This window comes from Heterodontus francisci, chromosome 10, assembly GCF_036365525.1.
Source record: "Heterodontus francisci isolate sHetFra1 chromosome 10, sHetFra1.hap1, whole genome shotgun sequence".
Classification (NCBI taxonomy): Eukaryota; Metazoa; Chordata; class Chondrichthyes; order Heterodontiformes; family Heterodontidae; genus Heterodontus; species Heterodontus francisci.
In genome coordinates this window covers 82,110,474-82,254,652 of record NC_090380.1, presented here as the reverse complement: position 1 = coordinate 82,254,652, position 144,179 = coordinate 82,110,474, and the positions used below count along the sequence as shown (strand labels likewise).

The 144,179-nt window shown below is 45.0% G+C and overlaps 1 protein-coding gene across 4 annotated transcripts; it reads right to left on the bottom strand.

Moving 5' to 3' along the window:
* Window positions 1–35,186: 35,186 nt before the first annotated feature.
* cip2a (cellular inhibitor of PP2A) lies at window positions 35,187–137,563 on the bottom strand. 4 transcript variants are annotated; one of them, XM_068040881.1, is made up of 22 exons: window positions 137,498–137,563; window positions 135,077–135,180; window positions 130,175–130,322; window positions 127,716–127,825; window positions 120,435–120,529; window positions 117,782–117,878; window positions 113,309–113,431; window positions 111,757–111,902; window positions 109,344–109,419; window positions 90,179–90,406; window positions 81,531–81,690; window positions 80,490–80,631; window positions 78,976–79,075; window positions 75,723–75,841; window positions 74,093–74,273; window positions 59,337–59,411; window positions 51,946–52,056; window positions 45,205–45,401; window positions 44,573–44,686; window positions 44,364–44,446; window positions 42,451–42,590; window positions 35,187–38,969 (listed from the first exon to the last, which is right to left on the bottom strand). In XM_068040881.1, the coding sequence occupies exons 2-22, from the start codon at window positions 135,176–135,178 to the stop codon at window positions 38,799–38,801; spliced, it is 2,718 nt and encodes a 905-aa protein (XP_067896982.1). In that variant the 5' UTR covers window positions 135,179–135,180; window positions 137,498–137,563; the 3' UTR covers window positions 35,187–38,798. The 4 variants fall into 4 exon arrangements, with proteins under 4 accessions (XP_067896982.1, XP_067896981.1, XP_067896983.1 ...); XM_068040880.1 differs by having other exon boundaries at window positions 137,411–137,525; XM_068040882.1 differs by lacking the exons at window positions 135,077–135,180; window positions 137,498–137,563 and adding an exon at window positions 128,156–128,179 and having other exon boundaries at window positions 130,175–130,244.
* Between the last annotated feature and the right edge of the window lie 6,616 nt (window positions 137,564–144,179).

The following is a 144,179-nucleotide window of genomic DNA, read 5'->3' as shown; positions in this document are numbered from 1 at the left end:
GCCCAAACAGGTGCCTGTTCTGCCCATCATCCTTAATTGGTCAGCGCTCCTGGATGCAGCCCCTTAATTGGCTGCCTCCAGTAAGATGGCGCAGACGGGAGGCCAGGCATCACCAGTGGAGTCAGGACCCGTTTTTGGTCCCGACCTCTGAACATCTTTAAAGGCAGTAAGATTTCACCCAATAGGTCTTTTCACGTTCCAGTTGTTGACTGGCCTGTTGTGTAATTTCAGCATTTTCTGCTTTTTTTGTTGGGTTTATAGCATTTGTAGTTTACCTTTTTAAGTGTTATACGAATCCTACAGCAGGCCCTGCTTTTTTATACTCCATCTGCTGCCGCCTCCTCTAAGTTCCATCTTGGATTTGTGGTTTCAAAGAATGAATGGTGGCTGGGCCACCTGTGTTATTCACCCTCTCTCTCTTGTTATTTGCTGCCTTCTCCTTTAAATGCAGAAGCATGCACTGCCTAACTGCTATTGATAGCATGGCATCTCTCTACACCTATATGCCAGGGTAGGCTGTGTAGGTATTGTGAAGTACAAAATGTGCAGCGTGCAGGTGCTAGTCATCGAAGGAGTTGACTGTTGTTTGTCCTCTGCAGCTTTTTACTGAAAGAGGTGCTACTGGGTGAGGAAGGTGCTGATAGTGCACCATGCAGTGTCACAGGTACCCATAAAAAGATGGAAAGAAAGCAAGAAAGAAAAGTTTATGATTGGCATGGTGCATTAAAATGATCTGATGTTGCTGGTTTCTACTTTGACCCTCCTGGGGGCATTGCTGCCCCCATCTGGACAGTGTTGCTGACATTAATGTTGTTTGTCACCTCCTACAATGCTCTCCACACCATGCAGTTAGTGAAATACTACAGCCTTCCCAGGATTCACTTCCTGCAGCAAGATTTAATACTGGCATCATCCTGAAATACTACCAGACACCTTGATGAACTTCCAAAGAAACTGTGTGTCTTTAAGTCTCTGGAGGACTTTAAGGCCCATTGTAGGAGGTTTACTTCCCCAACCCTTTTTGGACATGTACCAAATCCAAGTAATATAGATACTTGGTACACGTCCACAACACCTAAATGGCTTGAACCTGAATAGGTCAAGTTTATTGGATTTGGATATATTTAATCATTGCTCGTACGGTAAGATCAGCCATGTATGTATACCAGAAAATGTGCTTTTTCCCACATTGAGACTGTACCCCTCTTTCCCTTGTTTCCTGTAAGATTGCGCTGAGTTTTCAATCTTTATTTGGGATAATGAAACTGAATACCCAAAATGGGAAAAGTAAAATAATGTATCATGTTTTATGCTATACGTTAAATATTTTTATTTTATTTTATTTTCAGGCAAACAAAAAGAAAACAAGAGTGAAACCATAGTAATTACTTCAAACTATTCCTCCAAGAATGATCAAAATTTGGCAATTTTGTGGAAGTTCAGAAAAACAGAAACCTCTCCTTTGGAGATAATCTGTGAATCAATACACCAATATGAAAATGTACACTCAAATTGTATGAAGAATCAATCAGAAATATTGAAAAAACAGACTTCTTCATCACTTGTCCTGCATCATGTAACTTTGGAAAATGCAGGAGAATATATCTGTGAAATCAGAACCAAAGATACACTGCAAGTATTCACCCACATTTTAAAAATAGGTAAGCTCCCAGTAATTTGTGTGGTTAAAGATTTAAATTTGATAAATTATAGTTTAATCTTTGATTGAACTAAGGCATTTGTGTTTTGTAATATGAGAGTTTCAGGTTTTAAAAAATGTAATTTCATATAGCTACCATCCTTATAACCACTTGGGTCAGAGTGCAATTTGTGGACAGTTTTGTGCCTTAGATCCAGGCCCACTAGGAACTAGGTAGTGACTATCTAAATTGATTTTGGGTACAACTATTACAACAGGCAGATTGAGGAACGACTTTCTTTCCATCAGTCTGTGCTGCATTTGAACCCAGCTACTTGAAAGAAAGGGCAGTGTGAAAGGCCAAAGTAAGTCTCCTTACCTTTCAGGTCATTTGTTGCCACTGTACCGAGAGCATAGTGTTAGTGAGTGACCTGGAGAAGAGGAAATAGGTGAGAAAATAAATTATGTAATTTTTTGGATCAGTGCGAAGAATGGTACCAGACTGAGCTGATTTTTTGTTTTGTTTTTACCCAATATAGAATCTTATTGTTTGAATTTGTTTTGTTAATATTCAGTTTCTAGGATTTCATCAGTATTTGCCTCTATCATAGGTTATATTTACCTAGACAGAGGCGCAAGGGGAGAGCCAACTGTGCAACAGCCCCAACAAACAAATTTCTCTGCAGCACCTGTGGAAGAGCCTGTCACTCCAGAATTGGCCTTTATAGCCACTCCAGGCGCTGCTTCACAAACCACTGACCACCTCCAGGCGCATATCCATTGTCTCTCGAGATAAGGAGGCCCAAAAGAATTTACCTAGTCCAGAATGAGATTGAAATTATATAGCAAAGACATTTGAGAGCAGCCACCAATTCCAGCTCACTGACGCTCTGTCTTAAGCTTGTCTCGTGATTCTCCATTTCCTGCTTAAATCTGTTTTCTACGACCATCTGTCACATTCCTAGTAAGATGGTAAATGGTACTAGGGAGCAGATCTATTTCATTCTCCTCTGTGCAAATGAAAGCACCATAACCAAACAAAATAGATAAGTCACACAACAGATTCACGTGAAAGAAAAGATGGAGCAACTTTGATCTATGATGGGTCTAAAAAGAAAAGGGAGAATGCAGCCATCCTGGAGAGGAAGGAGAGATTGGAGACTCATGCAATTATTACCCTTCACAGGTTAGGTTGGCAGATTCTTTTACAGTGAACTTTTCACTTTGACCTCACCAATACATGCATTTTCCAGAAGGACTCACTGGATAGAGATTAGGTGTAGGAGCCCTAGCTAATTTGTTTTCCCCTCCCTGGCTTAACAACAATTTACATTTATAAAGCACCTTTAGCATAATAAAATGTCCCAAGGCACTTCACAGGAGCATTATAAAACAAACTATGACACCAAGCCACATTTGGTCAGGTTATTAGATTAGATTAGATTAGAGATACAGCACTGAAACAGGCCCTTCGGCCCACCGAGTCTGTGCCGACCATCAACCACCCATTTTTATACTAATCCTACACTAATCCCATATTCCTACCAAACATCCCCACTTGTCCCTATATTTCCCTACCACCTACCTATACTAGTGACAATTTATAATGGCCAATTTCCCTACCAACCTGCAAGTCTTTTGGCTTGTGGGAGGAAACCGGAGCACCCGGAGAAAACCCACGCAGACACAGGGAGAACTTGCAAACTCCACACAGGCAGTACCCAGAATCGAACCTGGGTCCCTGGAGCTGTGAGGCTGTGGTGCTAACCACTGCGCCACTGTGCCGCCCCAAAAGCTTGGTCAAAGAGGTCAGTTTTAAGGAGTGTCTTAAAGGAGGAAAGTGAGATAGAGAGGCAGAGAGGTATAGGGAGAGTGTTCCAGAGCTTAGGGCCTAGGCAACTGAAGGCGCATCCACCAACAGTGGAGCAATTAAAGTCAGGGACACACAAGAAACCAGAATTAGAGGAGCACAGATATCTCAGAGGTTGTGGGGTTGGAGGAGCTTACAGAGATAAGGAAGGGGCAAGGCTGTGGATGGATTTGAAAACAAGAATGAGGATTTCAAAATCAAGACATTGCTTGACTGGGAGCCAATATTGGTCAGCGAGTACAGGGATGATAGGTAAACGGGACTTGGTGCAAGTTAAGACACAGGCAGCAGAATTTTGAATGATCTCAAGTTACCAAAGGTAGTAAGTGGGAGACCAGCCAGGAGTGCATTGGAATAGTCAAGTATACAGGTAACGAAGGTATGAATGAGGGTTTTTGCAGCAGATGAGCTGAGACGTGGCAAAGTTGGGTGATGTTCCGGATGTAGAATTAGGTGTTCTTAGTAATGATGCAAATGTGAGGTTGGTAGCTCATCTTGGGGACACCAAATATTACGAGCAGACTGGTTCAATCTCAGACTGTTGCCAGGGAAAGGGATGGAGTCGGTAGACAGGGAATGGGGTTTTGAGAGGGGACCTGAAAAATTGGCTTTAGTCTTCCCCATATTTAATTGGAGGAAATTTCTGCTCATTTAGGACTGGATATTGGATAAGCAGTCTGATAATTTAGCAACAGTGGAGAAGTCGAGAGAAGTGGTGATGAGTTAGAATTGGGTGTCGTCAATGTACTTACCTTCCGGGATAGCAGCAGTGAGGAGCAGACCTGCGGGAAGAATATGGAGTGAGGAGCAGATAAATAGAGCCCGAGGATCGCGTCCTAGAGCACTCACCTTCCAGGAGAGCAGTGGACCTGCAGGAAGAACAAGGAGTGAGGAGCGGATAAATAGAGCCCGAGAATTGCAGCCTTGAGCACTTACCTTCTGGGAGAGGAGCAGACCTGTGGGAAGAACACAGAGCAAGGAGCAGATAAATAGAGCCTGAGGATTGCGGTCTAGAGCACTTAACTTTCGCGGGAGCAACGGAGAGGAGCGGACCTGCGGGAAGAATATGGAGCGAGGAGCAGATAAATAGAGCCCAAGGATTGCGTCCTAGAGCACCTACCTTCCAGGAGAGCAGCGGACCTGCAGGAAGAACACGGAGTGAGGAGCGGATAAATAGAGCCTGAGAATTGCAGCCTGGAGCACTTAACGTCCGGGGGAGCAGTGGAGATGAGCGGACCTACGGGAAGTACACGGAGCAAGGAGCGGATAAAAAGAGCCCAAGGATCGCGGCCTAGAGCACTTACCTTTAGGGGGAGCAATGGAGAGGAGTGGACCTGCGGGAAGAACACAGAGCGAGGAGCAGATAAATAGAGCTTGAGGATCGCGGTCTAGAGCACTTAACTTTTGCGGAAGCAACGGAGAGGAGCGGACCTGCGGGAAGAACACAGAGCAAGGAGCAGATAAATAGAGCCTGAGGATCGCGGTCTAGAGCACTTACCTTTTGGAGGAGCAGCGGAGAGGAGTCCAGGCGCACTGGAGTTTGAAAACAAAGTGAACTGGGACGTCAGAGGAAAGCTGCAAGGTGATTGGTTGGTGAGTAATGGCTGTTAGGGAATAACTCTAAATAGCTGGGTTATTACACTACTGTTAGGGTGCATGTGTAAATAGCTTAATAAGAAGGAACAAGTGAGTAGCTTTTTTTTGAGTAAGATTTATTTTAACTAGTGAACTGTACTGATTTTTTAAAAGGATTTATCAGTAGCTTCAAAAGTAAAGGTAAGGACTTTAGATTTTAGTGGGTAGTGTTTGGAGAAGAACAAGGCCCCTAGAGTAATTAGTATTTTTTAAGTGAAAGGAGTAACTAAGTAATATAAAGGTAAGTCATGGCAGGACAGCACGCACCCATGATTTGCTCCCCAGCCCTATGTGGGAAATCAGGGACGCCTCCAGTGACCATGTGTGCAGAAAGTGTATCCATCTGCAGCTACTGGCTACCCGCATTAAGGAACTAGTGCTGTGAGTGGATTCACTATGGAGCACCGTGATGCTGAGATTGCAGGTAAATGCTGCAAAGGCAGAAAGGGAATGGGTGACCACCAGGCAGAGTAGAGGAAGGCAGGTAGCACAGGAGTCCCCTGTGGCCATCCCCTTCTGTAACAGATATACTGCTTTGGATATTGTTAGGGGAGATGGCTCAGGGGAAAGCAGCAAGAACCAACTTCATGGCACCATGGATGGCTCTGCTGCATAGAAGGGGAGGAAGAAGAGTGGCAGGGTATAGTGATAGGGGATTCAATTGTAAGGGGAACAAAAAGGCATTTCTGCAGCCGCAAAAGGGACTCCAGGATGGTATGTTGCCTCCCTGGTGCTAGGGTCAAGGATATCTGAGCGGCTGCAGGGCATTCTGAGGGGGGACGGCAAGCAGCCAGTTGTCGTGATACATATCGGTACCAACGACATAGGTAGAAAAAGGGATGAGGTCCTACAAGCTGAATATAGGGAGTTAGGACAAAAATTAAAATCTCAGGATTACTACCAGTGCTAGCGAGAGCAGAAATAGCAGGATATATTAGATGTATACGTAGCTGGAGAAATGGTGTAGTGGGGAAAGATTCAGATTCTGGGACATTGGGACCGGTTCTGGGGAAGGTGGGACCAGTACAAGCTGGACAGGATGCATCTGGGCAGGACTGGGACCAATTTCCTTGAGGGGGGGGGAGGGGTGGGTGTTTGCTAGAGCTGTCAGGGAGGGTTTAAACTAGAATGACAGGGTGATGGGAATCTGAGCAGAGAGACAGATGAGGGGAAAACAAGGATAGAAATGAAAGACCGAAAGGTAAGAAGCAAAATTGGAAGGCAGAGAAAACAAGGGTGAGAAACAAATGGGGCATAGTGTATTCGCAATAAGGTAGATAAATGAACAGCGCAAATAGATATAAACGGTTATGGTGTAGTTGCGATTACGGAGACATGGCTGCAGGGTGACCAAGGATGGTAACTGAACATCCAGGGATATTCAATATTTAGGAAGGACAGGTAAAAAGAGAAAGGAGGTGGGGTAGCTTTGCTAGTAAAGGAGGAAATCAATGCAATAGCGAGGAAGGATATTGGCCTGGAAAATCATGATGTGGAATCTGTATGGGTGGAGCTAAGAAACACCAAGGGGCAGAAAACATTGGTGGGGGTTGTCTATAGGCCCCCAAACAGTAGTGGAGATGTAAGGTATGGCATTAAACAGGAAATTAGAGACACATGCAATAAGGGTACAGCTGTAATCATAGGTGACTTTAATCTACATATAGATTGGTCAAACCAAATTATAAATAATATTATGGAGGAGGATTTCCTGGAGTGTGTATGTGACAGTTTTTTAGACCTATACATTGAGGAAACAACTAGAGAACTGGCTATCCTAGACTTGGTATTGTGCAATGAGAAAGGATTAATTAACAATCTTGTTCTGCGGGGTCCTTTGTGGAGGAGTGACCATAACATGATAGAATTCTTCATTAAGATGGAGAGTGAAGTAGTTGAATCTGAAACTAGGGTCCTGAATCTAAATAAAGGAAGCTAAGAAGGTATGAGGCTTGAGTTGGCTATGTCAGATTGGCGAACTTTACTAAAAGGATTGACGGTAACACCTTCAACATAGCAAAGCATTGCAAGGTGCTTCACAGGAGCATTATCAAACATAATTTGACCCCTAAGAAGTTATTAGAACAGATGACCAAAAGCTTGATCAAAGAGGTAGGTTTTAAGGGGCATCTTAAGAAGGAAAGGGAGTTAGATAGGCAGAGAGATTTAGGGAGGGAATTCCGGAGCTTGGGGCCTAGGAACTGAAGGCACAACTATCAATGATGGAGCCATTAAATTCAGGAATGTTCGAGAGGCCAGAATAGGAGCAGCACAAAGATCTCGAAGAGTTGTAGGATGGTACAGAAATAGGGGGGGATGTAGCCAATCGGGGATTTGAAACCATGGATGGAATTTTTGTAAACCATACCTCAATTTTGTATATTTCTTGGGCAGGATCACCCCTCCTCACCCTCATACCTATTTTTTCCCTACTCAGTTGAAGCCACTGACTCGTGTTGGGGTAAACAGATGATTATCAGGAGAAATCAAATTAGTATCATCTTTTGGACAACTGCTGTATTATACAACTTCAGCTATTTTCAGATTTCTTGATTTTCCTCAACTGATTTTTCAAGCATGAAAAACATGTTCATTTAATTGTGATATAAGAGAAAACAAGTACCTGGAGGTATTTTTGTAATGTTTTCCCTTTTCACAGCTAATAATTAATGTTGATGGTACCAGTTGCCTGGTTCCTTTTAGTGAGTGCTTTGTTTCATTTGGTACTCACTTCCATTGAGCATTTCACTAGTAACTATGGAATTGATGATATTTGCATTAGATCAGAATTTTTCCTGTTGAAGACATTTTGCACAATTTTTATTTGTGTTCTTTAGTCCAAGGTAATCAGGAAAGAATGTCTGTGATTTGATCATCATCTGTTTCTCTGGATAAATTTGAACTTTGCAGAGTTTTGTGTCTAATAGTTTACGTGGTTTGGCATGTTGTTTACTGTCATTTAGCTTTGTATGAGAGATTTGTGTACTGAATAATTTCATTGCAGGACTGGTTTAATTTAGTCTTAAAGGTTCTGTCATGCCATTATTGCCCATGTTTCGGATCGTAGATGCTTATTCTTCATTCTGGGCTGTGCAGAGGAATAATACTTTTTAACCACTGACTATATGGGGTGAAATTGCATTTTGTGATATAAGCTACAAAAGATTACTGCTTCTGTATAAACTTCTAGTTTCTGTTTTAACACCAACAACTTGTACTTATAGAGTGTCTTTAATGTAGTAAAACATCCCAAGGTGATTCACAGGAGCATTATAAAACAAAATTTGATACTGAGTAACAATTGAGATATATAGGCAGCTGATCAAAAGCCTCATGACTCTTCTCCGCACTGCCTCCAGTATTTGAATGTCTTTCACTGGACAGAACTGATCACTGTATTCAAAAGAGTGGTTATTATACAGTTTCAGTTTTACTTCCCTTGATTTCTATTCTAGTGTTTTGGCTCTCTAGTCTAGATTTTACTAACTTTATTGATTGCTGTTCTGCATTGATCTGACTCCACATCTAAAAGATCAATTCCGCCACCTCCAGCGCGATGCCACCACCAAACACATCTTCCCTTCCCCTCCCGTCAGCATTCCAAAGGGATTGTTCCCTGTTCCACTCCTCGGTCAACCCCGACAACTCATCCCTTTCCCACCTTCCCATGCAATCACAGGAGGTGTAATACCTGCCCTTTTACCTCCTCTCTCCTCACCATCCAAGGCCCAAAACACTCCTTCCAGGTGAAGCAGCGATTTACTTGTACATCTTTCAATTTAGTATACTGTATTCACTGCTCACAATGTGGTCGCCTCTACATTGGGGAAACCGAACGTAGAGTGGGTGACCGCTTTGCGGAACACCTCCGCTCAGACCGAAAGCATGACCCCAAGCTTCCGGTTGCTTGCAGTTTCAATACATCCCCCTGCTCTTATGCCCACATTTATGTCCTAGGCCTGCTGCAGTGTTCCAGTGAACATCAGTGCAAACTCAAGGAGCAGCACCTCATCTTTAGATTAGGCACAGCCTTGCGGACTCAACATTGAGTTCGACAATTTCAGAGCAGGACTGGCCTTTTTTATTTTTTATTTCCTTTTTAATTATTTTATTTTTTAACCTTGTGCCCGTTTTTTTGTTGTGTGTTTGAACAGAGTTGCCCATTATGCCACCATTAACACTCTCTCTGGACTAATGCTATGTCTTTCACGACAACTATTAACACATTCGTTGCCTCTGTTCCATGACATCTTTGTTATTTAATCTCTCCTGCCCTCTGCCCTATCACACACCTTTCCATATGTTCTCTTGACCACCACCCTACCCCCACACCCCCCACAAACATTTCTGATATTGTTCTTACCTTTGCCAGTTCTGCTGAAAGGTCACAGACCTGAAACATTGGCTGGAATTTTATGACCCCCCAAAGAACAGGAGAGTGGCAGGGGACATAAAATGGAGCGGGAGGCTCAGGGGAGCCCTTCCCGCTACTTTATACATGGCGGCGGCAGCGAAAAACAGACCGCCTGCTCCAGGCCAATCAAGGCCTTTAAGTGACCACTTAAGGGCCTCTGCCCACTGCCATGGGGATTTTACCCGTGGCTGGTTGGGCGGCCCAGGTCCGAGAGAAGCTGCCTGACAAAAGCTTACGGCTGTCTGACGGCCTGGGGGGGGGGCGCCCTCATGATCAGGCACGCTGTGCCCAATGGAGAGCTACCCCCGCTGCTCCAACCACCACCATCACCCAACACGCAAGCCCCGTCTCCACAATCAACCACTCTTGCCTCAGTGGGAGCAATCACCCCCAACAAGGCATCAAAAACTTACCTTGGTTCTGGGGCTCCCTGACATCATCTTGTGGAAGCTGGGTTGCAGTCCCAGCAGTGGCCAACGCTCCCGGTGGCGCCGCTGGGACAGAGAGCTGCCAGCCCTCTGATTGGCTGGCAGCTCCATTAGGCAGAACTTCCTGCCTCAATGAGGTGGAAGTTCCACATCAGACAAGTTAAAGGCTTGAGGACCGCAAAAAAAAAAGATCTCCAGGCCAGGCGGAGGTGGGTTCACCACCGACCTTTCAGTCGGTGGATGGCTCCCGTCTGCCAAGGGTAAAATTCTGGCCATTAACTCAGCTTCACTCTCCACAGATGCTGCCTGACCTGCTGAGTATTTCTAGCACTTTGTTTTTATTTCTGATTTCCAGTATCTATAGTATTTTGCTTTTATTTTCTAGCTGTTATCGGAAAGACACTGCTGTGCATTTCCAGCATTTTCCATTCTTAATACAAATTTCCAACATTTGCAGTTTTCTTTTTTTATTTAAATTCCCTATTCATTGCATTTGCTTAGTTTTAAATTCACAGATGTACTTTAGGTGCGAGTACTATGAAGTCTGCTAAAATGTATTTTTTCAAATTTCAGACTCAAGACCACATGAAAAATACAAAAACTGTCATCTCGGAAGTATTGCTGCAGTGCTTGTACTTGTCGCAGTGATCATTCTTGTTATTTTTTGGAATTGCAAGACCCGTACATAGACACGATTATCCATGGTAAAAATTTCTGAGGACCGTGACTGGTAATTTCAGAGATAAGAAATTTCCCATTGGCCAAGTGCTGGAAAATGAGATTAGAATAGTTAAGTACTTGATGGCTGGCACAGACATGATGGTCCGAAGGGCCTGTTTCTGTGCTGTATAACTCTATGACTTCTTCTTTCCAACCAGACCAGCTTGTAAAAAGAAAATCGCAACTCAGTTGCACAGCTCAATTGAAATGTCTAAGCTCAGATCTTTATTTAATGCTCATGAACACTCCTTTCCATATTCACAGCCTACAGTTACTGGGAGCGGGAACAGCGGTTTCCGAACTTTGGGCATATTCATAGTTTTCTGGCAGGCTTTTGCAAAAATTGGAACAAGCTGAAAAACCACGAATCTGTCCAAAGTTCGGAAACTGCTGTTCCTGCCCTCAGCAACGGTCAGAAAGCGGGGAAGGGGGTGGGGGGGAGGGAGAAGGAGCAGAGAGAGAGGGGAAGAAGAGTGGACAGAGAGAGAGAGTGGTAGAAAGAGAGTGCGGGAGACAGAGGTGGGATAGTGAGAGAGAGAGGGCAGGACAGAGGGAGAGAGATGGGGACAGAGAGAATGGGGGAGAGAGAGAGAGGGGGGACAGTGAGAAAGAGGGACAGAGAGAGAGAGCAGGAAGACACAGAGAGAGAGAGTAGGAGGACAGAGAGAGAGCACGGGGGACAGAGAGAGATTAGGGGAACAGCGAGAGAGTGGGGGGACAGAGAGAGAGAGCGAGCAGGGGGACAAAGAGAAAGGGCGGACAGAGAGGGGGGGATAGAGGGGTGCTGACACATGGGGGAGGGAACAACAGAGAGGGGAGCCAACAATACGAGGGGGACAACAAAGAGAGGGAAGACAACAATACAGAGGGAGGGACACAGAGAGGGTGGGGCACAGAGAGGGAGGGGGAGAGTGAGACAGACGCAGAGAGAGAGACAGACAGAGAGAGAGAGAAGGGCGAGAGAGCGATCAAGATCACTCCTGACAGGTGGACCTCTATCTGGAATACTCCGCATTGCTACAAGTGTGCGGGCAGAGATTGACTACTTGTGCAAGCCAAAAAATTGCCAGGGATCTCAATAAATCAGAATCCAACATAGTGATGAGAAAGTAAGTCAATAAATTAGTCTTATTTAAAGCTTCTTCGATTTTTTTTGTTTTTATTAATAGTAAGATAAATTTTAATGCCTTTATCTTTCTGAAATTGTCTCACCAGCCCCCTATGTATGACAAAAATTGAAATCATAGAATGATTACAGCACAGAAGGAGGCCATTCAGCCCATCATGTCTGTGCTGTCGCTCTGAAGGAGAAAATTTTAAATTCAACAATGGGAGGTGAGAAATACACACACATGTGCACACTCTATCGGTACTATACACTAATGCAAGGGAAATTAGTGACTTACAGCACACCTCTATTAAACAGTGACTTTTCTTCCAGCAAAAGTAATGGGAAATATTAAAGGTGCTGTACATTGCTTTGATGTCAGCAGCACTGTTAGATATACTTCGGACAAGATGATATGCTACTTCTAAGTACCCAATTTTGAATCCATTTACTACTACCAGCACAACTAATTAACTAAAACAAACAGGCTTCAAATTAGCTTCATTTTTATTTTCATGCCAGCTCATTCAAACAGTCCCTATTTAAACTGTGGGTGACTGTGGCTGTAGATACTTGCAAATAAAATATTTTTAACACCACTGCTTCTGGATGCTGAAAGGATGTTTCCCCTTGTGGGAGAGACTAGAACTAGGGGACACAGTTTAAAAATAAGGGGTCGCCCATTTAAGACGGAGATGAGGAGAAATTGTTTTCACGGACGGTTATGAGTCTTTGGAACTCTCTTCCCCAGGCAGCAGTGGAGGCTGGGTCATTGAATATTTTTAAGGCAGAGGAAGATAAATCCTTGACTAACAACGGAGTCCAAGGGTATCAGGGGTAGGTGGAATGGTGGAGTTGAGGCCAGAGTCAGATCAGCCATGACCTTATTAAATGGTGGAGCAGGCTCGAAGGAGTCGAATGGCCTACTCCTGCTCCTAGTTCCTATGTTCACATGTTCTTTAAATTTAGACCAAAATAGCTGTAAAGACAGAACTCTGATGTAATTTTGCAAACTGCTGTACAATGTTTATTGCCTGGTTTTAACCCCATGAGATTACTATAATTTTCAATCACATTGAACAAATTGTATTTAAAATAAATTATTTCATAAATAATAAAAACTAATCTATGATGAACTGTCTATGATTTCAATTTTGCTTGAAAATATTGATGGCGAAAATAACCTTTATAGGTGTTATTGGTTATTTATAATGTTGAAAGCTGGACATTTCTTTCAGCACTCAAATAATCAAATTTTGACTGAAGGTGTATTTGAAGAATGTCTTATTCGGTTGCAACATAATCCTTGCTGTGGTGTAAAATGAACGAACTGCAAAACAGTTAAACTAGAGAATCACTGGACATTTGAGTTGTGATAAGTGAGAATTATCTGAAACTTTAGATTCTTTATAAATTTATGATATATAAATGTGTTCTTCTATCTGCCAATAAAATAACTGCAAAAATACATTAAGGCTCCAAATAGATCCACTGATCAGAAATGTAAAGGATATACTTATTAGTGTCACAACCCAAAAGATAATACATACCACAAAAATAGTGGGTTAATTTTTAAAGCAATTGGATGACTATTGTGAGTCAGTGCATATTACTTTTTATTCTGGATCCCAGGTTCAAATCCAGCTCAGGTCTGTTTGGATAAATGATTCCTCTTTCTGGCAACTATTAAGTTTGAACCCAGTGCGATTAGGTCCTTAGTACAAAGCTACTCTGAAAACTTGCCACTAAATTGTTCATTTTATCAAGAAATTGTATAAATAATTGAATGAAAATAAGTAATATTCTACCCCCCACCCCAAGCAAAAATTGGCTGCTCCAAGCCTTTAACCTTGTGTTTCAAAATAAACTAGCAGCTAGGTTATTTTAAAACACAAGTTTAAAGGCTTGTGTTATGTAAACTCATTCTAAAATGGGAAAAGTCACTAGGGGAATGTCTCGATTTCTACACTCTGGCATGTGTTACTTTCACTTGGGACACAGGCTCAGTGACGTGTTGAAAGTTGCTGGACTTTTACTTCCATATAAATGTTGCAATTCCACTGCTATCCATTTGGAATCACACTGTTCCAGAACTTGTATCAAGGGGAAAACAGGCAAGAAAATAAAAGGAATCTCCAGAAGTCAGCACTGTACGTTTCTCTTGAATACAAGAGTTTGGCGTAATGGGCTGAGTGATAATTGGCAAAAACAGGATGCTGTTGACTATATGTGCAGGGCTGCAGAACTTTGATCTGATCCATTGGTTCTGAGATTGCTTAGCCCTATCTTTCGTATGCTATTTCTGCTGTTTGGCATGCAAGTAATCCTGTGTTGTAGTTTCACCGGGCTGACACCTCATTTTTAGATATGCCTAGTACTGCTCCTGGCATGCCCTCCTGCACCCTTCATTGAACCAGGGTTGGTCCCCTGGTTTGATGGTAATGGTAGAGTGGGGGATATGTAACCATGATTTGTATGTTTGTATGTCCTGTCATTCAATCAGTGCTGCTACTGTCCCCTTTATTCCATGGGCTCTAACTTTGCTGACAAGCCTGTTATATGGCACTTTATCAAATGCCTTTTGGAAGTCCATGTACACCACATCAATCACATTACCCTCATCAACCCTCTCTGTTACTTCACCAAAAACTCAAGCAAGTTAGTGAAACATGATTTGCCCTTAACTAATCGGTGCTAGCTTTCCTTAACTAATCCACATTTGTCCAAGTGACTTAATTTTATCCTGAATTATCATTTCTAAAAATTTTCTACCACCAAGGTTAAACTGAGTGACCTGTAGTTGCTCGGCTTATCCTTATACCCTCTTTTGAACAAGGGTTTAACATTCTGGCACCACCCAGGAGGATTAGAAAATTATGGCCAGTGCCTCTGCAATTCCCACTCTTGCTTCCCTAAGTATCCCTGGATACATCTCACCTGGTCCTGATGACTTATCAAATTTAAGTACAGCCAGCCTAGCTAATATCTCATCTTTACCAATTTCTGCTCCACCATTCAATAAGATCATGGCTGATCTGTTTGTGTTTCTAATTCCACACTCCCATCTACCCTGATAACCTTTGATTCCTTTGTCTAACAAGAATCTATTTACCTCCGCCTTAAAAATATTCAATGTCCCCACCTCCACCACCTTCTGAGGCAGAGAGTTCCAAAGTCACACAATCCTCAGAGACAAAATTTCTCCTCATCTCTGTCCTATAAGGGTGACCCCTAATTTTAAAACAGTGCCCTCTAGTTCTTGACTCACCCACAAGAGAAAACATCCTCTCCACATCCACCTTGTCAAGGCCGTTCAGGATCTTATATACTTCAATCAGGTCTCCCTTCACTCTTCTAAACTCCAGTTAAAACAAGCCCAGTCTGTCCAACCTTTCCTCATAAGACAACTTGCCCATTCCAGGTATCAATCTAGTAAACCTCCTCTGAACTACCTCCAAAGCATTCACATCCTTCCTTAAATAAGGAGACCAAATCTGCACAAGTATTTGAGATGTGGACCTAGATTTGGGTGCACGGGGCACAATTTCAAAATTTCAAAACTTGGATGTATTGTGAGGAAGCTGGTGATAAACTTCAAGAGGACATAGGCTGGTGGAATGGACGATCAAGTGGCAGATAAAATTTAATGCAAAAAAGTGTGAAGTGATTCATTTTGGTAGGAAGAATGAGGAGAGACAATATAAATTAAAGGCTAATTCTAAAGGCAGTTGCAGGAGCAGAGGGACCTGGGGGTATGTACGCACAAATCTTTGAAAGTTGGAGGACAGGTTGAGAAAGTAGGCCATAAAGCATAGGGGATACTGGGCTTTATAAATAGGGGCATAGAGTACAAAACAAGGAAGTTATGATAAACCTGGTTTGGACTCAACTAGAGTATTCTGTCCATTCTGAGCACCGCACATTAGGAAGGATATTAAGGCATGAGAGGAGGTGCAGAAGAGATTTGCGAGAATGGTTCTAGGCCCCAGGGATGAGGAACTTCAGTTACGTGAATAGGTTGGAGGTGGGTCTGTTCTCCTTGGAGAAGCGAAGATTAAGAGGAGATTTGATAGTAATGTTCAAAATCATGAGAGGTATGGACAGCTAGAGGGGAGAAACTGTTCCCATTGGCAGAAGGATCCAGAACCAGAGGACATTGTTTTAAGATGACTGGCAAAAGAATCTAAATTCTTCATACTTCTGCCAGCAAGCACCTTTTAGGTATTGGAGACACACCATGAAGATGAGAATGAAATGAAAATCCTGCCATACGAACCGTTCAAATTTTCAGCTATTTGTGTTTACATCAATATCCTAAACAGCAACATGCTAATTTGTTTTACACAGCTATTGTAGGCGCAGACACAGAAAGGAATTGCATGTGCCGTTAGTCTCATGTCAAAAAAAGTTTGTGCTAACAGTTGAAGTACAAAGTTCCAGATGCTCTCCTGTTTTCCTGACTGATAATTTGGATTTCAGTGATGATTTTTAAGACTGCTGAATATTAATTCAAATGAACTTGAGAATATGTTATAATCTCATCACATCACAGGGCATCATCAGACTGGATTTAGAGACTGTATATTACAGTCCAATTTCTAAGACAAATGTTTCAAAATCTGAATAAAGCATTCAAACATTCAGCAAATTCAGACTCCCCATACAGTGATATCAGAGCCAGCATATAAGCTACACTCTACTTATATGAACAAATATCAAGGCATGCCCACAAACCAAGAAATTATCCAAAATTTACTGTTGGGCTTTCTGAAGACATCTATAATACAAAACTAGGTGGGAATGTGTGTTGTGAGGAAGATGCAAAGTGACTTCAAGGTGATTTGGACAGACTTAGTGAGTGGGCAAGAATATGGCAGATGGAATATAATGTGGAAAAATGTGAGGTTATCCACTTTGGTAGGAGGAACAGATGTGCAGAGTATTTCTTAAATGGTAAGAGATTGGAAAGTGTAGATGTACAAAAGGACCTGGGTGTCCTTGTCAATAAGTCACTGAAAGCTAACATTCAGGTGCAGCAAGCAATTAGGAAGGCTAATGGTATGTTAGCCTTTATAGCAAGAGGATTTGAGTACAGGAGTAGTGAAGTCTTGCTTCAATTGTATAGAACCTCGTGTTACGACCAGGTGAGAAAGAGGTGTAGGGGTACCTTTCAGCCTTCACCTGGTCTTACTGTAACAGGGTTTAATTTTAAACACACTGCGTTTTCACCACCCCATTGTTGAATCCTTGTTCACCGCATTCCTATTATAAGGCAAGGAATCCAGCATAAACAGGCCTTCTTAGGTTTAAAGAAGAAAAGTGAAATTTTATTAAACTTAAACTCTAATTCGGTAAATGCCTATGGATACACAATGCACCCACGCTCGCATGCATGCACGATACACACATGCAGATAGGGACAGAAAAGAGCAGAAGAAATAAAGTGGAAACATTTGAGGCAATATCTGAAGAGTTTTTGTTACAGGTCTTCGAGCTCACTGAAGAGTCCTTGCTTGTAGGTAGATCTTGCTTTTTGTTGGGGCCCAGTATTCTTCTTAAAGCTTCTTCACTGTAGGAGACTTTTGTCTCTTGGGATTCATGTGTCTTCAATGGATTCGGAAGCAGGTGAGAAAGTGATGGGAGCAGGCAGACAGACAGGAGGTCTTCTTCAGTTCAGGAGCATTCAGCTTTCTCTGCAGGTTCTCAGTTCAAACTCCAACAGCCAGTTAGTCATGTGACTAACTGGTCTGACCATGTCTGTTTGTGGTTTGAATTGGAGCAGGGAATAGCTCCTTTGTTTACAAGCACGGTCTGTTAATATGTAAATGTGTCTTTCCAGCCAGGTGCCTGGCAACCCCTTGTCACAGGCCTTTTCTTCCCAGCAACAACTTGAAATTTAATGTCCACATGGTGAAATTAATGTGCCTCATTCTTGGCAGGTGAGGGCCTGCATGACACCTCCACACCCAGAGGAATGAAATGCGATTTGTGAAAAGGTGCATTTCATTAAAAGGGTTGAGAAAAATGTAAGATACAGAAAAACCATGCATTTCTCTCATTCATCCATGAATCCTAAAACTTACTAAAACTGCCTTTTCTAGGTGACAGTGCTGCTTTAATTTCCCCTTTTTGGCACCCCAGTAACTATGTGGTTCTTTGGGGAAGTTTTTCTTCAGTTTGCCCATTTCCATGGCTGACGAGCATCTTTGTTCCTGTTGAGGTCTGAAAAGGAGGATAGGTAGTTTCTCTTTGGTTCTGACTGTGGGGGGAAGATTCTTTGTTAATCTCCTTTTGTTCTCTGGGACACTCCTGCCTGCAGGTATTTGTGCAGGCTCTACTGATCTCCCCTGCGACACTTCGACTAGGTGAGGCATCACCCTCACGGTTTCTCTGCCTGCTAGAGGTCTTTCTTTGTCTCTGCACGTTCTTGTAAATGCTATTAGCAACTCTGGTGGCGTGCTTCTAGAGTCTGCATTTACATCGCAGGATGTGGGGTCTAACTTTTCACATTTTTCGGACTGGACTGGACAGTAGGGGTTTTCATCTGGGAGTCCTCCCGCACTTCCTTTAACCTGCCCTTTTGGTCATTTTCTCCCCCTTCCCTTTCTAAACTTTTGCCAGCCTTGTGCCTGCCTGTTCTTTTTGTTCTTGGCAGGGATCCCTTACAGTTCAGCAGCCCCCTGCTAGAGGCTCATCTTAACACAGGTACAGAGCTTAGGGGTGCTGGTTTCTCCGTAGGTTGGTGTTTCCCCTCAACCTGGCATATGTGGCAACTCCTGCAGTGCTTCACCACATCTTTGTGGAGTTTTGGCCAGTCAAACTGCTGTCTTATGCGGGCTTTGGTCTTTCGTATACCAGCATGTGCAGCCACTGTAGTCTCGTGGGCCCTTCTTAATATCTCTCCCCGGTATCTCTGCGGCACCACTGACTGGTGAACTACTATCTACTCCTTGCCCGCAGGTCTGTGGGGAGAACTCCATTTCCTCATCAGTACCTCATTCTTTAAATAATAGCAATCAGGGACTCCCTCTGCTTCACTTTCAGACTCGGCAGCCTGTGCTATCTCTCACAAGACTGGGTCGGCTCACTGAGCCTCAGCTAGGAATAATCCATTTAATTCATTCCCTTTGTCTTCTAATTTTCCAAAGAAGATCTCGGACAGTCAGACCTCATGGTCATTTGCGTGCAGTACCAATGCAGTCTCCACTGGGGGAGCTTGTTTGAACATGGCCTGATCCACTACACATTCAGGGAAACTTCAGGGGACCACCTCCTGCCACTGCCCTGTCTGTCTGACCTCCTGTGGTCTTTCTTTCACAACTGAGGGGGCTACCACTTTCACCCCCACCAGATCATTACCTAGGAGCAGGTCAACCCTGTCCACAGGCAAACTAGGGACCCATGTAGAGGAGCAGTGGGTTCAGGAGCCCAGCAAACTCATCAGACAGAACGGCTGCTTGCTGGGCTCCTGAACCCACTGCTCCTCCACATGGGTCTTTATGGAGAGTGGGAGTTTTTAAATTCCTCTAACAGAACTACTTCCCTGATTCTCAAAGCTGAGCTGTACTTTAACAGCCCTCAGCCACAGGCCAGCTGCTTACTTCTTTCAAACTCCAAATGAGTTTGATTAGCTTGTTTCTTAAGGGTTCTAATTCATATGCCCTGAGGATAGCATTTTTGGTCAGTTCATTGATGAACTCTCATCTGGCAACAGCAAGTCAACCTCATGGACTTTTCCAATTAGCTTGCTTTGTAGTAAAAGAGACCAGGTCTCAGCTAGGCATTTTAGCTGCCTTGCCAGTTTCTCAGAAGACACAAAGTATTCCTCCACATCTTCCTCGTTGAATTTTGGGATTAGATGAGCTAGTTTTAACAATTCTGTACCCAGCCCTAAATTATGTTCCTCCGTATTTTCACTGGGGTTACTCTGTCGCGCCACCCCCCCCCCCACCACCACAGTTAACTCAAGGTGCCTTAGCTCTCTTTCTTCGCAATCTTTCTGGAAGGTTCTTCCTCTCTCCTGTCTTTTTCTTTCTTCACATTCCTTCTGGAAGGCTCTCCCTTTCTCCCTCTCCTGCCTCTCTCTCTTTTTCCTCTAATTCAAGTTTCCTTTGTTCTGTAAGGGGAGGCTGGCGTATGGGGATCATGGGATACTTGGCGTAAAACCAAAGATACTGAACCTTGAGAAAAGTTTGTCTGTGAGATACAGAGAACCAAATGAATCATCTAATCAAGAGGTAGACAAGGTCAGAGGGAATCACATGAATAACCTAATCAAGAGGTTGACGAGGTGAATAATATGATCAAGGAAGGATGATCAAGGAAAGATGAGATCAGGGAAGAGAGTAAGATGGAAATATGATGTAATTAAAAAAACAGCTTGTCAAGTAAACCTCCCATAATTGTATAAATTGACTGCTCAAACATTGTACTAGTAGAATCCCTATGATCATTCATGAGAATAGGACTTCTCCTTGCATGCTTGTAATAAAGATCACTCGTTTGAACAAGACATCCGACTCGAGGTGTTTTTGGATCCAGGGCAAGTCCCACCCTCACATTTGGGGTAGTCGGCAGGATACACCACATCGGGTCTGCAACAGTGAGGAGACCAACCAAGGGGTGAGTACCTTTTATTTTACCATCCATAGTTAGGAAAGGTCTACCTCACAGTCGTGGGACTGGTACTTTAAATGGGTATCAAAAAACCAAAGCCTGGAGACTCGAGTGCCAAGCGATCAAAGCGCGTGCCAGGATAGTGGGTCACGAGTCGAGAGAACCGGGCAGAAGGCTGCGCTGAGAAAGTCGCAACACAGAACCACATAGCAGGTGACGGCGTGCAAGGAATTTTGAGGTATCCTGAAGGCCGTTACCGTGCAGGAGACCACGTTGAGAGAGACCGCAAAGCAGACCTTCACAAAAGGTCGAGCTGAGCAGGGGATTTAAAGCGTATCCTGTAGGTCAATACCACTTGGGCAGACCACACCCTGCCAGAATGACCAATAGTGCAGAAGGTCTAGATTGGGGACTTCCTTACCAGGTTTATAGCAGATGAGAACTTGACCAGTAAAATGAAAAAGGATGGGTAGAAATCTAATGACACCCCCCACCCCAGAAGTGCAAAGAGCATGGTGGAAGGGCCAAAAGAAAAGTCTGAAGGATAAAGCAATTCGGATTAGAATCAATTATTATATGGGACTCTGCCGGCGAGTCCACAAACATTTCCAAAAGCAGAAACAAATTAACAGCCAGTCCAGAAACAAGTCCAGAGATAGAAACAAGTTTCAGGAAACGATAGGTAGAAATTACATTGGAAATACCACAGTAATCTAGAATGCTGTTGAAAGGACAAAAGAAGAAAAACTTGTGTGTGTGTGTGTGTGTGTGTGTGTGTGTAAGTCTATGTTGGTGTTTGGTCTCTTTGTGTGTTCAGAAATTGTTGAATGGTAAATGTGAATGTGTGTGAAACGTCTGAGTGAAGTTGTATTAAATTGGTGCAAGTTAAAAGCAGAAGCTAGAAGAAGCTATGATAAATAGGAGTGTTTAAGTTGTACAAATTTCAGATGACCCTGTTGGTGAGGCAGAACAGTAGATGCAGGGGTCCACATGTAAAGACAGATAAATTAAAGCAGTCTGGCTGTTGGTGTATCAGGCTAGGTGTAAGCAGCAGGAGGAAAAGCGTAGACAGTTGGAGTTAGAATTGAGTAAATTAAGGAAAGAGAAGGAAGATAGGTGTGCCATAGTTAACTTGACAAAGAGTCAATTACAGAAAGAAAGGGATAAACGAGAGGAGGAATGACCCAGACATATGGAAGAGACAGCTTGGTGGGCCGGGAAAGTGGAGTTCCTGAAGGCACATTGTGCAGATATATCAAGGGAAAGGGAAAAGAGGGAAGCAGACGAGAGATTATTGAAGCAGAGGTGTAGTGAAGCTGAGCAGGAGCGAGATTTACTCAGCCCTACCAGAGGAAGGGCTCGAGGTACCTGTGATGAAATGAAGACTTGGGTTGCTAGGGTTATGGGCCTCAGAAAAGGGGACACATATCAGCTAGTTCAGAATACTCATCAAAGAATGACTGTGAAAGGCTGCTGCATAACCTCTTGGAGTTTGTCTGCTTGTGAGAGTTTATCTTTTTCCTTTAGTTTCTAATTATAGTTGTTGCAAGACATTTGAAGAAGGGAGAATTGGGATCATTGACGTAATTGATTTATTTCTGTTTTCCTTCCTTTAAACACACGTGATACTCTTTTCTGTCTGTGGGGGTGTGTGTGTGGATTTATTTATTTTATTTGGGCGCACGATGTTTGTGTGCTTGAATTTGTGATTTTCAGTGCGATTTTAAAACTGAGACATACTGGCACTAACTACTGGCAACTGGGGATGAAGCTCCAGTTTGTTTTCCAAATATAAAGATAAGTCTGGAGCCTTGTAAAAGTCCGGCAGAAATCCAGTTTTAGCCTTTTAAACTTCTGCAGCAAGTTAAAGACGACGCAATTCCAATGTAGTTAAGTAGGGAACATCAGAACTTGGAAGTTATTTTATCAGACATGGAAAAGCTGCCAGGGGTAGGGGATCAAGTGATTGTTAGGGTCCTACTTGCAAAACCAGACTTAGCATCTCGCTGGCAAGGACCTTACGAGGTCCCGATGACCAGCAACACTTGTACGTGTGGATGTGGAAGGGAAAGGCCGGTGGAAACACTGGACACAGATCAAGGAGTATGGAAACGCAAATAATAATGACTAACTGGTGACGACTGGCATCCGCGACGTTCTCTTTCCAGGACCATGAAAACCGCAGTACTGCTGAAATGTCTGGCAACCACAAGCCTGGAAAGAACCAAGTCAGTTGACTGGGGGACCTAACAATGCAGGTTCTATAAGAACTTGAGCAATGCCAATTGCGATCGGGCACATGGAGTTAAATGTCACGGTTAACAAACTAGTATGCCTAAGGAGCAGCTCAGGGCAGTTGGGAATGGGGAACAACAGTGCCTGAAGTTGCAAAGCGTGGTAATGAAGGTTCCCTTTATACTTAAAGCAGTCATGCATAAATCTAGCGTCAGTATCACCCACTGTAGTTCTAACTTTATAACCCCTATTCTATCTGTATGCAGGTACATGTTGGATTAAGTTCTATTCACATTATTTGTTATTAAATTGTCTAACCAACGTGAATTGGCCCATTTTGGGTAATCTGTTCTTATTCGTATCCTGAACGAGAGGTGTTGTTGGATTCCATTAAGTGTACATGAGAACATTGGCTAGTTTCATGGCTGAACTGCACAGCTGAATTCACTAATTCAATTGTAACTCAATTTAAAAAAAATTGAATTGCTAGAATAATTGTGTAGAGCCAGTCAGTATTTATTAATGAATTACAGCTGTTAGCTATAATGAGTTTGCTGACTACTAAATCATATTGAGCAAAGCAATGTTTAAATGGAATTTTATATTAGATTTGAAATTAACCAACATGCTAGTAAAACACTAAAGAACCAGCGGCATCCAAACCCTTCTTGGGGTAGAAAATACAGGGATCATGGGAGATAACAATTGGCCAAAGTACTACCTCGTACCCAAATACGCAACCCAGAGAGATTCCCTCCTTGCGGGATCTCGCTGGCTGAGTGTAGGGAATAATGCTGTCTGTCCACATCCCATAGGGATAGGGATGAGAACCGTGCATGGTTTTAATATTACCCTAAACTGTACCCTTGAAATTTCCAGTACCCGCCATAAACCGACGCAGGTGGCATACCGTGGAGAATGGGAATACTGCGTGACCACCAGCAAACCTTGATACCAGTACAGTGACATCCACTGCCCAGTGATCAACTCAAGTTTCTGCTTCCACCCCCGGACCCCAACAACAATCGGACATTCGGCGATAACTCACATCCAGCCTCCCCCTAGGGAGTGGATGAACATAACCGACAATCTAACGGAGGTCTTGTTGACATACCTGCTTCCCGAGGGAAACTGAATCCCTAAACTGCTGGAACGTCTGCGGAAGGTGAGGGAAGAGACCCGGACAGCAATGAAGCAATATCACCGAATCCAACAATAGGTCAAACAACTGGGAGAGGATATGGTAGCCGAACTGGAGGACGCATCGTGGTGGGAGATGGTTTGGGACTGGGGTATTAGGGTGGATGTTCACCCCGGTTTAGAATTGCTTCCCATATACGGGTGGCGGAGCAGTTACTAATTGTTATCGGATTTATGTTATACCCTGGTACCTAATTGAGATGTTTGACATAATTTAGAAAATGTAACCGTGCAAATCTAACTGCCTGTCAGGCCAACAGTGATGGAGTAAGGAGAACTTAATGTCAGGCAAAACCCCCACCCGCCAAGACTGAGGCCCACATGATTTTGCTGCATGAACATTAAAACTTTTTAAAAATTGTAAGCCATTGATTGGAAAGATATTTACACAGTAACCAACAGTGCTGGAACAGTTGCTTCCCCAATACACAGAAAAAGTGGGCAGACCAGTTTGACTGACTGCCTGTTGGAGTTTTTTGAATTTGAACTTCCATCAAGAAATGTGAACTCAGAAAGCACCTTTCTCCTGGACTGATAAGACCTCTCTCCTGTCTGCTCTCATTTCGTTCACACCAGCATCGGAAACCATTGAAGACTAAGAGAGAAAAGTCTCTTACAGTAAACAAGATTTAAGAAGAATACTGGGCCCCAACGAAAAGCAAGACTACCTGCAATCAAGGATTACAGCGAGCTTGAAGCACAGTAAAAAAAACTCTGTTCAGAGATTGCCTCAAACTTTTTAACTTTATTTTTCTTCTGCTCTTTTCTGACCCTATTTTCACGTGTATCGTGTGTGAATGCTAGCATGGGCACATCGTATATCCCTAGGCGTTAACCATATTAGAGTTTAAGTCTTAATAAATTTCGCGTTCCTTCCTTAAACCTGAGAAAGCCTGTTTATGCTCATTTCTTTGCCTTATAATTGGAAAGCTGTGAAGAAGGATTCACAAACTGGAAGCTCAAAACACAGTGTGTTTAAAAATAAAACCCTGTTACAATAAGATCAAGTGAAGACTGCAACAGACCCCTAGACACCTTTCTCAACTGGTCTTAACGTTAGCATTAGTTAGCCATTAGTAGCCAAGGGCTAAAAGGGGGAACTGAAGTGGCCTACCCTGGGAGTACTGCATACTTGACTAAAATTGCTGTAATTTATGTAGCACAATGCAAAGGATCAATCCCAGACTAAGCCTGGTCACTAGGACACAGGTGAGGTCGTAAAGGGATGCCAGGGAAGGATCCGAAGCTCATTGCAACCGGTAGGATTCACAGATTATTTGACAGTCAGAGGATTCTAGGATAATGGCTACCTGGGGCCAGCCGCTGGCCAAGGGCCAAAAGTGAGGTCTGTAAGGGGACGCTAGCGTATGGGGTTCATGGGATACTTGGCGTAAACCAAAGATGTTAAAACTTGAGAAAAACTTGTCTGTGAGACAGAGAGAACTAATGAGTAACCTAATCAAGAGATTGACAAAGTGAATACTATGATCGAGGAAGGATGATCAAGGAAAGATGAGATCAGGGAAGAGAGTAAGATGGGAAGATGATGTAATTAAAAAAAACAGCTTGTCAAGTAAACCTCCCGTAACTATATAAATTGATTGCTCAAACATTGAACTGGTGGAATCCCTACGATCATTCATGAGAGTAGGACTTCTTGCATATTCGTAATAAAGATTGCTCGTTTGAATAAGACATCTGACTTTCGAGGTGTTTTTTGGGTACCAGGGCAAGCCCTCACCCTTACAGTTCCAATTGTATCTTTGCTAGCACTACCCTGTCTGGGTCTGCTTCTAACCCTATTTCTGCTTCTTCAGATTTAAGGGAAAAATGGTTAGCCACTAGCCTTAGGAGTTCAGACCTCCTAGCCTTGCAAGTTCAGACTTCCTAGCCTCATCACGTACAGTGATCCCACACTGCTCAGCCATTTTCCTCAACTCTTCCACAGACAGTGCTTTTAACTTATCCCGAATTATTTCACCCTGGCTTGGAGAGCTACCACCTTCAGTTGCAGACATGTTAGTGTTGGCCAGGGGCTGCAAGAAATACAGAATCAGTTACAAACTGCTGGGATTGTTTGACCTGTAGTAAGCTGGAGCTCAGACACTGGCCTGTGCTGGTAAAAACCAGTTTGAACTAATTACTTTGAGACAAGACAAAGGATCGATCACAGGAAAAGGGCCTTATTTGGACACAGTGTGATACCAGGGTCTTTGGGCCTGGGCCAATTAAGAGGATGTGAACAAGGTGAGCAAGCTTAAGCCAACCGAAAAGACACAGCTCAGATTTGGAGAGATAAGCAACAGGATAAGAATAGAGCTTTTTGGGCATAGAGCCAGCGAAAACTCCGGAGATCAACCTTCGTGGAAGCAGAAGACCCTGCGTGAGCGATGCGGCGACGATGTAGAAGAGAGAGAGAGAACGGAACGCCTGGCCAGCGTTAACTCTCCCTTTTTCGGGTATTATCCTTAAGTTTTCTGTGACTCAGTCAGGGAAAGGTCAGAGGAACCTAGTGGGTGTGCTTATGGATTCTAGCTGGTTTTGTTATTAACTGTATAACTCAGTTTGAATTGCATGCTTTTGTCTAACCAAGTGTATAAGCCTTATTCTTACATTGTACAACAAGGTGAATAAAGTAAATTGATAGTTAAAGAAAGGACTGAGTTCCTCCTCTTTGTACTAAGCCATTAACTGTAGCTGTGGATTAAGCTGGAGGGTGGCTCTCTTGAAATCCGATATCCCAAACACCCAGCCTCAGCCTGAATTAAGAGGACTTCAGTCCCATGTGACGGCCAGGATCAACTGGGTACAGGGAATAAAGGGGACAGGGGGAGTTGACTCCGTGCCACGGTTTACATAATTGGCGTCCCTTGGTGGGCTCGAGGATAAATCTCTCTGTTGAATCAGCGGGAGACTCGAGTCGAACCGAATTGGCAAAGTACAGACAGAAAGGAACTTAGGGGTTAATTTGTAGCTACTAACATAAGATGATGAAACAAAGGGAATCTCCAAACTTTGGAGACTTGGATTGTTTTGATTGGAAAGGATTCCTCCAAAAATATGTAATAGCGAAGTGGCCGCAATACGGAGAATATGCTGGTCACACTAGCGACAAGGGAAAACCTGTAGGGGAAGCCCTTTGGAAGACTGCACAAGCAAAGATGTCAGCTAGGAAATTTAAAAAGATACAGAAGTCAGTAGCTATCGGCTGTTTACTTGAGGAATGGATAGAATGCCAACAGCAGGCTAAAAATGAGCAGAACAGACTAGAGGAGGAGATTAAAAAACTCCGTGAGGAGGCAGCCCACCTTAGTGAAAAAGTAACTGATTTGCAGGGACAGAGAAGTGAGGATTTGATGCATATGAACCAATATCAGTTACAGTGTGAAAAACTAGTTACGGAAAAAAGTAGGCGTTAGGGAGAAGCCCAAGCAGCTAAAGCTGAGGTGGAAGGATGGAAGCAGCAATGTAGTGATTTAAAAACTGCCATGAATGTGATTCAGAGAGCAGCTCAGGAAAAGAGAAGTAATACAGGTTATCACACAAAGTGTCAAAAATACATAGCGAGACTGCAAGACCAGCTAGCCACGCAGAGAGGTATAATCTGTGCTTTTGCACCCAAAGGAAGTGAGGAAAATGGTGATGGGGGCATAGATTGGAATGAGTTCGCAGACGAAGCGGCTAGATACGGCTATGATGATGGAGACCCTCTACCCGAGGATCCTCCGCCCGCATATGAGCCAGAGCCAAAGGAGTCATCGGCCCCCCTTGTGATCACTAGGGCAGCGATAGGGGCTGATGGCCAGGTGGCAGCTGGCCCGCGTATGGCATATTCCACTCCAATGGGGGTACAGCAATTGAGGGATATTGCGAAAGATATTGGGACGTGCGCACCCGGGGATGATCCTAGGGAGCTGTTCCAAGCGGTCAGTCAACAGAGAGGAATACACGGCTTAGATGATGCTGAAGAAAGAAAATTAATTATAATGTGCCTACACCCACACATACGCTCCGCCCTACCAGAGGAGCAAAAACTCAGTAGAGGCACAAATGAGGCTTTAAAAGAACAAGCATTAAATGTCATGGGCGCTAATAGATGGGACCCAGTGGAGGTGCTAACGAAATGCTATCAAAGAAAAGGTGAACACCCTGTTGCGTTTGCAGCTCGCATCTGGGCTGTGTTTCAAGGGGTATATGGCGCAAACCTAGATAGAGCCAATCCAACGCCAGAGATTAGAAACCGATGGCTGAGAACGCTAACCCAACCTTTCAGACAGGAGGAAGGGGTAGAGGCATTGGGAGGGGATCCGTCCCAGGAACAGGGAGAACTCCGGGCGGGCCAACCCATTGCTATAACTGTGGCCAGGAGGGACATTTCAAAAGAGAATGCCCAAACCTGAGACGAGAAAATGTAGGTCGGGGAGGAGGTCAGAACAAACGCCAGAGCCTACCCATGAAAGGACCGAATAGGTCAAATCCTCAATGTGATATACTAGAGATAGCACCGTCTTTGGGGTTGTATCCTGAACCACAATGACGGTCGTAGGCCTCTCCATTATGGGTATGTGACACGCGGTGGGATAACACAGGGAGACCCCTAGTGAATGGTAGGGTTGGAGGCCGCCCTGTCACGTTCCTTTGGGACACTGGAGGATCCCGAACCACCGTAAACACCACTAATGTTAGTAAAGTAGATTGGGAAATTCAAAGTAAACTTGTTTTACGTGGATTCACAGGACATTCACAAGTGGGATATGTGAGCGTACTGCTGGAAGTTAGTGTGGGGGACGTAGCAATAGAGCACTCCGTGGTTCTCATTGAGTTACCCAGAGAAGAACAAGAACAAATATTAGGGCGTGATTACATGGCTAAAGCAGGACTCTGTTTTGACCCTGTTAATTGCACAATTTGGCAAATGCCCTTGGGCATGGGTAGTATAGATCACACATCCGTCCCGGTGGGGGAATACCAGGATAGGATATGCACGTTCGGGGAATTGTGGACAAGACCAAAAGAAATGAGTAGCGATCGTGAAGTACAACAAATTATCACACGGAATTCAGTAGTATTTGCTCGACATAAACATGATTGTGGGAAAATGACCGGGAGTGTGTGTAGACAGGGCCCAGACCTCAAACCACAGAAGCAGTATGGTTTTCCAAAACAGGCAGAAGAGGAGTTGGGAAAGGTGATACAGAGTTTGCTGCTACAAGGGATACTAAGACCGGTAGCCTCCACTAACAATTCACCTATTTGGCAGGTGAGGAAACCGGACGGTAGCTGGCGACGAACGATAGACTATCGAGAATTAAATAAGGTAATCCCGTTAACGGCCCCTACCGTAGCAACTAGCCCAGAGACGGTAGTTAAACAAAATGAGGATGCACAGTGGTTCACTGTTTTAGATATAAGTAACGGTTTTTGGTCTATTCCACTGGAGAAGGAATGCCAATATAAATTTGCGTTAACCTTTCAAGGACAATATATATGGACCGCCCTGCCACAGGGATTTCATAATTCCCCGTCTATATTTCACCAACGTTTAAGGGAATGGTTAAAAAGGTTCTCAAAGCCTGAATGTCTGGTGCAGAATGTAGACGATTTACTGCTACAAACTGAAACGGAACAGGAACATTATCAGTTACTAAGTGAATTACTACAGTTGTTACACGAATTGGGACTAAAAGTAAACCCTAAAAAGGCACAAGTTATGAAACAGAAGGTTACTTACTTGGGAATGATCTTGACACCGGGAAAGAGAAATTGACCAACAAAGGGTAGTAGCGGTTGGCAGACTCCCTGTCCCGAGGGATGTAAAAGGGTTGAGATCTTTCCTGGGTTTGGTGGGATATTGCAGAGACCACATTGATGGATTCGCAACAAAAGCAGCTCCATTAATGGAACTATTGAAAAAGAATGTAGTGTGGGAGTGGAAAACCAAACACACACAGGCCATTTCAGATTTAAAGCAGGCACTAGCTGCTGCGCCTGCTCTGCAAACCCCAAATCCAACTGAGCCGTTTTCATTGGAAGAAGCTACCACAGACACCACCTTCTCAGCAGTTCTGTTACAGGAGACACACGGCAAATTGAGACCAGTAGCATATGCCTCGCGTATGCTTTCACCGGTAGAGCAGGGGTATACGACATGTGTGAAACATTTGTTCGCAGTTTTTTGGGTAGTACAGTATTTTACTTACATAGTGGGACTGAACCCACTTACAATATTGACAGAACATACCCCTGTACAGTTATTATTAGACGGTAGGATCAAAGATGGGTCAGTAAGTCAGAACCGAATTGTTAGGTGGACACTATTGTTGCAGGGAAGAAACATAAGCGTGAAAGGAGTAAAAACTACCACTATGTTGGCAGACAACCTAGTGTATCAAGGAGAGAAACATGAGTGTCAAGTCATGATAGCAAATGATCCCAAGGGACCATTTGTATCAAAACAAAAAGGAGGGGGTAGGAGTGCATTGGAGAAAGCAACGGAGACAGAAAGTAAAGATGAAAAGGAAAAAGAAGAACCCCACTTAAAAATTTTTGTGGATGGTTCCTCATCAGTACAAGATGGTGAGAGGAGGACTGGGTGCGGGATATATGTAGAAGACAAACATGGTCAGGAAAAGTTTAGCGCAGCCTTAAAATTGCCTAAAACAATGAGTGCGCAGGTGGCAGAATTAGCAGCCGTCGCATATGTGGTTGGCCACCCAGAATACTTCCCGCCCGGATCAGTTATATATTCTGATAGCATGTATGTCTGTAATAGCCTCACAGAAGATTTGCCCTTATGGGAGGCGAGGGGTTTTGTCTCAGCAGATGGGAAGCCCCTTCCATCGGCCCCATTATTAAGATACATCCTTGAAGGAGCACAGGGGAAAGGATATGGGATCACGAAGGTAAAAGCTCATTCAAAACTTACTCAGAAGGGAACAGTAAAGCGGATGAGCTAGCCAAACAAGGTGCTGTTAGTGGGCAGGAATGGCAGCCACCGATTGAGGACATTGGGGAACAGAAGGGGAAACAGGTTAAGGTAATGGATTTAACAGAGGAGCAGAAGAAAGATGGAGAATTGAAAAAACTGATAGAAGGAGTAGAGTCAGACACATACTAAGAGTACAAGGGCGTCTATATTCAGGACGGAGTGGTTTTATGTGAAGGAAAATTTGTAGTGCCAGAGGCAGGACGAAACCAAATAATCCACTGGTACCATGACTTATGGGGACATAAAGGGACAGAGAGTACCCTGGAAAGGATAAAGGAGGTGTGCTGGTGGCCTGGAATGAAAGGCGACGTGGAACACTACGTCAAGAATTGTTTGATCTGTGCACAACACAACCCCGATAGGAATGACAAGAAAGGGGCCCTCCGACATACTAGACCAGTAGAAGGGCCTTGGACTAATTTACAGATAGACTATGTAGGACCCTTACCCCCCACTCCAGGAGGGTTTAAATACATTCTAGTAATAGTAGATACGTTTACCAAATGGGTGGAAGCTTTCCCAACCAGAACAAATACAGCCAAAGTCACCACGAAAATTCTGTTAGAAAGGGTATTCACTCGGTGGGGTTTACCCTGAAGCATAGAATCAGATCAGGGAACACATTTTACAGCCCAAGTAATGCAAAATGTCATGACCCTCTTTGGGGTTAAACAGAAATTCCACATACACTATAGACCAGTCTAGTGGAATTATATTTATTTTACATTTATATTTAGAGATACAGCACTAAAACAGGCCCTTCGGCCCACCAAGTCTGTGCCGCCCAACAACCACCCATTTATATTAACCGTACAGTAATCCCATGTTCCCTACCATCTACCTACACTAGGGACAATTAACAACGGCCAATTTACCTACCACCTGCAAGTCTTTTGGCTGTGGGAGGAAACCGGAGCACCTGGCGAAAACTCACGCAGACACAGGGAGAACTTGCAAACTCCGTACAGGCAGTACCCAGAATCGAACCCTGGTCCCTGGAGTTGTGAGGCTGCAGTGCTAACCACTGCGCCGCCCATATTGTGGAAAGGATGAATCGGAAATTGAAAAACATGATAGCTAAAATGGTTCAGCAGCACAAGGTGACCTGGCAGGTTGTTCTGCCCTATGTGTTGATGGTAATCAGGAATACCGTAGCTTCATCAACAGGTTAAATTCCCTATAAACTCATGACGGGAAGGGACATGAGAGGAATGGAGGGGTTGGTAGGTTTGGACTAGTCCGAACCCGAGGTCGACAGTATTATACGAGAAAAATGGGTACAACAATTAGTAGAAACAGTGAGGGAAGCAAATTACGTGGCAGCTCACCAACAGGGAAAGAAGAGACAGCAAAGTAAGGCTTATTTCGATGCGAAAGCCAGCCCGATAGAGTTGAGCCCCGGACAAAGGGTAATGATCAGAATGTACGAGCCCACCTAATTTTTGAGTCCAAAGTTCACCGGTCCCTATGAGATAGTAGATAAAGCTAGTCTATCTGTATACAAAGTATTGTCGGCACCAGATAAGAGTGGCTGGTATCACATCAGTTAAAGTTAGTAGGAGAAAAACAAGATAATCACAGTTGGCATGTGATGCTTGATGCTACCGATGTTCCGATCGAAGGTCAGGGAGATCAAGAGCAGGATCAACTGCGGATCCAAGCGGAAGTGTTTGAAAGACAACCTGAAGTAGTACGTCCACATACAGAGGGAAATCGAGGGAAAAAATGAAAGAAAAAGAAAACAGGGAAAGTAAGTGGGCTAGGAGAAATGGACGGCTAGAATCAGAACAAATTGGGAACAAGATATGGAGAGACTGGACTTAAAATGGGATAAGAGGTGAACCCGCATCGGAGCTATCGCAACGAATGAACGTTGACGCAGTGTCGACGCGGGAAGACTATCCCGTGGCCAGAAACAACTTTGTGTGGCAGATCAAGATAGTTCGAACCAACAAAGGATAGCGAGAAGATTTAAGTTTGTATTATGCGGGAGTGGATGGGTTGGCGTGCGCGGGAACGACATTGGGTATACCAGAGGGAACAGAAGTTTGACCTTAACTAACAGAGCGTTAGGTACCTGTGACGAGGATAGAGGAAGATATTATGTTAGGGCAGTGTTTCATATTCCCCGACACGGGAGTAATTTGACCTACCCTTTAAAGAGAGTCATAACGTGGGCAAGTACCAGGAGGGTATTTGGATATCTTTAAGTAACCCACCATCTCATACAATTGTAACGGATAGTGTTGAGAAAGGGGTAGATTTGTCAAAATGTCATCAAGTAGGGAATCACTGGGCCTGTCCGGAAGAGACAATGAGATAGAAACTTACAAATTGCGGGCTCAGCACCTATGAAAATTGTTCATTGTCCATTTTGCCTGTTAATAACCAGACCTTTTTACAATATGCCCTCGTGGGGCAAACGTATTACATAGCCACGGCTGCTATAAATTACAACAAGGAATGGAAACAGTGCCCTCTGGGGGGACACAATGTAGCCATTCACAATGTAACCTCAGACTTGGTTGTTGGTGGACAAGTACTGCCTAAGCCAATAAAGAGGATAGTGATAAAGGAAAATCTTAAGGTCCAGCGTACTGATACAGATCAAGAGGTACGGGAATATATTGCCACCGAATTACCACCCATCCCACACCTAGCAGCGGATTGGGCACAAATAGCAGAAGAGGCAAAAGAGATAATTCATCAATGGAATAAACACACTAAAACAATTAGAACTCATGCCGACAAGGCAAATGAACTGTTGCATGACCCACGGTTTTGGAGTAAGTTTTGGAATTGGGGATCCAATGTTCAAATACATCCATGGGTCAGAATTGTATCACATATTGCTGTCATAGTGATTCTATGTGCGCTAATAATTGTTGTATTCAATGTACATCAGCTTAGAAGGTGGAAAAATGAACTTTTGCGAAGATTGGATGATGGGACTATGATGAAACAGAAAGAACAGTCATCAATATAAACAAAAACTGAAAAACACAACTGTATATACTAAGTGTTATAACGTATCTTTTTATGTGTAACAGTATTGCACACTCATTGGGGGACAATGGTATTCTCAGGAATGGTTCATGGAGAAGGGAAACTTGATGATCCTAAGATAAGTGTCTTTGGATCATGAGGGGAGAGATGATGGCCAGGGGCTGCAAGAAATACAGAATCAGTTACAAACTGCTGGGATTGTTTGACCTGTAGTAAGCTGGAGCTCGGACACTGGCCTGTGCTGGTAAAAACCAGTTTGAACTAATTACTTTATGAGACAAGACAAAGGATCGATCACAGGAAAAGGGCCTTATTTGGACATGGTGTGATACCGGGGTCTTTGGGCCTGGGCCAATTAAGAGGTTGTGAACGAGGTGAGCAAGCTTAAGCCAACCGAAAAGACACAGCTCAGATTTGGAGAGATAAGCAACAGGATAAGAATAGAGCTTTTTAGGCATAGAGCCAGTGAAAACTCTGGAGATCAACCATCGTGGAAGCTGAAAACCCTGTGTGAGCGATGCGGCGACGACGTAGAAGAGAGAGAGAGAACCGAACGCCTGGCCAGCGTTAACTCTCCCTTTTTCGGGTATTATCCTTAAGTTTTCTGTGACTCAGTCAGGGAAAGGTCAGAGGAACCTAGTGGGTGTGCTTATGAATTCTAGCTGGTTTTGTTATTAACTGTATAACTCAGTTTGAATTGCATGCTTTTGTCTAACTAAGTGTATAAGCCTTATTCTTACATTGTACAACAAGGTGAATAAAGTAAATTGATAGTTAAAGAAAGGACTGAGTTCCTCCTCTTTGTACTAAGCCATTAACTGTAGCTGTGGATTAAGCTGGAGGGTGGCTCTCTTGAAATCCGATATCCCAAACACCCAGCCTCAGCCTGAATTAAGAGGACTTCAGTCCCACGTGACGGCCAGGATCAACTGGGTACAGGGAATAAAGGGGACAGGGGGAGTTGACTCCGCACCATGGTTTACATTAGCAATCAAACATAACCACAAGAAAACCTGCTCTTTTTGATTGGGAACAATTTGGCTTCCCACTTCCAATTGTTCTCATTTGTCTGTGGGTATAATTCCGGACGCTAGCACCAAATTTCTGTTACGACCAGGTGAGAGGGGGGTCTGGGTCCCTTTCAGCCTTCACCTGGTCTTACTGTAACAGGGTTTAATTTTAAACACACTATCTTTTGAGCACCCACTTGGTGAATCCTTGTTCACTGCTTCCAATTATAAGGCAAAGAAACCAACACAAAAAGGCTTTCTTAGGTTTAAAGAAGAAAAGTGAAATTTTATTAAACTTAAACTCTAATTCAGTAAACGCCTACAGATACACGATGTGCACAGGCTAGCATGCATACGCGATGCACACCTGCAGATAGGGACAAGAGAAATAGAGAAGAAATAAAGTGGAAACGTTTCAGTCAATATCTGAAGAGTAGTTGTTACAGGTCTTGGAGCTCACTGTAGAGTCCTTGCTTGGTAGGCAGATCTTACTTTTCGGTGGGGCCCAGTATTCTTCTTAAACCTTCTTCACTGTAGGAGACTTTGCTCTCTTGGGGTTCATGCGTCTTCAATGGATTCAGATGCTGGTGAGAAAGAGATGGGAGCAGGCAGACAGACAGGAGGTCTTATTCTGTCCAGGAGCATTCTGCTTTCTCTGCAGGCTCTCAGTTCAAACTCCAACAGCCAGTTAGTCATGTGACTAACTGATCTGACCACATGTGTTTGTGGATTGAACTGGAGCAGGGGATAGCTCCTTTGTCTACAAGCACTGTCTGTTAATATGTAAATGTGTCTTTCCAGCCAGGGGCCTGGCAACCCTTGTCACAGGCCTTCTCTTCGTCCCAGAAACAATTTGAAATTTAATGACCACATAGTGAAATTAATGTGCCTCATTCCTGGTAGGTGGGGGCCTGCATGACACTTGGATAGACCACACTTGGAGCACTGTGCGCAGTTTTGGTCCCCTTACCTTAGGAAGGATGTTATTGCCATAGAGGCAGTGCAACAAAGATTCACCAGACTTGTTCCCGGGAAAGCGGGACTGTCCTATAAATAGAGATTGGGGAAACTGGGCCTGTATTCTCTAGAGTTTCAAAGAGGTGATCTCATTGAAACCTACAAAATATGTAAAGGGATAGACAGGGTCATGCAGCTAAGATGTTTCCCCTGGTTGGGGAGTCTAGAACCAGGGGACACAATTTCAAAATAAGGGGGAAGCCACTCAGGACTGAGATGAGGAGAAATTTCTTTACTCAGAGCGTTGCAAATCTTTGGAATTCTCTACCCCAGGGTCCCCATTTCAATGTCCTCTTTTTTATCCCTCACATGGTCCAGCTGTATTTCATTATTACCATTTTGCTGTAGAGCACTTTGGGGTGCTGCAAGGCCAAGGTCAAGCTAGGCCATCTTATTTAAGATGGCAAGCATATTGACATCCAGAGTCTGCACAACCATGGTTAAGGCATGTACGGGTTTGTTTGGTTGAAGCATTCAATGTTCCATGGCACTAACCACTCTATCCATGAAACAGCACATCATCTCAATGGCCTGTAATATCAGCCCCCATTCCTGCTCGAGTTGGACTCCTCCATTCTCTGTGCAATTGTGACAAGCGGGATTAGAAAGTCATCAGTTATTTGCTGCTGCTGCTCTCAATAATTCTCTTTTTCAACAGTCCCTGGGGTACAGTAACTATGTCCAGCTGAGCAGAGTTTGAAGAGGCTGTGCCCTCTCATGTGAACTCCCCACTGCTGTTGCTCACTTGTAAAGTGAGAGTCACCAGTTGAAAGCCCAACTGGCTAAAAGGTCCCAAAGTGTATCTGAGCTGAATGAGTCCTATGACAATGCACCCTTAGAAGGACCTCGCTCATCTAAGGAATAGTTGTCTGGGACCTCCAGCAAATCCTGCTGCTTGCATGCAGGCCCTTTCAGAGATAAAAGACATGATTGAGCATTGGCAAGGTAAGAATGTTGCAAGTTATGAAGATATGGCTCACTGTTGATATCAAGTCAACATGACTAAGTGCCATATGAAATGTGGGTGGCTGGTATTTAATTGTCATCAGGTATTAGTTTAGAGATACAGCACTGAAACAGGCCCTTCGGCCCACCGAGTCTGTGCCGACCACCAACCACCCATTTATATTAATCCTAGACTAATTCCATATTCCTACCACAACCCCACCTGTCCCTATATTTTCCTACCACCTACCTCTACTAGGGGCAATTGCTAATGGCCAATTTACCTATCAACCTGCAAGTCTTTGGCATGTGGGAGGAAACCGGAGCACCCGGAGGAAACCCACGCAGACACAGGGAGAACTTGCAAACTCCACACAGGCAGTACCCAGAATTGAACCCGGGTCGCTGGAGCTGTGAGGCTGCGGTGCTAACCACTGCGTCGCCCCTGTATCTGGGCATTCCCTGCCTTTCCATCTGACAGGGAGGCACCCTGAACCCCCGCTGATCTCCAGCATCTCCTCCTCTGCAGTTGTTAGATGCGAGACAGATAGGCCACCTCCAGTTCTCTCCCTTGTTGCAGGAGAAAAGAGTACAGAACACTAGGGAGATGGAAAGAACATAACTATAATTGAATGTAATGGCATGAGTTCAGCCAATGGATGGAGTTCATTCAGTCAGGGCGATTATCAGGGACAGACATGAAATTGCATAGGGATGACAATGAGTGGGAGTGGATGGATGGATAGATGGGGATGAGAGGAAATCCATCACCAGGGATGGGTGGGGGCATGCAAGGTAACGAGGACTGACTTGAACAATACATTTGTAGCTTTACCTGGATTAGCAAAAATTTTAAAGTTTAAACACCAGCCTTATGAGAAGAAAACCAAGTTCCCGCATTTATAAGTGTGGTATGAACCAAAGTCTGCATTCAATTTTAAGTAGTTTTAATTAAAAACAAAAGTTTATTTCCTCAGTTGGGGGGGGGGGGGGGGCGCGCGCACAGGAGGAGGAGGAAAAATAAATGGTGTAACAATTAATGTGTGGTACACTACCAACTGAAAATGAGACAGTACATATGAAGACGACACCACAGATTCAAGACAGTATCAAAGCTCAGTACAAAGGTGAAAAGGAATAAAACAAGTGACAGGAATGTGCTAGCCCAGTTATTTCTGTATAATTTTGGTAGAAAAATGTTGATTACTTTAAACCCAAAATCCAAGTTGATTTTTCTAGATTTTTACAGCTGTGCTTTTCTAATTTGGTCAGGGACACTCAAAAATACTGAAAAGCATATAAAACTTACATACATTTACACTGCACATAGGCTGATGAATAGCACGATTAAGATAATTTTATGATTAAAATAAAATAGATTGTTTCTAGAATAATTGTAGCTTTGATGCATTTGACATCAGGGTCCAGGACAGAAGATTGAAAGACAGAATTCCATCTAGTATTAATATAATTGGAGAACTCTAGTATTCTTTATCACTGGGGCACAGAGTACCTCAAGTATGAAAACAGCTATTTTCCATGTCCAATATCTACCCAAAAGGTACAGTACTAACCAAATAGTACATGCTTTGACTGGAGTTATCCATGCAATTAGTCAATTTACAGCTAAAGGCAGTAATGTGCTACATGTTGAGACTGATAATAGAATCAAATAAAAATATGGTTTTGAATCATTACATTAAATTTAAGGACTGCAATGTCACTACTAAGTTCTTGCTAGGAATTGTGCTCAAAACAGTGCACTCAGCATCTTAGCAACATCAAACACCCACACCGGAAGCAAATGTTGTTTAAATACTAATATCTTAAGGTTACAAATACTTAATTAATAGTAATTTGTAGCTTTAATCCCTTAGGGTAAATAGCTAATCCACCAGATGCAAGGACCACAAGTGAAAATGAAGCAATCCCTTTTTCTTTCAACATTAAAATCACAAGAAATAAGACTACAGACTGAGATTTACTGTATTTGACTGTAGTTTGCTGCTACTCAGACTGTGAATCATTGCTATCATCTGAGAGTGCTTGCTGAGTTCATCCTGTTGGGCTTGAACAAGGGCTTCTTTTTGTTGCAATCGTGCTTCCACCTGGGACTTTTGCACTTCTAGGGATGACAACTGGAGGACGGGACACAACAAACAAACATTCATATTAGGCAGAACTGTGGAACAGAATTTATTAATGTAAAACAAAACTAATTTCTCAATATTTGTTCGAGAACATAAATAATTTCCTTATTCAGGGAACAAATTACTAAAATGGTACATAATGCCACAGAATGGTTCCGTGAACAGAAATTGAAAATCCTGAGATACTTTTACCTCAACCTACTGCACCCTTTCCATGAAACTGAACTATGTTAGCAGTTTCATCAAGTCCTTAGTTTAGAGTTTAGAATCAGCAACCTACGTGCAAATTGCGCTCAAAGTTGCACAAGTTTTCAGAAGTGATTTTCTTGTGCTAAAGTTTCCATTCAAACTCAACTGCATGTCGACAAACATAAAATCTGCCATGAACCAGCACAATCAGGCAGTGTTTTGGAACTTTTGTTTAATGTAACAAGGATTTTCCCCCCTCCAGAGTAGTCACCTGGTGCAATTTTAGCAATACAGCTGAAAATAGGCGTGTTTGATCAGTGTCTAATCTTACAGCTGAGAGAAATCTGATTTTAAATACCTAAAAATGATTATAAAATGACTATACAGGACCATTCAGCAGATCTGGCAGCAACTGTGGAGAAAGATGCAGAGTTAACGTTTCAAATCTGTTATCTTTCATCAGAACTGGCAAAGGTTAGAAAATAATTAGGTTTTAAGCAAGTGACAGAAAGGGGGATGGGGAAGAGAACAAAGGAGAAGGTTCTTGATAGGGCAGAGGGCAGGAGAGATTAAATAACAAAGCTGTCCTGGGACAAAGGCAAAGAGTGTGTTAAAGCATTCATTCATTATCAAATACCTTTCCCTTTGCTCTCTTCCCCAACCCATTATGCATTATCATTCTTTAGCAAACACCTTCCCCTTTGTTCTCTTCTCCAATCACACCCCACCCCCTTCACTTGCTTAAAACCCAATTCTTTTCTAACCTTTGCCAGTTCTAATGAAAGGTCACAGAACTGAAATGTTAACTCTGCTTCTCTCTCCACTGATGCTGCCAGACCTGCTGAGTATTTCGAGCACTTTGTTTTTATTTCAGATTTTCAGTATTTTGGTTTTATTATACTGAACCACTGACCAATTTCATTGGTGTACACCAATCTCTTAGTTAGTAAATACATTTTTCTTAATAATTAAAAGCTATTAGTGGCCTTGGTCCTAAAAATAAAAATTCAATTTAAGAACCTCCCTGAAGCCCCACAAATAGAAGCAATTAGCAGAAACCTGCAATGGTGATTAATTTGATCTGCTGGAATGGCCAGTTGTGTGAGCAAAAGAACATGGAAACTTAATTCATACTGGAAGTTAGTTGCATTTGATATTTGTCAATGCTAGACTTTGTAACTTGATTATGCTTTAAAAACTATGATTTTTAAAAAGTTTAGTACAGAGTCCAAGAAGTCAGGTGACTTCACATCCACTCTACTGGAGGGTAAGACAGAGATCTTGGTTGCCAGGAAAACAGAAAACACAGATCAAACACATTTTTTGAAAAACAAAGACTGCAAGGGTAACACCTGAAGAACAATGAGTTTCACCCTCTCAGACTTTTGGATCATAAACAAGTCAGTAATTCTGAGGATGCAAATGTACCAGACAGCTGTTAATACCTGGAAACAAAGGAAGGCCCAGGTGGCTCTGTGAAAACAGACCTGGCTTATTGTCCTTTTCCAATACGCAATTAACGTTCGATTCCAGATAAATTTAATAGATTTTCTAAAGGCAGACAGGTTGCACACAAGAATAGCAGTGGCAGCCTCAGAGACAGGCCATAAGAAAGGAAACCAGTTGTGGCAGCCTCACAGTAGGCTGTATGAAAGGAAAACAACCAGTTATGGCAGTCTCAAGGGAGAGAGGGGGAACATCTGCTTTCAGAGAATACTGATACAGAGAAAGGTTACGAAGACTTAAACCTCAACTTTCAAAACAGGTTCAGGGGAGAAGTAAAGACCCAACAGGATCACCAGGAATTGCCTTATTCACAGGCATCCATGTTGAAAGTGCTTGTAGTAGCGAGTGAAGAAGACATTGACTTTGAGAAAGGTCTGGGAGATCCAACCCAGTACAACTAGGAGGAGTTTGGGATTTTCAACCGCAAAGATTTCGCCAAAGAGGACTGTGTAATGTGCAAGTGTGTTGTGAGATCTTCAAGTATTTTAATAAGAAAATACCTTTCTTTGTAATTTGGGTACCAGTTACTTACAAAGTACTAGTTAGTTAATGGGAATTTCTTTTATTTTAGTGGTTATAAGTCTTAAAACATGAAATCTTGTGTAATTCTTTAAATTGGTCTGGGGTTCACATCTTGTAATTTTAACATTAACAGTCTGAGGTCATAAATTCTTCAGTCTTTTGCACTGGTTTGGTCAATTTCAGGCAAATTGCACTTTAAAAAAAGTGCAACTTAGCAGAAACCCAAGGCCAATGCTTTTATTCAGATCACAGCTCAAATTAATCATGTGTTGCAGATCAAAAAATTGAAACAGACTGAAATACAACTAAATGCCTGCAAGAAATTGCACATTGTATCTTTCAACATAGAAGTCCTGAGTTTACGCGAAATGTGAAAATTTTATTTCTTAAGTAATGAAGTGAAATTGCAATATCAGCCACGTTTAACTCATAAGTTATGGGAGTGATTAGTTAATTTTCTTTATTCAAAAAGCAAGAGAAAATTGTGGAAAAAAAATTACTAGAAATCTGATGGACTATTTCAAATCAGTGAAAAATAACAATGTGTGAACACGAGCGCAATTATTTCCTGGGATGATTTCAGCAAATGACAAATGCATACTGTTGGTTACTTTCATTTCTTTTGGTGAACTTTTGTATCCGTAAGGAAAAGTTTGATTGCCTGGCACTTTAGACACCGTCAGCAGTAAATGCAAAGCTCCTTATACTTTGCATTGATCCCAAACTCAGAAGAACAGTGAATTTCTCAAAAGCTTTAATGGATGATGAGGGAAATTAAGTGTCAGTGCCTTCAAAGTGTGAATCCCAATTTATGTAGAATTACATGCGCTCTTACTTGGAAAGGGACTGTTATCCAAAACAACAGAAAGACTGATTAAAATACCCTGAGCTGGGCTCAAAGCAGTGGTTAGGAAACTGTCCTTCTCTTTGGGTATATCTCAGTCTAGAGGGAAAAGGCAGCTTTTGAACCCACTGTTCTAAGGAGCCATTTAATTTCCCCAATTAGATTTCTGTTACAAAATGTTGAGTCTGCTCTAGATACACTCAGCCTAGTCAGAGTCACTGGTCTCTCCTATAATTGGTCCTGCATCCCTTGCAATCATAAGTTTACTTTCACTATCCAAATATCTAGTCATACGATAGCATAACTCAGAGGAGGGAGTTGCAACGAACTGAATATCATGATCCTCACATGTGCTTCTACAATCTTCTGTAAGGCAGTCTGATTAACAATTCCAAATACATTATTTACCTTAATGCTGAGTTCTTTCCTGGCTAACTCAGTCTTGCTAAGCTCCTTTCGGAGAACATCAATAGCTTCTTCCATGTCCTCTTTTTCCTTCTCTATTGTTTTTGTTTTTTCTTGCTCAGCCTGCAGCTTTTGTTCCACACCTGTCAATCATTCACAGAAAAAAATAAATTTAGTTAGTAGTTTGAAAACATGCAATGAGCAGAATTATCCTATTATAATTAAGCATGCTCTTTTGTATTTAATGCCTTTCTGCCAGTCCATCCTGCTTTTTACTGATTCTGCAATATTTTCAACTTTCACAAGAGGTCAGAGAACTAATCTGGTGCTTGAGATTTTCAGCCCATTGGGATGGTTTTGTTAAACTGAAGAAATGCCCAAAATTGCAACCTTTCATTTGAACTGTTGTAGTCATGCTAGCAATTCTGTGTTACAGTTCTTTGTCAGGGCGGCGCAGTGGTTAGCACCGCAGTCTCAACTCCAGGGACCCGGGTTCAATTCTGGGTACTGCCTGTGCGGAGTTTGCAAGTTCTCTCTGTGATCGCGTGGGTTTCCACCGAGTGCTCCAGTTTCCTCCCACAGCCAAAGACTTGCAGGTTAATAGGTAAATTGACCATTATAAATTGCCCCTAGTGTAGGCAGGTGGTAGGGAATATGGGATTAATGCAAGATTAATATGAATGGGTGGTTGTTGGTCGGTACAGACTCGGTGGGCCGAAAGGCCTGTTTCAGTGCTGTATCTCTAAATAAATAAATTGTCCTCTTTCCTGATCTGTGCACTCTTGTTAGACTGCTCCTTATTTCAATTTCCAGCCCCAATATTGTTCCAGACGCTGGCATGTGCATTCAGTCTCTTCCCTGGTCAACTTCTCTGATTACCCACCCCCAAGCTGCTTTTAGATGGCAGACAAAATAACGTTACAGTTAGCATTGAATTATGCAACTTCAGTAACTGCACAGCTGACCAGATTTACGCAACATGTCAATGTGTTACATTGGGTAGACTGGCAATTCCTTTTCTCCTCAAAAACCTCAAAGGTGAGAAGCAGTTGCAGAGGTACAATCTGAAGGGAATCTTCCTACATAGAAGATAGTTACTCAAGTATAAGGGTCCACAGATCTTACTGAAGCTACATGGAACATTATAGAAGGGGTGACTACACCTATGTTTCACCAGGGAGACCTTCTCCAGAGTAGGAATACAGCCTCGATGTGCCATTTGTTAGATAAACAGAAAATAGGAGAGAGATGCTGGAAGATATAGCATGTGTACTGTGATTCATGCCATTGTATGTCTAGGTAAATGAAATGCATCATGCAGCTGTTTATTTTTATTTATATAATAAATTGAACTGTGATCTTCTCGAGCTGTGCCCTCTTCAAGTATGGACATATATAAGATGCAATGAAACCTGTAAGTTTGCGTTCGGGCTTGGCATAAGCAAGCAGTAAAGGTGGAACAGGATGAGAGGCAACACTTTGTGACTTACAATCTTGGGACCTAAAGTTTTGAAGCAGGATAAATCCACATCAAAAAAGGAACTCAAATCAATATAAATTAAATGCTCTTAATACAGTAGGAAGTTTTATCACTAATTTTTCCTACTATTCCCTCTCTTTTTTTTATAATCCCAATAGTATCACACACAAATTTCCAAAACCAGAAAGCAGCAAAGTTACATGTTGTCAGATCTCTACCGTGATGTAATGGCCACTAGAAAATGTACTGGGAAAGAATGGCCATCAAAACGATCCCGCCCTGCTGCTAACTGGTTCATACGCCAGATGAGATTAGCCATTTGAAACACATATGGATGAAAATTATCCTATCACTCCATGGCACACTTCACTCTTCTGTTCAAACAATAAACACATTTCAAAGCAAAGAGATACACTGACACAAACCAAAGACATACCCAATAATTTATTGTTCTTTTCCTGTAACTGAATGCACAGATCATTTTTCTGTGCTTCCATCTCTGCCAACTGAGCTAGGCATCTAAGATTCAAAAAGAAAACAAAGACAAGATTTAAAAAAAAAAATACACGACATGACTTCAAGTCATTCTGACTGAACTAGGATCTATAATACCATATCTAATCAGAGGTTAGAAGATGGACTTACCGATCATTCTGTTGTTTAAGGGAGTCAATTTGCTTTTTGAACAATTCACTTTGTTTGCTTAAGGAATTGTGCTCAATCTGAAGTTCTTCACGTTGCCTTTCGACGGTCTCAAGACTGAAAAGAAAGTTTATGTAAACAGGGTTCTGGAAATGGATTTATGGATTACACATTCAAGAAATTATTCAGTGAAAAATGCAATTTACATAACCTATAAAAAAAACTTACAATTACAAAAAAGGGTACAATTATACTCATATGGGATTGCCATACATTTTGAGGCTCATTTGGCCTACTCCATAAAAAGGTACATTCTTCTCCTGCAATCCCCATCAGTGCTCCAAATTATCTTTCCTTGTGTACAACCCCAAGTATCCATTAATGCCACTTTGAAATAGGGTGCTAGAAGATGATGACAGTGGTCTGCAACAGCCCATCACACTTTTATTTCTTATAGACAAGAGCTTGGCCTCCACATGATAGCACAAAAATTCTATAACTACTGCTGTATGTCATACACAAATCAATTCTTTAATTATTGTACATGTACCCTGATGCTGCAAGTCATTTCTTTTTTTGAAAGGACAGCAAGGAAATTCTGCACGAAAAAATGAGCTAAAATCATAAAACCTTACTTTTGAGCAAGACTTTTTGAAGTAACTTTTAAGGATTCATGTTCTTCAGAAATGGCCTGTAGTTTACAATTGTGTTGATAAAGCTGTTGAATATCAGCCTTGGCACGATCAGATTCCAACAGTTGGGTCTTTAGCACTCCATCAAGTTCTTCATTTTTCCTCTCTGCATCCATCAGAAGTGATGCTAACTGTCGTGCCTACAACTCAAAAAAATGCCTAATAATTTATAAAATGTAACAAATTAGAATGAATATATGGAAAAGGTATTGCAGCTAACTTGCCATAAATTTTGAAAACAATTTGAAAATCCACTGCTTGGGACAGTAAATATCGTCAGAATACGCCTGATCTGCACTAACCATAGATGCCAATGGTGCACAAGTGCAAAGCGAAATTAGACAGGCAATCAAACACGGGAGAGGCAGGACGAGCACAGTGGGAGTGGAGGTTTAAAAAGTGCAGCAAAAGCCCAGAGCCGGACACTGGAGTCAGAGAAGGCGGGGGGGGGGGAAAGGAGAGGCGGGGGGGGGGAAAGGAGAGGCGGGGGGGGGGGGAAAGGAGAGGCGGGGGGGGGGGAAAGGAGAGGCGGGGGGGGGGAAAGGAGAGGCGGGGGGGGAAAGGAGAGGCGGGGGGGGGAAAGGAGAGGCGGGGGGGGGGAAAGGAGAGGCGGGGGGGGGGGAAAGGAGAGGCGGGGGGGGGGAAAGGAGAGGCGGGGGGGGGAAAGGAGAGGCGGGGGGGGGGGAAAGGAGAGGCGGGGGGGGGGAAAGGAGAGGCGGGGGGGGGGGAAAGGAGAGGCGGGGGGGGGGAAAGGAGAGGCGGGGGGGGGGGAAAGGAGAGGCGGGGGGGGAAAGGAGAGGCGGGGGGGGAAAGGAGAGGCGGGGGGGGGGAAAGAGAGAGAAAGGGGGGGAAAAAGAGAGAAAGGGGGGGAAAGAGAGAGAAAGGGGGGGAAAAAGAGAGAAAGGGGGGGAAAAAGAGAGAAAGGGGGGGAAAAAGAGAGAAAGGGGGGGAAAAAGAGAGAAAGGGGGGGAAAAAGAGAGAAGGGGGGGAAGAGAGAAAGGGGGGGAAAAAGAGAGAAAGGGGGGGGAAAGAGAGAAAGGGGGGGGAAAGAGAGAAAGGGGGGGAAAAGAGAGAAAGGGGGGGAAAAGAGAGAAAGGGGGGGAAAAGAGAGAAAGGGGGGGGAAAAGAGAGAAAGGGGGGGGAAAAGAGAGAAAGGGGGGGGGAAAGAGAGAAAGGGGGGGGAAAAGAGAGAAAGGGGGGGGAAAAGAGAGAAAGGGGGGGAAAAGAGAGAAAGGGGGGGAAAAGAGAGAAAGGGGGGGAAAAGAGAGAAAGGGGGGGAAAGAGAGAAAGGGGGGGAAAAGAGAGAAAGGGGGGGGAAAGAGAGAAAGGGGGGGGAAAAGAGAGAAAGGGGGGGGGAAAGAGAGAAAGGGGGGGGAAAGAGAGAAAGGGGGGGGGGAAAGAGAGAAAGGGGGGGGGAAAGAGAGAAAGGGGGGGGGAAAGAGAGAAAGGGGGGGAAAAGAGAGAAAGGGGGGGAAAAGAGAGAAAGGGGGGGAAAAGAGAGAAAGGGGGGGGAAAGAGAGAAAGGGGGGGAAAAGAGAGAAGGGGGGGGAAAGAGAGAAAGGGGGGGAAAAGAGAGAAAGGGGGGGGAAAAGAGAGAAAGGGGGGGGGAAGGGGGGAGGAGAGGGGGGAAGAGAGAAAGGGGGGGGAAAGAGAGAAAGGGGGGGGAAAGAGAGAAAGGGGGGGAAAGAGAGAAAGGGGGGGGAAAGAGAGAAAGGGGGGGGGAAAGAGAGAAAGGGGGGGGGAAAAGAGAGAAAGGGGGGGGAAAAGAGAGAAAGGGGGGGGAAAAGAGAGAAAGGGGGGGAAAAGAGAGAAAGGGGGGGGAAAGAGAGAAAGGGGGGGGAAAGAGAGAAAGGGGGGGGAAAGAGAGAAAGGGGGGGAAAGAGAGAAAGGGGGGGGAAAGAGAGAAAGGGGGGGGAAAGAGAGAAAGGGGGGGGAAAGAGAGAAAGGGGGGGGAAAGAGAGAAAGGGGGGGGAAAAGAGAGAAAGGGGGGGGAAAGAGAGAAAGGGGGGGGAAAGAGAGAAAGGGGGGGGGGAAAGAGAGAAAGGGGGGGGGGAAAGAGAGAAAGGGGGGGGAAAGAGAGAAAGGGGGGGGAAAGAGAGAAAGGGGGGGAAAGAGAGAAGGGGGGGGAAAGAGAGAAAGGGGGGGGAAAGAGAGAAAGGGGGGGGAAAGAGAGAAAGGGGGGGGAAAAGAGAGAAAGGGGGGGGAAAAGAGAGAAAGGGGGGGAAAAGAGAGAAAGGGGGGGAAAAGAGAGAAAGGGGGGGAAAAGAGAGAAAGGGGGGGAAAAGAGAGAAAGGGGGGAAAAGAGAGAAAGGGGGGGAAAAGAGAGAAAGGGGGGAAAAGAGAGAAAGGGGGGGAAAAGAGAGAAAGGGGGGGAAAAGAGAGAAAGGGGGGGAAAAGAGAGAAAGGGGGGGAAAAGAGAGAAAGGGGGGGGAAAAGAGAGAAAGGGGGGGAAAGAGAGAAGGGGGGGAAAGAGAGAAGGGGGGGAAAGAGAGAAGGGGGGGAAAGGGAGAAAGGGGGGGGAAAGGGAGAAGGGGGGGGGAAAGGGAGAAGGGGGGGGAAAGGAGAAGGGGGGGGGAAAGGGAGAAGGGGGGGGGGAAAGGGAGAAGGGGGGGGGGGGGGAAGGAGAAAGGGGGGGGGGAAAGGGAGAAAGAGGAGTTGGGGGGGGGGGGGGAAGGACAACTCATCAGGGAGGGGGAACGCTACCTGGACATTTTCTGAGACAGGTAAGGGGACCCAGAGGGCAGGAGTTCAGTAGCCTCAGGCTTTGCGATTGTCCAACAGGTATGAGGTTCTTTCAGCTTGTTTGGATGAGAGTGGGGGCTGCAGGGTGGATGAGCTAACCATGTCACCATGGTACAGGAAGCCATTCAAGTGGGGGCGGGGGTGGGCGCCAGGACAAAATGTAGTGGTAGGAGGGGACAGTATAGTGAAGGGGATTGACTCTGTTCTCTGCAGCAAAGAGCCAGAGTCCAGAAGGCTGTGTTGCCTGCTCAGTGTCTTGGGACATTTGGTCAGGGCTGGGGAGGAACGTACACTGGGAGGGGGAGGATCCAGTCGTCATGGTCCATGGAGGTAGCAACGACACAGGCAGGTCAAGGAAAGAGGTTCTGCATAGTCAGTATGAGGAACGAGGTGCCAAAATTAAGGAACAGAACCTCAAAGGTAATAATCCAGAGATTATTACCTGAGCCACATGCTAATTGGTATAGGGCAAATAAAATTAGAGAAATTAATGTGTGGCTCAAAGACTGGCATGGTAGGATTTCTGGTTCGTGGGGCACTGGCACCAGGACTGGGGAAAAGTGGTGGCTGTACCGTTGGGACAGTCGACACCTGAACCGTGCTGGGGCCGGTGTTCTAGCGAGCCGCATAACTAGGAAAGTGGAGAGGGTTTTAAACTGAATAGTGGGGGCAAGGGATCAAATTTGGGAAGATATGATAAATCAACGAGTAGAGACAAGGCAAGAGAGAAAGGTATTAATATGGGAAATCATAGACCGTGACAGGAAGGGACAGAGCGTACAAATCTAAGAGTAAATCGACAGATAAGGTTACAGGTTACAAAAATAATAAAAGGACACAACTGAAGACTCTGCATCTGAATGCACGTAGCATTCAAAACAAAACAGATGAACGGAGAACGCAAATAGAAATAAAGAAGTACGATCGGATAGCCATTACAGAGACAAGGCTGCAGGACGACAAAGCTTGATACCTGAATATTGACGGGAATTGGCATTGAGGAAGGACAGGAAACTAGGAAAAGGTGGAGGGGTAGCTCTGTTAATCAATGATGGTATTAGCGCAATGGAGAGGGATGACCTAAGTTCAGGAGACCAGGATGTAGAAGCAGTTTGGGTAGAGATGAGAAATCATAAAGGCAAGAAGTCACTTATGGGAGTGGTGTACAGGCCACCTAACATTAACCACACTGTCGGACAGGGTATGAAGGAAGAAATAATGGCAGCTTGTCAGAAAGGTACAGCGATAATTATGGGGGATTTTAACCTACATATAGACTAGAAAAATCAGATGGGCAGAGGTAGCCTAGATGAGGAGTACATAGAATGTTTTCAGGATAATTTCTTGGAACAATACATTCTGGAGCCGACCAGAGAGCAGGCTATACTAGATCTGGTCCTGTGCAACAAGATAGGATGAATTAATGATCTCATAGTTAAGGTGCCCCTAGGTAGCAGCGATCATTATAATGATTGAATTTTACATTCAGTTTGAGGGAGAGAAGTGGGTCCAAGACTAGTATTTTAAACTTAAATAGGGCATGAAAGCAGAGCTAGCTAAAGTGAACTGGTAAATCATGTTAAGGGATCGGTCAATAGAGATGCAGTGGCAGACATTTAAGGGGATATTTCAGAATACACAGAATAGATACATTTCAATGAGAAAGAAAAATTCCAAGGGTGGAACCCAGCATCCGTGGTTAACTACAACAGTTAAAGATAGTATTAAACCTATTAGAAGCTATTATTAAAGACGTTATAGCAGGGTATTTAGAAAAATTCAAGGTAATTAGGCAGAGTCAACATGGTTTTGTGAAAGGGAAATCATGTTAAATAAATTTATTGGAGCTCGTTGATCGAGGGAGTACATGCGCTCTGGATAAAGGGAACCAGTGGATGTATTGTACTTAGATTTCTAGAAGGCTAATGATAAAGTGCCACGTCAAAGGTTATCACAGAAAATAAAAGCTCATGGTGTAGGGGGTAACATATCGGCATGGATAGAAGATTGGCTAGCTAACAGGAAACAGAGAGTAGGCATAAATGGGTCATTTTCTGGTTGACAAAATGTAACGAGTGGTGTGCCAGGGCCTTGACTTTTTACAATATATATAAATGACTTAGATGAAGGGACCGAAGGTATGGTTGCCAAATTTGCTGATGACAAACATACGTAGGAAAGTAACTTGTGAAGAGGACATAAGGAGGCTACAAAGGGACATAGATAGGTTAAGTGAGTGGGCAAAGACCTGGCACATGGAGTATAATGTGGAAAAGTGTGAAATTGTCCACTTTGGCAGGAAGAATTAAAAGAATATATAAATGGTGAGGGATTGCAGAGCTCTGAAATGCAGAGGGATCTGGGTGTCCTAGTGCAGAAATCACAAAAGGTTAGTATGCAGGTACAGCACGTAATTAGGAAAGCTAATAGAATGTTAGGAATTGAATACAGAAGTAGGGAGGTTATGCTTCAGCTGTACACGGAATTGGTGAGATCACATCTGGAGTACTGTGTACTGTATTGGTCTCCTTATTTAAGGAAGGATGTAAATGCGTTGGAGGCAGTACAGAGAACATTTACTAAACTAATACCTGGAATGGGTGGCCTGTCTTATGAGGAAAGATTGGACAGGCTAGGCTTTTATCCGCTGGAATTTAGAAGAGTAAGAGGCAACTTGATTGAAACATATTAAATCCTGTGGGGTCTTGACAGGGTGGATGTGGAAAGGATGTTCCCCGTTGTGGGAGAATCTGGAACTAGGGGTCACTGTTTAAAAATAAGGTGTCACCCACATGAGAGAAATGAAGAGAAATTCTCTGAGGGTGGAGAGTCTCTAGAATGCTACTACCGCCCTTTGAGGAAGAGAAGAGTCTTTTGAATATTTTTAAGGCAGAGGTAGATAGATTCTTGATAAGCAAGGATGTGGAAGGTTATTGGGGGTAGGTGGAAATGTGGAGTATTCAGTTCAGCCATGAACTTATTGAATGGTGGAGCAGGCTTGAAGGGCTGAGTGACCTACTCCTGCTCCTAATTCGTATGTTCATACAGCAGTCCTGCCATCTATGATGGTGAACAGATAGGGTCTGCAATCATCACGTTTATATGAAAGTTGGCTCCATGTTTGGATATGTTATTTCGAAGGAATAACATGCAGGTAATGAAGAGGGTTATTTTAATCTATTCTGGTAAAGACTCAGTTTGAAAAAAGGCCAACGTTCTGGTATGTCTTTCTACCAGTAAAAAAGTTACACATCCTAATATCGTTAATGTTTCCAATTAAAACCGGCCCAATCAAAACTCCCAACCAACAGACTGATTAAAATGCTAGTGTTTGAATAGGTACAGTTAATAACTAGGAAGAGCAGCGAACAGTTGATGTTAGAGATCTATTTCCTTATCAGAATTTCAACACTTGCAAAATGAAAAGGAAATGATTTGATTTGCTGTGGTTTCTAACATTCTTCCCAGCCAAAATGAATACATAACTCAGAAGCAGTGCAATTCTCAAAATAATTTCACAAATCCCATACAATTTTGTTTAATCACAAAGTACATACAAAAATTTTGACCACAATTTATTACTGTCCTTCATTACCAAAGAATAAAATTATAGCTGTGAAATAAATTTCCATACTTTTGACACTTCACATTTGATAAGAACGTCTATTTTCACCTTACCCATCACAGACATTAGTATGGCAAAACCATCAAACTATACCATAATCTGCTACGTTTTTCAAACCCGTACAGCTAGAAACTTAAACCTAGGGAGCTAGCCCTTCCCTGACAATTCATAGTAAATTTTGGACTTAAAAAATTGAATTCCTATAATTTGAATTATGCAATTCAAATAATACAGCAAATAAAATGATAAGTTGATTTAACAGACTGAATTAAGAGACTAGCTTGTAAAGTTGCTTATCTCATGATATATTCAAATACCTCTGCTTCTGCATGGGCTCTCTGACAGCGGTACTGGGCAATCAAACGATCAGCCTGTGCTAGGGCCAGTGCCTTGGCTTCCAATAAGTCCTGTAAACGGTTTTCTTTGGACTAAACAAAAAAAAAGTTCTTCAGTTATATTAATGCTAAACATCAATGTTAATACTGAAAGATTTTTTAAAAAAAGTCTGTGGTATTGCAATATATGAAATCTAATGCTCAACACCATGAAGCAAGGATGGGTAAGGTCCCACTCTATTCAGATGCCATTGTATCAGTCGGGGGAGATTTGCAAAGGAATAAATGAGGAGAGAGCCACATCTACGTGAACCTTGACAATTCCTACAAAGTTGACAGACGCAGGAGACATAAGTGACATCCATCCATACACCCCAACCTCTTATGTGCAGAGACATCAGACTAAGCAAAAGAAATTACAGAAAAAAGGGAGAGCAACCTTATCCAAAACCATCCCCAAAATTTAAAACAAAGTTTGCCATACCATGCAAACTTAAATATAGGGAAAATGTTTTCCATTCTATTCCATATCACAGCTGTTGCTGATCTCAACTAAGGAAAATGCGTCTTAGAAGAATGGATAAATTTGAAGTCTTTGCATCCACAATACGAAGAGATTTGAAATGTGTATGTAATGGAGGAAGGACAAAACACCCCACAATTTTAGGCTTGTGTGAAGAATTTCTTTTTCTGGAACGGACTTTGTAATTTCATCTATCCAGCAATTTTATTTAAGTTGGTTGCAGGACTAAAAACAGCCCAAGCCCAACACCGTTATAATCATTAATATTAATTAACGCAAGGCATTTTTTTTTTCATCTTCCTTCGCACCTCCTAAACCAGTCTGCATTGGTATTTTATTTTCTACCCAAAATTAAGTTTACTTCCAATTAAGTTACTAAGTTTATAATCTTTCAACTTTTTGCATACAATCGTTCTTCATGCCCCAATCTTTTCTGAAACCGGCTGCAATTGAAAATGTTGGCATGCATCCCTGCAACTGTTTTGTAGAAACTCTTGCCTTGAGCTTAAATGGTTCAGGGGGCGATTGAATTGAGGTGCAGTCCTCACCACTCACACTGTTCATTTATCCCAGACAGGAATAGAAATGCAGAATAAGATTTCACGAAGAATAATGTTACATTAGATATTTTTTACAATGTCACCAGAAAATCCAACCATGCTACAATGCTAAGGGTAGAATAACAGCAAGTCAATAGCAAACTAGAAATTGATGCTAAAGCTAAACAAGTATTGTTTACAAAATTACAGGGTAGGCGGTGGCGTATTGGTATTATCACTGGACTAGTAACCCAGGGTATCCCTCTGGGGACATGGGTTCGAATCCCACCACAGCAGAAGGTGGAATTTGAACTTAATAAAAATCTGGAATTAAAACTGGTCTAATGATGGCCATGAAACCATGGTCGATTGTTGTAAAAACCCATCTGGTTCACGAATGTCCTTTAGGGAAGGAAATCTGCTGTCCTTCCCTGATCTGGCCGACATGTGACTCCAGACCCACAGCCCAGACCCACAGCAATGTGGTTAACTCTTACATGCCCTCTGAAATGGCCTAGCAAGCCAGGTAACTAACCGCTACAAAGTCTATAAAAAGGAATGAAATCGGACGCACCACCCGGCATTGACTGAGGCACCGGAAACGACTATGGCAAACCCAGCCCTGTCGACCCTGCAAAGTCCTCCTTACTAACATCTGGGGGCTTGTGCCAAAGTTGGGAGAGCTGTCCCACAGACTAGTCAAGCAACAGCCTAACATAGTCGTACTCACGGAATCATACCTAACAGACAATGTCCCAGACACTGCCATCACCATCCCCGGGTACATCCTGTCCCACCGGCAGGACAGACCCAGGGAGTTGCCCTGGGAGTCCTCAACATCGACACCGGACCTCATGAAGTCTCATGGCATCAGGTCAAATATGGGCAAGGTAACCTCCTACTGATTACCACCTACCGCCCTCCCTCAGCTGATGACTCAGTACTCCTCCATGTTGAACACCAATTGAAGGAAGCACTGAGGGTGGCAAGGGCACAAAATGTACTCTGGGTGGGCGACTTCAATGTCCATCACCATGAGTGGCTCGGTAGCACCACTACTGACCGAGCTGGCAGAGTCCTAAAGGACATGGCTGCTAGACTGGGTCTGCGGCAGGTGGTGGGGGAACCGACACGAGAGAACAACATACTCGACCTCGTCCTCGCCAACCTGCCTGCCACAGATGTATCTGTCCATGACAGTATTGGTAGGAGTGACCACCGCACAGCCCTTGTGGAGACGAAGTCCCGCCTTCACATCGAGGATACCGTCCATCGTGTTGTGTGGCACTATCACCATGCTGAATGGGATAGATTTCAAACGGATGTGGCAATGCAAAACTGGGCATCCATGAGGCGCTGTGGGCCATCAGCAGCAGCAGAATTGTACTCAACCACAATCTGTAACCTCCTGGCCCGGCATATCCCCCACTCTACCATTACCATCAAGCCAGGAGACCAACCCTGGTTCAATGAAGAGTGCAGGAGGGCATGCCAGGAGCAGCACCAGGCATACCTCAAAATGAGGTGTCAACCTGGTGAAGCTACAACCCATGACTACTTGCATGCCAAACTGCGTAAGCAGCATGCGATAGACAGAGCTAAGTGATCCCATAATCAAAGGATCAGATCTAAGCTCTGCAGTCCTGCCACATCCAGCCGTGAATGGTGGTGGACAATTAAACAACTAACTGGAGGAGGTGGCTCCACAAATATCCCCATCCTCAATGATGGGGGAGCCCAGCACATCAGTGCGAAAGATAAGGCTGAAGCATTTGCAACAATCTTCAGCCAGAAGTGCCGAGTTGATGATCCATCTCGGCCTCCTCCTGAAGTCCCCAGCATCACAGATGCCAAACTTCAGCCAATACGATTCACTCCACGTGATATCAAGAAATGACCGAAGGCAATGGATACTGCAAAAGCTATGGGGCCTGACAATATTCCAGCAATAGTACTGAAGACCTGTGCTCCAGAACTTGCCGCGCCCCTAACCAAGCTGTTCCAGTACAGCTACAACACTGGCATCTACCCTGCAATGTGGAAAATTGCCCAGGTAGGTCCTGTATACAAAAAGCAGGACAAATCCAACCCAGCCAACTACCACCCCATCAGCCTACTCTCAATCATCAGTAAAGTGATGGAAGGTGTCATCAACAGTGCCATCAAACAGCACTTGCTTAGCAACAACCTGCTCAGTGACAATCAGTTTGGGTTCCGCCAGGGCCACTCAGCCCCTGACCTCATTACAGCTTTGGTTCAAACATGGACAAAAGAGCTGAACTCAAGAGATGAGGCGAGAGTGACTGCCCTTGACATCAAGGCAGCATTTGACCGAGTATGGCATCAAGGAGCCCTCGCAAAACTGAGGTCAATGGGAATCAGGGGGAAAACCCTCTGCTGGCTGGAGTCATACCTAGCGCAAAAGAAGATGGTTGTGGTTGTTGGACGTCAATCATCTGAGCTCCAGGACATCGCTGCAGGAGTACCTCAGAGTAGTGTCCTAGGCCCAACCATCTTCAGCTGCTTCATCAATGACCTTCCTTCAATCATAAGGTCAGAAGTGGGGATGTTCGCTGATGGTTGCACAATGTTCAGCACCATTCGCGACTCCTCAGATACTGAAGCAGTCTGTGTAGAAATGCAACAAGACCTGGACAATATCCAGGGTTGGGCTGATATGTAGCAAGTAACATTCACGCCACACAAGTGGCGGGCAATGACCATCTCCAACAAGAGAGAATCTAACCATCTCTCCTTGACATTCAACAGCATTACCATCTATCAACATCCTAGGGGCTACCATTGACCGAAAACTGAACTGGAGTAGCCATATAAATACCGTGGCGACAAGAGCAGATCAGAGGCTAGGAATCCTGAGGCGAGTAACTCACCTCCTGACTCCCCAAAGCCTGTCCACAATCTACAAGGCACAAGTCAGGAGTGTGATGGAATACTTTCCACTTGCCTGGATGGGTGCAGCTCCAACAACACTCAAGAAGCTCGACACCATCCAGGACAAAGCAGCCCGCTTGATTGGCACCCCATCTACAAACATTTACTCCCTCCACCACCGACGCACAGTGGCAGCAGTGTGTACCATCTACAAGATGCACTGCAGCAATGCACCAAGGCTCCTTAGACCGCACCTTCCAAACCCGCGACCTCTACCAACTAGAAGGACAAGGGCAGCAAATACATGGGAACACCACCATCTGCAAGTTCCCCTCCAAGTCACACACCATCCTGACTTGGAACTATATCGCCGTTCCTTCACTGTCGCTGGGTCAAAATCCTGGAACTCCCTTCCTAACAGCACTGTGGGTGTACCTACCCCACATGGACTGCAGCGGTTCAAGAAGGCAGCTCACCACCACCTTCTCAAGGGCAATTAGGGATGGGCAATAAATGCTGGCCTGGCCAGCGACGCCCACATCCCGTGAATGAATAAATAAAAAAATTTCTCTCTAAATGTACTAACAGGTGTGAATAGACCCGATCAGTGCCAGAAGATTGCACAACACCACATAATGTTGCCGGTCACCTTCAGGATCTTGACCATTAGGTTACACTGGCCACTTTATTTGTAGCCAACTCATGGTCACACAAACACGCCTGCTATAAGCGATGGGGACTTCAAAATGATTAAGGGATTAGATTGGGTCGCTACAGAGAAACTACTGCATCTGGTTGGGGAACCCACAACAAGGGGGCATAACCTTAAAATTAGAGCTAGACCATTTGGGATGGAAATCTGGAAGCATCGTTTCATACAAAGGTTTGTGGAAATATAGAATTCTCTCTCCCTCCTACTCTGCCCAAAAAGACTGTGGTTGCTAAGTCAATTTAAGGCTTAGGTTAATAGATTTTTGTTGGATACAGGTATGAAGGAATGTGGAACAAAAGGCAGGTAAATGGGAGTTGTGGTACAACTCAGCCTGTGTCTAAGTGAATGGGAGAATAGACAAAATGGCCAACTCTAGCTCAGATATCCTTTTTTTGTTTTCATGCCTATTCTGAGGCAGTTTTATACTTCAGTGCACACTGCATTTGATTGCACACATGGGCCACCCCTTTTTTCCCTGTAGGAAAGTCTGGCCTGGTCTGCGCTCTGCAGTTAACCAACATTACAATTAAACAAAAAGCAAAATACTGCAGATGCTGGAAATCTGAAATAAAAATAAGAATCGCTGGAAATACTCAGCAGGTCTGGCAGCGAACGAGAGCGAGAGCGAACGAGAGCGAGAGACACAGACATTCATCCCCCTCCTCATAGGCCTTGCAATATAGGATAGTGTTGCAAATTAGGTGGCCATCTTAAGTTGCTAGCAAAGTCATCTTTTATTTGTTCTTTTTTAACTTTCTGTTAAAAAGAAAAGGTAAATTCAGATCTCCAGTCAGTGGATTAAAGAAAATCATTCAACAAAGGAAGTTAGCATGACACCAGGGGCAGCACAGTGGCGCAGTGGTTAGCACCGCAGCCTCACAGCTCCAGGGACCCGGGTTCGATTCCGGGTACTGCCTGTGTGGAGTTTGCAAGTTCTCCCTGTGTCTGCGTGGGTTTTCTCCGGGTGCTCCGGTTTCCTCCCACAAGCCAAAAGACTTGCAGGTTGATAGGTAAATTGGCCATTATAAATCGTCACTAGTATAGGTAGGTGGTAGGGAAATATAGGGACAGGTGGGGATGTTTGGTAGGAATATGGGATTAGTGTAGGATTAGTATAAATGGGTGGTTGATGTTCGGCACAGACTCGGTGGGCCGAAGGGCCTGTTTCAGTGCTGTATCTCTAATCTAGTCATTACTGATCAGAATATTAACTGTACTAGCCGCATAAATACTGTGGCTACAAGAACAGGGTGCAATACTGGGTATTCTGCAACGAGTGACACACCTTCCGACTACCCAAAGCCTTCTTGCCACTCAAGAAGCTCAATACCAGTGGCAGTATTTCAGGTCAGTGACCCTTCTTCAGAACAGTCACTGACCTGAAAGTTAACTCTGCTTCTCTCTCCACAGATGCTGCCAGACCTGAGTATTTCCGGCATTTCTTGTTTTTATTACAATTAAACGGTTTACTGGATTTTAGAAATTGCAGCAGTTTTAAATCAAGAAAATAAAAGAAAGATTCTGTTTTCCCTCACTTTCCCAAACTAGTGTAACTATAAAATCTAACAGTTAACAGTAGCTCTGTCACAGCTCCAAGCTCTGGAATTCCCTCTCTAAACCTCTACACTTCTCTCCCTCCTCCTTTAAGCCATTCCCTTAAAACCTACATCTTTGACCAAGGTTTTGGTCATTTGTCCTAATACTTAGGGCGGCACAGTGGCGCAGTGGTTAGCACCGCAGCCTCACAGCTCCAGCGACCCGGGTTCAGTTCTGGGTACTGCCTGTGCTGAGTTTGCAAGTTCTCCCCGTGACCGCGTGGGTTTCCACCGGGTGCTCCGGTTTCCTCCCACAGCCAAAGACTTGCAGGTTAATAGGTAAATTGACCATTGTAAATTGCCCCTAGTGTAGGTAGGGGGTAAGAGAATGGTGGGGATGTGGTAGGGAATATGGGATTAATGTAAGATTAATATGAATGGGTGGTTGTTGGTCGGCACAGACTCGGTGGGCCGAAGGGCCTGTTTCAGTGCTGTATCTCTCTGTGGCTCAGTTTCAAATTTTGTCTAACAATGCTCCTATGAAGCACATTGGGACATTTCATTGCATTAGAGGTGCTATTATAAATTGAGGTACACACAAAAAAATTTGCAAGAAAAGACTTAGAAGTGAAGATTATAATTTCGTACATTTTTTCTACACAGTTTAAAAGCTCTTTACAACTTGTATGCAATTTGTTTTTCATACTAGTGAACGTGTACTAAATCATCAGACACAGCATGGCTATATGGGCAATGGGAGTAATTAGGCGGATTTCAAAAAATGCTGCATCACATTAAAGAACCTTACTTTAAACTTGAAGTGATTTTTAAAAATTGCAGTTCATGCTGCCCACTACTACTGTTCAACTGCTAAATCAGACTAAAGAATAGTTCAAAATTCCACAATTCTGTGCTGCCACAAAATATTCTTCAAAAGTACAGACACATTCACATTCTTCACACTCAGCTACAAAAGAAACCCCACTGAAATCAACTGAGAGGAAATATTAAAATGTTCAAGATTTATTTATTGCTTCTGAATTTAAAAAACAGCTTTATTAATGTAATATGATTTGTTTCTATAACTTGTGGCACTTAGAATATTGGTTTTACCAATTTTTAATGTTAACTGGTTTAAAAAGATGATACCATCATTTTCAAGCAGTACTTACAGCAAGTGATGAAAGTTTCTGCTCATATACATCCATCACATCAGACAGCCTTACATCCTTGACTTGTTCCTTCAGCTTTGAAAAGATAAAATGTTAAATATATTCTTAAACACCTAAATAAAAACAAAACTAATTCATGATCCGCAGCAGAAAAACTTTTACAGGTGTTCAAAGCTTACATAATACAGCTGACAACAAAACTACCCATAAGAGAGCAAACTTATGACCATATGGCAGATTAAAGTTCAACACTTCTACTTTGAGATCAGCTTTCAATAAATACATTTTCCGGAAACTATTACATTTAAAATGAAGCCTCACTTTTTCACACAACTGACAGCTAAGTTTCTTCATAAAACTCTGACATCAATACAGTTCATTTTATACTGCCCCACTTCCCTCAAATTAGATTATCAATTGAACATGGGGCAGGGTAGCATAGTGGTTACTTACAGGACAAGTAATCCAAAGGCCTGGTCTAAAGCTCCAGAGACATGAGTTCAGACCAACAGCATCGTGGCTGACTCTTAACTGCCCTCAAGTTTAGAGATACAGCACTGAAACAGGCCCTTCGGCCCACCGAGTCTGTGCCGACCATCAACCACCCATTTATACTAATCCTACACTAATCCCATATTCCTACCACATCCCCACCTGTCCCTACCACCTACCTATACTAGGGGCAATTTATAATGGCCAATTTACCTACCAACCTGCAAGTCTTTTGGCTTGTGGGAGGAAACCGGAGCACCTGGAGAAAACCCACGCAGACACAGGGAGAACTTGCAAACTCCACACAGGCAGTTCCCAGAATTGAACCTGGGTCGCTGGAGCTGTGAGGCTGCGGTGCTAACCACTGCGCCACTGTGCCGCCTAGCAAGCCATTCAGATGTATTCAACAAGGGGGCTCACCACCACATCAAGGGCAATAAATCCTGGTCCTGCCAGCAACACACACATCCTGTGAACAAATGAAAAAACAAAGAACCAGACAGACCACCTGGCATCGACTAGTCACTGGACATGACGAAAGCACATCCAGCCCCGTCAACGCTGCAAAATCCTCAACATCTAGGGAATTATGCCAAATTGGAAGAGCTGTCCCAGAGACTAATGAAACAACAGCTAGACATAATCATACTCTCAGAATCATATCTTTCAGCAAACATCCCAGTCTCCGGCAACACAGTGATTATACGATCAGGAGGAAGTGGCCCTGGGAGACCTTAACATTAACTCCAGAAGTGAAGTCTCATGGCATCAGGTCAAATATGGGCAAGGAAACTTCCTGTTAATTATCAGCTGCTAAATCAACACTCCTCCATGTTGAATACCACTTGGAAGAAGACTAAGGATAGGAAGAGCACAGAACGTATCCTCAGTGAGTGGCACAGCAGCACCACTACTGACCCTAAAGGACATAGCTACCAGACCAGGCCTGCGGCAGATGGTTAGAGAACCAACCCAAGGGAAAAACCCTACTTGACCTTATCTCACCAATCTACAGGACACAGATGCACCCGTCCTTTGACAGTATTTTTAGGAGTGATCACTAGAGTCGTTGGAGACAAAGTCTCACCTTCACATTGAGGACTCTGTGGCACTACTAAATGGAAAAGATTCAGAACAGATCTAGTAGCTCAAATCTGGGTATTCATATGCTGTGGGCCATTAGCAGCAACAGAAATGTGTTCCACCACAATCTGCAACCTCCTGGCTGGACATATTCCTCACTATACCATTACCATCAAGACAGAGGACCAACATTGGCTCAATGAGGAGCAGCATCAGGCATATCTAAAAATGAGGCGGCAACCTAGTTAAGCTATAGGATTACATGCATGAACAGCAGCAGCTGCATGTGATAGACAGAGCTAAGCAATCCAAAAACCAATGAATCAGATCAAAGCTCTGCAGTCCTGCCACAGCCAGTAATGAATGGTGGCAGACAGTTAAACAATTAACAGAAGGAGATAAACATTCCCATCCTCAATGGGAAGAGCACCCAGTGACTGAAGCATCTGCAACCATTTTTAGCCAGAAGTGCCAAATGGATGATCCATCTCGGCCTCCTGGTAAGGCCCTCACCAGCTCAGAATTCTTCAGCCAATTTGATTCACTCCACATGATATCAAGAATAGCTGAGTGCACTGGCCACAGTACATGCCATGGCCCCGACAACATCATGGCTATAATGACGACTTGTGCCCCAGAAGCAGCCACACCTATAGCCAAGCTGTTCCTGTACAGGTAAAGCATCAACACCTACCCGACAATGTGGAAAATTGCCTAGGTATGTTCTGGCCACAAAAAGCAGGACAAATCCAATCCAGCCAATTACCACCCTCAATCATCAGCAAAGTGATAGAAGCTGCACCTACTCAACAATAACCTGCTCACCAATGGTTCCACCATGACTACTGGGCTCCAGACAGCTTAGGTCCAAATAAGGAAAAAGCCCTGAATTCCAGAGGTGCGTTAAGTGTGACTGTCATTGACATCAAAGCAGCACTGACTGAGTGTGGCATCAAGGAGCTCTAGAAAAAAAAGTCACTGGGAATTGGGTAAAACCATCCGTTGGCTCATGTCATATCTAGCACAAAGGAACACAGTTATAGCTTTGAGGCCAATCATCTCAGCCACAGGACATCGCTGCAGGAGTTCCGGCAGGGTACTGTCCTAGGCCCGAGCGAGAGCGAGAGCGAGAGCGAGAGCGAGAGCGAGAGCGAGCGAGAGCGAGAGCGAGCGAGAGCGAGAGCGAGCGAGAGCGAACGAGAGCGAGAGCGAACGAGAGCGAGAGCGAACGAGAGCGAGAGCGAACGAGAGCGAGAGCGAACGAGAGCGAGAGCGAACGAGAGCGAGAGCGAACGAGAGCGAGAGCGAACGAGAGCGAGAGCGAACGAGAGCGAGAGCGAACGAGAGCGAGAGCGAACGAGAGCGAGAGCGAACGAGAGCGAGAGCGAACGAGAGCGAGAGCGAACGAGAGCGAGAGCGAACGAGAGCGAGAGCGAACGAGAGCGAGAGCGAACGAGAGCGAGAGCGAACGAGAGCGAGAGCGAACGAGAGCGAGAGCGAACGAGAGCGAGAGCGAACGAGAGCGAGAGCGAACGAGAGCGAGAGCGAACGAGAGCGAGAGCGAACGAGAGCGAGAGCGAACGAGAGCGAGAGCGAACGAGAGCGAGAGCGAACGAGAGCGAGAGCGAACGAGAGCGAGAGCGAACGAGAGCGAGAGCGAACGAGAGCGAGAGCGAACGAGAGCGAGAGCGAACGAGAGCGAGAGCGAACGAGAGCGAGAGCGAAACGAGCGAGAGAGAGCGAGAGCGAACGAGAGCGAGAGCGAACGAGAGCGAGAGCGAACGAGAGCGAGAGCGAACGAGAGCGAGAGCGAACGAGAGCGAGAGCGAACGAGAGCGAGAGCGAACGAGAGCGAGAGCGAACGAGAGCGAACGAGAGCGAGAGCGAACGAGAGCGAGAGCGAACGAGAGCGAGAGCGAACGAGAGCGAGAGCGAACGAGAGCGAGAGCGAACGAGAGCGAGAGCGAACGAGAGCGAGAGCGAACGAGAGCGAGAGCGAACGAGAGCGAGAGCGAACGAGAGAGCGAGAGCGAACGAGAGCGAGAGCGAACGAGAGCGAGAGCGAACGAGAGCGAGAGCGAACGAGAGCGAGAGCGAACGAGAGCGAGAGCGACGAGAGCGAGAGCGAACGAGAGCGAGAGCGAACGAGAGCGAGAGCGAACGAGAGCGAACGAGAGCGAACGAGAGCGAACGAGAGCGAACGAGAGCGAGAGCGAACGAGAGCGAACGAGAGCGAGAGCGAACGAGAGCGAACGAGAGCGAACGAGAGCGAGAGCGAACGAGAGCGAGAGCGAACGAGAGCGAGAGCGAACGAGAGCGAGAGCGAACGAGAGCGAACGAGAGCGAGAGCGAACGAGAGCGAGAGCGAACGAGAGCGAGAGCGAACGAGAGCGAGAGCGAACGAGAGCGAGAGCGAACGAGAGCGAGAGCGAACGAGAGCGAGAGCGAACGAGAGCGAGAGCGAACGAGAGCGAGAGCGAACGAGAGCGAGAGCGAACGAGAGCGAGAGCGAACGAGAGCGAGAGCGAACGAGAGCGAACGAGAGCGAGAGCGAACGAGAGCGAGAGCGAACGAGAGCGAGAGCGAACGAGAGCGAGAGCGAACGAGAGCGAGAGCGAACGAGAGCGAGAGCGAACGAGAGCGAGAGCGAACGAGAGCGAGAGCGAACGAGAGCGAGAGCGAACGAGAGCGAGAGCGAACGAGAGCGAGAGCGAACGAGAGCGAGAGCGAACGAGAGCGAGAGCGAACGAGAGCGAGAGCGAACGAGAGCGAGAGCGAACGAGAGCGAGAGCGAACGAGAGCGAGAGCGAACGAGAGCGAGAGCGAACGAGAGCGAACGAGAGCGAACGAGAGCGAACGAGAGCGAACGAGAGCGAACGAGAGCGAACGAGAGCGAACGAGAGCGAACGAGAGCGAGAGCGAACGAGAGCGAACGAGAGCGAACGAGAGCGAACGAGAGCGAGAGCGAGAGCGAACGAGAGCGAACGAGAGCGAGAGCGAACGAGAGAGAGCGAACGAGAGCGAACGAGAGCGAGAGCGAACGAGAGCGAGAGCGAACGAGAGCGAGAGCGAACGAGAGCGAGAGCGAACGAGAGCGGAGCGAACGAGAGCGAGAGGCGAACGAGAGCGAGAGCGAACGAGAGCGAGAGCGAACGAGAGCGAGAGCGAACGAGAGCGAGAGCGAACGAGAGCGAGAGCGAACGAGAGCGAGAGCGAACGAGAGCGAGAGCGAACGAGAGCGAGAGCGAACTGAGAGCGAGAGCGAACGAGAGCGAGAGCGAGAGCGAACGAGAGCGAACGAGAGCGAGAGCGAACGAGAGCGAGAGCGAACGAGAGCGAGAGCGAACGAGAGCGAGAGCGAGAGCGAACGAGAGCGAACGAGAGCGAGAGCGAACGAGAGCGAGAGCGAACGAGAGCGAGAGCGAACGAGAGCGAGAGCGAGAGCGAGAGCGAACGAGAGCGAGAGCGAGCGAGAGCGAACGAGAGCGAGAGCGAGAGCGAACGAGAGCGAGAGCGAACGAGAGCGAGAGCGAACGAGAGCGAGAGCGAACGAGAGCGAGAGCGAACGAGAGCGAACGAGAGCGAGAGCGAGAGCGAACGAGAGCGAGAGCGAACGAGAGCGAGAGCGAACGAGAGCGAACGAGAGCGAGAGCGAACGAGAGCGAGAGCGAACGAGAGCGAACGAGAGCGAGAGCGAACGAGAGCGAGAGCGAACGAGAGCGAGAGCGAACGAGAGCGAGAGCGAACGAGAGCGAGAGCGAACGAGAGCGAGAGCGAACGAGAGCGAACGAGAGCGAGAGCGAACGAGAGCGAGAGCGAACGAGAGCGAGAGCGAACGAGAGCGAGAGCGAACGAGAGCGAGAGCGAACGAGAGCGAGAGCGAACGAGAGCGAGAGCGAACGAGAGCGAGAGCGAACGAGAGCGAACGAGAGCGAACGAGAGCGAACGAGAGCGAGAGCGAGAGCGAACGAGAGCGAGAGCGAGAGCGAACGAGAGCGAGAGCGAACGAGAGCGAGAGCGAACGAGAGCGAGAGCGAACGAGAGCGAGAGCGAACGAGAGCGAGAGCGAGAGCGAACGAGAGCGAACGAGAGCGACAGCGAGAGCGAACGAGAGCGAGAGCGAACGAGAGCGAGAGCGAGAGCGAGAGCGAGAGCGAACGAGAGCGAGAGCGAACGAGAGCGAGAGCGAACGAGAGCGAGAGCGAACGAGAGCGAAGAGAGCGAACGAGAGCGAACGAGAGCGAGAGCGAGAGCGAACGAGAGCGAGAGCGAGAGCGAACGAGGAGCGAGAGCGAACGAGAGCGAGAGCGAGAGCGAACGAGAGCGAGAGCGAAGCGAGAGCGAGAGCGAGAGCGAGAGCGAACGAGAGCGAGAGCGAGAGCGAGAGCGAGAGCGAGAGCGAGAGCGAGAGCGAAGCGAACGAGAGCGAGAGCGAACGAGAGCGAGAGCGAACGAGAGCGAGAGCGAACGAGAGCGAGAGCGAACGAGAGCGAGAGCGAACGAGAGCGAGAGCGAACGAGAGCGAGAGCGAACGAGAGCGAGAGCGAACGAGAGCGAGAGCGAACGAGAGCGAGAGCGAACGAGAGCGAGAGCGAACGAGAGCGAGAGCGAGAGCGACGTAGAGCGAGAGCGAACGAGAGCGAGAGCGAGAGCGAGAGCGAGAGCGAACGAGAGCGAGAGCGAACGAGAGCGAGAGCGAACGAGAGCGAGAGCGAACGAGAGCGAGAGCGAACGAGAGCGAGAGCGAACGAGAGCGAGAGCGAGAGCGAAGACGAGAGCGAGAGCGAACGAGAGCGAGCGAGAGCGAGAGCGAACGAGAGCGAGAGCGAACGAGAGCGAGAGCGAACGAGAGCGAGAGCGAACGAGAGCGAGAGCGAACGAGAGCGAACGAGAGAGCGAGAGCGAACGAGAGCGAGAGCGAACGAGAGCGAGAGCGACGAGAGCGAGAGCGAACGAGCGAGAGCGAACGAGAGCGAGAGCGAACGAGAGCGAACGAGAGCGAGAGCGAACGAGAGCGAGAGCGAACGAGAGCGAGAGCGAACGAGAGCGAGAGCGAACGAGAGCGAGAGCGAACGAGAGCGAGAGCGAACGAGAGCGAGAGCGAACGAGAGCGAGAGCGAACGAGAGCGAGAGCGAACGAGAGCGAGAGCGAACGAGAGCGAGAGCGAACGAGAGCGAGAGCGAACGAGAGCGAGAGCGAACGAGAGCGAGAGCGAACGAGAGCGAGAGCGAACGAGAGCGAGAAGCGAACGAGAGCGAGACGAGAGCGAACGAGAGAGCGAGAGAGCGAACGAGAGCGAGAGCGAACGAGAGCGAGAGCGAACGAGAGCGAGAGCGAACGAGAGCGAGAGCGAACGAGAGCGAGAGCGAACGAGAGCGAGAGCGAGAGCGAACGAGAGCGAGAGCGAACGAGAGCGAGAGCGAACGAGTGCGAGAGCGAACGAGAGCGAGAGCGAACGAGAGCGAGAGCGAACGAGAGCGAGAGCGAACGAGAGCGAGAGCGAACGAGAGCGAGAGCGAACGAGAGCGAGAGCGAGAGCGAACGAGAGCGAGAGCGAGAGCGAACGAGAGCGAGAGCGAGAGCGAGCGAGAGCGAGAGCGAGCGAGAGCGAGAGCGACGAGAGCGAGAGCGAGCGAGAGCGAGCGAGAGAGAGCGAGAGCGAGAGAGCGAGAGCGAGCGAGAGCGAAGCGAGAGCGAGCGAGAGCGAACGAGAGCGAACGAGAGCGAACGAGAGCGAACGAGAGCGAGAGCGAACGAGAGCGAGAGCGAACGAGAGCGAACAGAGAGCCGAGAGCGAACGAGAGCGAGAGCGAGAGCGAACGAGAGCGAGAGCGAACGAGAGCGAGAGCGAACGAGAGCGAGAGCGAACGAGAGCGAGAGCGAACGAGAGCGAGAGCGAGAGCGAACGAGAGCGAGATGCGAACGAGAGCGAGAGCGAACGAGAGCGAGAGCGAACGAGAGCGAGCGAGAGCGAGAGCGAACGAGAGCGAGAGCGAACGAGAGCGAGAGCGAACGAGAGCGAGAGCGAACGAGAGCGAACGAGAGCGAACGAGAGCGAACGAGAGCGAACGAGAGCGAACGAGAGCGAACGAGAGCGAACGAGAGCGAGAGCGAACGAGAGCGAACGAGAGCGAGAGCGAACGAGAGCGAGAGCGAACGAGAGCGAGAGCGAACGAGAGCGAGCGAGAGCGAACGAGAGCGAGCGAGAGAGCGAGAGCGAACGAGAGCGAACGAGAGCGAGAGCGAACGAGAGCGAACGAGAGCGAGCGAGAGCGAGCGAGAGCGAGAGCGAACGAGAGCGAGCGAGAGCGAGAGCGAACGAGAGCGAGCGAGAGCGAGCGAGAGCGAGAGCGAACGAGAGCGAGCGAGAGCGAACGAGAGCGAGCGAGAGCGAGAGCGAACGAGAGCGAGCGAGAGCGAGAGCGAACGAGAGCGAGAGCGAGAGCGAGAGCGAACGAGAGCGAGAGCGAACGAGAGCGAGAGCGAACGAGAGCGAGAGCGAACGAGAGCGAGAGCGAACGAGAGCGAGAGCGAACGAGAGCGAGAGCGAACGAGAGCGAGAGCGAACGAGAGCGAGAGCGAACGAGAGCGAGAGCGAACGAGAGCGAGAGCGAACGAGAGCGAGAGCGAACGAGAGCGAGAGCGAAGCGAGCGAGAGCGAGAGCGAACGAGAGCGAGAGCGAACGAGAGCGAGAGCGAGAGCGAGAGCGAGAGCGAACGAGAGCGAACGAGAGCGAGACGACGAGAGCGAGAGCGAGAGCGAGAGCGAACGAGAGCGAGAGCGAACGAGAGCGAGAGCGAACGAGAGCGAGAGCGAACGAGAGCGAGAGCGAACGAGAGCGAACGAGAGCGAGAGCGAACGAGAGCGAGAGCGAACGAGAGCGAGAGCGAACGAGAGCGAGAGCGAACGAGAGCGAGAGCGAACGAGAGCGAGAGCGAACGAGAGCGAGAGCGAACGAGAGCGAGAGCGAACGAGAGCGAGAGCGAACGAGAGCGAGAGCGAACGAGAGCGAGAGCGAACGAGAGCGAACGAGAGCGAGAGCGAACGAGAGCGAGAGCGAACGAGAGCGAGAGCGAACGAGAGCGAGAGCGAACGAGAGCGAGAGCGAACGAGAGCGAGAGCGAACGAGAGCGAGAGCGAACGAGAGCGAACGAGAGCGAGAGCGAACGAGAGCGAACGAGAGCGAGAGCGAACGAGAGCGAGAGCGAACGAGAGCGAGAGCGAAAGCGAACGCGAGCGAGAGCGAACGCGAGCGAGAGCGAACGAGAGCGAGAGGCGAGAGCGAGAGCGAGAGCGAGCGAGAGCGAACGCGAGCGAGAGCGAACGAGAGCGAGAGCGAACGCGAGCGAGAGCGAACGAGAGCGAGAGCGACGAGAGCGAGAGCGAACGAGAGCGAGAGCGAACGAGAGCGAGAGCGAACGAGAGCGAGAGCGAACGAGAGCGAGAGCGAACGAGAGCGAGAGCGAACGAGAGCGAGAGCGAACGAGAGCGAGAGCGAACGAGAGCGAGAGCGAACGAGAGCGAGAGCGAACGAGAGCGAGAGCGAACGAGAGCGAGAGCGAACGAGAGCGAACGAGAGCGAACGAGAGCGAACGAGAGCGAACGAGAGCGAACGAGAGCGAACGAGAGCGAACGAGAGCGAGAGCGAACGAGAGCGAACGAGAGCGAGAGCGAACGAGAGCGAACGAGAGCGAACGAGAGCGAACGAGAGCGAACGAGAGCGAACGAGAGCGAACGAGAACGAGAGCGAACGAGAGCGAGAGCGAACGAGAGCGAACGAGAGCGAACGAGAGCGAACGAGAGCGAACGAGAGCGAACGAGAGCGAACGAGAGCGAACGAGAGCGAACGAGAGCGAACGAGAGCGAACGAGAGCGAACGAGAGCGAACGAGAGCGAACGAGAGCGAACGAGAGCGAGAGCGAGCGAGAGCGAGCGAACGAGAGCGAGAGCGAGAGCGAACGAGAGCGAGAGCGACCGAGAGCGAACGAGAGCGAGAGCGAACGAGAGCGAGAGCGAACGAGAGCGAGAGCGAACGAGAGCGAGAGCGAACGAGAGCGAGAGCGAACGAGAGCGAGAGCGAACGAGAGCGAACGAGAGCGAGAGCGAACGAGAGCGACGAGAGCGAGAGCGAACGAGAGCGAGAGCGAGAGCGAACGAGAGCGAGAGCGAACGAGAGCGAGAGCGAACGAGAGCGAGAGCGAACGAGAGCGAGAGCGAACGAGAGCGAGAGCGAACGAGAGCGAGAGCGAACGAGAGCGAGAGCGAGAGCGAGCGAGAGCGAGAGCGAACGAGAGCGAACGAGAGCGAGAGCGAACGAGAGCGAGAGCGAGAGCGAGAGCGAGAGCGAACGAGAGCGAGAGCGAACGAGAGCGAGAGCGAACGAGAGCGAGAGCGAACGAGAGCGAGAGCGAACGAGAGCGAGAGCGAGAGCGAACGAGAGCGAGAGCGAACGAGAGCGAGAGCGAGAGCGAACGAGAGCGAGAGCGAACGAGAGCGAACGAGAGCGAGAGCGACAGAGCGAACGAGAGCGAGCGAACGAGAGCGAGAGCGAACGAGACGAGAGCGACGAGAGCGAGAGCGAACGAGAGCGAGAGCGAACGAGAGCGAGAGCGAGCGAGAGCGAGAGCGAGAGCGAGAGCGAGAGCGAGAGCGAGAGCGAGAGCGAACGAGAGCGAGAGCGAACGAGAGCGAGAGCGAACGAGAGCGAACGAGAGCGAGAGCGAACGAGAGCGAGAGCGAACGAGAGCAGAGAGCGAACGAGAGCGAGAGCGAACGAGAGCGAACTAGAGCGAGAGCGAGAGCGAACGAGAGCGAGAGCGAGAGCGAACGAGAGCGAGAGCGAGAGCGAACGAGAGCGAGAGCGAACGAGAGCGAGAGCGAACGAGAGCGAGAGCGAACGAGAGCGAGAGCGAACGAGAGCGAGAGCGAACGAGAGCGAGAGAGCGAACGAGAGCGAGAGCGAACGAGAGCGAGAGCGAACGAGAGCGAGAGCGAGAGCGAACGAGAGCGAGAGCGAGAGCGAGAGCGAACGAGAGCGAGAGCGAGAGCGAACTGACGAGAGCGAGAGCGAACGAGAGCTGAGAGCGAACGAGAGCGAGAGCGAACGAGAGCGAGAGCGAACGAGAGCGAACGAGAGCGAGAGCGAGAGCGAACGAGAGCGAGACGAGAGCGAACGAGAGCGAGAGCGAACGAGAGCGAGAGCGAACGAGAGCGAGGAGCGAACGAGAGAGCGAGAGCGAACGAGAGCGAGAGCGAACGAGAGCGAGAGCGAACGAGAGCGAGAGCGAGAGCGAACGAGAGCGAGAGCGAACGAGAGCGAGAGCGAACGAGAGCGAGAGCGAACGAGAGCGAGAGCGAACGAGAGCGAGAGCGACGACGAGAGCGAGAGCGAACGAGAGCGAGAGCGAACGAGAGCGAGAGCGAACGAGAGCGAGAGCGAAAACGAGAGCGAGAGCGAGAGCGAACGAGAGCGAGAGCGAGAGCGAACGAGAGCGAGAGCGAACGAGAGCGAGAGCGAGAGCGAGAGCGAGAGCGAACGAGAGCGAACGAGAGCGAGAGCGAGAGCGAACGAGAGCGAACGAGAGCGAGAGCGAGAGCGAACGAGAGCGAGAGCGAGAGCGAACGAGAGCGAGAGCGAGAGCGAACGAGAGCGAGAGCGAGAGCGAACGAGAGCGAGAGCGAGAGCGAACGAGAGCGAGAGCGAGAGCGAACGAGAGCGAGAGCGAACGAGAGCGAGAGCGAGAGCGAACGAGAGCGAGAGCGAACGAGAGCGAGAGCGAACGAGAGCGAACGAGAGCGAGAGCGAACGAGAGCGAGAGCGAGAGCGAACGAGAGCGAGAGCGAGAGCGAACGAGAGCGAGAGCGAGAGCGAACGAGAGCGAGAGCGAGAGCGAACGAGAGCGAGAGCGAACGAGAGCGAGAGCGAGAGCGAACGAGAGCGAGAGCGAGAGCGAACGAGAGCGAGAGCGAACGAGAGCGAGAGCGAACGAGAGCGAGAGCGAACGAGAGCGAGAGCGAGAGCGAACGAGAGCGAGAGCGAACGAGAGCGAGAGCGAACGAGAGCGAGAGCGAGAGCGAACGAGAGCGAGAGCGAGAGCGAACGAGAGCGAGAGCGAGAGCGAACGAGAGCGAGAGCGAACGAGAGCGAGAGCGAGAGCGAACGAGAGCGAGAGCGAGAGCGAACGAGAGCGAGAGCGAACGAGAGCGAGAGCGAGAGCGAACGAGAGCGAACGAGAGCGAGAGCGAGAGCGAACGAGAGCGAGAGCGAGAGCGAACGAGAGCGAACGAGAGCGAGAGCGAGAGCGAACGAGAGCGAACGAGAGCGAGAGCGAGAGCGAACGAGAGCGAACGAGAGCGAGAGCGAGAGCGAACGAGAGCGAACGAGAGCGAGAGCGAGAGCGAGAGCGAGAGCGAGAGCGAGAGCGAGAGCGAGAGCGAACGAGAGCGAGAGCGAACGAGAGCGAGAGCGAACGAGAGCGAGAGCGAACGAGAGCGAGAGCGAACGAGAGCGAGAGCGAGAGCGAGAGCGAGAGCGAGAGCGAGAGCGAGAGCGAGAGCGAGAGCGAGAGCGAGAGCGAGAGCGAACGAGAGCGAGAGCGAGAGCGAACGAGAGCGAGAGCGAGAGCGAACGAGAGCGAGAGCGAGAGCGAACGAGAGCGAGAGCGAACGAGAGCGAGAGCGAACGAGAGCGAGAGCGAACGAGAGCGAGAGCGAACGAGAGCGAGAGCGAGAGCGAACGAGAGCGAGAGCGAGAGCGAACGAGAGCGAGAGCGAGAGCGAGAGCGAACGAGAGCGAGAGCGAGAGCGAGAGCGAGAGCGAGAGCGAGAGCGAACGAGAGCGAGAGCGAGAGCGAGAGCGAACGAGAGCGAGAGCGAACGAGAGCGAGAGCGAGAGCGAACGAGAGCGAGAGCGAGAGCGAACGAGAGCGAACGAGAGCGAGAGCGAACGAGAGCGAACGAGAGCGAACGAGAGCGAACGAGAGCGAGAGCGAGAGCGAACGAGAGCGAGAGAACGAGAGCGAACGAGAGCGAGAGCGAACGAGAGCGAACGAGAGCGAGAGCGAACGAGAGCGAACGAGAGCGAGAGCGAACGAGAGCGAGAGCGAACGAGAGCGAGAGCGAACGAGAGCGAGAGCGAACGAGAGCGAGAGCGAGCGAGAGCGAGAGCGAGCGAGAGCGAACGAGAGCGAGAGCGAACGAGAGCGAGAGCGAACGAGAGCGAGAGCGAACGAGAGCGAGAGCGAACGAGAGCGAGAGCGAACGAGAGCGAGAGCGAACGAGAGCGAGAGCGAGAGCGAACGAGAGCGAGAGCGAACGAGAGCGAGAGCGAACGAGAGCGAGAGCGAACGAGAGCGAGAGCGAACGAGAGCGAGAGCGAACGAGAGCGAACGAGAGCGAGAGCGAACGAGAGCGAGAGCGAACGAGAGCGAGAGCGAACGAGAGCGAGAGAGAGCGAGAGAGAGCGAACGAGAGCGAACGAGAGCGAGAGAGAGCGAGAGAGAGCGAACGAGAGCGAACGAGAGCGAACGAGAGCGAACGAGAGCGAACGAGAGCGAACGAGAGCGAGAGAGAGAGCGAACGAGAGCGAGAGAGAGCGAGAGAGAGCGAGAGAGAGCGAGAGAGAGAGCGAGCGAGAGAGAGAGCGAGCGAGAGAGCGAGCGAGAGAGCGAGCGAGAGCGAGAGCGAGAGCGAGAGCGAGAGCGAGAGCGAGAGCGAGAGCGAGCGAGAGCGAGCGAGAGCGAGCGAGAGCGAGCGAGAGCGAGAGCGAGAGAGAGCGAGCGAGCGAGCGAGAGCGAGAGAGAGCGAGAGAGAGCGAGAGAGAGCGAGAGAGAGCGAGAGAGAGCGAATGAGAGCGAATGAGAGCGAATGAGAGCGAGAGACACAGACATTCATCCCCCTTCTCATAGGCCTTGCAATACAGGATAGTGTTGCAAATTAGGTGGCCATCTTAAGTTGCTAGCAAAGTCATCTTTTATTTGTTCTTTTTTAACTTTGTTAAAAAGAAAAGGTAAATTCAGATCTCCAGTCAGTGGATTAAAGAAAATCATTCAACAAAGGAAGTTAGCATGACACCAACAACCTTGTCATTACTGATCAGAATATTAACTGTACTAGCCGCATAAATACTGTGGCTACAAGAACAGGGTGCAATACTGGGTATTCTGCAACGTGTGACACACCTTCCGACTACCCAAAGCCTTCTTGCCACTCAAGAAGCTCAATACCAGTGGCAGGACAGGCACTCCAATATCAGTGTCCTCTCTCAGGCAAACATCCCCAGTATCGAGATACTGGTCATGGCTAGTCAGTTATGTTGGCGACTACATCGTCCACATGCCTAACACAAACTCCTAAACCAAGCTTTCTACTCCGCACTCCATCACAGCGAGTGGCTATCAGGAGGGCAGAGGAAATGCTACAAGGATATCCTTAAAGCTTCCCTGGAAAAATGTGACATCTCCATTGGCTCGTGGGAATCTCTTGCCCGAAACCACCGAAAATGGAGAAGCATCACAAAGGTGCCAGCCAGTTCAAATGTCGACATGCCCAGGCAGCGTCCAAGTGCAAACAGCAGAAGGAGCATTCGGAAATTCAAGCATCCCTTTCACTCGCCACACTAAACACTACCTGCCCCACCTATGGCAGAATGTGCGGATCCAGAATTGGATTATTCAGTCACCTAAAGACCCACAACCCTGGAGTGGAAGAAAGTCATCCTCGTTCCCAAGGGACTGCCGAAGATGACCATCCATGACAAAGCAGCCAGCTTGACTGGCACCCCATTTACCGCCTTGAATATTCACTCCCTCCACCACCAGTGCAATGTGGTTGTAGTGTGCACCTTTTACAAGATGCAGTGCAGCACTTGCCAAGATTATTATGACAGCACCGCCCAAACCCACAATCTCTACCACAAGGCACATGGGAACACCACCTCCAAGTAGGCCTCCAAGTCACACACCATCCTGACTTAGAAATATATCCACTTTCCTTCACAATCACTGGGTCAAAATCCTGGAATTCAGTCCCTAACAGCACTTGGGAAGCATCTGCACCACATGGACTGCATATTTGTAGTGCCCTTTGAAAAAGTGTATCAACCAGATAAGAGTACAATATTAAATGTAACTAGAACAAAAAACAAATAACCTGTAAACACAATCAACCTGCGGTACAAACCTCTATTCCTAATTGTAATTTATCAATCAACTCATGAATATTGGATCTGGCAGCACTGGCTGTACTCGAACATTTTGATGTTACAAAGCTTGTTGAATGCTGATGGACAGGACTTTTTTTCATTACATGGTCAGTGTTCTGTTGTTTATACGCATTATTAGCAGCAATGCTTTCTCCAAGCCTGAAAAGAACAATGCAGCATTAATGTAAGACATCTCCGCCGCACTGCCCTGTGTTCAAAGCAGTATATACCTAAACAGAACGAGGATATATTACAGAATTGACACAGCAATTTTTGTTACAGAGCACTGAAATTTATAGTTTGCTACATAAAAGTTTCAACGCACCAAATCTATTATGAGCTTGAGTACTCCATAAACTTGGGCAAAACATTGAAAACAAAATATAGTGGGGAAAAACGTAATGCTGGTGATGTAATTCATCTTGTAATAGTTTTGTGGTCTACTTTAAGTCAACAAATCATCACCTAAGAAGTCCCCATCCCAAAATAATTAGTTCCAGCTAAAGGCCTGCTACCCGACCCGAAGGAATGAGTCGGGTTCAGGTCAGGCCCTTCTTCCGGGTCCAGCTTTTGGGCTTGGGTCGGACACACACGGTAAGTGCTCTGCTAGAAGTATTAAAAATTTTTTTTTAAAAAACTTACCTAAGCTGGGAGTCCAGGACGAAACTGAGTCTGCGCAGTGAGCGAGTGACGTCACTATGACATCATCACGCTGCAGCTTCCTGGAGGCTCCTAGTCGAAAGGTAAGTCAAGGGATGGTCGGGCTCGTGGCAAAATTGGAGGGACTCGGGCCAGGTCGGGTCCACTGTGGATCGGTCGGGTTCTTTTCCCTGACCTGAGCAGGCCTTTAGTTCCAGCTAATTAAAGCACTAAGCCACAATTCCAGAAGCTTCTGGACATTTTGGATGATCTGTGGAAACTGTGGCGCACTTATAATTCAAAAATCAGAATGGATACAGCAGGATGCTGAAGGACTTAGATTAAAATGCTCACTGGATGGTGCAAATTTCACATTTTGCAGCTAAATTACACAAGAAAAGATGAATCAAAATTTGTCCCCATGTTTTGCAATGTAATGCAATGCAGCTCTCATAAGTTCTCAAAAAATTAAGCTACCAATAACTCATTTGATAGTCAGGCAGCAGCGCCAAAAGTTACAGATAGTCAAAATGCAAGTCTGATAATCACAAAAATGCTGGAAATACTCAGGTCAGGCAGCTTCTGTGGAGCAAGAGTATGTTTCAAGTTGATGACCTGCCGTCTGATGAAAGGTCATGTACCTGAAATGGCAACTCCGTTTCTCTCACCACAGATCTGCCCGACCTGCTGACTATTTCCAGCATTCTGTTTTTATTTCAGATTTCCAGCAGTATTTTGTTTTTGTTGTAGCCTAATAATTACTGTTGGCAATATCAGGTGAATGATTAACTTGCTTGCATGTCAATTCTACTGTCCAATATTTTAACTGAGCTGTTATCCCGTACAATGCAATTGATGTCTACAATATGTATTTTTATTGATTTAGTGAGCAAAACTGATGGTGCATAGTCACAGTAACCATTCTAAGTGACCAACAGAAAAAGCAGATCAGACACCTTTAACACTTACATTATAGCGGGAAAATCAGGCAAAGGGGCTGCCTCAAACAAAATCTTTAATGCAAACTGGACATGCTCTCGGTGTTCAGATGTCAAAGCAAACGACAAAGGTGAAGTGAGTCGTTGGTCCTGGCGAAACATTAAAAAACTGTAAAAAGCAATAATGTCCATGCTAACGTAATTTAGATGTATATATTTTTTTCCCTTTCCCTCCTGAAGGGAGCCAGGGAAGGAGATGGCACAGATTCAAGATGATGAAAACTAAGTATAATAGACAATTTATACAGAATTTTTTTTACAAAGGTGATCATGTGCTATGACTACTAGAGTTGGTGGCTAACTGGAATGGTAAAGGAGTTTCAAAATGAAAATAGAAAAGATCCTAACATCTGCACAGATTCATGGATATTGCATTTTGTAATTAAACAAAAAGATTGCTCTGAGGAACCTATGGCTTCTTCTGCATAAATATGTTGCCAAGCCAAAATTATTTTTAAGTGTCATGGTACTTTAGAAATATGAAGCTTATTCCACATAGCTGAAGGCCAAGCAATGATCCTTACAGTACCATTAGTCACAGCCTACCAAGCCAGAAGTGGCCCATTTATTCCTATGCTCTGTTTTCTGTTCACTAACCAATCTCGTGTATTAAGTCAGTTAACACTTCAACTTTATATCCTTCATTCTCTCAAATGTCTGAATCTCTCAGCGAGATAGTGTTAGAGTGCAGCCTCTGCAGGAGTAGGCCAAAATCGGACAACTAACTGATTTCTGCATTTAATTGCATGCGTGCAGACTCCGGAAATTGCTGTCCAATTTACTCCATAATAACGGAGAGCCTCGATAGCTTCTCAGTTATTCTTACGTTCTTGTACCAAATAAACACGCCAGAAAAAGTTAAGGCTCGTCCATTCACGTGTAAGTGAATTTTTAACAGCATGATAAATTTTCAGTGCCAGAGGTGATTTGATAGCAATCAAAACTTATGTTTTCAAGTGTGGGATCTCATTCCTTCAGATTTTAATTATAGTTGTAGATATAAAAAGAACACAAATCAAGTTTTTTAAAATTCATTTCATGGGATGGGCTGGCACGGCCAGAATTTGTTGTCCATTCCTAATTGCCCTTAAGGAGGTGGTGGTGAGCTGCCTTCTTGAGCCGCTGCAGTCCATCTGGTGTGGGTACACCCGATGTGCCATTTGGGAGGGAGTTCCAGGATTTTGATCCAGTGACAGTGAAGGAATGGCGATATACTTCCAAGTCCGGATGGTGTGTGGTTGGGCTTGCAGGTGGTGCTGTTTCCACGCCATCCACTGCTCTTGTCCTTCAAGATGGAAGAAGAGGTCACGTGTTTGGAAGGTGCTGTTGAAGGAGGCATGGTGAGTTGCTGCAGTGCATCTTGTATATGGTACACACTGCTGCCACTGTGCATCGGTGGTGGAGGGAGTAAAAGTTTAAGGTGATGGATGGGGCGCCGATCAAGCGGGCTGCTTTGTCCTGATGGTGTTGAGCTTTTTGAGTGCTGTTGAAACCACACTCATCCAGGCAAGTGGAGAGTATTCCCTTGCACTCCTGATTTGTGCCTCGTAGATGGTGGACAGGTTTTGGGGAGTCAGTAGGTGGGTTACACGTCACAGAATTCCAGCCTCTGACCTTCTCTTGTAGCCACAGTATTTATGTGGCTGTTCCAGTTCATTCTCGGGATGGCAGGCTGTTACTAATGGGGTACTGCAAATATCAGTGCTGGGACAACAGCTGTTCACAATCTATATAACTGATTTGGATGTGGGGACCAAATGTACTATTTCTAACTTTGCTGATGACACAAAACTACGTGGGAAAGCAAATTGTGAGGAGGATGCAAAGAGGTAAGGGGACTTGGCAGGCTAAGGTGAATGGGCAAGAACATGACAGATGAAATATAATGTGAAGTTATCCATTTTGGTAGAAAAAGACAGACTATTTCTTAAATGGTGAGAAGTTGGCAAGTGTTAACGTCCAAAGGGACCTGGGTGTCCTTGTTCACGAGTCAATAAAAGCGAGCGTGCAGGTTCAGCAAGCAATTAGGAAGTGGTATGTTGGCCTTCATCGCACAGGGTTTGGAGTACAGGAGTAAAGACGTCTTGCTGCAATTGTATAGGGCCTTGGTGAGACCGCATCTGAAGTATTGAGTACAGTTTCGGTCTCGTCATCTAAGGAAGGATATACTTGCCATAGAGGGAGTGCAACAGAACCAGGGGACAGTCTCAGAATAAGGTGCAGGCCATTTAAGACAGAGATGAGAAGGAATTTCTTCACTCAGAGGGTGGTGAATCTTTGGAATTCTCTACCCCAGAGAGCTGTAGAAGCTCAATAATTGAGCATGTTCAAGACAGAAATCTAAATATATTTGGACATTAATGACATTATGGGATATGGGGAAAGTGGTGTTGAGGTAGGTAATCAGCCAGGATCTAATTGAATGGCCTACTCCTGCTCCTGTGTCCCCAGTTCAGTTCCTGGTCAATGGATAGTGATAGGATGTTGATAGTGGGGTGAATTCGGCAATGGTAATGCTGTGAATGCCAAGAGGAAATGGTTAGATTCTCTCTTGTTGGACGTGGTCATTGCCTGGCACTTGTATGACACGAATGTTACTTGCCACATATCAGCCCAAGCCTGAATGCTGTCCAGATCTTGCTGAATATGGACACAGACTGCTTCAATTTCTGAGGAGTAGTGAATGGTACTGAGTATTGTACAATCAGCGAACATTCCCATTTCTGACCTTAGGATGGAAGGAAGGTCATTGATGAAGCAGCTGAAGATGGGTGGGCCTAGGACACTCTTTCTTAACCCCATCTTTCATTTATTTTGTGTGTACATGATTTTACTTTGAATTAAATATTATAATTTACACTGGTTTACAGTCATGAGTGCCTCAGTGAGGATTCTTCAATCTGATTGGTTAAGGAAACACACTGTTTTCCATGTTCACAAAGGTTGCAGATCCTCTGTTGAGGGTGCCACCCTACATTAAATTCCCCATGACTGCACGTTGCCATGCAAAAGCCCATAAAAAGTCTGTGGGAGGCTGTAAGTATAATGAATGGCAAGCACCATTCATTCGCCACTGATTACAAAATCCAAGTCAATAACATACTCTGGTACCCAATCTCAACATTTCTCCAAACACTTTAGAAATAATACTTTATTTTTAATTTGGTTAATGAACTAGTAAGAAAGAGACCCCTTATAAAAGTTGGTCCCAGTCTAAGTTTTACCTGTAAAATCTTATAAAAGCTTGCTTCCATGTTTGGCACCAATTGTTTGACTCTGTTCATAAGACTAAGAGTCTTCAAGACAACATCTGCTCCTATTTTACTATAAATGAATAGGAGAGAAGTTTAGAAAGATGTCAATTACAAGCTAATTCTAGACTACGAATGCTTATCAAATTCGACCACAAATTATTAACGTCCATATACTCACCCTGATAAGCATGAACAAATCAGAACTCCATGAAGCAATTTAGAATGACTTTTGAAATGTGAACCTCACAAATGCAATTCCTCAAAATCATAATAGAAAACAAACTTTGACCGTTTACATCACTATCTTCTATCAACTTAAAAAATGTATGCATATTGAGCAACAAGCCTCTTACTAGAGAAGAATCATGCTGACAAGATGACAAGAATAATTTTACTAGCATCAAGCAATTTTTTTTTTTTAAAAAGAAATTATCCAACAAATTCCATTTCCTAGAATCATAGAATGATACAGCACAGAAAGCAGCCATTCAGGCCATCATGTCTGTGCAAACTTCTTGGTAGAGCTTTCTAATTAATCTCATTAAGCTGGTCCATTTCAGAGCACAACACTCGCTGTATGTAAAAAAAAAAGGTTTCCTCATGTCACTCAGATTCTTTTGCCAATCACATTAGATCGGAGTCCCCTGATTACCTACCCTTCTGCCACCGGAAACTGCTCCTCCTTATTTACTCTATCAAAACCATTCATGATTTTGACCACCTCCATCAAATCTCCTCTTAACTTTCTCAGCTCTAAGGTGAACATTTATATAGCACTTTCAGGTAAAAAGTATCCCAAAGCTGCTTCATAGAATAAGCTCAGGAAAAATGGATGGTGATCCACTGAACCAAAGTTTAAGAGGGAGACCAAAAGCTTGGCTGAAGAAATAGTTACCAAGAGGGGAGGGGAGAGATTTAGACAGGGAATACCAAACATTAGGAACCAGGTAGCTGAAGCCAGCCATTGTGATTAGGTGGATTTGTGGGGGCAGAGAAGTCACAGCAAGAAAAACTGGGCATTAAGGAAAATATAGTTGGAAAAGCTTGTGGAAATTAGGCTGTGGTAAAGCCACAAAGATGAGGATTTTAAATTTAATTCATTTAACCACTAGATCCTATTCCATTTACAAACATATCAATTGCACCTACATCAGAGGTGCTTTTGGATTGATAAAAGGAGACATGAACAGCAGTGTAGGAAATGGAATACCTTTCCTCTTTATACCAGTATCAGGCACTATTAGGCCTCACGCCAACCACACTTACAAATTTGCTCAATTAGTGCCAGCTAATGAAGCTCTGATCAATTGTGAACCCATAGTTACTGTACATCAGATATAGCCCAAAACAATTTCTCAAAGTGTTTAACAAATCTCAGCATTACGTATGGTAGAGCTTTAAAAATATTTAAAGCTATTTCCATTTCACATTTTTATTATTTTGCTTTTTAAAAAAAAACTTTGTAAGACAACCCCATAGCTTACCATAGCTCCATATCTGCTGTATTGCTCCTGTAGCCAATTTCCATCCTATTGTATGTGAACTGATATTCCAGAATTGAGAGACAGTTTCTGGCTGTGAGAACCTTTGCAACCTGCAACTTCATCATATCATCTCCAGAAAGCAGTATAATGTAGTTAAGGAAAAGGACAAAACTTTTGTTCACGTCCTCTTTCATTGAATACAGTTCAGCTTTAGATGCTCCAATTTTAATAGCCTGAGATCGGTTCTCAAGTCATTAGGTTGTTCTCCAGTCAGGTAAAAATACAAAATTGGAATGACCTTAAATAAATTGTCAACTCTTAGCATTCGTCAAATTATACCCAAGTTTTAGTACCAGGAAATTATGTTGTCATTCAATCTTAACTAAACTTGATTATTCTCCATATAAGAGGCTTCACCAGCTCTTAGCAAAGTGATAAAAGGAACAGTTTGACGATATGGGCAATTCATTATTATGACAAGACAAAGGAGGTCACAATGGCACAACATAACATGCCAACATGCTATAAAGGTAGCAAAAATTAAAAACAAGGAGCTCTGGAACATGCTCAAGGTGTGTCTGATAACAAGACCACCAAATTGGTGGAATCTAAAAAATCTGCAACTCAAGCTATTGCATCTACTAATTTGTTGCTTCCTAGTTGAAGCATAAAAATAATCCTTTTTTGTGTGCATATATGAGCACTCAATAAATTCAAATGAAATAGTCAAACATTTTTTTCGACTCCGAGTTACAGGACGGAAGTGTATTTACTTGCATATGCGGACTGAAAGAATAATTATTATTCATCTGGAATTAAGGAAAATGTCTGTTGACAGTTTCCAAACTGAAAATTATTCACAGCTGTATGTTTCGCTGTATTTTGGCCCATAACATCAATTCATTTAACAAGGGCAAACTTCAGCGACCAGAAATGAATATAACAAATGAACAGAAATAGTCTGGAATTTCCAATTCCCCCACTACTTGCATTAATTTAAGTGCTTAGACTTCAGATAATTATATAATCAAAAAAGGATATCTAATAGGACATCAAGAGCCTTTACAATTCGATCATATTTCTTTTTTACCAGTGTGTCCTCTTCAGCATGGTCTGGAGTCTGTAACTGCTCCAAGATAACAGGAAAAAGCAGCTCCATAAACGGCTCGACTGTTGTCCAAAGGGTACAGTTCATTATTTCCTGGATAGTGTTACAGAAAGCAAGGTTTAATCACAGAATAAAACCAAGCCTGGGATAAATTATTTTATTAAACTACTCATTATTCCAGGATCATTCTGGAATGCATAGATAATCCCTGATTTATTTTCTCCATTCCCGACTGTCTCTTTAAATCCCTCGCCTCCAAGAACAAGTGCAAGGAGGTCATGGACGTCTTTATCACCAAGACAGAAACATAGAAAATTGGAGTAGGCCATTCAGCCCTTTGAGCCTGCTCCACCATTCAATATGATCATGGCTGATCATCCAACTCAGTAACCTGTTCCCGCTTTCTCCCCATACCCTTTGATCACTTTAGACCCAAGAGCTATATCTAACTCCTTCTTGAAAACATACAATGTTTTGGCCTCAACTGCTTTCTGTGGTAGTGAATTCCACAGGCTCACCACTCTCTGGGTGAAGAAATTTCTCCTCATCTCAGTCCTGAAAGGTTTACCCCATATCCTTAGACTATGACCCCTGGTTCTGGACTCCCCACCATCAGGAACATGCTTCCTGCATCTACCCTGTCAAGTCCTGTTCGAATTTTATTGGTTTCTATGAGAACCCCCCTCACTCTTCTGAACTCCAGCGAATATAATCCTAACCAACTCAATCTCTCTTCATATGTCAGTCCCGCCATCCCAGGAATCAGTCTGGTAAACCTTCGCTGCACTCCCTCTATAGCAAGAACATCCTTCCTCAGATGAGGACACCAAAACTGCACAAAAAATTCCAGGTATGGCTTCACCAAGGTCTTGTATAATTGTAGCAAGACATCCCTGCTCCTGTACTCAAATCCTCTCACTATGAAGGCCAACATACCATTTGCCTTTTTTAACCACCTGTTGGACCTGCATGCTTACCTTCAGCGGCTGGTGTATGAGAACACCCAGGTCTCGCTGCATACTCCCCCCTCTGTTTATAGCCGTTCAGATAATAATCTGCCTTCCTGTTTTTGCTACCAAAGTGGATAACTGCACATTTATCCACATTATACTGCATCTGCCATGCATTAGCCCGCCCACTCAACTTGTCCAAATCACCCTGAAGTCTCTCTGCATCCTTTGCACAGCTCACCCTCCCACTCAATTTTGTGTCATCTGCAAATTTAGAGATATTACATTTCGTTCCCTCATCTAAATTAATATATATTGTGACTAGCCAGGGTCCTAGCACTGATCCCTACTGTACCCCACTAGTCACTGCCTGCCATTTGGAAATAGACCTATTTATCCCTACTCTTTGTTTCCTGTCTGCCAACCAATTCTCTATCCATCGCAATATACTACCCCCAATCCCATGTGCTTTAATTTTACACGCTAATCTCTTATGTGGGACTTTGTCAAAAGCCTTCTGAAAGTCCAAATAAACCACATCCTCTGGCTCCCCCTCATCAACTCTACTGGTTACATCCTCGAAGAATTCTAGTAGATTTGTCAAGCATGATTTCCCTTTCGTAAATCCACGCTGACTCTGTCCGATTCTATCACTGTTCGCCAAGTGCGCTGCTATAAAAATCTTTGATAATGGACTCTAGAATTTTCCCCACTACCGACGTCAGGCTGACTGGTCTATAATTCCCTTTCTCTCTACCTCCCTTTTTAAATAGTGGGGTTACATTAGCTACCCTCCAATCTGTAGGAACTGTTCCACAGTCTATAGAATCTTGGAAGCTGACTATCAACGCATCCACTATTTCTAGGGCCACTTCCTTAAGTACTCTGGGATGCATACCATCAGCCCTGGGGATTTATTGGCCTTCAATCCCATCAATTTCCCCAACACCATTTCTCTACTAATACTGATTTCCTTCAGTTCCTCTCCCTCACTAAGCCCTGTGTTCCTCGACATTTCTGGTATGATATTTGTGTCCTTTGTGAAGGCAGAACCAAAGTATGCATTTAGTTGGTCAGCCATTTCTTTGCTCCCCATTATAAATTGCCCTGTTTCTGACTGTAAGGGACCTACATTTGTCTTCACCAATCTTTTTCGCTTCATATACCTATAGAAACTTTTACAGTCAGTTTTTATGTCTCCCACAAGCTTGCTCTCGTACTCTATTTGCCCCTTCTTTATCAATCCTTGGTCCTCCTTTACTGAATTCTAAACTGCTCCCAATCCTCAGGTCTGTTTTTTTCTGGCAAATTTATATGCCTCTTCCTTGGATCTAATGCTATCTCTAATTTCCCTTGTAAGCCATGGTTTGGCTACCTTCCCCTTTTTACTTTTGTGCCAGACAAGGATAAACAATTGTTGCTGTTTATCCATGCGCTCTTTAAATGTTTGCCATTGCCTATCCACCGTCATCCCTTTAAATAAGGTTTCCCAATCCGTCATAGCCAACTCGTGCCTCATACTTTTATAGTTTCCTTTACTAAGATTCAGGACCCTAGTCGCAGAATCAACTACGTCACCCTCCATCTTGATGAAGAATTCTATCATATTATGGTCGCTCACCCCCAAGGGGTCTCACACCACTAGATTGTCAATTATTCCTCTCTCATTACGCAGTCTAGGATGGCCTGTTCTCCAGTGGTCCCTCAACGTATTGGTCCAGAAAACCATCCCGTATACACTCCAAGAATTCCTCCTCACGATACTGTGACTAATTTGATTTGCCCAATCTATATGCAGATTAAATTCACCCATAATTACAGATGTTCCTTTGTCGCATGAGTCTCTCATTTCCTGTTTAATGCCATTCCCAACATCACCACTACAGTTTGGGGGTCTATATACAATCCCCATTAACGTTTCTTGCCCCTTAGTGTTTCTCAGCTCTACCCATACAGATTCCACATCGTCAGAGCCAATATCTTTCCTCATTATTGCGTTAATTTCCTCTTTAACCAGCAATGCAACTCCACCGCCTTTTGCTTTTTGTCTGTCCTTCCTAAATACCGAATACCCCTGCATTTCCCATCCCTGGTCACCTTGCAGCCATGTCTCCGTAATCCCGGCTATATCATACCCGTTTACATTTATTTGCGCGATTAATTCATCCACTTTATTGCGAATGCTCTGCGCGTTAAGGCACAAAGCCTTAAGGCTTGTCTTTTTAACATTACCTGTCCCCTTCCCATTATTCTCACTGTGGCCCTGATTGATTCTGGCCCTTGTTTCTCTGTCTATCACTTTTCTTATTCCCCTTACTGTCTTTTGTTCTTGTCTTTGATCCCCCCCTCCTCTGACTTCTTGCAAAAGGTTCCCATCCCCTGACATTTTAGTTTAAACCTTCCCCAACCACTCTAGCAAATACTTCCCCAGGACATCAGTCCCAGTCCTGCCCAGGTGTAACCCATCCAGTTTGTACTGATCCCACCTCCTCCAGAACTGGTCCCAATGTCCCAGGAATCTAAAACCCTCCCCCCTCACACCATTTCTTCAACCACGTATTCATACGTTCAAATGCATCGGCCACAATTTCCCTTCCTCATCAAGTCAAACTTGACCAAAAAGTTAAAGAATTAAAAAGCACAAGAGAATGGGGAGAAGAATTATAGCAAAACCATCAGAATCAAGTTGAAGTAGAGCAGCAAATCTGCAGGGAAATCAGAGATGTGCAAGAATAATAGAGTGGTGATATTGGGGGACTTACCTTAAATATCAATTGGGATAATGTTAGAGTAAAGGGAAAGGAAGGGGAGGAATTTCTGAAATGCGTTCAGGAGAACTTCCTTGTTCTCAGTCCAACCAGGAAGGGGACACTGCTAGGTCTATTGCTGGGGAATGAAGTGGGCCAAGTGGACCTTTTGGGAGCACTTGGTGATCATTGTATCAAAGTTTAGATTAGCAATGGAGAACAGTAGAACTTCTAAACAAAGCCAGTGCTCCTTGGATGATGAGGGAGAAAGAATATGATGAAACAAAAAAAGGTATATGTTGCATGTCAGCTGAATTTTTCATGCAAGAATAGGCCAAATTCAATAAGCTGAGAGGGGAGAGTGAAGAGGAAAATAAGACTGGCAAAGAGAAAATATAAAAGTAAAATGGAACTTAACATATAAGGGAACCCAAAGTTCTTTTACCAGCATGTAAATAATAAGTGAGTAGTAAGAGCGGAAGTGGGTCCCATTAGGGATAAAGAGAGTGATATGCGCTTAGAGATGCAGGGTAAGGCTAGAATACTTAAGTACTTACGTCAGTCTTTACTAAGAGAATGCTGATGAAATATTGGTAGAAGTGGGGATGGTAGAGGCAGTGGATGGGGTGAAAATTGATAGGAAGGATGTATTGGAAAGGCTGGCTATGCTTTTTAGTAGATAAGTCACCTGGATGGCTTGCATTCCAGGTTCCAAAGGAAATGGGAATGGAGATAGTGGAAGGGCTCACCATAATCCTCCAATCTTCCCTAGACACCAGAAGAGGTGCCACAGGATTGGCAAGAGGCAAACATGACACCCTTATTCAAGAAAGTGTGTATGGACATTCCTAGTAACTACAGTTTGGCATCAGTGTCGATAAAGTTTTGGAAACAAAAACCAGGAAAAAAAACCAGGCAATTGTAGAGTTTGGAGTTAATTAAGGACAGCCAGCACCAATTTGTAAAAGGCAGATCATGCTTGACTAATCTAATTGAATTTTTTGATGAAGTAACGGAGAAGGCTGATGAAGGGAATGCAACGGATCTATATAGATTTTAAGAAAGCATTTGACAAAGTATCACATAAAAGGCTGGTTAACAAAATTGAGGCTTATGAAATTTGAGGGTCAGTCAGCTTAGATAAAAAAATTGGCTTAAGGACAGAAAACACCAAGTCATGGTATATGGTTGCTTTTCAGACTGGAGAGTGGTAAATAATGTGCTCTCCAAGGATCAATGGATGGACATTTGAGGAAAATAAACTTGCAGGGCTACAGGGACAGAGCAGGGGAAATCAATCTGACTGAATTGCTCGATGGAGAGCTGGCATAGATCTGATGGGCTGAAATGGCCCTCTTCCATGGTGTTATGACTCCAAATCACACTAAGAACATAACATAAATCAAAGCAGGAATTTGGCCATTTGGCCCCACGAGCCTGCTCCACCATTCAATAAGATCATGACTAATCTGATGCTGGCCTCAACTCTACTTTCCTGCCTGTTCCCCATAACCCTCGACTTCCCTATAGTTCAAAAATCTGTATCTCAGCCTTGAATATATATTCAAGGACTCAGCCTCCATAGTTCCCTGGGGTAGAGACCTTTAAAGATTAACCACCTTCAGAGAAGGAATTCCTCTTCATCTCAGTCTTAAATGGGCAACCCCTTATTCTGAAAGTGCCTCCCCAGTTCTAGATTCCCCCATGAGGGGAAAATCCTCTCAGCATCTACCCTGTCAAGCCCCCTCAGAATCTCATGTTTCAATAAGATCACCTCCCATTCTTCGAAACTCCAATGTGTATAGGCCCAAACTGCTCACCCTCTCCTCATAAAACAATCCCTTCATGCCACCAACCAGCCTTGTAAACCTTCTCTGAACTGCCTCCAATGCAAGTATATCCCTCTTCAAATAAGGAGACCAAAACTGCATGCAGTACTCTAGGTGTGGGCTCACCAACACCCTGCACAGCTGTAGTAAGACTTTCCTATTTTTATACCCCACTATCCTTGCAATAAAGGTCAACATTCCATTTGCCTTCCTAATTACTTGTACCACCTGCATACCAACATTGTGTTTCATGTATAAGGACACCAATATCCCTCTGCAGCATGTTGTAGTCCCTCTCTATTTAAATATTTTGCTCTCCTATTCTCCCTGCCAAATTGGATAACTTCACATTGTCCCACATTATACTCCATCTGCCAAATTTTTGCTCACTCACTCAGCGTATCCATATCCCTTTGCAAACGTTGTGTCCTCCTCACAACTTGCTTTCCCACCTATCTTTATATCGTCAGCAAATTTGGCTACAATACATTCGGTCCATTCAGCCAAGTCATTGATAAAAATTGTAAATAGTTGAGGTCCAGCACTGATTCCTGTGGCACTCCACTAGTTACAGTTTGCATGAGTTCTTATCTTGTGCAGTAACCTTTTATGTAGCACCTTTTCAAAATCCAAATACATATCTATTTGTTCGCCTTTATCCACCCTGTTTGTTAGATCCTCAATGAACTCTAATAAATTTGTCAAACACTACTTCCCTTTCATAAAACCATGGTGATTCTGCTTGATTGCATTGTCATTTTCTAAATGTCCTACCACTTCCTTAGTAATGGATTCCAGCATTTTTCCAATGACATGTTAGGCTGACTGGCCTATAGCTCCCTGCCTTCTGTCTCCCTCCTTTCTTGAGGACAGGTGCTACATTTAGGAGTTTCCAATCTACTGGAACCTTTTTGGAATCTATGGAATTTTGGAAGATTACAACCAATGCATACACTATCCCTGCAGCCACTCTTTCAAGACTCGAAGATGCAGGTCAGCAGCTGCAGGGGACTCGTCAGCCTTTCGTTCTGTTAGTTTGCCTAGTACCTTTCCTCTAGTGATAATGATTGCGCTCTCCCTTTTGCTCCCTGATTTTCTACTATTATCCGGAAGCTTTTAGTGTCTTCTACCGTGAAGGCAGACACAAAATACTTGCTCCAAGTCTACGTAGTTTCCTGGTTTTCCATTATTAATTCCCAAGTTCCAACCTCTAAGGGACAAATGTTTACTTCATGTTATGACCAGGTGAGAAAGATGTCCCTCTCAGCCTTCACCTGATCTGACTGTAACAGGGTTTTATTTTTAAACACACTGTTTTTTTAGCTCCCCCTTGGTGAATCCTTGTTCACCATTTTCCAATTATAAGGCAAAGAAATTAGGCTTCCTTTGGTTCAAGAAGAAAAGTGAAATTTATTAAACTTAAACTCTAACTCGGTTAACACCTACGAATACACGAAGCGCGCACCCTAGCATTCACATGCGATACACACATGCAAATAGGAACAAACGAGAAGAAAAATATAAATGGAAAGGTTTGAGGCAATATCTGAAGATTTGTTACGGTACTTCGAGCTCACTGCAGAGTCCTTGCTTGTAGGTAATTCTTGCTTTTTGTTGGAGCCCAGTAATCTTCTTAAACCTTGTTCACTGTAGGAGACTTTTCTCTCTTGGGATTCATGTGTCTTCAATGGATTCCGAAGCTGGTGAGAAAGAGAATGGGAGCAAACAGGAGAGGCTGCAATGAGCCAGCCAGGAGATATCTTTTCAATCCAGGAGCCAAGAGCTTTCAAAGTTCAAATTCTCTGTGGCAAGTTCAAAAAAACTTGCAACAGCAGGTTAGTCATGTGCCCAGCTCACCTAACCAGTCCTGGCCCTTGTGGATTGTCTTGTCCTAGCAGACCTTGGAATGTCTCCTCTGCCCATTGTGGGTTAAATTGGAGCAGGGAATAGCCCCTTTGTCCTTTCAAGTACTGTCTGTTAATATGCAAAAATGTCTTTCCAGCCAGTCTGGCAGCCCTTGTAATAGGCCTTCTCTTCTTCCCAGCAACAATTTGAAGTTTTAATATCCATGTGGCGAAATTAATGTGCCTCATTCCTGGCAGGTGGGGGCCTGCAGGACATTCAGCTACCCTCTTCCTTTTTATACTCATAATAGCTCTTACTGTAGGTTTTCAGATTTCTTTCTAGTGTAGGAACATAGGAGCAGGAGTAGGCCATTCAGCCCTTTGAGCCTGCTCCGCCATTCTAGATCATGGCCCATTGTCTATCTCGACGCCATATTCCCAAACTATCCCGATATTCCTTGAGGTCATTAGTACCCAGGAATTTATCGATCTCTGCCTTGAACTTCCACCACCCTCTGGGGCAGAGAATTCCAAAGATTCACCACTCTCTGCGTGAAGAGGTTCCCCCTCATCACAATCCTAAATGGCTTGGCCTTTAATCTGAGATTATGTCTCCTGGTTCTAGACCCCCCAGGCAGGGGAAACATCCTTTCTGCATCTATCCCTTTAAGAATTTTCTAAGTTTTTATGAGATCACCTCTCATTCTTTTAATACAGGCCCAGTCTCCTCAATCTCTCCTCATGGGAAACTCCCACCATCCCAGGAATCAGTTTGGTGAACCTCTGCTGCACCCCCTCTATGGCAAGTATATCCTGCCTCAGGCAAGGGGACCAGAACTGCACACACTATTCCAGATGTGGCCTCACCAATGCTTATACAATTGAAGCAAGACTTATTTGCTCCTGTACTCAAATTCTCTTGCAATAATAGCTAACATACTGTTTGCCTTCCTAATTGCTTGCTGCACCTGCATGTTAACTTTCTGTGAATTATGAACAAGGACACCTTGGTTTCCAATCTCTCACCATTTAAGAAATACTCTGCACCTCCGTTTCTCCTCAATCTATTTTCTTTTTTTTTTTAAAAAAAGTCATGCTTTGCTGGCTTCTAAAATTTAAATTTCACTGGTCAGTAGGCATCATAAATACAGTGAAATAACTCTTCCTTCCCCCTTCAATCATTCATTTAGTTGTATTGAAAGACTGTGTACCTCAAACAGCTCCTTTAGAAGAGATAGAGCCAGCAATGAACACCTCTCGGGGTTCTCTAGTGGTTGACTTGACCAATGGATAAGAGTAACAATTGGTTCTGAAGGCTTTACATGCGATTTGAGGCTAGCTGCTGTAACTCGCTGCTCAGAAGAAGTTCCAAACATTGCATGACACAATATTCTCCTGAGACTGCTCACTGAACAGACTGCAAGTAGTAATTCGAGGATCTGTGGGAGAGAAAAGTTGCATTAAAGCATAAAATTTAATACAAGGTCAATGATAAAATAATTGAATCAGTGCAGTGCTGCTAGTCTAACTTTAACCATTTATCTGTATCCATCTGTACATTCTATTAGCTGCACATCTGGCTGCATTCCATTACAGCTGTGCTTCATGTTCTAAAACTGGTTGCCTATCGCAGAGAAATGTCAATATTGTCTATAGTACACCTGTTTTGTGCTGCTACATGGGACTGCACCTTATGGAAATTTCAAATTGGATCCACTAATACTGATTAGGTAAACAGAGTAAACGGTTTCAATCCATTTAATGAACATTCTGAATATAGAAAGAATACAGAGAAGTTTCATCAACATCTTTGAAATATCAGGTTCAAGAGATAAAACCTCAACATTAGATGTACTAAGTGTATAGACTCTGACAGTGTGACATTCTTGTAGGTAACAATGAGGTCATCCCCACTTTGGATCAGAGAAAAACAAATCACTTTTTTTTTAAAATTGCTGAGAGACTAAGAGCTTTGGAGGAATTTAACATTTAGGTATCCACAAAGCACTAAAAGTTTGTGCACAAGTGCAAAAAGTAGTCAAAACGATCAATGGAATGCTAGCCTTATTCAGAAATTATGCTTCAGTAGTTAGACCCCATATAGAGAACGACTAGCTTTGGACACCAAACCTCAGGAAAGATATATTAGCCTTGGAGGGTGTACTGTGCAGATTCACCAGAAGGATATCAGGACTCAGTGTTAAATTATGAGGAGAGATTATATAAGCTCAGTTTGTAATCCCTTCAGTTTAGTAGGGAGAGGGGTGATTTAATTGAGGAGTTTAAAATGATTAAGGGTTTCAGTAAGGTGGATGCAAAGAAACTATTTTTTCTGGAGGATTCTAGAACAAGGCAGCATAATCTTAATTAGAGCTCGGCCATTTAAGTGTGAAATCATAAAGCACCTTTTCATGCAAAGGGTAGTGGAAAACTGGAACTTGCTCCCCAGAAGGCTGCAGATGCTGGATCATTTAAAAATTTCAAGACTGGAATCAATAGATGTTTGTTGGTCATGATGGGCAGGATCTTAGGCCCTTTAAGAATTACTGTGGAGAGGGACCACTTCCAGGTCCGTACCCCACACTTGCCAGCAATGTGCCTGTCGGTGCAATCTTCTGGGGGCTCAGCCTCATAACTGGCCACCTCCATGTCTACTGTCCAATTAAGGGTTGCATGCTCCACCCGCTGTCTTTAAAGGATGGCAGCCCCACCAGCAGAGGTGGGTGCTACCATCATTCTCTATTTGGGGTCTAACCAAGACTGCACAATTGAAGCATAATTTCTGAATAAGGTTAGCATTCCATTGATTGTTTTGACTACTTTTTGCACAAGCTTTTAGTAAGTTGTGGATACCAAAATCTTAAATTCCTCCAAAGCTGCTAGTATGGAGACCATGAAGACACCTTCAGCTTGATGCACCCGCTGCAGAGGTATTTACTTTGTTTTAAAATTAAAATGTGGCCACAGATGCCAGGCTACCCCTGTGGAGAGGAAACCCCACTGATCCCTGCGTTTCTGGCGAAGGGGAAAGAAACTGGAAGAGGCCTTGTGGGGCTTCCCTGCGGTCTGCAAGATGCCTCCAGGCAGCTGCCGGGCTATGGCCTTAGCAGGGGGCCTGTTCGTCATTAAGATGATCCCGGCATGTCCCCAATCTGTCCAAAATTCGGCCCTTAATTATTCAAATTGGCTATCTGCCACTGCCTTTGATGTCCTGCCTCTGGCAAGATTCCCAAAGGCAGGAATATGTCGGACCACTGACCTGACACACTCATCTAAATTTTCTTCAGATCCCACCTTCAAACCTGCCTCCACAGGACAGGGAGGATACTACCCGATATTAAGGATATGGAGCAAACAACAGTAAATGGAGTTGAAGTACAGATGAGCCATGATCTAACAGAATGGTGGAACAGGCTTAAGAGGCTCAATGGCCAACCCTGTTCCTACCCCGGCGTAACAATATCTTTGAAATAAAAGGGCGGCACAGGGGCGCAGTGGTTAGCACTGCAGCCTCACAGCTCCAGCGACCCGGATTCAATTCTGGGTACTACCTGTGTGGAGTTTGCAAGTTCTCCCTCTGCGTGGGTTTTCGCCGGGTGCTCCGGTTTCCTCCCACAGTCAAAGACTTGCAGGTTGATAGGTAAATTGGCCATTATAAATTGCCCCTAGTATAGGTAGGTGGTAGGGGAATATAGGGAAGGTGGGGATGTGGTAGGAATACGGGATTAGTGTAGGATTAGTATAAATGGGTGGTTGATGGTCGGCACAGACTCGGTGGGCCGAAGGGCCTGTTTCAGTGCTGTATCTCTAAATTAAAAAAATAAATTTAAAAAATGAGCAAAACGCATTAAAATTTTGATGACCTTACAAGATACTGATTTAGAGCCATAATTCTGCACAGTCCACTCAAAAATCACAACAGTACAATTATCATACCGGTTGCTCACTTTGATCCCTCAGGTTTGTCACCAGATTCAGGGATAAAGGAAGCACTGTGTCTCTGATGCCATTATGAGTAGCCTACTTGGGGATGGCAGTCAGGCGCTATGCACGTCTATATCCGGTTGCAGCTTGCCACCTTCAAATTCTGTACAGTTTTTTTAAAATTCATTCATGGGATGTGGGCGTCGCTGGCTAGGCCAGCATTTATTGCCCTTCCCTAATTGCCCTGAGTGGCTTGCTAGGCCATTTCAGAGGGCATTTAAGAGTCAACCACATTGTTGTGGGTCTGGAGTCACATGTAGGCCAGACCAGGTAAGGACAGCAGATTTCCTTCCCTAAAGGACATTAGTGAACCAGACGGGTTTTTACAACAATCGACAATGGTTTCATGGCCATCATTAGACTAGCTTTTTAATTCCAGATTTAGTAATTGAATTCAAATTCCACCTTCTGCTGTGGTGGGATTTGAACCCATGCCCCCAGAGCAATACCCTGGGTCTCTGGGTTACTAGTCCAGTGGATCCTCCCAAACTGAGATCTAGTGATGTTTTTCCCCACATACACAGAAACTATGACAGAGCTCCATTTTCATAAAGTTACATGGAATACTTGCGTCGATGCAGCAGCTGGTCAGACATGGAATATGCTTGCCTCCAGAATGTGTTCTCTCCAGTAAGAGGTGGCCATTCTGATTGAGTCACTGCTTCGATATCCATACTTCCACATGGTCAGATCTGGTGGCACATGGCTGATGGAGAGGAAGACTCTGGCAACTAGGGAAAGCAGTCATGGATGTATTGGCTAGTGGTGGAGCAGGCTGAATTTTGCCAGAGCTATTAGCAGCTCGGGCCGACTGGTGCTACATCCAGCTTGCAGCCAAAGCTATCCAAGCACTGACCAACACTCTGTACTGATGCCACCAGATGTATTGAGGAGGTGCAAGGGTGTGAAGCAATGTCATTTGATCATAGCCTCATTTAGGCAAAATTTCTCATCGGCATGAGGCCCTGAAAGCTTCCTCAGAAATCTCCAGTTCACAACTTTAGCAATCTCTCCAAAATTCCCTTCTCGTCATACCACCCTGCATTGAGGGATTTCTTGTATGGGCTATTCCTGCTCACTCTTCACTTCCTTGCTCTTATTTACTGCTGGGCACGTCCTGTTGTTCAGCTTACTGTCTGACAGTGGTCACCATCCCCCCCCCCCCCCCCCCCAATATTAGGCCCTCTGGGATTCTTACTCCCGTCACTGGGAATCTGGAGAGGAGAGTGTTGCATGGAGTAGTGGAGTCAAACATGGCACTTAACCACTTCACGTACACGCAAGTCATGTCATTTCTACAGTCTGGAAGAAACCATTTTCAAATATATGGGGTGTGAGGTTAAAGCCCTTGTTTTAATAAGTGAGTTGCTGCTCAATGTTTGGCTTAACTTCAGCAGCGTAATCCTGATCATTGGCCATCTTGTATAGAATGGGGTGGACAAATCAGAAGACTCTCCAATGGATCTATTCCTTGGCCTAGCAGCCCGGTCCATTCACAGGTCCAGGATGGGTATGACCCATAAGAAAAGTTGCTCTGGCTGCCTGTCTCTCTTCTGCCCGGGTTGATTTGAAGAGGAATAATGCAGAGTTCAACAATACTCTTGAAGCCTTACAAAGCCGACAGAAGTATAAAAAGTGGAGGGGTGAAATCAAAAAGGAAATTAGGAAAGCAAAGCGAGGGCATGAATGATTATTGGCAAGCAAAATCAAGGTGAACCCAAAGATGTTTTATCAATACATTAAGAGGATAACTAAGGAGGGGTAGGGTCCATAAAAGACCAAAAAGGTACCCTATGTGTAGGAGCAGAAGATATTGGTATGGTTCTTAATAAATAGTTTGTGTCTGTCTTCACAAAAAAGGGGGATGATACAGATATTGTAGTTAAGGAGGAGGAGTGTGAAGTACTGGATGTGATAAAACATAGGAGAGAGTAAGTATGAATGGGATTAGCATGCTTGAAAGTTGATAAATCACCAGGACTGGATGAAATGTACCCTAGGCTGTTAAAAGAAATGAGAGGAAATAGCAGAAGTTCTAACCACCATTTTCTAGTCCTCACTGGATACAGGTGTGGTGCCGGATGATTGGGCAACTGCTAACGTTCTACCTCTGTTTAAAACGGAGCCAGGGATAGACCGAATAATTACAGGCAAGACAGTCCAACCTCAGTAGTGGCAAATTATTGGAATTGATTCTGAGAGACAGGATAAACTGTCAGTTAGAAAGGCACAGGTTAATCAAGGATAGTCAGCATGGATTTGTTAAGGGACGATCTTGTTTGACCAAAATGATCGAATTTTTTGAAATAACAAGGGAGATAGCTGAAGATAGTGTAGCTGATGTGATCTACATAGATTTTAGCAAGGCTTTTGACAAGATCCCACAAGGCAGACTGGTTAAAAAGATAAAATCCCATGGGATCCAGGAAAATGCAGCAAGGTGGATACAAAATTGGCTCAGTGGCAGGAAACAAAGGGGAATTGTTGACTGGTGTTATAGCAACTGGAGAGCTGTTTCCAGTAGCATTCCACAGGGCTCAGTATTGGGCCCCCTGCTTTTTGTGGTATATATTGATGATTTGGACATAACAGTGGGGGCATGATCAAGAAGTTTGCAAACGACACAAAGACTGGCCTTGTATTAAATAGATAGGAGGATAGCTGTAGGCTACAGGAAGATATTGATGGTCTGGTCAGATGGACAGAAAAATGGCAAATGGAATTCAACCTAGAGAAGTGTGAGCTGCATTTGGGGAGGTCAAACAAGGCAAAGGAATACATGATTAATGGGAAAATACTGAGAAGGGCAGAGGAAGTGAGGGACCTTGGAGTGAATGTCCACAGATCCCCGCAGGTTGGACAGGTCAATAAAGGTGGTTAAGGCGGCATATGGAATCCTTTCCTTTATTAGCCGAGGTATAGAATATAAGAGGGAGGGAGGTTACGCTGAAACTGTATAACTCATTGGTTAGGCCACAACTTGAGTACTGTGTGCAGTTCTGATCACCTCATTACATAATTGCACTAGAGAGGGTACAGAGGAGATTTACAAGCAATGGAAAATTGCAGCTATGAGTAAAGATTGGATATGCTGGGGTTGTTCTCCTTGGAACGGAGAAGGCTGAGGGGAGATCGGATTGAAATGTACAAAGTTTTGAGGGGCCTGGATAGAATGGAGATGAAGGGTCTATTCACCTAAGCAGAGAGATCAGTGACTAAGGGGCATAGATTTAAAGTGATTGGTAAAAAAATTAGAGAGATGAGGAAAAGCCTTTATACCTAGAGGGTGGTGGGGGTCTGGAACTCACTGCCTGAAAGGGTAGTTGAGGCACAAACCCTCAACTCATTCAAAACGAGTCTGGATGTGCACCTCAAGTGCCATATCCTGCAGGGCCACGGTCCAAATGCTGGAAGGTAGGATTAGAATAGGTGGATCGTTTTTCAATCGGCACAGACACGATTGGCCAAGTGGCCTCTTCCTGTGCTTTAAACTTTCTATGATTCTATGACCTGTGGGGACTGAATGGTATTCATTGCATGATTAATAGATATAATGAAATACTGCTTTAGACTAACCCTCTTAATTTGAGTAGACCTTTGTTAGTGATGCCCTCTTAAAGGGTGCACTTGCAGGATTAACTCTTTGTCCGGTTCCCGCCTTTACCTTCTTTTGGGATAATAAATTCACGTTCAAAAATGCTGCATATTTGCGCTAAAGGTTATCATGCAGAATGAGGCACATTGATTTTGAACTGTTGCCGGAGTGAAAAAATGACTTGAACAGATCAGCCATGGCTGGAAAAAACATTTGCATGTTAACAGACAGTGCTTGTGTAGACAAAGAACCATTCCCTGACACATTCAACAATGGATGTTGATTACAGGACAGTGAGGGGTTGGGGAAGCACATTCCAGGGCCTGCTGGGGTGATGCAATCCGCAGGGGCCAGGACTGGTTGGACCAGCTGGTCACATGACTAACTGGCTGTTCCAGGGGTTTTTTTTTTTTAGGAACTAGCCACAGAGAATTTGAGCAGAAAGACTGTTTGCTCCTGGACTGAGAAGATCTCTCCTGTCTTCTCCCATCTTTCTCACAAGCCTCTGAATCCACTGAAGACACATGAACCCCAAGAGAGAAAAGTCTTCTACAGCAAAAAAGGTTTAAGAATACTGGGCCCCAACAAAAAGCAAGATCTACCTACAATCAAGGAATCTAGTGAGCTCAAAGAACGAACAAAAATTCTTTAGATATCGCCTCAATTTTTTCCAGTTTATTTTTCTTTTGCTCTTTTTTGTCTCTATTTGCATGTGTGTATCACATATGCATGTTAGCGTTGGTGCGTCGTATATCCGTAGGCATCAAACGAATTAGAGTTTAAGTTCAAGTTTAATAAGTTTAAAGAAGAAAAGTTGAAATTTAAGAAAACCTGTTGGTGCTGTTTTCTTTGCTTTCTAATTGGAAAGCAGTGAGCAAAGATTCATCATGGGGGAGCTAAAAACACTGTTTTAAATTAAACCCTGTTACAGTAAGACCAGGTGAAGGCTGAAAGGGAACCCAAGAACTCTTTGTCACCGGGTCATAACAGAAATTTTGGCTGCTAACGTCTGGGATTTTACTCAGACAAACAAGAGAAATTGAAAATGGAAAGCCAAATTGTTCCCAATCAAACTAGCAAGATTAATACAGGTTTTCTTGTGATTGTGTGCGCTTGAAAACTAACATGTCTGCAACTGAAGCTAGTAGCTCTCCAAGCCAGAGTGAAGTAAATTGGGAGAAGTTAAAAGCACTGTCTATGGAGGAGCTGAGAAAAATGGCTGAGCAGTGTGGGATCACTGTACGTGGAAAGGCTAGGAAGTCTGAACTCCTAAGACTAGTGGCCAACCATTTTTCCCTTGAATCTGAAGCAGAAGAAACAGGGTTAGAAGCAGACTCCAACAGGGTATTGTTAGTAACAATACAACTGGAACAGAGGAAACTTGATTTGAGGAAAGAGAGAGGCTTCCAGAAGGAAGGTGAAGAAAACAAAAGGCAGGAGAGGGAAAGATAAATAATATTCCATAAGGAATGTGAAGAAACAGAGCTGAAGCGGCTAGAATTAATTAGGGGGCGACAGAATTAACCCAGTGAAAGCGTGGCCAATAAGGAGGAGCGTAATTCAGGACTGCAGACAGAATTGTTAAAACTAGCTCAACTAATTCCAAACTTCAATACGGAAGATGTAGAAGCATTTCTTGCGTCCTTTGAGCAGCTAAAATGGCCAGCTGAGACCTGGCCTCTTTTACCACAAAGTAAGCTAACCGGAAAAGCCCATGAAGTTTATCCCCTGTTGCTAGATGAGAGTTCATCAAATTATGAACTGACAAAAAATGCTATCCTCGGGGGATATGAATTAGTACCCAAAGCCTATCGCCAAAAGTTTAGAAACTTCAAGAAGCCAGCTAATCAAACTTGCCTGGAGTTTGAAAGTAGTAAGCAGCTGGCTTTTGACCAGTGGCTGAGAGCTCTTAAAATACTGTTTAGCTACAAGACTCTCAGAAGTAATTCTGTTAGAGGAATTTGAGCACACTCTCCCACTCTCCATGAAGACCCATGTAGAGGAGCAGCCGGTACGGAGAGCCCGGCAAGCGAGTTTGCTTTAATTTACAAGTCTGTTTCCCAGAGGGGATCTTTTCCTAATCACTCCCACAAATCTGAAAAGAGTGGGAAGGGGATATGAGCCCAAGCAATGCTGTAAGAGAAAGGAAAGCAGGAGACTCAAGGGGCCCTCCTCCAGCCAAAAAGGAAGATGCTGTGAGTAAGAGTGAGACCTGTGTGCTTCCATTGTAATAAAGCAGGGCATTTAAAAGCTGACTGCTGGAAACGAAAAGGAAAATCTGTAGGGTTAATCAGGGCACACCCGCTCAGTGAAGACGAGGACTTGATGGAAAACACAGCAGAACAAACTGTGGGTTTAACTGCAGTAAGAATGTAACCCAGGAAGCTCACTACTGCAAGTGCAGGAAAATGTAATAGGATTCCTGAAGGTTATCAGGGTTTTGTGCCTGAAGGAAAATTAACCCCATACCCAAGCAGGATAAGCAAGCCCATAGTAATTCTCAGGGACACAGAAGCCACTAGATCCCTTTTACTGGGAAAAGGCCTGATCTTTCCCCACAGAAAGTGCAGTGAACACTAGAAAGGTGGTGAATGGTATTGGAGGGCAGTGTATCCCTGTACCTGCGCACCGGGTGCACCTGGAGTGTGACCCAGTTTCGGGACTAGTGACCATAGGGATTGTCCCTAGTTTCCCTATGGACTGGGTTGACTTGCTCCTAGGTAATGATCTGGCATGAGCGAAGGTGGTAGCCCCAATAGTGAAAGAAAGATGGCAGGAGGTCAGAGAGACAGGGCAGTGGCAGGAGACGGACCCCTGCAGTTTCCCTGAATGTGTACTAGATCAGGCCATGATCAAACCAGCTTCCCCCAGAGGAGACTGAATAGGCAGTGCAGGCAGATGACCAGGTCTGTCAGATTTTCTTTGGAAAGTTAGGAGACCCAGGGAATGAATTAAATGGATTTTCTCTAGCTGAGCTCAGCGAGCCTATCCAGTATTGAGAGTTAGAACAGGCTGCCCAGTCTGAAAGTGAAGCAAAGGGAGTCCCTGATTGATACTATTTAAAGAATGGGATACTAAAGAGGAAATGGAGTTCTCCTCACAGACCTGAGAGCAAGGACTGGACAGTAGTTCACCAGTCAGTGGTGCCGCAGAGATACCAGAGAGAAATATTAAGAAGGGCCCACAAGACTACAGTGACTCTATATGCCGGTATTGAAAAGACTAAAGCCTGCATAAGACAGCAGTTTGACTGGCCAAAACTCTACAAAGATGTGGTGGAGTACTGCAGGAGTTGCCACATGTGCCAGGTTGAGGGGAAACTCCAACCTACAGTGAAAGATAAACCCCCAAGTCCTGTACTGGTGTTAGGAGGACTCTCCAGCAGAGAGCTGGTAAACTGTAAGGGACCCCTGCCGAGAACAAAAGGGGACAGGCAGGCACACAGCTGGCAAAAGGTTAGAAAGGGAAGGGGAAAAAGCAACCAAGAAGGCAGGTTAAAAGAAGTCTGGGAGGAATCTTGGATGAAAACCCTTACTGTCCGGTCAGCGAACCTTGGAAATTGAGAAATGTTAGTCCCCCACATCCTCCTACGTAAATGCAGACACTAGAAGCATCCAACAGAGTTGCTAAGACCATTTACAGGAACCTGCAAGACAAAGAAAGACCACTAGGGTGCCAAGAAACCATGAGGGTGATGCCTCACCTCGTCTAAGTGCCACAGGGGAGGGCAGTAGAGTCTGCACAAATACCTGCAGGCAGGAGTGTCCTCTGGGACAAAGCGGAGATTAGCAAAGAGTCCTCCCCCACAGTCAGCAAAAAGAAAACCACCCATCCCCCTAAAGTCAAGAGCCATTGCATGACTCAGCAAAGCACTCAAGGAGAGTTCAGGATAGACCCACCCACGATGGACTCTCCCAAAAAAAGAAAATTCCAACTCAGGGCTAATTAAACCCAATGATCTCAAAGACCCTAGGCAGCCATGGAAATGGGCAAACTGAAGAAATTCCCCAAAGATGCACATGTTTATTGGGATGCCAAAAAAGAGGCAATTAAAGCAGAACAGGCACCAAGAAAAGACAGACTGTAATAAGTTTTAGGACTTGTCAATGAATGAGAGATATGCATTTTTTTTCTCCTGTATCTTGTATTTTCTTTCAACCCTTTTAATGAAATGCTCTTTTCTCAAATTGCATTTCATTCCGCTGGGTATGGTAGGGTCATGCAGGCCCCCACCTGCCAAGAATGAGGCACACTAGTTTTGTCATATGAACATTGATTTTTAACTGTTGCTGGAGCGAGAAATTGACTTGAACAGATCAGCCGTGGCTGGAAAACACATTTGCATATTAACAGACGGTGCTTGTGTACACAAAGGACATTCCCTGACACATTCAACCCACAATGGACGATCACCGGATGGGGTGGGGAAGCACATTCCAGGGCCTGCTGGGGTGATGCAATCCACAGGGGCCAGCACTGGTTGGACCACCTGGTCACATAACTTTTTTTGAACTAGCCACAGAGAGTTTGAACAGAAAGACTGTTTGCTCCTGGACTGAAGATCTCTCCTGCTTGCTCCCATCTGTTTCTCACAAGCCTCTGAATCCAATGAAGACACATGAACCCCAAGAAAGAAAAGTCTCCTATAGCGAACAAGGTTTAAGAATACCGGGCCCCAACAAAAAGCAAGATCTACCTACAATCAAGGACTCTACAGTGAGCTCGAAGAACTGTAACAAAATCTCTTCAGGCATTGCCTCAAATTTATCCACTTTATTTTTATTCTGCTCTTTTCTGTTTCTATTTGCATGTGTGTATCGCGTATTCATGCTAACGTGGGCGCATTGCGCATCCGTAAGCATCAACCGAATTAGAGTTTAGTTCAAGTTTAATAAATTTCAACTTTTCTTCTTTAAACCTAAGAAAACCTGTTTGTGCTGGTTTCTTTGCCTTTATAAAATTGGAAAGCTGTGATCAAGGATTCACCAAGGGAGAGCTAAAACACAGTGTATTTAAAATTAAACCATTACGATAAGGCCAGGTGAAGACTGAAAAGGAACCCTAGACCTCTTTCTCACCAGGTCATAACAAGGTATACTGAGGTAGGTTTTCCTTCCAGCGCAAACAGGATACTGTATAGCCACAAACATATAGTGCTTAATTTTCCAACTCATTATCCAAACAATGTAGAATGACAGCCAGTTTATAGTTTTCATTAGGATAGCTGCAAAGCTAAGTGTATGCAGTGCTGAGCAAATGTTTTGAAAATTTCAGTTAAAATAAGGGCAAAGACCCAACTGTCATGTTGGCTTTTCACCATCACCAGCATCTGGATGCAGTTGTGGTGCAAAGCCAAAAACCTGATACTTGTGGCCCTGAAATCACAGAATTGTTAAAGCACAGGAGGCCATTCAGCCCATCGTATCTACACCAGATCTCCGAATGAGCAATTCACCTCGAACCATTCCCCTGCCTTCTCCCCACGACCCTGCACATTCTTCCTTTTCAGCTAACAGTCTAATTCACTTTTGAATGCCTCGATTGAACCTGCCTGCACCACACTCAGTGCATTCCAGACCTTAACCACTCAATACGTGGAGGCTTTTCCTCATGTCACTGTTGCTTCTTTTGCCAATTACATTAAATCTGTGACCTTTCATTCTTTATCCATTTGCAAGTGGGAACAGTTTCTACCCTCTCCCGACCCCTCATAATGTTGAATACCTCTATCAAGTCACCTCTCAACTTCTCTTCCCCAAGGAAAGCAGTCCCACTTCTCCAATCTTCATAACTGAAGTTCCTCCTCTCTAGAGCCATTCTCGTGAATCTTTTCTGAACTCTCTCTAATGGTTCACATTTTTCTTAAAGCCCAGAACGGGACACAGCTGAGGTCAAACTAGTGTCTTATACAAGTTCAACATAACCTCCTTGCTCTTATGCTCGATGCTCTTATTAAGTCTAGGATACTGTATGCTTTATTAACCACTCTCTCAACCTGTCCTGCTACTTCAATGATTTATGCACATATACATCCAGGTCTCTTTGTTCCTGCACCCTCTTTAGAGTTGTACCCTTTATTTTGTATTGTCTCTCCATGTTCTTCCTACCAAAATGAATCACTTCACAGTTCTCTGCATTGAACTTCATCTGCCACTATCTGCCCATTCCACCAACCTGTCTATGTCCTTTTGAAGTTCTCACTATGCTCCTCTCAGTACACAATGCTTCCAAGTTTCGTATGGCCACAGAATGGTTTATTTTCTTTTCTCCTCGGATTAAAAACAATGTGTGCCTTTAAGACTCTGTTTGAAAACAGCCTGCCTTTAAGACTGAGCAGTGTGTGCCGGCTGCACCTGGCCCTAGGCCACAGCAGAAGAGAGGTCATGTTTCCATTTGACTGTGTAAAAAAAACCCAGCTAAAACTGGTCTGAATCAGCCACCAGCGAAGCATGCTTACTGAAGCAAAAAGCTGTCTACTTCTCTTGCAGAAATTCTACCATAAGTTACAGGCCAAGTTAATTGTCTAAGGACGAAAAAACCTTTTGAAGAGACCAGTTTTAAAACCAGTTAACCGTTAGATTTGTGTGTGTGAGAGAGAATGGGGGAGTTAGATTAAAACAATTTATAAAGGTCTTTAGACACAAGTTTATCTTATTAGTGTTTAAGATTTAGGTTTTTTTTAATAAATAGTTAATTTGTTGTTCTCTAAAGATACCTGCTTTGGTCTATTTTATTCTGGGGGTTACTAGAGCGTTTAATCTGGCTGTTTTTCTGGTATTGCTGGAGTAAAGGTTCGACTGAGGGAGTGTCGGTTTTAAAATCTCTAGTGGACCCATTGCTACATTACATGTTTAAAAGAACTGTTCGATGCCTGCTGCAGCCAAAATGCTCTGAATGCCTATCAAGGACAGACTGTTTCATCAAATCCATTTGAAGACTTCGAGAGGCATTTGATTATTTTCACACTTGGATACCGCACCCATCAGGAACGTAACCCAAAAAGACTTATTTATTTATTCTTAAACAACTAATGTTTTTTTTTTAAAGGCACCACTTTTAAAACCGGTTAATTGTTAGTTTTGAGTGAGAGAATGGGGGAAGTTAGGTTAAAATAAAAAGTTATAAGGTCTTTAGACATAGGTTTATCTTAATAGTGTTGAAGATTTAGTTTTTTAATAAATAGTTAATTTGTTGTCTGAAGATACCCGATTCGGTCTGTTTTATTCTGGGGATTACTAGAGTGTTTAATTTGGCCGTTTTTCCAGTTGGGTGAGAAAACTTTAATAATATGCTGTGACCTGTGGAGTGATGGGACTGAATTGACAGTGCGCTGCTCCCGCCTCGGTCGTAACACAACAATTGGGCATCTCGTACGGGATCAGATTAATTGGGGGCCTCGCATTTGGAATCATATTAATTGCTCGACTCTGGGATAACACATAAATTGGGGTCTTATGACTGGCATCATATTAATTGCTCTCGTGTCTGGAATCATATTAATTGGGGTGCTTGATTGTCAGGATCTAAATCTAATGCCAATTACGAAAAAAACAAAAGGGACCAGGTTCCTTGTGCAATAAGGTACAGTCTATTCCATCAGAATGGCATTAGCAGTTGCAGCTGAGTTTCTGGGAAAGGAGAATGTTCCCTCAGTGACTTAATAACTTTAACTAAGAATAAACTAAAAGAATTGGCAGCAAAATAGGGGTTAGAATTGAAATCAGGTGCCCAAAAAACAGTAATAACTGGCGTAATATTTTTTTTATTTTTTTTTATTTTAGAGATACAGCACTGAAACAGGCCCTTCGGCCCACTGAGTCTGTGCCGACCAACAACCACCTATTTATACTAACCTATATGCCCTACCACCTACCTACACTAGGGGCAATTTATAACAGCCAATTTAGCTATCACCTGCAAGTCTTTGGCATGTGGGAGGAAACCGGAGCACCCAGAGGAAACCCACGCAGACACAGGGAGAACTTGCAAACTCCACACAGACAGTACCCAGAATTGAACCCGGGTCCCTGGAGCTGTGAGGCTGCGGTGCTAACCACTGCGCCACTGTGCCGCCCAACATCTAAAATTAGGAGGAGGAGGAGGATGGTAAGTCAGAGAGTGATGCAGTGGTACTGGTTAGGATTCAGTTAGAAACGGAAAAACTTATGCTTCAACAGGAAAAAGAAATAGCAATAAGAAAACTTGAATTGGAAAAAGAGGAAAGGGTGAAAGAGAGAGAGCAGAGAGAGAAAGAAGAGAGGGAATTTCGGTTAAAAGAGAGGAAACTAAGACAAAGGAGTAGTCTTGACTCCAGGGAAAGTTCGGGTCAGAAAGATTCTGAATTCAGCCTAGGACCCAATGAAAAGCTGTATAAATTTATACAAGCTCTTCCTAAGTTTGAGGAAAGGGACGTAGAGGCATTTTTCATATCTCATGGACAAGATGAGCTCGGAGAGGGCATGAGAGGAAATAGCAGAGAAACTAGAGAAAGATGTAAGTTCAGGGCTAGGGCAGGGGGGAACATTATAGGAAGTTTAGCCAGGTGGAATAGGGGAAGGGAGGGACACAACAGAGGTGGCTGATCGGATTGTCTCAATCTTAGCGACCAATTTGTGCATGAGCTCCTCACACATTGTTGGAGGTGAAGGTGGTGGAGATAGGGGTAAGGTGTTTAAAAAGACAGTTTGCAATAGAAAAGAAGTCGGGGGTTATCTTTGCATTCCAAGGTGATCCTGGAATAGTGAAGAGTTTCAGCAGACTAGAGCAGGACCCTTGCTTTATGTGGGCTAGCCAGATCTGGCAGTGAATGGCCAAACCAGTTGTCTGCCATAACCTTTCAAGCCTGCATCCCTTGGACCTGAGGAAATAGAAATGAGGGCCATTCCAGGGGGAATGACCAGGGTGAGAGAGAGTAATGGTTTTATTGGGAACGAGGGTCTCAATGGTGCAGTTGAGGGTGCAGCTGAGCAAGTCAGTAGCTGCAGGCAAGCAAAAGACTGAATGCTGGACAGTTGAAATTTTGTTAGTGCAGTTGCAAGTGAATTAGGCGATAGTTTCCTAGGAAATGATTTGGCCGGGACAAAAGTATCAGTTTCTGCTATAATTACAGAGGAACCAAGTGAAGTTAGGGAAACTAAATTACAGGAACTAGTTCCAGGAATATTTCCTGCGTGTGTCGTCACCTAAAAAATGGCTAAACAGGATCCATTGTCAGAGATAAAAGTGGCATCACAGACAGATAGCCAAGTATCTGAAACCTTATTATATACAAACTGGGTGGTTTTATTTTAATTTAAAAAAAAAAGGCAACAGATGAAACTCTCCGCCGAACGAGATAGATGTTTAACAGATCATCTATCATTGCAGCACAGTAAGCAGATCCAGAGTTATACCAAACAGCACAGACAGCTCTGACAGAGGCTGAGGCGAAAGGAGTTCCAGAAGGCTATTATATGGCAAACGGGGTTTTGATGAGGAAATGGAGATCGCCTCATGGACCTGTGGATGAAGACTGGATAGTTTTTGAACAGATAGTGGTACTACCTAAATATTGCCAGGGATTATTAAGGTTAGCACATGACATTCCTTTTGCAGGACATAGGGGAATTCAGAAGACCAAATCACATATAAGCCAACATTATTACTGGCCAGGTCTTACAAAGGATGAGACACAATTTTGTAGGGACATGTCATACATGCCAAATGGTGGGAAAACCACAACCTATCATAAAACCGGCATCACTAGTTCCCATGGCAGTGATTGCGAAACCATTTAGCAGGGTATTGATAGACTGTGTAGGACACTTGCCAAAAACAAAAGCAAGATGTCAATACATACTTCCTAAATGGATATTGCTACTTCATTTCCAGAGGTCTTTCCTTTGAGGGCAATTACTGCCAGAATAGTAGAAAAGTTAACCCAATTCTTTATGAGATATGGATTACCACCTGAAGTTCAATTGGATCAAGGTTCTAATTTCATGGCTAAGATATTTCAAGAAGTCATGGGCAATCTGGGGATTAGACAGTTGAAATTTTCAGTATATTACCCACAGTCACAGGGAGCTTTGGAGAGATACCACCAAACTCTCAAAACAATGATGAGAACATACAGTCATGAATATCCGCATGACTAGGATAAAGGACTAGAATGTTTGCCACCAGAGACTCAACGAATGAGTCTACAGGTTTCAGTCGTTTCTAATTGGTTTACAGAAAGGAAGTAAGACGTTCTCTAAAACTCAAAAGACAGATTTTAGAACAAGAGAATGAATCTTCGATACTGGACTATGTATCCATGTTCCATGAAAGGCTCCCGAAAGGGTGCGGTGTGGCACAGGAAGCATCCCAAGCCAATATGAAAAATATGGGCAGACAAGAATACAAAAACCCACAATTTTCAACCAAGGGATGAAATATTGGTGTTGTTACCGTAACAGGGGGAACCCTTAAAAGCACGGTTCAGTGGCCCATATAGAGTGATCAAAAGAGTGGGTATGGTAGATTACTTGATTGACACCCCAGATGGTCGGAAGGACAACCAGTCGTGTCACATCAATATGTTAAAGCAATATTGCAGGGAGGAGGACAAGCCAGTACAGGTATGTCAGGTAATCGGGACTGTTGAGAAGGAAAAGGATAGTGAAGAGGAGGCAGAAGGAGCCATAGACAATTCTCAGATTGAACCTCCAACTATCAGGTTGGCGAATATAGAATGGCTCGGAAAATTGGACAACATGCTTTTGCACTTAGAGGCAAAACAACGTGAAGACCTGTCCAAGCTTTTCACAACGTTTAAGAGCCTGGAGGGATAAGATAGGATCTACAAACTTAACCATATATGGGGCTGAATTTTACTCAGGCGCCACGCTTTGCGGCAGCGCCGTTTGAACTCACTGAGGTGCCCGCATTCAGCGGCCGCCAAGGAGCCCCCACAATATTTTGTGCGGAGGCTCATCTAAATAATGGGGGCGGAGCTCCCACCTCCCCAATGACGTGTAGGGCAGCCTCTGCGTCCCCAGCAACGGCGTCCAGCGCCACCGCGCAGGTGCCATTTTAAAAGGGCTTTAAGCTCGTACAATTAATTTCAATTTTTAAAGTGAAAACATAAGTGATTTGTATTAACTAGAAAGGTAAGTAATGGAGGCCCTTCCCCAACCCCTGCATTGCCTGAAATGACCATCCATTGTTTCTCAAATACACAAACTTTCCCCCACAACCTAACATTTGGCCTCTAACCCCTTCCCACCATTCACACAACCAATTACATTTATTTTCACCGCTTCCCCACCCCTCTCACCCTGGATTTGTTTGTCCTACCTTCCCCCTTCGAGGGAACATACCTTGACTGTGGCTCAACTCTCTTGAGTAGGGCAAATAAAGCAGATGAGTTGAAGGCACAGATAGGCACGTGGCAGTATATCATAGCTATTACAGAAATATAGCTTAAGGAAGGACAGGAATGACAACTCAACGTTGCCGGTTACGGGTTTTTAGACGCGATAGGGAGGGGATAAGAAAGGAGGTGGAGTGGCAATTTTGGTCAAGGAAGCTATTACAGCTGTGACGAGAGATGGATATGTTGGAAGGTTCATCAAATGAGGCGATATGGATTGAGCTAAGCATCAAAAAAGGAGAACTTTTTTGCCCAGTCTGTAGCAAGTCCAAGAGAGAGCGCAGTTTTAGACTTAGTTTTAGGAAATGAAGCTGGGCAGGTGGAAGGAGTGGCAGTGGGAGAGCATTTTGGTGGTAGTAATCATAATTCAGTCAGTTTTAACATAATTTTGGAGAAGGACAGAGATAGAACAGGTATTAGAGTTTTCAATTGGGGCAAGGCCAATTTTACTAAACTGAGGAGTGATTTAGTGAAAGTGAACTGGAAACAGCTACTTGAAGGTAAATCAAAGGCATTCAAAGTAAACATGTTCCCACAAAGAAAAAGGCTGAGACGGCCAAATCTAGAGCCCCATGGATGACAAAGAGCCTGCAAGATAAGCTAAAGCAGAAAAGGAAAGCTTATGTCCGACACCAAGAACTCAACACAACAGAAAGCAGTGAGGAGTGCAGGAAGTGGAGGGGTGAAATCAAAAAGGAAATGAGGAAAGCAAAGAGAGGGCATGAAAGAATATTGGCAAGCAAAATCATGGTGAGCCCAAAGATGTTTTAGCAATACATTAAGAGTAAGAGGATAACTAAGGAAAGAGTGGGGCCCTTTAAAAACCAAAAAGGTAACCTATGTGTACGAGCGGAAGATATGGGTATGGTTCTTAATGAATACTTTGCGTCCGTCTTCACAAAAGAGGGGGATGATGCAGATATTGTAGTTAAGCAGGAGGAGTGTGAAGTATTGGATGTGATAAACATAGGGAGAGGGGAAGTATTAATGGGATTAGCATCCTTGAAAGTTGATAAATCACCAGGGCTGGATGAAATGTACTCCAACTAAGAGGGAGCTAAAAGAAAAGGTGTTCAAAATTAAACTGTTACAGTAAGACTAGGTGAAGGCTGAGAGGGAACCCTAGACCCCTTTCTCACCTGGTTGTAACAATGGAAACAGAAAAAAATTATAAACATTCCTTCCTTTGAGTAGGGAAAGAACGTTTCAAGATTCGAGCTTTAGCTAAATTATGCAGATTACAAAGTAAACATCATACTATAACAAGAATAATGAGTAAAACTACATTTAAAGATAACATTCCAGAGGTCACTGCAATACCAGACTTCAAAACCCTTTCTAAATTAAAAATTAGCATTTATGGTTACATTTGTGATGCACCCAAAAATTAAATATCACATACCTTGGCAGCTGAATCTGAGTCCTTACCACGCAAAAGACCGAGTACTTGACACAGGCATGATTTAAAGTGTTCATACCTAAGATGAAAGCAAAGAACTTGAACAGAGTCACTTTTTTCAACGTCCACCATATTCTTAAATTGTTGCTACCAACATGTCTATTTTGCATTAGGAAAGAGACTACATCAGAAGTCTTCATAACTTTGATTTTTCCTATTATTTTGAATTAGGACATCACTGGGAATTTGCACTTTGATGTTTAACAAACTGAAAGGTAGGAAAGCAGTACTTAGAAGAATGTATACAAGACAGAATAAACCTTTGCTTATTTCATTGGAGAGTTGAGCAAAGAAAGCGGCTCCTAACATAACAGGACCCTGTGAACCATATTGTTCGAAGTTAATTTGACATCGAGAAAAGGAAACCCTTAAACCCGATTAGCTAGTGGGGCTAGTAGTACAAGAGGTAAATCTTCAGCAGTTGTTTGGTGTCGGTGCCATCTTCAAAAAACCTCCTCAAACGAAAATTAGACAATTTTTCAAAAAAGCTGACTCAAATCACTACATTTTGCCACTGTTACAGGTGCCGTCTTTCAGATGAAACTGTAAGCCGAGGCCCATTTGCTTGCTTGGGTGGATGTAAAAGACCCCATAGCATTAGGTCAGAGAAGAGCAGGGAGTTATCCCTGGTGTACTGGCCTATATTTATCCCTCAATCAACAACATAGAAGTTATCTGTTTGTTGTTGCTGTTTGTGGGAGTTTGCTGTGTGCATACTGGCTGCAGCATTAGCTGTAAAGCGCTTTAAAATGTCTGGTGATCATGAAAAGGGCGACATAAATGCGCCTTTAAGAGTCCAGTATAGTTAGGGGAAATCCAAATGTGAACTTTAGATCCGCATATCTAAATTTAGATCTCCTAAAGGAAAACAAAGTTTAGAAAGAACTTCCATTTTATAGCACCCTTCCCATCTCAGGACATCCCAAAGTGCTTTACATCCAAATATGTACTTTTGAGGTGCAATTACTATTGTAATATAGGAAGCACAGCAGACAATTTGTACAAAGTAAGGTCCTACAAAAAGCATTGACATTATGACCATATAATCTGCCTTTGTGATATTGGTTGAGGGATAATCATCATCCAGGACACAGGGGAGAACACCCCTGCTCTTTTCAACAGGATCTTTTACCTCCACCCGAGAAAGCAGATAAGGTCTCAGTTTAACTTTTCATCCGAAAGACAGCACCTCCGACAGTCTAGCACTCCCTCAGTACATCAATGAAGTGTCAGCCTAGATTATGCACTTGAAGTCTCCAGTGCAACTTGAACCCACAACCTTCTGACTCAGAGGCCGCCAAGCTACCACTCAGACAAGATTGTTTGGGTTACATAAGAGGTTTGGTTTTACCTTAACATTTTGACAGTTCCACAGTAAATACAGTTGTTAAATACAGATGAAACATAATTTAGCCTCAATTAATTTGCATAATTGCAATCAAATACAAAGAAGAAAGTTGCATTTATATAATGTTTTCCACATCCCCAGGACATCCTGCTGGTCAATAAATTACTTTTGAAGTGTATGTTATGTAAGGAAATGTAGCAGCCAAACATAGGAACAAGCTCATATAAGTGGCAAGTAAGATAAATAACCAGTTATCTGTTCTGGTGGAAGGACAAATGTTGACCAGAACACTAGGATAACCCCTACTCTTCCATGTATAGTATAAAATTTTACATCCACCTGAATGTTGACTAGACATCTCTCTATTGCCCAATCTGCAAGACATCACAGTTGATAATGCAATCTTCCCTCAGTACTGCAAGGAATATCAGCCTAGAATATGTACTCCAGTCTGGAGTGAGATTCGAATCTTAAACCTTCTGATTTTAAGGTAAAGATAGACATCTCAGGAGTTTGAGTTGACGATTGCAGAAAGGACAGAAAATCTAAAAAGACTGGGCCGTGCTGTACACACAGCTAATAGTCAGGCACCTCTGGATGAGTCTGAAGTGCTCCTCTTCGGTGTTAAGTGAGTGATGTTACTTCAAGTGCCTGAGGATGGAAAAGAACTAAAATGGCTGATCTCTGAATCCAAAACAATGACATTTTTAAGCTTGTGGCATTTTTACATTTGTATTTTACACAAAAAGACCAGTCCGGCATTTTGAACAGACAGTACTCTCCCGAGAATTTCCTTTCTGTTATGGAATTGTAGACCTGAAGTTATTATGAGAGTAATGCAGATCAAAATAACTAGATACCAAAACTTTTAAATTAGAACTGGAAAATTAGGTCCACAGTTAATGATTCAAAAAATATAGTTTGGAGCTGCAGCATTTGGCATAATTTACTTCCTGACCAGAAGTTCACAGGTGCAATTTTCATCAACGCTAGCAAAGAATACTCGACCTTTGGAGAAAATCTGCAATCTTTGAATTCTTAAGAAGATCCACCAGCAGATCTACGGCATATTTTCTGGTTAGTGTTCCATCTCCATTCACCAGAATATTAAATATAAGCTGAAAGGTCTGGTGGATGTTCTTGGCATGAAACAGCTGTGTTTAAAAACAAAGAAGCATTGAGAGAGAAAATCAGAATGAGAGTATGGATACCCTGGGTATCTCATTCAATTGATCAATACCTTGCCTACAATAATTTGAATAGGTTGCATTGCATGTTAGAAGCAATACCTCTCCAAAAGCACTTGAGGAAGTTCTGTATACTAGCAGGTCATGACAATGTTTTTAAACACCACCTCCTCCAACCTTACCCCTCCCCGTCTCTCTACCCAGATGTCCATGATGCAAAACATGCATCAACACCTTTAGGAACCTCCAAACAGCTACTAAGAAGTTTGTACAGGGTAGAATTTTGTTCTCCAATACAGTGCACACGTTCTTCCTAAAAGGAGCACTTTTCACTTACCCAAGCACACACAGCTTAAGGGCAGCTTGACAAAGCCAAGGCTTAGGAACCCAGGTACATACAGCATTGTGAGCTTAACCAGCTCAAACTACACAGCTCACCAGAACTATCAAACAGTCTACCCATTTCTCTTAACATCTTCCTCCACATAAACTCTCCTACCCATACTCACGCTCACACCCCACGATCTTGCCATCTCATGTGACCTCTCTATTCCCATTGTCTCAATCAGACAAGGCTATCTCTGCTCATTTCCTTTTATCCCCACCACTCACATCCCCCTTCTATCATCACTTTTTCCTGTATCCGCTCATAAGAAATTCTCCTGCCCAAGTCATTTATAACAGAACTCTAACTCACAACTGTCTAGCCTTTAGCCTTCCATATTCTATGATAGCTGTACCACGACCGATGTGCTCAATCATAGCATAACCTCAACCTCCCGCAGATTCTCTGCCTCTCTCTTCTTCTTTAAGCTGTCCTCCTTAAAACTAAGATTTTGGTCATCTGTTCTTTCTTTCAGTATCTATTTTTGCCTGATTACATTCTTGTGAAATGCCTTGGAACATTTCAATATGTTAACACTATATAAATGTATATCTACATTTCCTCATTTTATTTGTAGAATTAAAATTTCAAGCTTATAAAGGCACACAAATATTCTAAATGTCCACTGTAAGTAAAACTGAAAAAGATAATTAACAGAATAGCTGAAATACTTGATGTTTCCTCTGTTCAGCCAGTATGATTACGAGCAGTAAAGAAGGTCAAGTAAATAACCAAATCAAAGCTGTTTTAAAAGAAACACAAAAATGATGTCTTCAAAAGGAACTGAATAGACCTACAGTTCATCTCTTTGACAATGAATGTGTTCATGAACTTATCCACCAAAAATGAAAACAAGCTTAAGAAAATATAGTGTAATATTACTCAATGATTAGTCCATAAAATGCTTAGCAGTACTATGCATAGCAGTATAGATATTTTTTGATGAAGGGTCATGAACTAGATCAATAAAAGGCATTTCAGATCTTACCTTCTCTCCAACCTCTTCATTCAGAGTTAGGCTTGCCAGTATAGAAAGTGCAAAAACCACAACTGTCAAACTACTGTGAGCTAAGAATTTGATAAGAGACCGATAAAATCCTTTTATGTAGTTCTGTGAAAATAACAAAGGTGAGATAACACAAAAAGACTACTTATTCATCTGCATATCAAGTACCTTAAAACCTATCCCTGCAGTCATTTTAAACAGATGTTGTTCGAACAAGGCGGGGTGGGAGGAGGCGGGGTAGGGGGAAAGAGCGGGGGGGGGGGGGGGGGGAGAAGACAGGCAGGAGGGGGCGGGGGGGGGGGGGGGGGGAGGAGGAGCGGGAGGAGTGGTGCTGAACATTGTGCAATCATCAGTGAACATCCCCACTTCTGACCTGCTGATTGAAGGAAGGTTATTGATGAAGCAGCTGAAGATGGTTGGGCCTAGGACACTACCCTGAGAAACTCCTGCAGTGATGTCCTGGAGCTCAGATGATTGACCTCCAACAACCACAGCCATCTTCCTTTGCGCTAGGTATAATTCCAACCAGTGAAGAGTTTCCCCGAATCCCACAGATTCCAGTTTTGCTCAGGTTCCTTGATGCCATACTAGATCAAATGCTGCCTTGATGTCAAGGGCAGTCACCCTCACCTCACGTTCAGCTCTTTTGTTCATGTTTGAACAAAGGCTGTAATGAGGTTAGGGGCCAAGGGGCCCTGGCAGAACCCAAACTGAGTGTCACTGAGCAAGATATTGCTGAGCAACTGCTGCTTGATAACACTGTCAATGATAACTTCCATCACTTTACTGATGATCGAGAGTAGACTGATGGGGTGGTAATTGGCCAGGTTGGATTTGTCTTTCTTTCTGTGTACAGGACACACCTGGGCAATTTTCCACATTACAGGGTAGATGCCAGTGTTGTTGCTGTACTGGAACAGCTTGGCTAGGGGCACAGCAAGTTCTGGAGCACAGGACTTCAGAACTATTACCGGAATGTTGTCAAAGCCCATAGCCTTTTCAGTATCGAGTGCCTTCAGTCATTTCTGGATATCACGTGGAGTGAATCAAATTATCTGAAGACTGGTATCTGTGATGCTGGGGATTTCAGGAGGAGACCGACATCAATCATCCACTCAGCACTTCTGGCTACAGACTGTTGCAAATGCTTCAGCCTTATCTTTCGCACAGATGTGCTGGGCTCCCCCATCATTGAGGATGAAGATATTTGTGGAGCCACCTCCTCCTGTTAGCTGTTTAATTGCCCACCACCATTCATGACTGGATGTGGCAGGACTGCAGAGATTAGATCTGATCCATTGGTTGTGGGATGGTTTAGCTCCATCACATGCTGCTTAGGCTGTTTGGCATGCAAGTAGTCCTGGTTTGTAGATTCACCAGGCTGACACCTCATTTTGAGGTATGCCTGGTGCTGCTCCTGGCGCGTCTTCCTGCACTTTTCATTGAACCAGGGTTGATCCCCCGGCTTGATGGTAATGGTAGGGTGGGGGATATGCCAGGTCATGAGGTCACAGATTGTGGTTGAGTACAATTCTGCTGCTGCTGATGGTGGTCCACAGCGCCTCATGGATGCCCTGTTTTGCATTGCTGGATGTGTTCGAAATCTATCCCATTTAGCACAATGGTAGTGCCAGACAACATGATGGAGGATATTCTCAATGTGAAGACAGGACTTCATTTCCACAAGAACTGTGCGGTGGTCACTCTTGTTATAGAATCTCCAGGCCTGTTTGTGAAGACGACACTGAGACCAGGAAGCTTAGGTAGAGGCTGTTTATTGCTTGCCACAGAGCTTCCTTCTCCACTCCAGCCAGTGTTGGCTGGCTCTTCTTTATATACATATATTTGAATACAATTAACTAACACCCTACATCTATTCACCCTATTAACTTGAACTACCAAGTATTTATCATCCATTAATAAAAATTCAGACCCAACAACTCCTACCAATATTCTCATGGATAGATGCATCTGCAGCAGGCAGATTAGTGAGGATGAGGTCAAGTATGTTTTCCCCTCTTGTTGGTTTCATCACCACCTGCCGCAGACCCAGTCTAGCAGCTATGTCCTTTAGGACTCAGTCTGTTCAGTCAGTAGTGGTGCTACCGAGCCACTCTTGGTGATGGACATTGATGTCCACCGCCCAGAGTACATTCTGTGCCCTTGCCACCCTCAGTGCTTCCGCCAAGTGGTGTTCAACATGGAGGAGTACTGATTCATCAGCTGAGCGGGAGTGGGGGAGGGGTAGGTGGTAATCAGCAGGTTTCCTTGCCCATGTTTGACCTGATGCCATGAGAATTGCTGGGGTCTGGAGTTGATGTTGAGGACTCTGGGCAACTCTATCTCGACTGTATACCACGGTGCCATTAGGACAGGACATACCCAGGGATGGTGATGGTCGTGTCTGGGACATTGTTTGTAAGTATAATTCGGCGAGTATGAATATGTCTGGCGGTTGCCTGACTTGTCAGTGGGACAGCTCTCCTAATTTTTGCACAAGCCCTCAAATGTTAGTGAGGAGGACTTTGCAGGGTCGACAGGGTTGTGTTTGCCATTGTCATTTCCACTGCCTAGGTCCATGCCGGGTGGTCTGTCTGGTTTCATTCCTTATCGACTTTTTAAGCAGTTAGAAAAAACTGAGTGGATTGCTAGGCCATTTCAGAGGGCATTTTAAGAGTCAACCACATTGCTGTGGGTCTAGAGTCACATGTAGGCCAGACAGGTAAGGACAGCAGATCTCCTTCCCTAAAGGACATTAGTGAACCAGACGTGTTTTTGCGACAATCGAATGCTGCCAGGATACCAGGCATTGACTTGCATGATGTGCTGCCGTGGTGACACACCAACTAAGCATTGTGGGAGTGGAATCCTTTTTGGTTCCAGTACATGGCAAAGTTGACATGCGGCGCCTGCAAAGCAAGGTACATGCAACCAATAGCACCCTGCACCATGCAGAAGCCTGCAACCTGAACAAACCCTGGTGCTTGCTCTGCATGCTTGTATTTTAGCAAAAGGGAAGATGAAGTTCACTTTCTTGGAATAGAGATACTTATTGATCTCCCTTATGCCAACAGTGGACAGATGGCAAACTGTTGGATGCTGCAAACATCTCCAGTATAGCATTGCAGGAGCCAGACACACAAGTTCATCTCAACATTCATTTTCATAGCTAATGGCAATGCGGTCCTTCCTGCGGCTTAAACACACACAGCTGTGAGCACGTTGAGAGCATGTCAACTGCACTTTTACGCAGAAAAATGATAGTGGTATCAAATGAGTATTGCATGCTGATTTGCATTGTAATTTGCCTGCTCTGCATGCTTCCAGATGTTCACTGTGCTCTTGTGCCAACATCTGCACCAAAATGGCTAATGGCAAACTTCATGTCACAAGTGTGCGCTCACTCCGTAGACACCATTTTGGACCTCTAAGGGCACTGGCAGCATGCAAAATAACGGACACTATCGCACTTAATTTCTTACTCAATATTTCTATGCCAAATAGATCAATTTTAAGGTTACGCACCCTTGCTCTGTGTTCACTACCAAACAAAATAGCTTTTATGTATCCACCTCATCAAAAATAAACAGTTGGACATGAATTCTGCTTGTCTGATAAGGAACACAGAGCAAGGGTGCATAACCTTAAAATTAGGGTCAAGTCATTCAGGAATGAAATCAGGAAGCATTTCCTCGCACAAAGGATAGTGGAAATCGGAATCTTCTCCCAAAAAGCTGTGGATGCTGGATCAATTGAAACTTTTTTTTGAAAAGGTAAAAGCTATCAAGGGATATGGATCAAAAGCAGGTAAATGGGGTCCAGGTACAGATCAGCCAAGATCTAAGTAAATGGTGGAACAAGTTTGAGGCACTAAATAGCTTACAGCCAATGCTGAAGCAGTGCACTTCTCAGCACCTAGGTCTGCTGTTGCACCTGCCACATCAATTTTTAAACCATTGTCAATATTGGCAATGAAAACCTTTCATTTACATGGCACCTATCATGACCACAGGATGTCCCAAAGCACTTTACAGTAAAAAAAAAACTACTTTTTGAAGCGTATTCACAGTTGTAATAATGTAGTAAGTCCTGATGTCTGACCTTGACCGAGCCATTCTCCGTGCTAAATAGAATGGTCAATTTTGTAAACAAACGTGCAGGAAGCAAATGACGAATATTTTGTGAATTGACTGAACTTTGTATTGCACAGCTTGTATAGCGCTCAGGTTTGATTACACGCACTTCAATAGTTGGTCTGCTGTTCGATGGTAAAAATTCAAGTGGTCTCTCTACTGTTTCATTTAAATTGCTAAATTCAACTGCACGATTTGATTTTTTTTGAGCAGACCAGAACTTGGAATTAATAGGAATTGACTCTACAATCAGGTTTACTTTATCATAATTTCAACTTAGTGGAATCCAAACAAACAAAGTTACATGAATAAGAGTTCTTACCAAAGATTTTATATGGGCTTGAACAGAAAGGTTGTGCCGACACAGGTTTGCCATCAACCCTAGACATGGCATTGTTAGCTCATCTTCTGGGGCTTGACTGTATTAGAACAGAATTCACATTAATTAGCTCGTCTGGCATTAATCCACTGACGATAGTTTACATTAAAATGATATCTTGCCATCTGCAATAAGGTGCTTAAAATTAAGCCTTCAAATAAAAAAGAACTAGTCATATCACTGTAAATTAACAAATTAGAGCTGGCAGTCATTTGGCTATGCAACATCTGGTCTACTTAACTGTATATTTGTAAAGCAGAATTCCAATTTCCTCGGAGAAACAGAACTGGATTAAAAATGAGTTGATAAATTCAGTTAGAATTACCTCAAGTTAAAATCGCTATCCAGTTGATAGCTTTGTTGTGATATGGCTGTATATTACTACTTGTTGAAAATATTGACATTCATTGCTTATTTTGTGTACAAATTGCTGTAACTAAACAGTGTTACTCCCCAATTCCATTTTCCTTTTAAGATTAACACTTTACCTAATGCATGGTTAGATCATTTTCTGGCCATCCTGTATCTTCCATTTCATATTGCAAATGTTAATTTTCTACCATGTGTGTTACAAGCATTTCCTTGAATAAGCAGAAGGATGTGGGCTAGATAGTCAAAACAATTACTTTTCCTGTGATGTATAGTATACTTAGGTAGCATAACAGACACTGAAGCCAGTGTACATCTGTTCCCTGGATTGAGAAATTATACCCTGCCTATATTTTGCAGTGCTGTTAATAAAGTTTTGACAATCTGTGAATTAACTATACGGTATCCAAAACCACAATATATCCTTAGAGTCAGCAATACAATTCTATTTTAAACTCATGTTTATATCCAAGTACAAGTGCCTTTTCAATACAAGAATTGAAAAGTGAACCAAGATCCAATTTCCCTGATGTTTGATAATACTGTTGTCAAATACGTTCACTTCCTATATTGGTTTGTAGTTATTTCTAATTTAGATTCATTGGCCTTAACAAAGGTTAACCTGAAGATACACAAAACTTCAACAAAGCCATGCCCTATTTCTTTAGTCAAGAAATGGAGATTAAAAAACTTCATGCTTTTAAGCCACAAAACTAAACAAAGCAGGAGAGATGGCTGCGTATGGCTTTATAGTACAGGAGGCACACCAGAGTTCTGCATTAGCTGAATGTTGTGAAGGGTGAAATCAGGGAGGTTGGTGTCAAACGCATTGCAGATATCATCTACAAAGGTGAACACATGGATTACATTTCAGCAGCAGTGAAGGAAGCAGCGGAGGTGTCAGCAGACAATGCTCTGGAGATGAAAATGACAATTTTGGTGATGGACTGAATGTTAAGCAAAAAGACAGCAATGGATTTAACTTGAGAGAGCGGCACAGAAGTATTTCGGCCAGAGGCGTGTAGGTACTGGTGAAAGCATGAAGGGTGGCTTGTTTTTGCTGACATGAGGCTGAAGGAAATTCTGATTCTTCCAGGCCCTGAAGGACAGTCGGAAGTGTAACAAAGGTCTGCTTGGTAATAGTAGATCGATAGTTTTGGATGTCATTGACGGGCACATAGAAGCTTACCCTATGCTAATGTCACTAAAGTTGCTAAGGAGCAACCTGTAAATAATGAATAGAAGATGACCAAGGATGGAGCTCTGGAACATACTGGGGATTACAATGTTTATGGGATGAAAAATTGTTTGAAAAGTAGTTAGTATATTGGCTCAGATTTCCATGAAATCTGAACAGGCTGTGGAGGAAAGGAGCGCTCAATAGCTTGAAAGGTTGAGGAGATGACGTCGGAAAAAATGAGACACACAGGTTTTCAGCAACTTTGACCAGACTAGTCTTCGTGCTTTTAGGTAGATTGGAAATCAGATTGGAGGAACTTAACAGAATTTGTGAAGGGTGTGACTTGTGTGACAACAACATATTTAAAGATGTTGGAGAGAAAGGCTCAGTTGTAGGTAGTTGGATTGTAAGGATGATGACGATTTTAAAAGAGTTGAAAACAATGATGCAATAGAGAGAACACTGGCCAGAGGTTTTTTTGGGGGGGGATTGGGGGGTTTGAAGAGGGGTGGAAGTTGGATAGACAGCAATTTGCTTACTGAAGGGAGGGGGAAAATGGAGAAACCAGGTTGGTGGGTATCAAAGGCTAGGAATGTGGAATCAATTGGAAATCTTCTTCTCTTCTGTCTTTGGCCTCCTTATCTCGAGAGACAATGGATAAGCGCCTGGAGGTTTGTGAAGCAGCGCCTGGAGTGGCTATAAAGGCCAATTCTAGAGTGACAGGCTCTTCCACAGGTGCTGCAGAGAAATTTGTTTGTTGGGGCTGTTACACAGTTGGCTCTCCCCTTGCACCTCTGCCTTTTTTCCTGCCAACTACCAAGTCTCTTCGACTCACCACACTTTAGCCCCGCCTTTATGGCTGCCCGCCAGCTCTGGCGGACGCTGGCAACTGACTCTGGCGGACGCTGGCAATTGGAAATAGCCTGTCAATAATTGAGACATTAAGGCAGCGAATAAGAACTTCAATACAATCAGAATATCAAAGCCGCAAATTCCACCTGAGTTTATCGATTTAGGTTAACAGCAATAATGTTATTACAAACTTACATATGTTTCACCAGAAATGCAATCAGTTCATCAATATTTGCACTACAATGAAAAACTCTGGTATTGTAAGTCATTTTCTGTAGAAGCTGCAGGCTCTGTTGAAAAAGAAATGAAGTAATTTACTAAAATTCAAAACTTTGCAATCAACACAGACCTTAAAAGTAATTAAACAAAAGTCTCTGGTGCTCAAACTTTCATATTACTTTCAAGAGCAATAAATGTGAACACAGAACTGTGTGTTAGTAAAGATTTCATTATATTTATCTGACACTTGTTTAGATTAGATTAGAGATACAGCACTGAAACAGGCCCTTCGGCCCACTGAGTCTGTGCTGACCATCAACCACCCATTTATACTAATCCTACACTAATCCCATATTCCTACCAAACATCCCCACCTGTCCCTATATTTCCCTACCACCTACCTATACTAGTGACAATTTATAATGGCCAATTTACCTACCAGCCTGCAAGTCTTTTGGCTTGTGGGAGGAAACCGGAGCACCCGGAGAAAACCCACGCAGACACAGGGAGAACTTGCAAACTCCACACAGGCAGTACCCAGAATCGAACCCGGGTCCCTGGAGCTGTGAGGCTGCGGTGCTAACCACTGCGCCACTGTGCTGCCCTGTTTTCAGACAGATTCTTTGATAGCTAATAAATAAATGTGGGGACAGATCATAAGTAAGCTAATCAGCTAACAAACTAACTGTGGAGCCAATTTATAAAAAATAACAAGCAGAAGCTGACAGGACAGCTGCAGATAGCTTAATAGTAGCCTATTGTTTAATAATCAGCCTGATGGGATCCAACAACTTGGCGTAGTCGGCAGGATCGCTAGACGATCATGGACACCGGACCTATATCGGCCCCCGGAGGTAAGGACTCCTGTTTACTTTAAAAAGTCCTCGGCCGTTGTCTAGTTTCGGTACTCCACCACGCGATCCCTAACTCTTCCAAGGCTCGAGACCCCCTTTATAGACGTCTAAATCGGCGGTGTTCGATGGTAATACACAAGCCCGGCTGAAAAGCTCCACGGCTGGAGACCCCCTCCCCCACACAAAATTGGTAGAATGACTAACGAAGAAAACTGACCGTTGCCAACCACCGTAAAAGGAAGGCGGGCCCCGCCAGATGTTTCTGAAGATGAAATTCTTCGGCAGTTAAAAGGATATATAGTGCAACAGTTTAATTTGGCTAAAACCTGCACTGAAATTGAACAGAAATACGGTGTCTCCAAGGGACAGTGGTCCCTGGAAGATATAAAGAGTGTTTTGGGAAAAACGACCCGTTTAAAGGATAAAGAACTGACCCAATGGTTCTTAGTCGTAATGGGCCAGATCAGACAGTGTAATGCAATTATCCAACAAGTTCAACGCGACCACGACCTGAATAATGTGAAGGACCAACTGAAGGCGGTTTGCGAACAATTATGAAAGAAAAAGCTTAAATTAGAAAAATTAGAGACTGAAGAACAATCTGAAAAGGAAAGGCTGGAGACTGAAATTAAAGAACTTAAAAAACAATTACAAGACGGACAGGCGACCCAACCGAAGGGACCGGGACCGCCCTGCGGACCCCGCCGACCACAACCATCTCACCTGTACCCGAATCTGGAGTCGTTACTGAAAGAACTACGAAAAATGCAACTCCGTGAAGCCAGTATGGAGGAAGCTGAGTCCTCCAGCGAAGAAAGTGATAGTGATGAGTTTCCTTTTGCGCGGCTCGCCCCCCCTTAAACAGAAACGCGGTAAGGTCAAACAGGAAAAGACGACTACAGACGGTAACGAGGTGATCACATCTGAGCACAACACTTATTGGATGCATGTCCCGGTGGATCCTGAGTAAATTGATAAATGGTCCAAAGAATTGCCTGACCCGAAAAAGGGGGGTCAGAAGACGTGGGGACAGTTAGAACGTCTGAAGGGAATTTACCACCTCGACCCATGGGACGGGGTACAGATTTTGACTGTGATGGTGCCCGGGCGTGCGGGGCGAAGACTGAACAGAGAGGTCCAAACTGCTTTGGGCGAGGATGAGCAACAGCTAGATGCCGGATGGGCTGCGATTAGTCAGTGGCTGCGAGCATTCCGTCCCGCAAAGACGGACTGGAATAAAATTACAGCCTGTCAGCAAAAAGGTACCAAGCAGGTGCTGGAGTATGAAGAGAGGTTTAGATCTGTTTGGCTGGAACACTCGAGGATATCGGACACCTTCCCCTTTGTCACCTCACTTGCTTATAACCTTTTAAATTTCTAATATTTGTCAGTTCCGAAGAAGGGCCACTGACCCGAAACGTTAACTCTGCTTCTCTTTCCACAGATGCTGCCAGATCTGCTGAGTGGTTCCAGCATTTCTTGTTGTTTCAGATTTTCAGCATCCACAGTATTTTGCTTTTATTCTTGCTCCAGAGGATCTGGATGATACCCGTTTTGTGCCTTTGAAGTCTGCCTTTGTTGCGGGGCTAAAACCAGAATTATCCAAGATGCTGAAGGTAACCTTACCAGAGTGGGAAGGCACAGGAGTAACCTATGCGCAGTTGATTGATCGATGCAGTCAGCTGGACAGGGACATGGGAGCAAAGCTCCGATGCTCTGCAGGCGGGTTGGACGCCCAAAGGCGCTGATAAGGCGCAAGATAGGCGACCCGGGGCATGCTACTACCGCGGGAAGGAAGGCCATTGGGCTAAAATGTGTAGAGCGAAGGGACGGGGAAGAGGACGGCAAGGATACAATCTGGCACCAAGACCAGGTCCCTCCCGAGGACGATGACCTAGAAAAATTCAAACAGTTGTCACCCCAGCAATGGAAGGAGATACTGGCGTTACATAGTGCGGCAAAAAACTAGCGGAGCCCTCCCTCGCCCTTTCAGTGCCCCTCCTGGCAGTAACAGAACAACGAAGAGATGGATTGTATATAACCGCGAGGGTGGGCGATCAAGATTAGACTGCCTGCTGGATACTGGGGCCGAACTAACGTGTCTACCTCAACGATACGGGAACTCTATACCGATGGACGGCAAAGTTAAGACCACACACGGGGCTGGTGGCCATGGGTTGGTGATCAGGAAAACTCAGCCCATACGCATTGGTCTTGGTCCACACAAATTGATAACACCAGTCTGGATAGGTCCGGTGGACCAGACCCTTCTGGGTATGGACGTTCTTACCCAGCTGAACTCTTAGCTGCATTTTGAAGGCGGCCAGGTAACATGGTCTATCAGAAGTCTGAAGGAGGAGGAGCTGAGGGAGCACCCAATGTGGGCTCGGGATTAGAACGATTGTGGGCTACTTCAAATGGAACCGGCAACGTTTGTAGGATCCGCTCCGCCCTGTACTAAACAATACCCCATTAGTCCAACATCTATTGCAGGAATCTTACCCATAATTAGACAATTAGAGGAGCGAGGCATGCTGGTTAAAACACACAGTACCTCCAACAGCCCTATGTGGCCAGCACCGAAAACAAACGGGACCTGGCAGCTTACTGTCGACTATAGAAGGGCTAACCAGTGTATTGATCAAAAGGCTCCCCTGGTAGCTGACCCCTCTACGGTATTCAATGCTCTGAGGCCGGCACATGAATGGTTCCCTGTTATCGACATGGCCAATGGATTTTGGTCGGTGCCACTGGCACCCGAGGTCCAACCGTGGTTCGCCTTTACCGTTCAACAACAACAGTACACCTGGACCCGGCTGCCACAGGGTTTCCACAACAACCCTATGGTATTTCATATGTCCCTACAAAACCATTTGAGGGAGTTACCTCCCATGCATTCCACGGTCATCCAGTACGTGGACGACATCCTGTTAGCCTCTGAAATGGAAGAACAACACGAACAAGATCTGCGTACCTGCTGGACCACCTTCATCGGAGAGGACACAAGGCCAGTGTCGACAAAGCGCAAATAGCCCAAGAAGAGGTCGTGTACCTGGGACAAAAGATTTAGAAAGGAAAGAGGGAACTTACCCAGGACAGGACCACAGCCATCCAGACTGCCAAACAGCCCACCACTATCCAGGAGATTAGGTCCTTTTTGGGTTTGTGTAACTTCAATAGAAATTGGATCAACTCTGAACAGAACTACGGACCTGAGTCCATTTGAAATAATAACAGGGAGACCCATGCCTCTGCTGGGAACAATTGATTTGCGAAAAGCTGATTGTCACCTGATGAGTGACGCTCTACTAAAATATTGTCAGAACCTAACAAATGCTATCAGTTCTGCTTCCTCGCAGGTATTAGCAGCTTGGGGTGACCCACCAGAAGGAGGGCACAAAATCGTCCCGGAGTCTGGGTCTATGTGAAGAAAATACATAAAGAAGCACTGGGCGCCAAGTGGGAGGGACCATTCCAGGTGCTACTGACCACCCATGCAGCAGTTAAGGTGGAAGGGAAGAAAGCGTGGATACTCGCCTCTCGCGTCAAGCGAGCGACCCATGACTAAACACCGACCTATCAGGACAATTACCATTTGCCAATATGTTCAGAATTTTTATTATCCTCTTTGCATGCATTTTAAGTATCTGCTTACTTTTGGCTAACCAAACCTTTCCACTTTGGGAAACTGATCGAGTGTCCAGGGAAAGGCACGTTGATAGAGAAACTTAACCAACCCCCAACTCCCACCTTATGGAGTTGGGCGACCGGGTGGTTGGGCTCAATAGGGACCTCAAATGGTACAGGGTTTGATCTTTTTTGTTATAATCATAATTTTGTATTTTACGCTTTTGCTTATTAAGTGCTGTTGTAAACAAGTAACTGAAACCCCTGCCAAACTTATGCCCTTAGAGCTCCCACTGTCCCCACGTGTGGCACAAGTGGGCAACGTATTAAGCGCAACCCCTCCGGGTGTTGAAGGCTGTTTCTAGACAAGTAGAGACCATTAAAGGCACCTAGGTGGGATTGATAGAATGATTCTTAAAGAAGTTTGAAGAATCAAAGGGGGAACTGTGAGGACAGATCAAAAGTAAGCTAATCAGCTAACAAACTAACTGTGGAGCCAATTTATAAAAAGTAACAAGCAGAAGCCAACAGGCCAGCTGCAGATAGCTTAATAGCAGCCTATTGTTTAATAATCAGCCTAACAGGTCAAGGAGGGGGGGGATGTGAAACTACTGAAATAAAATGCAAAAATAAAATGCTGCTGTGAATGAACCAATCATGCACTGATAACAGAAGTCTGCAAACCACTCAGAAACCGGGGGGGGGGGGGGGGGGGGCGGTGAGGGTAGGCGTTACTACTTTTGTTTGAATAACTATAAGAAAGGCTTGCTGTGGTGAGCACATGTTCTTTTTTTTTTGTTCTTTTGCATGTTCTTTTGTTTTGCTTTTTGTTCTTTTGTAACCTTGGAATGTAACAACCATATACTGCAATAAAGTTTCTAAAAGTTATGGTCGGACTTCGTCTCTCTTTGTAACTGATGGGATCCAACAATAAACTTAATTATGAGCAAAGAATGGTGACAGGAAGGGGCAGAAAATATATGAGTGCAGCAGAAATTAGAACCAGAATGAGTGGTAATGGTAAATAGACAAAGCTTAAGGCTCTTTATTTGAATGCATGCAGCATTTGTAACTAGATGAGTTGACGGCACAAACAGAAATAAATGAATAGGACTTGATAGCTATTACAGAGACTTGGTTGCAGGGTGACCAAGACTAGGAACTCAATATTCAAGGGTACTCAACGTTCCTGAAAAATAGGCAAAAAGGAAGAGGTAGGGTAGCTTTGCTAATAAAGTAAGGTGCAGTGGAGAGTAGTGATATAAGTACAATAGGTCGTGATGTGGAATCAGTTTGGGTGGAAATAAGGAATAGCAAGGCAAAGAAGTCACGGGCGGGAGTCTTCTATAGGCCCCCGAAGAGTTGCCTCACTGTAGGAAAAAGTATAAATCGGGAAATACTAGAGACGTGTAAGAAGGGCATTACAATTGTCATGGGTGATTTTAATCTCCATATTGACTGGACAAATCAGATTGACAGAGGTAATGTGGAAGACGAATTTGTAGAGTGCATCAGGGATTGTTACTTAGAGCAAAATGTTGCAGAATTACCCGGGAACAGGCTATTTTAGATCTAGCAATGTGTAATGGGGTAGGATTAAGAGATATCGTCGTTAAGGATCCTCGAGGGGGTAGTGATCACAATAGGGTAGAATTTCAAATTCAGTTTGAGGACGAGAACTCTGGTCTCAAACCAGTGTGCTCAACTTAAACAATATGGCAATTACGGAAGTATGAAGAAAGAGTTGTCTAAAACAGGCTGGGAAAATAGATTAAGGGGAAGGTCAGTGGATAAGCAGTGGCAGACATTTAAGTAGGTATTTCATAATGCTCTGCAAAAATTTATCCTGGTCAAAAAGAAGAACTCGATGAGAAGGATGAACCACCTGTGGTTAACAAAGGCAGTCTAGGAAAGTATCCAATCAAAAACTAAGGAATTTATTTTTGGAACCAGCAGCAGAGTTTAAAAATCAGGAAGTCTTGTTACAATTGTAGAGCGTGTTGGTGAGGCCACACCTGGAGTACTGTGTACAGTTTTCGTCCCCATATTTAGGAAAGGATATAATAACATTGGAGGCAGTTCAAAAGAGATTCACTAGGCTGATTCCTGGGATAAGGGGTTGGTTGACTTATCAAGAATGGCTAAACAGGTTAGGACTTTATTCATTAGAGTTTAGAAGAATGAGGGGTGATCTTATTAAAATGTACAAGATTCTGAGGGGGCTTGACAGGGTAGATGTTGAGGAGATGTTTCCAATAGTGGGGGAATCTCAAACTAGGGGACATAGTTACAGAATAAGGGGACACTCATTTAAAACTGAGATGCAAAGGAATTTCTTCTCTGAGTAGTGAATGCCTGGAATTCTCTAACCCAGAGTTGTGGAGGCTAGCTCACTGAAAGTATTTGAGGAGGTAGATAGATTTTTGAAATATCGGAGAGCTGAGGACTATGAGGAGCTGGCACGAAAGAGGAGTTGAGGTCGGGGCAGATCAGCCATGATCTTATTGAATGGCAGGGCAGGCTTAAGGGGCCAAATGGCCTACTCCTGCTCCTATTTCTTGTTATGCTCTAACAATAGTTATGCTGAGTTTGATGTCCTGTTTAATCCTTAAATATCATAGAAGGGCAGTTAAAAAGATGATTCTGGTCTAAAAAAACTCCTCCAAATCTCTTATAATTAAACATCTATAATTTTATTCCATCATGGCATCCTCTCCTCTCCACACCCCATGCCACATCTACAAAAGGTGGACTGTCAATTACATTGGATTCATACCTGCCGTACAATCTGCTCATTGGGAGTTGTACTGTTATGTTGAACCACTGCTGCAAGTGCACTGATAAGGTTGTATGTATGCAAAGTCTCTCTGCTCTCGCTGTCTGATGCTAGAATGAAACATAAAAAGAAAATATTGAATAACAGGTATTGATGTAAGATGCAATAATTGGAAATATGTAAAAAAAAAAATCCACATCTGCAATTATAGGTGCAATACAACGACAATGCAGTTCAGTTCACTAAACTAGCAACACACTTTATAACAGAGTGATCTCCCTCACAACGATGTACAGATTTCAATTCTCAACATGGTGAGACACCAAGGTGAGGTCAGACACTTCCACACATGGAGTGAATCACCATGTTTTGTCCTCTCACACACCTCTCAATAATTGGTAATAGAGCTACAAAGGTTTGGGAGTGGATTGCCTGCTTACCCTGTCAGGCTAGGTTGTGAAAACCTATAGAAAAAGGGAAAAAAAATTTAAACTTACCAAAATATTTCCAAAGTATTATTTAAAAAAAAACATGTAATGAATTTTAAATAACTAAACCAGATTATACTTTATACACAAATTACAATGAGTAGCTTCATTAGATTTCATTAATTTGGAAGGAAAAGTCTCATCTGATATTTACACTATGACTTGTGTTAAGCTGAAAAATCACAAAAACAGATTTGTATACAGAAATTGAAAAGAATATGCAAAATGCTAGCGAGGGATCATTTTTAAACTTGACCATGACCTTACCCCAGAAATACAGGGAAGAGAACCTCTCGTCTTTCTACTCTTATTGCTCTAGATTTTTTTTTAGCATTGCCAATTTAGATTATTCACATAGGTGAGTCCCAACTCCCTACAATTTCAGAAATAGCTTAGTCGCTCTAAGCAACCTACTCAGTCTAAAACACAACACAATCTTTCAACTGCTTTAACTGCAATATTATCCTATATCTCCTCAGTATTCTTCCACCCTTGATAAGCAGTAAAGTATCAGAGCATCAGATCATGTTTTCAGTTTAAAAAATTAAGCAAATTTAACAAACCAAGAAAAAGCAACTGCATAGTAGCAACGATACACTATATATATTTGCAGCAGAAATTCCATTATTTAGCTCAAGAGGAAGAATTAAAGGTAGTAATCAATAAACTTTCTTTTGTAGAATATTTTGTTTCTAGTATTTATCATCCCTGTGGGAGCAAGTCTGACCTAAATCCCTTGGAAGTTCCAAATAGCGTCTCTCTGAACTCAACTAACTCCCTTAAATACCCAGTGCTTGTTATCTTGAATAACTGCTTACCGTATTCCAACTACATCTACATAACTGCATTTATTTGGATGTAGCTGGGATATGGATTTTAATTGTAGCTGGCTTTTAAATTCCTTATGTATTGTGACTGGCTTGGAAGAGATAGCCACCTAGCTAAAATTAGACAATACTCACAGTGTCCTCCTTCAATCTATCTTCTACCAAAAAGAAACTTCATGGGACATCTGTTCAGATCATTTAATTGACAAATGTGGCTTCACCCAATCATCATTGAAGTCAACTTGGATGATCCTTCCTTTGCAGACACAGGAAAAAAGGAACCAACAATGGGGAGCTCTCAAATTTATTCCCATCACTTTTTCAAGGTAGAAAAAAATGACAACTCTCCCCCCTCCCTTGCATACCATTCCTTTAAAATAATAGATATTACAGTTTATTTGTGAAGCAATATTCACATTCATTCAGCAAAGGATATTAACTAGTGGCTCCCAAACTTTTTCAGAGCAGATTCCTAGCAAAAAAATTTCATATAGCTTTCTGGTGATCCACTGAAGTAATTTTACATTAATTACTCCTGTTCTGGTTTTCATTTCCCCTTTTTTGAGCTTTATTTCCTTCAGACTTCTACTTTCAAAGCCCCAGTTAATGTTTCCCTTCTTTGTAATTATGTTCTTCCTTTTCCTTCACATTCTAAAATGTCATTTGATTGTGGCTTATCACATCACCCTGTGCCACCTGGATTTATGTCTCACCTCACCAGCAGACACATTTCAGTTTGTGAACCAGTGGTATAAATTATTCTCTAAAGGAGCACAAAAGTGAAAAAATTTGGGATTATACACCCCCTTCAACACAGTTACCCAAAAGAAGTGATTTAGCTTAAAGACTTTTTATTTTTGAGCCAGAAGTATACAACATTTCCATGAACAGGTATTGACAAAGTTAGTTTTTTTTTATAAAAGTTTTTGGAGAAGGTTAAAAATATTAAGTGAACTCAATTTCTCCATCTTTATCTTTTACATGTATGTATAAGTGCATGGCTGTATTTATACTTGTAAACATTCATACATTGTCAAGACAAACATTAATATAACAGCATAAAGTCTACAATGGGGTATGTGAAATTAAATTATAAAATAAAAATGCAAATTGTTGTAATTTAATTGAGCAAAATAAATCATACCTAACTGTGTTAGTATTCCAATAATTTTTAGAGTCACTGACACTTTTATGTTAGGATCACCAACAAGTTCCACAAGGCTGTTCAGACATTCACTTGGTAAACTTTGATTTGTTGCAAATACCATTACTGCTTTTGTTCCACAAATTATCTAGAAAGATAAGAAAATAATATTTCAAAATTTGTTTCACCAGATATTTCTAGGCTAGGAATGATTTCATTGTGCCAAGGTCAGTACGCTCAACATAATCCTCGGTTCTTCCAATCCACTTATCCATAAACTTCTAAATCAGTTGCCATTTTATCTATTATTTTCCATTTCATGGAAATGAATACAAATTACAGTATTTTAAACTGTTTATTAAACAGGATTTAGCCATCCTCAAGATTGGAACACACTAGTGAACATTTAAAGAATACAGTATATGCCATAATGCAATGACTTCAAAAAGACAATGGGCTGGATTTTACGTCAGGTGGTCGGGAGTTGGCCACCGACGTAAAAGTCGGTGGTGAACCCGCTTCTGCCCAGCCCGGGGATACGTCCCGCATTTTACGGGTCCCCAGGCTTTAATTGTTCCAAGGCGGGACTTGCACCCACTTGAAGGAGGAAGTCCCGTCTCATTGAGCTGCCGGCCGATCATCGGGCCAGCAGCTCTTAGTTCCAATAGAACAACCAGGAGCAGTGGCCACTGATGGAACTGCAGCCGAGGACATGGAGCCAGGACAGCAGGGAAGTTAGGGGTGCCTGGTCGGGGTGATCGGTCAAGCCCCGGCGAGGCAAGGGTGGTCATGTGGGGGCGAAAGGGGGCGTCTGGGGTCCTGGGGGTACTTGGGGGAAGCGGGAGCAGTCCTCAATCAGGCACCCTGTGCCTGTATGTCAAGGCCCACCCCCGGGATGCTGAAAGGCCGCCAGCTTTCACATTTTCCGGACGCCCACTTAGAACATAGAACATAGAAAAATACAGCACAGAACAGGCCCTTCGGCCCACGATGTTGTGCCGATCCTTTGTCCTCTGTCAAGGACAATTTAATCTATACCCCATCATTCTCCTTTATCCATATACCTATCTAAAAGCCGTTTGAAAGTCCCTAAAGTTTCTGACTCAACAACTTCCCCAGGCAAGGCATTCCATGCCCCGACCACTCTCTGGGTAAAGAACCTTCCCCTGACATCCCCCTTATATCTCCCACCCTTCACCTTAAATTTATGACCCCTTGTAACGCTTTGCTCCACCCGGGGAAAAAGTTTCTGACTGTCTACCCTATCTATTCCCCTGATCATCTTATAAACCTCTATCATGTCACCCCTCATCCTTCTCCGTTCTAATGAGAAGAGGCCTAGAATGTTCAGCCTTTCCTCGTAAGACTTATTCTCCATTCCAGGCAACATCCTGGTAAATCTCCTCTGCACCCTCTCCAAGGCTTCCACATCCTTCCTAAAATGAGGCGACCAGAACTGCACACAGTACTCCAAATGAGGCCTTACCAAGGTCCTGTACAGCTGCATCATCACCTCACGGCTCTTAAATTCAATCCCTCTGCTAATGAACGCTAACACCCCATATGCCTTCTTCACAGCCCTATCCACTTGAGTTGCAACCTTCAACGATCTATGCACATAGACCCCAAGGTCTCTCTGCTCCTCCACATGCCCAAGAACCCTACCGTTAACCCAGTATTTTGCATTCGTGTTTGTCCTTCCAAAATGGACGACCTCACACTTTTCAGGGTTAAACTCCATCTGCCACTTTTCAGCCCAGCACTGCAACCTATCCAAGTCCCTTTGCAGACGACAATAGCCCTCCTCGGTATCCACAACTCCACCAACCTTTGTATCATCTGCAAATTTACTGACCCACCCTTCGACTTCCTCATCTAAGTCGTTAATAAAAATCACAAACAGGAGAGGACCCAGAACTGATCCCTGTGGCACGCCACTGGTAACTGGGCTCCAGGCTGAGTATTTACCATCTAAGACCACTCTCTGCCTTCTATCAGTTAGCCAATTCTTAATCCAACTGGCCACATTCCCCACTATCCCATGCCTCCTGACTTTCTCCATAAGTCTACCATGGGGGACCTTATCAAATGCCTTACTAAAATCCATGTACACCACATCCACTGGTTTACCCTCATCCACTTGCTTGGTCACCTGCTCAAAGAATTCAATCAGGCTTGTGAGGCAAGACCTACCCCTCACAAAACCGTGCTGACTGTCCCGAATCAAGCAGTGTCTTTCCAGATGCTCAGAAATCCTATCCCTCAGCACCTTTTCCATCAACTTGCCTACCACCGAAGTAAGACTAACTGGCCTGTAATTCCCAGGGTTGTTCCTATTCCCTTTCTTGAACAGGGGCACAACATTTGCCACCCTCCAATCACCTGGTACCACCCCCGTCAACAGAGAAGATGAAAAGATCATTGCCAGCGGCTCTGCAATTTCATCCCTTGCTTCCCATAACATCCTTGGATATACCCCGTCAGGCCCGGGAGACTTGTCTATCTTCAAGTTATTCAAAAACCCCAACACATCTACCCTCCTAACGAGCACTTCCTCGAGCTTACCAGTCTGTTTCACACCGTCCTCTTCAGTAATACACCCCTTCTCATTCGTAAATACCGAAGAGAAGTACTCATTCAAAACCTCACTTATCTCTTCCGGCTCAACACACAGTCTCCCGCTATTGTCCTTGACCGGACCTACGGTCCCCCTAGTCATCCTCATATTTCTGACATACGCGTAAAAGGCCTTGGGGTTTTCTTTTATCCTACCCGCCAAGCATTTTTCATGCCCTCTCTTAGCTCTCCTAATCCCTTTCTTCAGATCCTTCCTGGCCATCTTGTATCCCTCCAGAGCTATGCCTGTGCCCTTTTTCCTCAACCTTATATACGCATCCTTCTTCTTCCTAACAAGACTCTCAACCTCTCTTGTCAACCACGGTTCCCTCACATGACCATCCCTTCCCTGTCTGACAGGGACATGCTTATCAATGGCCCCTACTATCTGCTCCTTGAAAAAGTTCCACATTTCGACCGTGCCCTTCCCTGCCAGCATATGCTCCCAACTTATGCTCCTCAGTTCCTGCCTGACAGCATCATATCTACCCTTCCCCCAATTGTAAACCTTGCCCTGTTGCACATACCTATCCCTCTCCATTACCACAGTGAATGCTACAGAATTGTGATCACTATCTCCAAAGTGCTCGCCCACCAACAGCTCTATCACTTGCCCTGGTTCATTACCTAGTACCAAATCCAATATTGCCTCCCCTCTGGTCGGGCAGTCTACATACTGAGTCAGAAAAGCTTCCTGGACATACTGCACAAACACTACCCCATCCAAACTATTCGATCTAAAGAGTTGCCAATCAATATTTGGGAAGTTGAAATCCCCCATGGGTAAAATCCATGTGGAGGCGGATGAAGGCCCTCAAGTGAGCGTTGGGCCTTGATTGACCTGGAGTGGGCAGCCCGTTTCTCGCCCCCACCTCCCCACCACCTTCCCCAGCCTATGTAAGGTTGGGTTTCATTTGCCACTTTTCTGCCCATTTGACCAGACCATAAATACCTTCCTGCAGCCTACAGCTATCCACCACATGACCAATCTCATAGAATCACACAGCGCAGAAGGAAGCTGTTCATCCCATCATGTCAGTGTTGGTTCTCTGAAAGATCTCTTTTGACAACATGCAGGTGATAATTACAGAGCACTTGCACTTAATGCTTTGAAGAACTAAGCATTATCCCAGCTGAGGGCTAGGGAAATTCAGGGAAGAAATTACTTCACCCTGCTTCCAAAAATATAACCACCTCTCTAACAACATTCTAAGCTTTCACCCAAATGTTCAATACCCTACAACTCAAATCATCAAACCCCTCTCTAAGAACAGCTGTCCAATTATAAAACAGTAACACATTGAGACAAGGGTTTCCTTATCACAAATGTCGACACAGAAAGATCCCATTATAGATGTTAACAAAATGTTTGAGCCAAAATTGTGGAGAGGAATTGCCAGGGAGCGGGAACAAAAGAAATGAACCAGCGTTTCACACTGTCAAAAGTATTCCTGTCTTCTGTCTTTGGCCTCCTTATCTCGAGAGACAATGGGTAAGCGCCTGGAGGTGGTCAGTGGTGTGTGGAGCAGCGCCTGGAGTGGCTATAAAGGTCAATTCTAGAGTGACAGGCTCTACCAAAGGTGCTGCAGAAAAATTTGTTTGTCGGGGCTGTTACACAGTTGGCTCTCCCCTTGCGCTTTTGTCTTTTTTCCTGCCAACTACTAAGTCTCTTCGACTTGCCACACTTTAGCCCCGCCTTTATGGCTGCCTGCCAGCTCTGGAGAACGCTGGCAACTGACTCCCACGACTTGTGATCAATGTCACAGGACTTCATGTCGTGTTTGCAGACGTCTTTAAAGCAGAGACATGGACGGCCAGTGGGTCTGATACCAGTGGTGAGCTCGCTGTACAATGTGTCTTTGGGGATCCTGCCATCTTCCATGCGGCTCACAAGGGCAAGCCATCTCAAGCGCCGCTGACTCAGTAGTGTGTATAAACTGGGGATGTTGGCCGCCTCGAGGACTTCTGTATTGGAGATACGGTCCTGCCACCTGATGCCAAGTATTCTCCGGAGGCAGCGAAGATGGAATGAATTGAGACGTCGCTCTTGGCTGACATACGTTGTCCAGGCTTCACTGCCATAGAGCAAGGTACTGAGGACACAGGCTTGATACACTCGGACTTTTGTGTTCCCTGTTATTGCGCCATTTTCCCACACTATTTCCAAACGTATTCCACAACCAATTAATTGCTATCATAGTGTGATCGCGTACATATATGTCATGCGCGCACACATAGATTATATCTATTTCAACTTTACTTTAATCTAGTAGGTGTTGTACTTACATCCAATTGCCTTTGTACTTGTAAAGCATTGTTTTCAGTTTTTGCATTTTTATATTGGGTGATAGCCAGTAACAGAGATTTCATGCAAGACGTTTGATCCATCTCTGGGCAAAAAAAAAGGGAATTTAGCACAGATTGATGCGAACATCACTGCCCAAAAAAATCTCTAAAAACATTCTTAAAGATATTTAATATCAAATAGCACACTGGCTATAATATAACGACACACAAACTGCAATGCGGCTAGGTGAGCACAGATGTTGAGGGGGGAGAAGGGTTAGGGGGAGGGAGGGGGGAGAAAGAAGGGTTGGGGGGGGGAGAAGGGTTGGGGGGGGGGGAGAAGGGTTGGGGGGGGGGGGGAGAAGGGTTGGGGGGGGGGGGAGAAGGGTTGGGGGGGGGGGAGAAGGGTTGGGGGGGGGGGGGAGAAGGGTTGGGGGGGGGGGAGAAGGGTTGGGGGGGGGGGAGAAGGGTTGGGGGGGGGGGAGAAGGGTTGGGGGGGGGGGAGAAGGGTTGGGGGGGGGGGGAGAAGGGTTGGGGGGGGGGAGAAGGGTTGGGGGGGGGGGGAGAAGGGTTGGGGGGGGGGGAGAAGGGTTGGGGGGGGGGGAGAAGGGTTGGGGGGGGGGGGAGAAGGGTTGGGGGGGGGGGAGAAGGGTTGGGGGGGGGGGGAGAAGGGTTGGGGGGGGGGGGAGAAGGGTTGGGGGGGGGGGGAGAAGGGTTGGGGGGGGGGGAGAAGGGTTGGGGGGGGGGGAGAAGGGTTGGGGGGGGGGAGAAGGGTTGGGGGGGGGGGGAGAAGGGTTGGGGGGGGGAGAAGGGTTGGGGGGGGGGAGAAGGGTTGGGGGGGGGGGAGAAGGGTTGGGGGGGGGGAGAAGGGTTGGGGGGGGGGAGAAGGGTTGGGGGGGGGGAGAAGGGTTGGGGGGGGGGGGAGAAGGGTTGGGGGGGGGGGGAGAAGGGTTGGGGGGGGGGGGAGAAGGGTTGGGGGGGGGGGGAGAAGGGTTGGGGGGGGGGGGGAGAAGGGTTGGGGGGGGGGGGGAGAAGGGTTGGGGGGGGGGGAGAAGGGTTGGGGGGGGGGGGAGAAGGGTTGGGGGGGGGGGGAGAAGGGTTGGGGGGGGGGGGAGAAGGGTTGGGGGGGGGGGAGAAGGGTTGGGGGGGGGGGAGAAGGGTTGGGGGGGGGGAGAAGGGTGGGGGGGGGGAGAAGGGTGGGGGGGGGGGGGAGAAGGGTGGGGGGGGGGGAAGGGTTGGGGGGGGGGAGGGTTGGGGGGGGGGGGAGAAGGGTTGGGGGGGGGGGAGAAGGGTTGGGGGGGGGGAGAAGGGTTGGGGGGGGGGGGAGAAGGGTTGGGGGGGGGGGGGAGAAGGGTTGGGGGGGGGGGAGAAGGGTTGGGGGGGGGGGAGAAGGGTTGGGGGGGGGGGAGAAGGGTTGGGGGGGGGGGAGAAGGGTTGGGGGGGGGGGAGAAGGGTTGGGGGGGGGGGAGAAGGGTTGGGGGGGGGGGAGAAGGGTTGGGGGGGGGGGAGAAGGGTTGGGGGGGGGGGAGAAGGGTTGGGGGGGGGGGGGAGAAGGGTTGGGGGGGGGGGGGAGAAGGGTTGGGGGGGGGGAGAAGGGTTGGGGGAGGGGGGATAAGGGTTGGGGGGGGGAGGGGGGATAAGGGTTGGGGGGGGAGGGGGGATAAGGGTTGGGGAGGGGGGATAAGGGTTGGGGGGGGGGGAGGGGGGATAAGGGTTGGGGGGGGGAGGGGGGATAAGGGTTGGGGGGGGGAGGGGGGATAAGGGTTGGGGGGGGAGGGGGGATAAGGGGGGGAGGGGGGATAAGGGTTGGGGGGGGGAGGGTTGGGGGGGGGGGGGGAGGGTTGGGGGGGGGGGAGGGGAGCGGGGGGGGAGGGGAGCGCGGGGGGGAGGGGAGCGCGGGGGGAGAGCCTAAACGGGTTTCCTGCAAACGGTGGCCTTTAACGGTCGCACCGCGCGCTTTCCGACATCGCCAGCTCGCGCTCCCAGTTTAAAATTCACCAGCCCTTACCATTACGCCGCAACGAAAGGGGAAATAACATGAAACCAACTATTTCCTATCATCCACAACCAGATCACCTGCTACTTACGCTCTATTGCTACTAATCCTGTGAACTCCTTTCTTGTTATAATAAAGGAAATTTGTAAACATGGTGGGTGTTTCCGAACTCACCACTATTCCTCTCCCTCCCTCCCCTCTTCACACAATTTACAACATCCCAACGGCTTAACTTTGCCAGCAACCGCCTGTCAGCGGTTCGGTGGGTTGTATGATTGGAACTTTACGCGTTGTTACAACAACCACTTAGTTTTCAAGACTAGAGTTGGATTCCTGACCTCTTGAAAATGCTTTTTTTTCCCGCACGAACAACTGTACACTGTGACAAGAAAACTCCTAGCAGATAAATTGGTGTCTCCTCTTACGTTACACGTTCTGCCATCTTGCCGCTTTCTGCCAGAGCGCATGCGCAGTGGTTGCTCACGCCGGGGGGGATGGTCCGGCGCTCTGACGTCACAGCGTGAGGATGCCCTGGTCGGCGAGGGTGGAGATGGACAATCGGCTCAGCAGCATCTGGACAGAGCAGAGGCAGGATTTCTGAGTAGCCCTGATTCCTTCAAGTACAGCTTTATGCACTTAGTCAAATCTCTCAGAAAAATAACGTAAAGAACCACCGCGAAGAAAAATAACGCAGGATAATTAACAGGCGGGGAGAACCATTCTCTGCCTCAAATGAAAGCAAAATACAGCAGATGCTGGAAATTTGAAACAAAACAAAAAGTGCTGGAAATACTCAGCAGGTCTGGCAGTGTCTGTGGAGAGAGAAGCAGAGTTAATGGGCGGCGCAGTGGCTAGCACTGCAGCCTTGCAGCTCCAGCGACCTGGGTTCCCGGTTTCCTCCCACGTGCCAACGACTTGCAGGTTGGTAGGTAAGTTGGCCATTGTAAAAAAAAAATTGCCCCTAGTGTAGGTGGGTGGTAGGAGAATTGAGGGAAGGTGGGGATGTGAGAGGGAAAATAGGCGGAGAATACCATTTGTCCCATTTTAGTTTAGAGTCATGTCTAGTACAAAGGAAGATGATTAATGTAGGATTAGCATAAAAATGGGTGGTTGATGGTCAGCGTGGACTCGGTAGGCCGAAGGACCTGTTTCGGTACTGTATCTCTTTATGACTCTAAAAGGTCACTGACCTGAAATGTTAACTCTGCTTCTCTCTCCACAGATGCTGCCAGACCTGCTGAGTATTTCCAGCATTTTCGTTTTTATTTCGGATTTCCAGCATCTGCAGTATTTTGCTTTAATCCCCTAAAATCGATGTAAGGTTGCGATCTCAACCTTTTTTTTACTCTTTCATGGGATGTGGGCGGCACTGGCAAGGCCAGCATTTATTGCCCTTGAGAAGGTGGAGGTGAGCTGCCTTCTTGAACATCTGCTGCGCATACACAAACAGTCTTTTAGGGAGGGAGTTCCAGGATTTTGCTCCAGCGACACTGAAGGAACAGCAATATATTTCCAAGTCAGGATGGTGTGTGACTTGGAGGGGAACTTGCATGTGGTGGTCTGCTGTCCATATCTTTCAAAGTGGAAGAGTTCACGGGTTTCAAAGGTGCTGTCAGAGGAGACGTGGTAAGTTGCTGCAGTGCATCTTGTATATGGTACACACTGGTGGAGGGAGTGAATGTTGAAGGTGGTGGATGGGGTGTCGATCAAGTGAGCTGCTTTGTCCTGGATGGTGTCAAGCTTCCTAAGTGTTGTTGGAGTCGCACTCATCCAGGCAAATGGAGAGTGTTCCTTCACACTCCTGACTTGTGCCTTGTAGACTGTGAACAGGCTTGGGGAGTCAAGTGTGGGTTACTCACCACAGAATTCCCAATCTCTGATGTGCTCTTGCAGCCACAGTGTTTATGTGGCTGCTCCAGTCCAGTTTTTATTCAATGGTAACTCCCAGGATGTTGATTGTGATAGTGGGGGATTCAACACAGAGCCAATTACTGTCCCATCATCTACTCTCGATCATCAGCAAAGTGATGGAAGGTATTGGCGACAGTACTATCAAGTAACACTTAAAACAGCAATAACCTGCTGAACAATGCTCAGTTTGGGCTCCGCCAGGGCCAGTCAGCTCCTGATGTCATTACAGCCTTAGTCCAAACATGGACAAAAGAGCTGAACTCAAGAGGTGAGGTGAGAGTGATTACCCTGGATATCAAGGCAGCATTTGACCGAATGTGGCATCAAAGAATCCTAGCCAAACTCTAGTCAATGGGAATCAAGGGGAAAACTCTCCACTGGTTGGTGTCATATCTAGCACAAAGGAAGATGGTTATGGTTGTTGGAAGCCAATCATCTCAGTCCCAGGATATTGCTGCAGGAGTTCCTCAGGGTAGTGTCCTAGGCCCAACCATCTTTTGCTCCTTCATCTGACCTTCCCTCCATCATAAGGTCAGAAATGCTGATGTTTGCTGATGATTGTATGCTGTTCAGTACCATTCACTGAAGTAGTCAGTGTCCATATGCAGCAAGACCTGGACAACATTCAGGTTTGGGCTGATAAGTGGCAAGTAACATTCGTGTCACACAAGTGCCAGGCAATGACCATCTCAAACAAGAGAGAAACTAACCATATCCCCTTGACATTCAATGGCATTACCTCAATCAGTAATGGACTGTGTAGGGTGCCAGTGAGTCTCAATAATGGAGCTTGAGTAAAGCGCCAGTGAGTGTCAGTCATGGAGTGTGTCTAAAGTGCCAATGAGTAGGGGCAATAATTGACGGATTGGATTTGTTCTGCTTTTTGTTAATAGGACATAGCTGGGCAATATTCCACATTGTTGGGTAGATGCCAATCTTGTAGCTGTACTGGAACAGCTTGGCCAGGGGCAAAGCTAATTCTGCAGCACAAGTCTTCAGTACTGCAGGTGGCATGTTGTCAGGACCCATAGTCTTTGCACTGTCCAGTGCCTTCAGCCATTTTTTGATATCAAATGGAGTAAATTGGATTGGCTGAAGACTGGCATCCTGCCCTCTTCTGGGTTTCACTGGGGCAGGATTGAAGGCAAACAGGGAACCCCCTTGAGCTATTGGATAAGGAATTAAGGTACTTTTAAAGTTAACTAAAAACTGTTTTTACCCTAAATTCTGCAGTTTCCAGCCAGGGCACCTGTTTCCCGACCTGTCAGCAACTTGCCAAAGTCACCAAGGTGAGTGCATCGTAAGAAGAGTAAGAAGTGAAACTGACAAGCTGGGAATCCTTTGACCAGTGAAACTAAAGTTGCTGCATCCATGGCCAAGTGAGAGGCTGCTGTTCAAAGCACGTCTTCTCTCAGCGATTGCTTTTACTGCTTGACAAAGTGATTTCCAACTTCTTGGAAGGCACTTTACTTGACTAGCAATTCATTCATCTTCAGCTGCACTTCCCTGCTGCCAGCCTTCACTACAGCATCAGAGCGACTTATACAGCTGCACCTTGCACCTCTGATGAGGGACAAGAGGAGAAACAACACCACCACTGCCAACAACAGAAGCAGGAGCAACACCTGCAGCTGCCTTCTCCTCAACTTCATGTCCCTCCACAGGGCAGAGGGGATGGACACAGAGATCAGCTGAAACGAGGTGAGAACTCCCCCCACCCCCACCACCATTACAGGGTATAGAGGCAGAGGATCAGCTGTCCTGACATGTTTAAATACCAGTACCTCAGGAGGCTCAGGCTCTCACGGCAGGTCGTTGCTGATATCTGCAGCCTCTTTCCTCATAGAGCAGGTGGGTACGCATTGACAGAGGCCTATTAGGTGCCTCTCACTGGAGGGCCACCTCCCCCCTCCCACCCAGGTCTCTGTCTCTCGCCAAATGATAAGATAACAGAAAAGGTTGATCAGGCCAATGCTGTTGATGTGTTGTACATGGACTTCCAAAAAGCATTTGATAAAATGCCACACAACTGACTTGTGTGCAAAGTAATAGCTCATGGAATAAAAAGGTACAGTAGCAACATGGATACAAAATTGGCTGAGTGATAGGAAACAGTGAGTAGTGGTTAATGGATGTTTTTCGGACTGGAGGAATGTTTTTAGTGGAGTTCCCCAAGGGTCAGTGTTGGGACCCTTGCTGTTCATGATCTACATTCATGTTCTAGACCTTGGTGTACAGGGCATAACTTCAAAATTTGCAGATGATACAAAACTTGGAAGCATTGTAAACTGTGAGGAGGATAGTGTAGAACTTTAAAAGGACGTAGACGGGTTGGTGGAATGGGCGGACAAGTGGCAGATGGAATTTAATGCAGAGAAGTGTGAAGTGATTCATTTTGGTAGGAAGAACGTGGAGAGACAATAGAAAATAAAGGGTGCAATTCTAAAGGGGTGCAGGAGCAGAGGGACCTGGGTGTGCATGCGCATATATCATTGAAGGTGGCAGAACAGGTTGATCGAGCAGTTAATAGAGCATACAGCATCCTAGACTTCATTAATATGGGCATAGAGCATAAAAGCAAGGATGTTCTGTTAAACTTGTATAGAACACTACTTCAGCCTCAACTGGAGTATTGAGTCAAGTTCTGGGTGCCACACTTTAGGAAAGATGTTAAAGACGTTGGGGAGAGTGCAGAAATGGTTCACGAAAATGATTCGAGGGATGAGGAACTTCAGTTACGAGGATAGATTTGAGAACTTGGGAATGTTTTCTTTGGAGAAGAGAAGGTTGAGAGGAGATTTGATAGAGGTATTCAAAATCATGAGGGGATCTGGACAGGGTATATAGGGAAAAACTGTTCCCATTGGTAGAAGGATCGAGAACGAGAGGGCACCGATTTCAGGTAATTGGCAAAAGAAGCAATAATGACATGAAGAAAAGCTTTTTCCACGCAGTGAGTGGTTAGGATCAGGAATGCCTTAGAGTGTGATGGAGGCAGGTTCAATCGAGGCATTCAAGAGGGAATAGGATTGTTATCTGAAAAGGAAGAATGTGCAAGGCTACAGAGAGAAAGCCAGGGAGTGGCACTGGATAAACTGCACTTTTGGAGAGCTGTTGCAAATGCAATGGGCCGAATAGCCTCTTTCTGTGCTGTAACAATTCTGTGAAATTGTGTGCTCTTTTCTGCAAGGAGAGAGCAGAGAAGTGTGAGTGTTCGTAATGGCTTGTGTGGAGAGGAGGGAAGGACATTATTTGTGGAGGGTAACTGAGGCATGGATGCGAGAGGGCATTAGGATGATTATTTTCCATGTTTCGATACACTTTCAACTATTCTATCTAGAGGTTTATTTCACACATTGATCACTCTCTGTGTGAAAAAGAATTTCTTGTTATGCCCTAAAAATACTTCTTACCAATTTGACTCTATGTTCCTTAGTTCTACTTGTACAAGTTAATTTAAAGTAATATTCCCGGTTAACTTTTTTGTTATCCTTAACAATCCATACAAAATTACCTGTTAGACTCCTCCTTTCCAGGCTGAAAAGCCCAAGTCTCTCCAGTCTTTTGTCATAACTTAGACCCCTTACACTGGGGTTCAGCCGTGTGGCTCTTCTCTGCATGATCTCCAGCTCTTGCAAGTCTCTCTTGTTTCTTGGTGAACAGAACTTTATAGAGTAATCAAGGTGCAGTCTGACCAGAGTACTATATGAAGTTAGGTTGCAGATCAGCAATGATCTCATTGAATGGCAGAACAGGCTCGAGGGGCTAAATGGTCTACTGCTGTTTCTTTGTTCCGATACAAATTGATTATTATTTCCTGATTTATAGGGGAGAAACTGGACCTTATTGCACCCTTTTCAGGGGTAAAAATGACCAATTTTGCAATACTATATCCGTGCCTTAAAGAAGCAGAAAATCAGTGGACCCCATAATGGGCCCTGACAGCCCCTCCTGTTCTTGATGACCATCCAGATACTGGGAGTGGAGGTTGAATGCTGGTGTTTCTTAGTTCCAACCAATTTTCTACCCCAAGCATTGCACTTCCAGCCAACTTAAACAAGCAGTGCACCAAAAAATGACCTGTGGATTTTTGGGCTGATGTTGCTAGTGGTTAGTTTATTGGCGTAAATTCTTGAACTGAAAAGTATCCTGTGAATCACCAGCACCTAAAATGGCTGAGCAGTGCTCTGCTCAGAATGCGGGTTTTGAGTCAATGGAATAGAGCAATTTAAAAAGCACTGATATTCTCATAACATATTCTGAATGGCATATCAGCATGAGAGGTTGAATATCTATTTAATCAGCTGGTAAAGTGCTAGTGAATGTACAGCATTGCTACTCAGCAGCCATCATATGCCATGGATCAAGAGATCAGTAGTACACATTGGGAATTCTTTCAATATACTAATCAGTCTGTTACAGTGATCATTCTGGAATCCTAAACAAATTGATTACTATAATACAGTTCCACTGTAACTTCAAATATGGAGGTGGGAATGCAGGAAAATTAGGAATTATCTAGGAAAAAAATAGATTCATATACAGGTGATTGGGTCATTGAGTTAAAGTATGTCATCTGGTAATGTCAGGAATTGACTTCTATTTTAATGATTTTTTAAAAAATCATTGTATGGGAACACTGTGCAGTTCTAGGTACTCAAAGCTGCTGTATATTCATATCTGTTACCAAGAAAGCTTACTTCTGCCAGTGGGGCAGTGCTTTTAATTATTGTAAAAAAAAATCAGAAAGTTTACTTCGACCATTAAAATAAGGGAAGTATCCCTCTTGAACAGAAAAGTAATGTATTGGAATATCTTTAAAATTGCTCATAATGAGGTCAAAATAATTGATGCATTGTTTAGTATAGTGTTATTTTGTACAGATATTTGAACTGTTAATTTTTTGAACTAAGATTGTGGACGTTTTATATTTGGTTTATATAATGAATGAATTTTAGACTTCCCAGAACTAGATTAAGCAGAATAGTTATTTTCCAAAAAGGCAACTTACTGTTCTGTTACATGATAGAGGGACAATCACATATTGCTGTTTTTCAGATTATGTGGAAATGACTATGATTAGCATTCATAGTCTGGTCCAATTAACGGCCATTCCCACTCACTTATGGCCCTTAGCAAATATGTTGCTCGGTATGGGCTGATTATTCCCAACCCTGTGGAGGCAGTTTTCGAGGC

Excerpts from the sequence above, each read along its gene's own strand:
- cip2a (XM_068040881.1), bottom strand. The coding sequence starts at position 135,178 with ATGGATCAAACGTCTTGCATGAAATCTCTGTTACTGGCTATCACCCAA. Across the intron at positions 120,530-127,715 it reads ATGAGCAGATTGTACGGCAG|AGCCTGCAGCTTCTACAGAA; the intron begins GTATGAATCCAA and ends CTTTTTCAACAG. Across the intron at positions 59,412-74,092 it reads AATTACAATTAGGAATAGAG|CTGAAGGAACAAGTCAAGGA; the intron begins GTTTGTACCGCA and ends ATCTTTTCAAAG.